Source organism: Phalacrocorax carbo, chromosome 26, assembly GCF_963921805.1.
Source record: "Phalacrocorax carbo chromosome 26, bPhaCar2.1, whole genome shotgun sequence".
In the NCBI taxonomy this organism is placed as follows: Eukaryota; Metazoa; Chordata; class Aves; order Suliformes; family Phalacrocoracidae; genus Phalacrocorax; species Phalacrocorax carbo.
The window spans coordinates 4,091,721-4,216,797 of record NC_087538.1 but is presented as its reverse complement, the minus strand read 5'-3'; the positions used below and the strand labels follow the sequence as shown (position 1 = coordinate 4,216,797).

General features: G+C 62.3%; 17 protein-coding genes across 37 annotated transcripts in view; 8 read left to right on the top strand and 9 right to left on the bottom strand.

Moving 5' to 3' along the window:
- COL11A2 (collagen type XI alpha 2 chain) overlaps window positions 1-3,270 on the top strand; it is a 23,684-nt gene extending 20,414 nt beyond the window's left edge. For all 5 annotated transcript variants that reach the window (XM_064473856.1, XM_064473854.1, XM_064473852.1 and 2 more), the window contains 5 exons: window positions 7-292; window positions 381-493; window positions 631-699; window positions 1,154-1,387; window positions 1,632-3,270. In XM_064473856.1, coding sequence (XP_064329926.1) covers window positions 7-292; window positions 381-493; window positions 631-699; window positions 1,154-1,387; window positions 1,632-1,778 — 849 coding nt within the window. In that variant the 3' untranslated portion in view covers window positions 1,779-3,270. The remainder of the gene's footprint in view (window positions 1-6; window positions 293-380; window positions 494-630; window positions 700-1,153; window positions 1,388-1,631) is intronic.
- Window positions 3,271-13,012: 9,742 nt separating this feature from the next.
- On the bottom strand, window positions 13,013-15,664 carry LOC135317579 (HLA class II histocompatibility antigen, DR alpha chain-like). The gene is made up of 4 exons (XM_064473893.1): window positions 15,396-15,664; window positions 14,379-14,636; window positions 13,844-14,125; window positions 13,013-13,736 (listed from the first exon to the last, which is right to left on the bottom strand). Exons 1-4 carry the CDS (start codon window positions 15,466-15,468, stop codon window positions 13,582-13,584), a joined length of 768 nt encoding a protein of 255 aa, XP_064329963.1. The 5' UTR covers window positions 15,469-15,664; the 3' UTR covers window positions 13,013-13,581.
- Window positions 15,665-15,889: 225 nt separating this feature from the next.
- Window positions 15,890-18,273, top strand: LOC135317577 (class II histocompatibility antigen, B-L beta chain-like). Of its 2 annotated transcripts, XM_064473890.1 has the most exons (6): window positions 15,890-16,124; window positions 16,683-16,952; window positions 17,209-17,490; window positions 17,601-17,707; window positions 17,832-17,855; window positions 18,029-18,273. In XM_064473890.1, the coding sequence occupies exons 1-6, from the start codon at window positions 16,034-16,036 to the stop codon at window positions 18,035-18,037; spliced, it is 783 nt and encodes a 260-aa protein (XP_064329960.1). In that variant the 5' UTR covers window positions 15,890-16,033; the 3' UTR covers window positions 18,038-18,273. The 2 variants fall into 2 exon arrangements, with proteins under 2 accessions (XP_064329960.1, XP_064329961.1); XM_064473891.1 differs by lacking the exon at window positions 17,832-17,855.
- Window positions 18,274-18,899: 626 nt separating this feature from the next.
- LOC135317580 (RLA class II histocompatibility antigen, DP alpha-1 chain-like) lies at window positions 18,900-21,284 on the bottom strand. The gene is made up of 4 exons (XM_064473894.1): window positions 21,016-21,284; window positions 20,024-20,281; window positions 19,458-19,739; window positions 18,900-19,350 (listed from the first exon to the last, which is right to left on the bottom strand). Exons 1-4 carry the CDS (start codon window positions 21,086-21,088, stop codon window positions 19,196-19,198), a joined length of 768 nt encoding a protein of 255 aa, XP_064329964.1. The 5' UTR covers window positions 21,089-21,284; the 3' UTR covers window positions 18,900-19,195.
- A 225-nt stretch (window positions 21,285-21,509) lies between these two features.
- On the top strand, window positions 21,510-23,736 carry LOC135317578 (class II histocompatibility antigen, B-L beta chain-like). Its single transcript, XM_064473892.1, has 6 exons — window positions 21,510-21,744; window positions 22,285-22,554; window positions 22,811-23,092; window positions 23,203-23,309; window positions 23,434-23,457; window positions 23,546-23,736. Exons 1-6 carry the CDS (start codon window positions 21,654-21,656, stop codon window positions 23,552-23,554), a joined length of 783 nt encoding a protein of 260 aa, XP_064329962.1. The 5' UTR covers window positions 21,510-21,653; the 3' UTR covers window positions 23,555-23,736.
- Window positions 23,737-24,065: 329 nt separating this feature from the next.
- Window positions 24,066-31,884, bottom strand: BRD2 (bromodomain containing 2). 7 transcript variants are annotated; one of them, XM_064473871.1, is made up of 12 exons: window positions 31,022-31,884; window positions 29,197-29,545; window positions 28,041-28,178; window positions 27,803-27,944; window positions 27,447-27,655; window positions 26,950-27,321; window positions 26,709-26,837; window positions 26,366-26,620; window positions 26,076-26,287; window positions 25,562-25,854; window positions 25,340-25,462; window positions 24,066-25,203 (listed from the first exon to the last, which is right to left on the bottom strand). In XM_064473871.1, exons 1-12 carry the CDS (start codon window positions 31,048-31,050, stop codon window positions 25,073-25,075), a joined length of 2,382 nt encoding a protein of 793 aa, XP_064329941.1. In that variant the 5' UTR covers window positions 31,051-31,884; the 3' UTR covers window positions 24,066-25,072. The 7 variants fall into 7 exon arrangements, with proteins under 7 accessions (XP_064329941.1, XP_064329942.1, XP_064329940.1 ...); XM_064473872.1 differs by having other exon boundaries at window positions 25,544-25,854; window positions 26,076-26,248; window positions 31,022-31,882; XM_064473870.1 differs by having other exon boundaries at window positions 25,544-25,854; window positions 31,022-31,879.
- Window positions 31,885-33,401: 1,517 nt separating this feature from the next.
- Window positions 33,402-40,660, top strand: LOC135317568 (class II histocompatibility antigen, M alpha chain). Of its 2 annotated transcripts, none has more exons than XM_064473851.1 (5): window positions 33,402-33,557; window positions 38,481-38,741; window positions 39,944-40,225; window positions 40,305-40,430; window positions 40,537-40,660. In XM_064473851.1, exons 2-5 carry the CDS (start codon window positions 38,528-38,530, stop codon window positions 40,539-40,541), a joined length of 627 nt encoding a protein of 208 aa, XP_064329921.1. In that variant the 5' UTR covers window positions 33,402-33,557; window positions 38,481-38,527; the 3' UTR covers window positions 40,542-40,660. The 2 variants fall into 2 exon arrangements, with proteins under 2 accessions (XP_064329921.1, XP_064329920.1); XM_064473850.1 differs by lacking the exon at window positions 33,402-33,557 and adding an exon at window positions 36,343-36,481.
- A 788-nt stretch (window positions 40,661-41,448) lies between these two features.
- On the top strand, window positions 41,449-44,782 carry LOC135317564 (HLA class II histocompatibility antigen, DM beta chain-like). Of its 2 annotated transcripts, none has more exons than XM_064473846.1 (5): window positions 41,449-41,542; window positions 41,679-41,960; window positions 43,421-43,699; window positions 43,778-43,891; window positions 43,989-44,782. In XM_064473846.1, exons 1-5 carry the CDS (start codon window positions 41,506-41,508, stop codon window positions 44,588-44,590), a joined length of 1,314 nt encoding a protein of 437 aa, XP_064329916.1. In that variant the 5' UTR covers window positions 41,449-41,505; the 3' UTR covers window positions 44,591-44,782. The 2 variants fall into 2 exon arrangements, with proteins under 2 accessions (XP_064329916.1, XP_064329915.1); XM_064473845.1 differs by having other exon boundaries at window positions 41,452-41,589; window positions 43,989-44,781.
- A 36-nt stretch (window positions 44,783-44,818) lies between these two features.
- Window positions 44,819-48,053, top strand: LOC135317567 (HLA class II histocompatibility antigen, DM beta chain). Of its 2 annotated transcripts, none has more exons than XM_064473849.1 (6): window positions 44,819-44,852; window positions 46,675-46,956; window positions 47,228-47,512; window positions 47,595-47,714; window positions 47,822-47,857; window positions 47,940-48,053. In XM_064473849.1, exons 1-6 carry the CDS (start codon window positions 44,846-44,848, stop codon window positions 47,948-47,950), a joined length of 741 nt encoding a protein of 246 aa, XP_064329919.1. In that variant the 5' UTR covers window positions 44,819-44,845; the 3' UTR covers window positions 47,951-48,053. The 2 variants fall into 2 exon arrangements, with proteins under 2 accessions (XP_064329919.1, XP_064329918.1); XM_064473848.1 differs by lacking the exon at window positions 44,819-44,852 and adding an exon at window positions 45,056-45,199.
- An 810-nt stretch (window positions 48,054-48,863) lies between these two features.
- Window positions 48,864-56,238, top strand: LOC135317565 (class I histocompatibility antigen, F10 alpha chain-like). Its single transcript, XM_064473847.1, has 8 exons — window positions 48,864-48,985; window positions 49,607-49,870; window positions 52,041-52,316; window positions 52,393-52,665; window positions 52,748-52,849; window positions 53,003-53,035; window positions 53,334-53,366; window positions 53,545-56,238. The coding sequence occupies exons 1-8, from the start codon at window positions 48,922-48,924 to the stop codon at window positions 53,556-53,558; spliced, it is 1,059 nt and encodes a 352-aa protein (XP_064329917.1). The 5' UTR covers window positions 48,864-48,921; the 3' UTR covers window positions 53,559-56,238.
- Window positions 56,239-61,651: 5,413 nt separating this feature from the next.
- TAP1 (transporter 1, ATP binding cassette subfamily B member) lies at window positions 61,652-69,218 on the bottom strand. Its single transcript, XM_064473803.1, has 10 exons — window positions 69,008-69,218; window positions 67,720-67,822; window positions 67,299-67,635; window positions 65,731-65,928; window positions 64,922-65,050; window positions 64,098-64,283; window positions 63,476-63,649; window positions 62,861-63,020; window positions 62,654-62,790; window positions 61,652-62,146 (listed from the first exon to the last, which is right to left on the bottom strand). Exons 1-10 carry the CDS (start codon window positions 69,102-69,104, stop codon window positions 61,652-61,654), a joined length of 2,016 nt encoding a protein of 671 aa, XP_064329873.1. The 5' UTR covers window positions 69,105-69,218.
- Window positions 67,519-74,454, top strand: TAP2 (transporter 2, ATP binding cassette subfamily B member). Of its 5 annotated transcripts, none has more exons than XM_064474123.1 (12): window positions 67,519-67,601; window positions 70,493-71,026; window positions 71,109-71,217; window positions 71,308-71,438; window positions 71,515-71,720; window positions 72,344-72,541; window positions 72,628-72,756; window positions 72,859-73,047; window positions 73,147-73,320; window positions 73,401-73,560; window positions 73,642-73,778; window positions 73,865-74,454. In XM_064474123.1, the coding sequence occupies exons 2-12, from the start codon at window positions 70,552-70,554 to the stop codon at window positions 74,090-74,092; spliced, it is 2,136 nt and encodes a 711-aa protein (XP_064330193.1). In that variant the 5' UTR covers window positions 67,519-67,601; window positions 70,493-70,551; the 3' UTR covers window positions 74,093-74,454. The 5 variants fall into 5 exon arrangements, with proteins under 5 accessions (XP_064330193.1, XP_064330194.1, XP_064330191.1 ...); XM_064474124.1 differs by lacking the exon at window positions 67,519-67,601 and adding an exon at window positions 69,716-69,783; XM_064474121.1 differs by lacking the exon at window positions 67,519-67,601 and adding an exon at window positions 69,916-69,969.
- Window positions 74,347-77,753, bottom strand: LOC135317694 (class I histocompatibility antigen, F10 alpha chain-like). The gene is made up of 8 exons (XM_064474126.1): window positions 77,611-77,753; window positions 76,905-77,168; window positions 75,877-76,152; window positions 75,528-75,800; window positions 75,344-75,445; window positions 75,158-75,190; window positions 74,827-74,859; window positions 74,347-74,648 (listed from the first exon to the last, which is right to left on the bottom strand). Exons 1-8 carry the CDS (start codon window positions 77,672-77,674, stop codon window positions 74,635-74,637), a joined length of 1,059 nt encoding a protein of 352 aa, XP_064330196.1. The 5' UTR covers window positions 77,675-77,753; the 3' UTR covers window positions 74,347-74,634.
- An 8,529-nt stretch (window positions 77,754-86,282) lies between these two features.
- Window positions 86,283-90,443, bottom strand: LOC135317674 (class I histocompatibility antigen, F10 alpha chain-like). Its single transcript, XM_064474097.1, has 8 exons — window positions 90,319-90,443; window positions 89,602-89,865; window positions 88,587-88,862; window positions 88,238-88,510; window positions 88,054-88,155; window positions 87,868-87,900; window positions 87,537-87,569; window positions 86,283-87,358 (listed from the first exon to the last, which is right to left on the bottom strand). Exons 1-8 carry the CDS (start codon window positions 90,380-90,382, stop codon window positions 87,345-87,347), a joined length of 1,059 nt encoding a protein of 352 aa, XP_064330167.1. The 5' UTR covers window positions 90,383-90,443; the 3' UTR covers window positions 86,283-87,344.
- Window positions 90,444-97,798: 7,355 nt separating this feature from the next.
- Window positions 97,799-101,138, bottom strand: LOC135317675 (class I histocompatibility antigen, F10 alpha chain-like). The gene is made up of 8 exons (XM_064474098.1): window positions 101,005-101,138; window positions 100,298-100,561; window positions 99,270-99,545; window positions 98,921-99,193; window positions 98,737-98,838; window positions 98,551-98,583; window positions 98,220-98,252; window positions 97,799-98,041 (listed from the first exon to the last, which is right to left on the bottom strand). The coding sequence occupies exons 1-8, from the start codon at window positions 101,066-101,068 to the stop codon at window positions 98,028-98,030; spliced, it is 1,059 nt and encodes a 352-aa protein (XP_064330168.1). The 5' UTR covers window positions 101,069-101,138; the 3' UTR covers window positions 97,799-98,027.
- Window positions 101,139-109,677: 8,539 nt separating this feature from the next.
- Window positions 109,678-113,836, bottom strand: LOC135317673 (class I histocompatibility antigen, F10 alpha chain-like). The gene is made up of 8 exons (XM_064474096.1): window positions 113,713-113,836; window positions 112,996-113,259; window positions 111,981-112,256; window positions 111,632-111,904; window positions 111,448-111,549; window positions 111,262-111,294; window positions 110,931-110,963; window positions 109,678-110,752 (listed from the first exon to the last, which is right to left on the bottom strand). Exons 1-8 carry the CDS (start codon window positions 113,774-113,776, stop codon window positions 110,739-110,741), a joined length of 1,059 nt encoding a protein of 352 aa, XP_064330166.1. The 5' UTR covers window positions 113,777-113,836; the 3' UTR covers window positions 109,678-110,738.
- Window positions 113,837-121,195: 7,359 nt separating this feature from the next.
- Window positions 121,196-124,506, bottom strand: LOC135317672 (class I histocompatibility antigen, F10 alpha chain-like). Of its 3 annotated transcripts, XM_064474095.1 has the most exons (8): window positions 124,415-124,506; window positions 123,701-123,964; window positions 122,671-122,946; window positions 122,322-122,594; window positions 122,138-122,239; window positions 121,952-121,984; window positions 121,621-121,653; window positions 121,196-121,442 (listed from the first exon to the last, which is right to left on the bottom strand). In XM_064474095.1, exons 1-8 carry the CDS (start codon window positions 124,476-124,478, stop codon window positions 121,429-121,431), a joined length of 1,059 nt encoding a protein of 352 aa, XP_064330165.1. In that variant the 5' UTR covers window positions 124,479-124,506; the 3' UTR covers window positions 121,196-121,428. The 3 variants fall into 3 exon arrangements, with proteins under 3 accessions (XP_064330165.1, XP_064330164.1, XP_064330162.1); XM_064474094.1 differs by lacking the exon at window positions 121,196-121,442 and having other exon boundaries at window positions 121,503-121,653; XM_064474092.1 differs by lacking the exons at window positions 121,196-121,442; window positions 121,621-121,653 and having other exon boundaries at window positions 121,660-121,984.
- Between the last annotated feature and the right edge of the window lie 571 nt (window positions 124,507-125,077).

Below are 125,077 nucleotides of genomic sequence, written 5' to 3'. Positions count from 1 at the left end.
CCACAGGGTCCCCCCGGGGAGGTGATCCAGCCCCTGCCAATCCAGCTGCCCAAGAAGAGCAAGCGCTCTATTGACGCCAGCAAGCTGGTGGATGAAGAGGAGGGTGAGGATGGAGAGAGAGCGGCCGCTGACCAGGCGCCTCGTGACTACGCCGACGGCATGGAGGAGATCTTCGGCTCCCTCAACTCCCTCAAGCAGGAGATTGAGGGGCTGCGGCGCCCGATGGGCACCCGGGACAACCCTGCCCGCACCTGCCAGGACCTGCAGCTCAGCCACCCGGGCCTGCCTGACGGTGAGCCGCACGAGCGCCGGGTGGGGAAGAGATGGCGGTTGGCACAGCAGCCCCACCCCGTGTGCTGACCCCTCTGCTCCCTGTGCAGGCGAGTACTGGATTGACCCCAACCAGGGCTGCGCTCGAGACTCTTTCAAGGTTTACTGCAACTTCACGGCAGGCGGGGAGACCTGCGTCTTTCCCAGCAAGGACGTCCAGCGGGTGAGCGAAGCGTGGGGGCAGCTCGGTGTGCGGGGTCCCAGCGCAGCCGCAGGAGGCAGGGTGGTGGGGATCAGCCACGAGAAGAGGGCAGTGTGGGGCGCTCCCCGCCTCGCTCATGGCTGCCTCTCCTCTTCCAGGTGAAGACGTCAGCGTGGGAGAAGGAGGCGCCCCAGCGGTGGTTCAGCCAGTTCCAGGAGGGCAGCAGGGTAAGGATGCTGCCGGCTCACGGGGTTGGGCTGAGCCCCCTGTGGCGCTGACGGGCGAGGCCCTGGGGACGCGTTCCCTGCAGGTGGTCTTCCTCCTCTTCCAGGAAGGAGAAAACAACCTTCCTGCGTGTCGCTACCACGCGCCAGCCCACATGAGCCCCTGGCGCGCCCCCCTGCCTGCTCTCTGACTTACACCCCTGTTGGCCACTGCTATAACGCCCTCAGTGTGTCCCCAGCCTTGGTGCTGTCTCGGCACCAGCTGGATGCATCTCCTCCTCTAAGGAGAAAAAGAAACGTCCCCCACCTGCCCTTGAACCTGTCAGCCCTTCCGACCATCTCCCCTTCCCCAGCCGCCTCCTCCGGAGGGGTCTAGATCCCAGCAGAACCCCTCCAGCCCCGCTGCTCGCACGCCTCTTGCTGTCGGCCCTCATTAAGTCCTCTCCTGCTCCCGCAGTTCTCCTACACGGACTCGGAAAGCCAGCCCCTCGGCGTGGTGCAGCTGACCTTCCTACGGCTCCTCAGCGTCTCTGCCCGCCAAAACTTCACCTACCACTGCCACCGCTCGGTGGCCTGGCACAGCGCCGCCTCTGGGGACTACCAGCGTGCCCTCCGCTTCCTGGCTGCCAACGAGGAGGAGCTCAGCTACGACACGAGCCCCTACATCAAGGCTGTGATGGACGGCTGCGCGGTGAGCACGGCAGGGGAGCAGGCACGGGCGGGCAGTGGGGAGAGGGATGTGAGTGGAAGCAAGATACATGGGGCTGAAGGAGTCACAGGGAGAGGAAGCTGAAGACAAAGGGATGGGTGGAGGCACAAATGGGTAATGAGGGGAGAGGAGGCACCAAGATGGAGGGATGGAAGAACGGAGAGAAGGCAGGATCTCTCATTTGGGGGTGCCACGAGTGTAAGTAGGGGTGCTCCCTCCTCTGCAGACACGACAGGGCTCCAGCCGGACAGTGCTAGAGGTGAGCACGCCCCGCCTGGAGCAGCTCCCGCTGCTGGACATGCGCGTCATGGACTTTGGCGAGCCCGGCCAGAGGTTCGGGTTCGAGGTGGGCCCAGTCTGTTTCCTCGGCTAGGACCAAACCGTCACCCTCCCTGCCACACCCTGGCCTCCAGTGGGGCAAACCTTGCCTCCTCCCGTCCCCCCACCGCCTTCCAGCGGTGAAGCAGCAGGACCCGCCTCCCCCTTGCACCACATCACCCACCCGCTGCTGCAAGGAGCCGAGGTGCCAGCCCTGCTCACGCGCACCGAGACCGCCGTGCCGCCGCTGCCGTCCCCACGGGGGCCAGGGTCTGGAGAGATGCCAAAGAGACTTTAATGCTTAGAATAAATCTATATTTTAATATGTAGAGAGACAGAGAGGAAAATTTTTAACGGATCCACTGGCTACCTCCCTTGGCGCCCAGCAGTGCTCCCTTCCTCCCAGATCTCCCTCCGAATCACAGTGCTCTTTCCCAGCATTCCCAGGGCTTATTTTCCATGTGCCCCCTCCCTGGCCCCACCACCCCAGGGGGGAGCCCCTCGAGGAGTGCATCCACCAAGCAGAAGGAGCGGTACTCGGGTTTGCTCTCTGCCTGGAGAGCCAAAGGGTTTCAAAGCCCAACGCGGCGAGCAAGCCCGGGACAACGCTGGTGTCAAGCACCGCTAGCATGTGTTTGGGATCAGCAGCAGGAGAGCTCTCGTACCTCTCTCCCTACGTGGATTCACACCACGGCAACCCTCGTGCTTCAAAGCTGGTCTCTCGGGGTCGGGAGGGAACGGACCCATGGACACATCTGTCCCCTGGGGAGCGTTACCTCCTTTGTGCGCAACCCCACAGCAACGGTCGCTGTCTGCCTCCGACAACGCACTGACCCACCTGGGCTCTGTAGTCTGGTCCAGCCTGACTCGTAGAGGTGGAGCGGCCGCTTGACTTCGCTGCTTTGCTCATCAAGGCTAATTAATTTGAAAAAAGCTTCCCTGTCCTGTCCGGGTGCTCCTTCTCCTCCCTGCCGCACCTGTTAGGGCAAAGGGGTTCCAGTCCCTGTCCTCAGTCCCACCGCGTCATTGCAAATCACCCCTCTTAAAATGGGTGTATTTAAAAAGCTTCCAACAAAGCCTGTCCCTAACCCATGGAAGGAAGCGAGGAAGAAGGACGTTGTGTTTATGCTGTGTTTTTTATTTTTTAAATTAATTATATTATTTAAAGGAGTGGATACAACCATCAATACTGGTCCTTGCAGTGTAATTTTGGATTCCCTGCCCCACCCCCCCCAAAAAAAAACCAAAACAAAAATAAAAACAAGAAGTGAATTTCTGCATGGAGATGAACCCAGCTCAGTGCTTGGGGGAGGAAAAAATAAATTAAAAAAAAAAACAAACCCACAACAGTAAAAAGCTATTTTCATGGTGCTGTCTGATAAAAAGAAATTTAAAGGGGCACCAGTCTTTGCTTTTTAGTTTTCTTAAAAAGCAGAGGTGTGCCCCCTGGTGCTGAGCCGGCAGCCTGTATAATGTTTTGTAAGTAATTTCTAAAGTTGTATTGTAATATATCATCTATAATTTTGCTGCTTTTTGGGGGTTTGTTATTTCTTTGTTTGTTTGTTTGTTTGTTTCCTTTCTCTCACTTTCCCCTAGCTTACCTACATGATTTAATCCAGCCCAAAATTCCTCTGTACAGAGTTGAGTTCCCATACTGGGGAGAAAGTGGGGAATACACACACACGCACATAAATCCACCGTTAGTAAATGCACCTGCAAATGGGCTGCTCGGTCCAGAAGGGGCTGCAGAACATCCGGGCCACAGAAATGCTTCACAACAGCTCCTAACAGAAGTCTTGCAAACTAAAAAGAAAAGCCATGTAAAAAAAAAACCAAAACAAAACACAACACACCCAACCAAAAACCAAAGCAACCAAAAAAAACTTGGGGAAAAACACAGGAGACTCTCAGAGCCCTGAAATTGCAACTCTGAAGGGATTTCAGCTCAAGTAGGAGCTGTCTCGGAGAGAGGCTGCTGGACTTCTCCATGCACGGGTATGGGGTCCAGGGGATCTCTCCGTGGTGGACCAGGTAACGCAAGGGGTAAGGGGGTACAAGGTGAGGCAAACCCTCTGGAGGGTGAACAACCTTCCGCTCTGGGTTTGCTAGAGTGATTGGGGTGTTTTCTCCAGGTCACAAACACTGCTGCACCTGAATGCTGCTTTAATACCGAGCACGTTTCCAGCAGCCCCATGGGACAGCTGGGAACCTGGCTCTTCCCAGAGAAAGGCACCCACAACAACTTGTGCTCCCCTTTTCCCCCTCCTCATGCCAACCCCTCTTGTTCCTCTCAGCTCTTGCCCGCGGAGGGTTGTGGCTGGCTGCCTCAGCGCCTTTCACACCTGCTGCAGCCACATCCCTCCCAGACCCCCACATCCCTCTCCCAGGACCAGTTTACCCTCAGAGACCCTACTCCTACCATGCCCAAACCCACTGGTCACTGGTCACTGACCTCCCACCAACCCACACAACCTCTGCTGCCCGTGCCCCAACACTGCCGCAGAGTTACCACCATCCCTGGTGGTTTCCACCATACCGCCGCCCAATGCACACCCCTCTCCTTCCCCCACAGACCCCTGGCGCTTCCCACTTCCCCTCAGAGACCTGCTACAGCCCTCACATGGCTTCACACCACCCCTCTGCCCCCAACACCGCCTCCAGCGTTGTGGCCAAAGCGGTGGCGGGGAGGCTGTGCCAGCAGAGATTTCTGGGCTGAATGTGGGGTGGGAGCGACCGAAGGGCTGAAATTGGCATGAACGTGAGGGGCAGAAAAGGGCCGGAATCGGCAGCCACGTGAGGGGCAGAAAAGGGCCGGAATCGGCAGCAACATGAGGGGCAGAAAAGGGCGGGAATTGGCAGCCACGTGAGGGGCAGAAAAGGGCCGGAATCGGCGGCTGCGTGAGGGGCAGAAAAGGGCCGGAATCGGCAGCTGCGTGAGGGGCAGAAAAGGGCCGGAATCGGCGGCCGCGTGAGGGGCAGAAAAGGGCGGGAATCGGCAGCCGCGTGAGGGGCAGAAAAGGGCCGGAATCGGCGGCCGCGTGAGGGGCAGAAAAGGGCGGGAATCGGCGGCTGCGTGAGGGGCAGAAAAGGGCCGGAATCGGCGGCTGCGTGAGGGGCAGAAAAGGGCCGGAATCGGCAGCCGCGTGAGGGGCAGAAAAGGGCGGGAATCGGCAGCTGCGTGAGGGGCAGAAAAGGGCGGGAATCGGCAGCCGCGTGAGGGGCAGAAAAGGGCGGGAATCGGCGGCTGCGTGAGGGGCAGAAAAGGGCCGGAATCGGCGGCTGCGTGAGGGGCAGAAAAGGGCCGGAATCGGCAGCTGCGTGAGGGGCAGAAAAGGGCCGGAATCGGCGGCTGCGTGAGGGGCAGAAAAGGGCCGGAATCGGCAGCCGCGTGAGGGGCAGAAAAGGGCGGGAATCGGCAGCTGCGTGAGGGGCAGAAAAGGGCCGGAATCGGCAGCCACGTGAGGGGCAGAAAAGGGCGGGAATCGGCAGCCGCGTGAGGGGCAGAAAAGGGCGGGAATCGGCGGCTGCGTGAGGGGCAGAAAAGGGCCGGAATCGGCGGCTGCGTGAGGGGCAGAAAAGGGCCGGAATCGGCGGCTGCGTGAGGGGCAGAAAAGGGCCAGAATCGGCGGCTGCGTGAGGGGCAGAAATGGGCCGGAATCGGCAGCAACATGAGGGGCAGAAAAGGGCCGGAATCGGCGGCTGCGTGAGGGACAGAAAAGGGCCGGAATCGGCAGCAACATGAGGGGCAGAAAAGGGCCGGAATCGGCGGCTGCGTGAGGGGCAGAAAAGGGCCGGAATCGGCGGCTGCGTGAGGGGCAGAAAAGGGCCGGAATCGGCGGCTGCGTGAGGGGCAGAAAAGGGCCGGAATCGGCGGCTGCGTGAGGGGCAGAAAAGGGCCGGAATCGGCGGCTGCGTGAGGGGCAGAAAAGGGCGGGAATCGGCAGCTGCGTGAGGGGCAGAAAAGGGCCGGAATCAGCAGCCGCGTGAGGGGCAGAAAAGGGCCGGAATCGGCAGCTGCGTGAGGGGCAGAAAAGGGCCGGAATCGGCAGCCATGTGAGGGGCAGAAAAGGGCCGGAATCGGCAGCTGCGTGAGGGGCAGAAAAGGGCCGGAATCGGCAGCTGCGTGAGGGGCAGAAAAGGGCCGGAATCGGCAGCCGCGTGAGGGGCAGAAAAGGGCGGGAATCGGCGGCTGCGTGAGGGGCAGAAAAGGGCCAGAATCGGCAGCTGCGTGAGGGGCAGAAAAGGGCCGGAATCGGCAGCTGCGTGAGGGGCAGAAAAGGGCCGGAATCGGCAGCTGCGTGAGGGGCAGAAAAGGGCCGGAATCGGCAGCTGCGTGAGGGGCAGAAAAGGGCCGGAATCGGCAGCTGCGTGAGGGGCAGAAAAGGGCGGGAATCGGCAGCCGCGTGAGGGGCAGAAAAGGGCGGGAATCGGCAGCTGCGTGAGGGGCAGAAAAGGGCGGGAATCGGCAGCTGCGTGAGGGGCAGAAAAGGGCCGGAATCGGCGGCTGCGTGAGGGGCAGAAAAGGGCCGGAATCGGCAGCAACATGAGGGGCAGAAAAGGGCCGGAATCGGCAGCAGCGTGAGGGGCAGAAAAGGGCCGGAATCGGCAGCTGCGTGAGGGGCAGAAAAGGGCCGGAATCGGCAGCAACATGAGGGGCAGAAAAGGGCGGGAATCGGCAGCAGCGTGAGGGGCAGAAAAGGGCGGGAATCGGCGGCTGCGTGAGGGGCAGAAAAGGGCCGGAATCGGCGGCTGCGTGAGGGGCAGAAAAGGGCGGGAATCGGCGGCTGCGTGAGGGGCAGAAAAGGGCCGGAATCGGCAGCTGCGTGAGGGGCAGAAAAGGGCGGGAATCGGCAGCCGCGTGAGGGGCAGAAAAGGGCCGGAATCGGCAGCAACATGAGGGGCAGAAAAGGGCCGGAATCGGCAGCTGCGTGAGGGGCAGAAAAGGGCCGGAATCGGCAGCTGCGTGAGGGGCAGAAAAGGGCCGGAATCGGCGGCTGCGTGAGGGGCAGAAAAGGGCCGGAATCGGCAGCTGCGTGAGGGGCAGAAAAGGGCGGAATCGGCGGCTGCGTGAGGGGCAGAAAAGGGCCGGAATCGGCAGTCGTGTGAGGGGCAGAAAAGGGCGGAATCGGCGGCTGCGTGAGGGGCAGAAAAGGGCCGGAATCGGCAGTCGTGTGAGGGGCAGAAAAGGGCCCAAATGGGATGCAGTGTGAGGGGATGGAAAGTGCAGGAATGGCTGCAGCTTGAGGTGGAGAAAAAGGTGGGAAAAGGCTGTCGTGTGATGGGGAAAAAAGGGCGGCAGGTGGCTGCGGCAGGTGGGAGGCAAAGAGTGGGTAGCGGTGCAAGCATGAGGTGGAGAAAATAGGGGGAAGCGGCTCCAGCAGAACAGGATTAAAATGGTGGGAAGGGTCTGTAGCGTGAGGGGGAAGCGGCTGTGGCATGAGGGGTACAAAAGGGAGAGAATCAGTGCAAGCGTGAGGTTGGAGAAAACAGCTGGAAGCTGCGCAGTCCTGAGGGGGAGAAGACTGTGGGAAGCGGTGTGAGCATGAGGGGGAGAAGTCCGTGAAGCCACATTCTGAAGAAAGTGGAATTTTTGGAATTTTCTTCTTACCCATAATAACGAACCATGTGAGCCTGGCAAAACAGAATCTGACGGCCAGAGAAGGCAACTGAGAGGTAGGGAAGCACTTGTTTTCTGCCAATATCCTTGAAAAGAGATAAGAAACTGATCAAGGGAAACATCCTGCCTCAGAAGAGGCTGAGAACGGGGTTATAAAGCGTATAGTCAAGGAGAACAATTAACTGGGATGTTGATAAGAACTAAAACAGAGTGCCCTTTAGGTGAACTATGACTATTACAATACTAAAAATCACACCAATAGGCCAGATCCCACCCCCCCACCCCCCCAACAAGCCCCTTACTCTCTGAGCATGTTTGGTCAATTAAAAGAGAGCTGTACCTTTAAGCGAAAAAGAAATTAACCAGTTATTAGCTGAGGCGTGTGAATATTAGCTCTGACTGACACATTTAAAGGGCTTGTAGTTTCTCGGCGCGGTGTGCTAGCTTTGCGGGGTTACGACCCAGCACCCATCTTTGCGCAGAAATGACATTAATAAAATACCTCCGCTCTGCGCGTAGTTCGGCGTTTCGCGCAGCGGGCGAAAGGACCCGCTTTTCGCGATGACGGAAGGGCAGCGGCGTGAGGGGGAGAAAAGGGCGGGAAGCGGCGCGAGCGTGAGGGGGCAACGGCCGTAACGGTCGCCTGGGGGCGCCGGTCTGGGCGCAGCGCTTGTGCCGCTCCCTCTCCTCGGCGGGCAGCGGCGCTCGGGGCTGCCGGTGGAGGGAGCGCGGTGCCGGCCGAGGTCGTGCGCCCAGCCCCGGCGGTCCCTTCCCCCTGAGGGCGAAGCGGGGGAGCGGCCGGTGCTCCGTCTGTGCGCAGCGGCCGGGCTCCTGTGGTAAAAACACCCCCCCTCCCCCCAACACCCCCCCCCCGCCCCACACACACACTTTTAGGGTGAAACGACCGCTTGCGCAGCTGTGAAACCCGCCAGGGCAGGGGTTGGCCACAGTCAAAGCACTCTTTGTGCAGGGGAGCGTCGGGCAGGCAGGGCTTGAGGGCTGGCGGCTGGTTTGGCAGAGCGTGGTGGTCGCAGTCGCTGCTGGAGGCATCGCCGTGGCCGCGCGAGAGGACGCTGGGACAAAGGCAGGGCTGTTTGGGGCAAGGCAGCAACGCTTCACCTCGCGGGTGGGTGGAGGAGGCGCATCTTGAAGTGATACGAAGGGGTAATGGTTTTAAACTGAAAGAGGGTAGATTCAGACTAGATCTAAGGAAGAAATGATTTACGCTGAGGGTGGGGAAACACGGGCCCAGGTTGCCCAGAGAGGTGGGTGGTGCCCCATTGCTAGAAACATTCAAGGTGAGGTAGGATGGGGCTCTGAGCAACCTGATCTGGTTGAAGATGCCCCTGGCCATGGCAGGGGGGGTGTTTTCAATTACACAACCGTCAAAAGTGCCTTCCAAATCTAAACTGCTCTGTGATCTCTCCTGAGCTACCACATCCCTAACACAGTTTCAAGTGCTTAAAAACTGAGCAGGGAAGATGAGGCTTTGCCAGGCTGGTGTTTGAGCATCATGAAAAACACTGACCCAGGGAGACAGTGCTGTCCCTCAGGTGCCACCTGACTGTTCTCCCTGTCTTGGAGCCACCATCGTTTGCAGCTGTCTGCTTTTCGGCAGGCGAGAAGCGAGTTGCTGGCTGGCGTTGTGTAGGCAGGGAGATGCTGAATGTGGCTGTTGTTGGAGGGATCTCTCGGCATCTCTGATTAACGAAAAGCTCTTCCGCTGTGGCAGGTGTGGTGGTCTCAAGGCATTTGCCTTTCTGCATTGCTCCATGGGCAGCTCGGTGAGGCAAGTGGGGATCTCTGTGTTGAAGCTTAGGAAGTCCTGACCCAGGAGGGACCTGACACATGGAAACTGTTAAGTGAGAAGCAAAACCTTGTGTGTAAAGGACAGGCTGGGCTGGAGGGTGGCAGCATGATGGGGAGGCGGCCTTGGTTCCTATGGGTCTGGGTAGAAATGAGTTTTGAGGGAGCTTTCAAGAGCCACAGGTACCATGGGGGTCCCTCAAAACGAAGGGAGCTCTGCTAGGCAGTGTGACAGAGAATAGATGCAAATCGAAGCCACCAGGACCCCGTGTCTCCTGCTGTGCTGCCTTGCCTGCGCTCACCACGCACCGATTTGCCAGAGACTGCTCTGGCGCTATGCTTTGGAGCGGACTCAGACCTGTCCTTGGGCGGGGGTGGTACCGCCCTGGGCAGGGCCGGGGGAGGGAGAAGGTGCCTGGCACTGCTCCGTGCGCCCCTTGCAGTCAGGGCAAAGTCCTGCTGAGTCCAAAGGGCCCGGACTGGTCCTAGTGTGTGCCAGGGCTGCCGCGCTGCCCACCAGCCCCACTTCCCAGCATTGTGTTCCTGCCCCCAGCGCTGTGGTGTCGGTGGCACGCGGTGGGCTTTGGGGGGGCCCCAGGACTCCTGAAAGGTGTTTCCCCTGTGTGTGTGGGTAAATCTGTTGCTTGCAGCTCTCCCGCGCAGCCATCTGTGGGGTTGGGGAGAGCTCCCACCTCAGCGTGGTGCTCGTCCTCACATAAGGGGCGTGTCCCCAGCCCTGGGGCACAGGGTGGATCAAGGGTGGGGAGAGACATGTCTCTTCTCATGCCCACCCTACCCTTGTGTGCCAGTCACCCTCCTGCTTCCTGCAGCTGTTCTGACAGCAGTAACAAGGGGTGTTTTGAGTCATTTGGGGGAGTTTCAGTCTCTCCCACTCCAGAGCATCCCTGGGTGGGGGCATCACTACAGTGCAGTGCTGCCTGCTGGGAAGCCGCTCTCTGGAGGAATAAGCGGGGAGGGCGAGGGCACTACCTGGCTCACTCAGTTCTGCCACTCTCTGGGCTCGCGTCTTCCCTCACAGTTTTTCCCCTGGTAACTGGTGACATTGCAGCCCTGGGGGAGGAGAGAACCTCCTCCTGGAAATCCCCTTCGCACCCATTTTCCCCCTTTCCCATGACAGCCCTGGGGTCTCAAGGAGGCAGAGGGGATCCCTGCTGTGGGGCTGGGGGTGGGAGGGGTGACCAAAGCGCGGACCACCTTAGCTGTGGGGGATGCGTGTCTGCAGCACGAAGGACAGGAGCACCAGTAACGGTGTTGTGAGGCTCCTGCTCGAACTGCTCCAGCACAGAGGGGCTGGAGCTGGTGCGAGGGAGTTGGCTCCCTGCGGGGGGGCCGCTGCCCGATGAAAGGGGACACCCCTGTGCGCAAGCCGGTGCTGCAGCCGCTCGCCTTGATGCACCAGCGATCCCTTCCTGGCCTCAGGCCCCTGACGCTGCTGGGCTTGGCGTCGTCAGGTTGAGGTGAGAGCTGCCCAGCAGCCCAGCAGAGGCTCCGTCTGTCCATCCTGCCGGCTTGCCCCCGCCGCCCCTCCCCCGCACCCCGCTTCGTGCACCCACAGAGACAGGGGATTTCCAAAGCCAGTGTCCCCCGCACGGGACACGCCAGCATTTCGGGGAAAGGGCCCTGCCTGCTCTCCTTGCCCTCCAGTAACCCCAGCCCAGCCAGTCAGTGGGCAGCACTGGGCTGCGTCACCAGTCTCCGGCAGACTCCAGGCAGCTGAGGTCCTAGTCCCAGAGTGTGGGGCTGGCAGTGGCTGCTGCGGGGACCTGCCTGCTCTGGGCAGGTGAGGCCTTGGCCTGGCATTACCGAATCAGGGTGCCTCGGTTCCTCTGGTTGCTGGGGGTGGGAGCCGGGGCTCAGCCAGGAGCAACCCCCCCACCACAGCCCTGGGCAGCTCCATGCTGGCTACAGCCCCTGCACACATCCAAGCCTGGAGGCAGCTGTTTTTTGGGACCTGTCTTTTAGGATGTGTCCCTGTTGGCCTCTGGGTCTGCATGGCTGAGGCGGGAGCCCCTGAGTACCTCCAGCCAGCACTACGTCCCCGGCACTGCCTGCGACCCATACAGGACTGCATCCGTGTTCCAAACTAATTCCCTTTCTCCCTCCCCGGTAGCATCTCATGTCAGAACCATGAGTGTCCTCCTGAGGTTGAAGGTGCTTGTTGTACCTTTGACAGAGGGGAGGACAAACCTTGTGTCCCCAGCGGCAGCCGACCCTCCTATGCTCCGGCCGTGTCCCCAAGGCGTGCCAGCGCTCCCCAGGGCTGAGCCCCCTCAGTGCGTGGGCCACAGGGAGACACATCCACAGTGGGGGCCAGCCCCAGATCTACCCGGGAGAGACAGAGGCTCCTGTCTGATCACCACCATGTAATGCTGGGGGTAGGTGCTCGGCTGTTGCTGCTATTTACTTTTTTTGTCCTAGAATCAGTTATCTCCAGGTAGTTTTTATTCAGGATCCGCCGCGAGAGCTCTGCTTCGTACTGGACCTCATGCTGGACCGACCCGTGGCCGTGTCCCCTTCCCACCGCTTTCTACCAGGGACTCAGAGTGTCGCCTCTGCTAGCCCCACGCGACCCCAGCGTGCCACCCATGTGCAAGGTAGCCAGGTTTCACATCCTCCCCGCCGCACGTCATCCGCTTTCTGTTCCAGCCGCATCTTCCCCTTCCGCTCCCAGTGAGGAGGGAAGCGGATCCCGAGCCGCCGCACTGCCATGCCTACATTGTGCTCCTGGGAGGGATTTGCTCCTTGTCTGGGGGGTTTCCTCAGTGCCGCCTCCTCCTCTACAGCCCCGTGGCAATGGTGGTTTTGCCGGTTCGTGTCCCCAGCTCAATCCCTGAGCGTGAGAAGCTCACGCGTGTGGGGCTGAGCACGTCCCTGGCCTGTGGGCTCGGACCCTGTCGCTGGCATGACCTGGCGCTCCAGTGCCAAAGGCCTCAAGCCCAGCCTCCGCATGGAGGCTGTGCCAGGCCCCGCAGAGCACCCCACCATCCCTGCCCCATGTGCGCAAGCCTCGTGTGCAGACCCCCACACACCGGGGCGGTGACGGGGAAGGAAAGGGGAACCAGTGTCCGGAGACTTCCCAAGCAGGGCTGCGGTGTCACCAGGCAAAGCTGCTGGCTGGGAGAACTGGTCTGGCTGAGGGCAGGATCCAGCTTTCCTCCGCACCCTGCCCCAGCTAACGGCTCCTGGGGGCAGCTGCAGGCTTCCCCTCCACTGCCCAGGGTGCAGGCGCACACACACACGTGTGTGTGTGTGTGTCTGTGTGTCCACGACAGGGTCCAAAGCCTGCAGGAACGGGGTTGTCCGGTGAACCTGTATTTTGCCTGTTCCGCCTCTGTGTCATCCCTTGGGCCCTGCAAGGAGGGGCCAGCCACGTGCCCCTCACACCCACGGGGCGAACGCTGGTGTCGCGGTGCCCAGCCACCCCCGGGGGCCTACCTGGGCACTGGCGGACCCGGCAAGGACTCCCCTGCCCTGGCTGGTGTTGGCTCTGCTCACACCTGGTTAGCCAGGGAGCCACGTGCCCCAGGGCCGCTGCTGGTGGCTGTGGCCTTGCCGTGAGTGTGGCTATGTGCCGGTGGGCTCTGTGATTCCTCCCAGGAGCCGTAAACAGGCACCTCCCCCATGGGACTGTTTTGTAGAGGTGCTGAGATCCCACCTACACCAACCGGGAGAACCCAGGAGTCCTGGGGTCACCCTACCCCTTCCCTCTGCCCAAAAGCTGCAACTAGACCCTTGGAGCTCTGCCCCCCCACCCATGACCCACTGCCCCATAGATCACCCCAGACACTGAGGGGGCTTGTAGAGCTGCAGTCACCCCCGGAGCATGGTACAGAGAACAGACTCAGTGAGGGTTGCACGGCAGGGATCAATCCCAACCCAATTTATTGTGGTGCCAAAGCAGCAGAGCAGGAGCGGAGGGTAGAGGACTGTGCACCGAGGGGGAGCTACAGAGCAGGGCACACCTCCCCTCCCTTCAGGGGTCTGTCAGACCCCCCATCTGGGCTGGGAGGAGGTGCCACGTCCCCAGCTGGAGATGGCCCTGGGGCCAGCGGCTGTGGGAAGGGCGGCCCCAGCACTGCGGCAGCGCGGGCTTGATACTGGGACCAGTGCAGGCACTCGGGTTCTGCAACAGCTTCCCATGGCAGAGGGTGTGTCGGAGCAGTTCTAGGTGCCATGGCGGCTCACCCCAGCCACGGGAAGCAGCCCAGCCTCCTGTGGGGATGGGCCCCTGCCGAGTCTGGCTCTGGAGCCGTCTCCAGCATGTCTGCATGTGGTGTGGAGAAAGGGGTGCTGAAGAGGTGGGGCGGGGATAGGGGGCACTGGGATGAGATGCTCCAGCCAGGCTGAGGCAAGGATGGCTGCGGGTGCGGAGGGTCCGGCTGGGGGGAGGCAGGGAGCACTGAGCTCTGCCCCCTCACAAGAGGCCCCGCTGGTTGCGGGCGCTGTTCATCTTCATGGCCTTGATGATGAGGATGGTGCCCACGATGATGCCGACGATGCCCACGGCCAGGCCCAGGGCGCACACCAGGGTCTCGGTGCTCTCGGAAGCGGGGAGGGACACCTGAGGCTCTGCAGAGGGGTGAGGGTGGGTGAGGACGGGGTGCTGAGCCCACCCCCACCGCCTGCAAGGGGAAGGGACCCAGGTGTCCGGGCCCCGGCCCAGCCCCCCTCCTCACCCCAGTGCTTCAGGAGGGCGGCGGGCAGCCCCTCATGCTGCACGCGGCAGTCGTAGAAATCCCCCCGGATGGGGACGAAGGGCAGGTAGGAGAACTTGCGGAAGGTCTGGTCCTGCCCTCGGTAGAACACGGACTCAACGACGCCGTCCTTCACCTCCTGCCCGTTCTTCAGCCACGTGATGGAGATCACGGGTGGCCAGAACTTGTCCACGTAGCAGATCAGGAGGTTGGGGTCCTCCAGCTCCACAGGGTCCTCGGAGAACACCGTCACCTGGGGTGGATCTAGGGGGAGATGAGGAATGGGTTAGGGCTGTCTTGGGCTGAGCTGAGGCTTCCTGCCCCATAGACCTGGCCTCCTTGTGCCCCACAGAGAGAACCTGCAGCCCAGCTTGGAGCTGCGCCCGGGCCCCCACATGCTCGAGGGGAGCAGGGCGCTGCACACCCGCTGCCGGCTGGGCCGCAGGGTGTGGGAGCGACGGCCTCAGCAGGGTCCCCAGGGGGGAAGGCAGCGGCCGTGCCGTGGCCGGGTTGTTACCGATGGCTGCCTGTGAGCGGTTGAAATTTTGTATGGCGAACTCCAAGTTGTGTTTGACGGCAGCCAAGGTCTGCAGCGCTCCCTGCGCCTCGAAGCGGGCGAAGTTCCCGAACTCGGGCAGGCGCCAGATGGTCTCTTTCTTCTGCAGGTCCACGTGGAACATCTCGTTCCCATCAAAGTCAAATACAAACTGGTCGCTCTCCTGCTTCACCCTCTCATCCCGCTGGTGGAATTCAGCCTGGACCATCACGTTCCCCACTGGGAAGGGAGAGCCCTTAGGGTCAGTGCCCTTCCCACCAGCACAGGGCTCCCCACATCTCCCCAGGGGTCCCCCTGGGGACGCTGCGTGGGTGCAGGGCGGCCCTGACTGGGAGAAGAGCCCACCCTGAGCCTCTCCCTTCTCCAAGGGTCCCGCAGGGCTGGGCAGACGCTGACACCCCAGGAAGGGGAGCGGTCAGGCGCCCGCTGTGCCCCCAGCCCCCAACTCCAGCACCTCCATGCCATCAGGAGGTTTCCCTTGCTCACCACCTGTGGCCGGGGCCAGCGACAGGCTGCGGGGACCACAGGGGCCTGTCCCCAGAGGTGTTGCGGGGTGGGGGGGCACTCTCAGGGCCAAAGGACTCGGGCACTGGCGGCCGTGCCCCATACAATGACCCCGCCTGGGCCAGGGCGTTGGGCACAGCCACTGCCAAGGGCCGCCCGGGAGCAGTGGGTGCTGCAGGGACCCGACCCGTGGAGCTGGGGCACTCGGGGGTAGGAGGGCAGGGAGACCTGGGTCGGGGGAGGGCAGGGAAGGCGCGTCGCGGACCCCCTCCTCCGCAGCCTGCCCTGGCCTCCTGGGGTGCCCGTGGGGCCCATCCCCACCCCGGGGTTACCTGTGTTGGAGGCACGGAGCTCCCCGTGCCCAGGGCGCTGCGCCGGCCCTTACACCATCCCGCACCCCGACGGGTCCAGAGCCCCCCATGCCCCACCTCTGCCCCCAGACCCACCACCCCACGCCCCGGAGCCCTCACGCACCTTTCACAGCCCCCGCGCCCTGCAGGGTCAGCACAGCCAGCAGCGCCAGCGGGATGCCCCGTCCTCCGGCCATGGCCTCTGCTGGCACCGGGCAGCGAGAGCGGGACCAGGCGAGGGGCAGGCGCGGCTCTCGGGCTGGGGAGCTGTGTGCTGGCGGCCCTGTGCCCGGGGGACAGGGCTCCCCCAGGGTGCCCAGCCAATAGGAGGGAGCCCTGACGCTGACCCGGCTGTTCCCAGGCAGGGCAGCGGCACAGAGCACCCTGCAGGGCAGACAGACAGGCGGACGCCCAGGCAGGGTCCCGCAGGGGTCTCTGTTGAACTGGGGCCGCTCACACCCCTGGAGAGGGCTCTGGGGAGGGCGGGGGTGGGGGCTGCCGAGGCCGGGGAGCCCCGGCGCTGGCTGGGGCCGGCAGCCCCCTCCCTGGGCTCAGCGCTCCAGCGCGGGACAAGTGTCAGAGGGAGCCCTGCGGGGCCCGGCTCTGCCTGGTGACAGGTGATGCTGCCCTGGCTCGCCGCTCACTGGTCCTTGCTGGGACTCCCCGTCCCGGCACTGGGCAGGACCGGGTGATACCCTGAACTGGCAGAGCCCGGCTCGCTCGGGGGTCCCCGCACGTTTGCCGCCTGTGCTGTGAGCAGCGATGGAGGGTGGTCGTGTCCTGGGAGCTGGGGCCGTGCTGGTGGCACTGGTGGTGCTGGGAGCCCACCCGGCTGGTGGAAAGGAGACCTCTGGTGAGCTCAGGCTGTCAGCGTGGGGAGGGCGTCGGCGGGGATGGGTCCCACACGTGCCCTGGGAGGTGCTGGTTGTCGATGGTGGCATGGGTGGGGGGGAGTATCCCAGGGGGGCCACTGGGACCACCCTTGTCCTGTCTGCTGTCCTCTGCAGGCCTGGGAGCAGTGTGCTCCGGGTGGGACCCAGGTCCCAAAGAGACTGGGGGAGGTGCTCCCCGCTGTTGCTGGACCCCAGGAATGGCGTCTTGGCTCAGTTCTGCCCTGGCTCCCTCCTGCCCCCTCCCTTCCCTGGGGCTCCATCCCTGCATCCACCCCTGCTCACGTCCCCTCCTGCCCCGTGCCGTCCTCCTGACTCCCCTCGGCTCTTCCGAGTCCCCCGGCTGAGAAACGAGTCCTCACAGGGCCTGGATCACTCTGCCTATCGCAGCTGTGGGGGAGGCTGGGAGGGGAGTGGTGATGGGGAGGGGGCTTCACGGTGCCGGCCCTGCCCCCATGGGGTGCTGAGAGCGCCTGGGGAGGGGGAGCCGGCCACTCTGACCTGCCTCCCTGCACCAACAGGGTTCTTCCAGTATGTGTTTGAGGGTGAGTGTCAGTACCTCAACGGCACCGAGCAGGTGAGGCTTCTGACCAAGTACATCTACAACCGGCAGCAGTACGCGCACTTCGACAGCGTTGTGGGGCAATATGTGGCCGACAGCCCCGCGGGCGAGTCTTCTGTCAGATACTGGAACAGCCAGCCGGACATACTGGAGGGGACCCGGGCTGAGGTGGACACAGTCTGCCGCCACAACTACGGGGTGTGTGCCCCTTTCACCGTGGAGAGGCGTGGTGAGTGCGCGTCCGAACACTGCTCCGGGGGATGGGCACAAGCCAAGCCCCCGGCTCGCAGGAGGGGAGAGCGCGTCCGTGCCGTGCTTGGGCAGGGCCCCGGCGGCCCCGAGCAAAGCCCCTGCGCCCCTCCATGAGGACGCGAGTCCCTTGCACCCTCCTGGGCGCGTCCTGCATGGGGACCGCAGGGGCAGGGCCGGGCAGCCCCTGTGCTCCCCAAGCCCCTTCCCAGCTCTGTCTCTCCCCTCCCCCGCAGTTCAGCCCAAGGTGAGGGTCACCCCCATGCAGTCGAGCTCCCTGCCCGAGACCAACAGGCTGGTTTGCTACGTGACGGGGTTTTACCCCGCGGAGATTGAGGTGAAGTGGTTCAAGAACGGGCAGGAGGAGGTGGAGCGCGTGGTGTCCACGGAGGTGATCCAGAACGGAGACTGGACCTACCAGGTGCTGGTGATGCTGGAAACCACCCCGCAGCGCGGGGACAGCTACAGGTGCCAGGTGGAGCACGTCAGCCTGCAGCACCCCATCACCCAGCAGTGGGGTAAGGCCCTGCCCCGCCCGGCCCCCTGGGGTGGGGTCCCAAGGCCCCTGATCTAGGTGGGGAGGGGGACGCGTGGCCCCCCAGCCCTGACCCCGCTCTCGTCCCCGCAGAGATGCAGTCGGACGCCGCCAGGAGCAAGATGCTCACGGGCGTGGGGGGCTTCGTGCTGGGGCTCATCTTCCTGGCACTGGGGCTCTTCCTCTATATGCGCAAGAAGGTGAGTGGTGGGGCACTGGGAGGGGGCTGCCGGGGTTTGGGGCGTGTCCTGTGGGTGGGGCTGCGGTTCTGCCCCACGGGAGCTGCCCCTGCTCCGCCGCTGACCTCGTGTCTCTGTGTTTCAGGGCACCTCACTCCCCAGCCTGCAGGTAACGGCCCTCTCCCCCCAGACCCTGCTCCACCCTCCCTGTGTGGGCTGATCCCCACCTGCTCCCCGGAGCAGCGTGTCCGTATGGAGTGTGTCCCCTGATAGCGCCGGGGCAGAGCCCTGGGGACAAACTGTCCCCCACCCCCATGGCCACCCCCTTTTCTCTCCCCACAGGGCTCCTGAGCAAACTCCTGCCCCTGCGGCTCTGCTCTGCTGCTGCCTGTCCAGTGCCCCCCAGCGTCACCCCTGCCTCGCACTGACCCGTCCCGGAGCCCCGTGCCTCCGCACTGATCCCCGGGGTCACCCCCTCTCTCCCATCCCGATTCAGCTTTGCTGTCGCTGCTCTGTAGCCCGGGGGTCTGCGTGACAGTGGCCCTCGGCTGCTCTGGCTCTGCCTAATAAAGCGTCCTGGTATCCTCCGGTCCTGGTTGTTTGGGGACAGTGCAGGGGGGTCACTCCCTTCCCTGTGCCCACGAGTCCGTGACAGGGCTGAGTCCTCAGTGGGCACCAGATGTGCTTGGTGGCCTGGGGCTGTCCACCATGGGGGGACACCGTTGGGGGGGGGGGGGACAACACCTCGTGCCATGGGAGCAGGGGTGGCAGAGCCGGCATCCAGCTGCCTCCAGAATGGAGACGAGGGGTCATGGGTCCCCTCAACTGCTCCAGTCAGTGGCTTCGTGTCCCCCTCCTGGTGCCTGAGCCCGTTGTGGTGGGCAGGGGCAGGGAGCAGGGTGTGGGGTGGGGTGGGGCACCCCGTCTAGCCCCAGCAGCGACCACCACTTCTGTCCCTCTGGCTGTGCCCCCCTCATGGGGACGCTGCCCTGCACCCCAACATGGCACCCACTGCACCCCACAGGGACCCAGGCGTCCTGCCCCGGCCTCTCCTGCTGCTGTTCCCTCCCCCAAACCCCTCCCACAGTCCTGCCAGCCCCACAGCGCCCCCCCGAGTCGCCCCGTTCCCCACCTCACTGCACCACCGGGGTGAGCAGGGTGCAGATGAACCGGTGACAAACAGCTTCAGTGGTGCCAAGCCGTCCCCACCCACCTTTACTGCTGCTCGGAAGCACCCCAGAGCCCCGGACAGTGGGGTGCCCATGGGGCCAGGCAAGATGGCACCTGTGGGATGGAGTGGGGCTGGGAGTGGGGCTCGGGGCAGGGATGTGCGGTGCAGGGCTGGGAGGTGGGGCATGGGGGGGTAGGGGTTGCAGCTTGTGATTGAGCCACCAGTCATGGAGCAGGTTGTCATGGCGGGACACGGGGCTTGGCCATGGGGACGGAGCTGGGATGTGACGGTGAGGGCTGGGGGGGGAGGTCTGTGAGGGCAGCCTGAGCTCTGCCCCCTCACAAGAGGCCCCGCTGGTTGCGGGCGCTGTTCATCTTCATGGCCTTGATGATGAGGATGGTGCCCACGATGATGCCGACGATGCCCACGGCCAGGCCCAGGGCGCACACCAGGGTCTCGGTGCTCTCGGAAGCGGGGAGGGACACCCGAGGCTCTGCAGAGGGGTGAGGGTGGGTGAGGACGGGGTGCTGAGCCCACCCCCACCGCCTGCAAGGGGAAGGGACCCAGGTGTCCGGGCCCCGGCCCAGCCCCCCTCCTCACCCCAGTGCTTCAGGAGGGCGGCGGGCAGCCCCTCATGCTGCACGCGGCAGTCGTAGAAATCCCCCCGGATGGGGACGAAGGGCAGGTAGGAGAACTTGCGGAAGGTCTGGTCCTGCCCTCGGTAGAACACGGACTCAACGACGCCGTCCTTCACCTCCTGCCCGTTCTTCAGCCACGTGATGGAGATCACGGGTGGCCAGAACTTGTCCACGTAGCAGATCAGGAGGTTGGGGTCCTCCAGCTCCACTCGACGTTTGGGGAATACCATCACCTCAGGTGGCGCTGGGGACAATGTGAAGGAGGGGGGAGTTAGTTCTGCCCTAGAGCCCGGGGTCAGCCAGGCCACACAAAGCACAGGGCTGGTTAGAAAAGGCCCCATTGTGCCTCACTGCCCAACCCACGAGACCCCCGCAGCCCAGGTTGGAGCTGCGCCCGGGCCCCCACATGCTCGAGGGGAGCAGGGCGCTGCACACCCGCTGCCGGCTGGGCCGCAGGGTGTGGGAGCGACGGCCTCAGCAGGGTCCCCAGGGGGGAAGGCAGCGGCCGTGCCGTGGCCGGGTTGTTACCGATGGTTGCCTGTGAGTGGTTGAAATTTTGTATGGCGAACTCCAAGTTGTGTTTGCCCGTAGCCAAGTTCTGCAGCGCTCCCTGCACCTCGAAGCCAGTGAAGGTCCCCAGCTCGGGCAGGTGCCAGATGGTCTCTTTCTTCTGCAGGTCCACGTGGAACATCTCGTCCCCATCAAAGTCAAATACGAACTGGTCGCTCTCCTGCTTCACCCTCTCATCCCGCTGGTTGAATTCAGCCTGGATCATCACGTTCCCCACTGGGAAGGGAGAGCCCTTAGGGTCAGTGCCCTTCCCACCAGCACAGGGCTCCCCACATCTCCCCAGGGGTCCCCCTGGGGACGCTGCGTGGGTGCAGGGCGGCCCTGACTGGGAGAAGAGCCCACCCTGAGCCTCTCCCTTCTCCAAGGGTCCCGCAGGGCTGGGCAGACGCTGACACCCCAGGAAGGGGAGCGGTCAGGCGCCCGCTGTGCCCCCAGCCCCCAACTCCAGCACCTCCATGCCATCAGGAGGTTTCCCTTGCTCACCACCTGTGGCCGGGGCCAGCGACAGGCTGCGGGGACCACAGGGGCCTGTCCCCAGAGGTGTTGCGGGGTGGGGGGGCACTCTCAGGGCCAAAGGACTCGGGCACTGGCGGCCGTGCCCCATACAATGACCCCGCCTGGGCCAGGGCGTTGGGTACAGCCACTGCCAAGGGCCGCCCGGGAGCAGTGGGTGCTGCAGGGACCCGACCCGTGGAGCTGGGGCACTCGGGGGTAGGAGGGCAGGGAAGGCGCGTCGCGGACCCCCTCCTCCGCAGCCTGCCCTGGCCTCCTGGGGTGCCCGTGGGGCCCATCCCCACCCCGGGGTTACCTGTGTTGGAGGCACGGAGCTCCCCGTGCCCAGGGCGCTGCGCCGGCCCTTACACCATCCCGCACCCCGACGGGTCCAGAGCCCCCCATGCCCCACCTCTGCCCCCAGACCCACCACCCCACGCCCCGGAGCCCTCACGCACCTTTCACAGCCCCCGCGCCCTGCAGGGTCAGCACAGCCAGCAGCGCCAGCGGGATGCCCCGTCCTCCGGCCATGGCCTCTGCTGGCACCGGGCAGCGAGAGCGGGACCAGGCGAGGGGCAGGCGCGGCTCTCGGGCTGGGGAGCTGTGTGCTGGCGGCCCTGTGCCCGGGGGACAGGGCTCCCCCAGGGTGCCCAGCCAATAGGAGGGAGCCCTGACGCTGACCCGGCTGTTCCCAGGCAGGGCAGCGGCACAGAGCACCCTGCAGGGCAGACAGACAGGCGGACGCCCAGGCAGGGTCCCGCAGGGGTCTCTGTTGAACTGGGGCCGCTCACACCCCTGGAGAGGGCTCTGGGGAGGGCGGGGGTGGGGGCTGCCGAGGCCGGGGAGCCCCGGCGCTGGCTGGGGCCGGCAGCCCCCTCCCTGGGCTCAGCGCTCCAGCGCGGGACAAGTGTCAGAGGGAGCCCTGCGGGGCCCGGCTCTGCCTGGTGACAGGTGATGCTGCCCTGGCTCGCCGCTCACTGGTCCTTGCTGGGACTCCCCGTCCCGGCACTGGGCAGGACCGGGTGATACCCTGAACTGGCAGAGCCCGGCTCGCTCGGGGGTCCCCGCACGTTTGCCGCCTGTGCTGTGAGCAGCGATGGAGGGTGGTCGTGTCCTGGGAGCTGGGGCCGTGCTGGTGGCACTGGTGGTGCTGGGAGCCCACCCGGCTGGTGGAAAGGAGACCTCTGGTGAGCTCAGGCTGTCAGCGTGGGGAGGGCGTCGGCGGGGATGGGTCCCACACGTGCCCTGGGAGGTGCTGGTTGTCGATGGTGGCATGGGTGGGGGGGAGTATCCCAGGGGGGCCACTGGGACCACCCTTGTCCTGTCTGCTGTCCTCTGCAGGCCTGGGAGCAGTGTGCTCCGGGTGGGACCCAGGTCCCAAAGAGACTGGGGGAGGTGCTCCCCGCTGTTGCTGGACCCCAGGAATGGCGTCTTGGCTCAGTTCTGCCCTGGCTCCCTCCTGCCCCCTCCCTTCCCTGGGGCTCCGTCCCTGCATCCACCCCTGCTCACGTCCCCTCCTGCCCCGTGCCGTCCTCCTGACTCCCCTCGGCTCTTCCGAGTCCCCCGGCTGAGAAACCAGTCCTCACAGGGCCTGGATCACTCTGCCTATCGCAGCTGTGGGGGAGGCTGGGAGGGGGCTTCACGGTGCCGGCCCTGCCCCCATGGGGTGCTGAGAGCGCCTGGGGAGGGGGAGCCGGCCACTCTGACCTGCCTCCCTGCACCAACAGGGTTCTTCCAGTATGTGTTTGAATTCGAGTGTCAGTACCTCAACGGCACCGAGCAGGTGAGGCTTCTGACCAAGTACATCTACAACCGGCAGCAGATCACTCACTTCGACAGCGTTGTGGGGCAATATGTGGCTGACAGCCCCGCGGGCGAGTCTTCTGTCAGACGCTGGAACAGCCAGCCGGACATACTGGAGCGGACCCGGGCTTCGCTGGACACAGTCTGCCGCCACAACTACGGGGTGTGTGCCCCTTTCACCGTGGAGAGGCGTGGTGAGTGCGCATCCGAACACTGCTCCGGGGGACGGGCACAAGCCAAGCCCCCGGCTCGCAGGAGGGGAGAGCGCGTCCGTGCCGTGCTTGGGCAGGGCCCCGGCGGCCCCGAGCAAAGCCCCTGCGCCCCTCCATGAGGACGCGAGTCCCTTGCACCCTCCTGGGCGCGTCCTGCATGGGGACCGCAGGGGCAGGGCCGGGCAGCCCCTGTGCTCCCCAAGCCCCTTCCCAGCTCTGTCTCTCCCCTCCCCCGCAGTTCAGCCCAAGGTGAGGGTCACCCCCATGCAGTCGAGCTCCCTGCCCGAGACCAACAGGCTGGTTTGCTACGTGACGGGGTTCTACCCCGCGGAGATTGAGGTGAAGTGGTTCAAGAACGGGCAGGAGGAGGTGGAGCGCGTGGTGTCCACGGAGGTGATCCAGAACGGAGACTGGACCTACCAGGTGCTGGTGATGCTGGAAACCACCCCGCAGCGCGGGGACAGCTACAGGTGCCAGGTGGAGCACGTCAGCCTGCAGCACCCCATCACCCAGCAGTGGGGTAAGGCCCTGCCCCGCCCGGCCCCCTGGGGTGGAGTCCCAAGGCCCCTGATCTAGGTGGGGAGGGGGACGCGTGGCCCCCCAGCCCTGACCCCGCTCTCGTCCCCGCAGAGATGCAGTCGGACGCCGCCAGGAGCAAGATGCTCACGGGCGTGGGGGGCTTCGTGCTGGGGCTCATCTTCCTGGCACTGGGGCTCTTCCTCTATATGCGCAAGAAGGTGAGTGGTGGGGCACTGGGAGGGGGCTGCCGGGGTTTGGGGCGTGTCCTGTGGGTGGGGCTGCGGTTCTGCCCCACGGGAGCTGCCCCTGCTCCGCCGCCGACCTCGTGTCTCTGTGTTTCAGGGCACCTCACTCCCCAGCCTGCAGGTAACGGCCCTCTCCCCCCAGACCCTGGCCAGAGCAGCCCCCAGCCCCCCTCAACGCTCATTTCTCACCTTCCCCCCCCCACCCCCAGAGCTCCTGATGAAACTCCAGTCCCTGCAGATCCGCTCCATCACCCTCCGTCCTTCCCGATCGGCGCCTCGCCCCGCTGCCGGCTCCCCCCGTCCTACCCGCCGCTGCCAGCCCTGCCTGCGGCTGCCTCGGGGTCCTCGCCCCAGCTGGGCGGGGGCCCCCTGCCTGATAAAGAGATGCCAAGAAACAGGTTTTTGGGGTGTTTCATGCTTGGGGATCCCTCCGGGGGGGTCTCTGCTGTGGGAGGAGGAGGGGGCGGATGGAGGGTCAGGCTGGGGCCAACGTCCCCACGCCACATCCGAATTAGCCGAGTGGCGGCAGGGACCACGGCCAAGCTCGTCCCACGGCAGAAGAGGGGGGACGCGGGGACCCATCCCCACCCGGGCGGAGCAGTGGGAGGGGTCCGGGTGATGGTCCCACACCCTGCCGGGGCCACCCCAAGCTGTAGGGACAGGGACGCGCCCGCAGGACGCAGGGGGGTGACGCGGGTGCCCCGGGGTGACGCGTCAGCCCGGCTCAACTCGGAATAATATTTTCTTTATTTACATGTTAAAGAATCGAAAGGTTCGAAACATACGATAAGATGAAAACACGGCTCTGAGAGGGGGGAAAAGGTGGGGGGTGGGGAGGGGGGTGGGGGAAAAAAAACAAACCAACCCCAAAACAAAAAGAAAAAACAAGTAGAAAAAAATTATACAGTCAACGTAAAAAACAGGCGGCCCCTCCCTCCCCCCCCTCCCCGCGCGGGAACATGCTGCCCTGCCCCCACTGCCGGGGTGGGGGGTGGGGGGTGTCTGTACAAGGCGCATCCCCCTCCCCCTCCCCCCCCCCCCCCCAGCAGGACGCGGCGCAAATAAATTAAAAATCCTCCACAGACGGGGGGGGGAGGGGCGGCGGCTCCCCGGGAGGGGGTGGGGGGAAGGGCCGACCACCCCCACGCAGACTCGGGCCTCTCCACACGCCGCCCCCCCCCCGGGGCTTTTTTTTTTTTTTTTTCCTTCTTTTTAAAAGACTTTTTTTAAATCCCACCCCCACCTTTTTTTTTCTTTTGGGTTTTGTTTTGTTTTGTTTTTTTTTTCAAAATTTTTTTTTTTTTTTTCTTAAAAACCCCAAACTTTCCCCCTTTGGAAAAAAATCCAAGTCAGGAAAAAAAAAAAACCCCAAACCCCTAAAAGAACAAACAGTAAAACCTGCTGGGGGGGGGGGGAGGGGAGGGGGGAGGCCTGGCCACACCTCAGGCCTTGTAAACTCCGGGGTTCCCCCCTCCACCCCTGCGCCCCGAGAGGCCGTGGGGGCTCGGGCAGGGGGGTGGGGGGGGCTCCTGCGGGTGGAGGCCCCCCCCCCTCAGTCCGGTTCACCTGGGTCCGGTCCCGCAGAGCCTCTTCCGAACCTGCCGCCCCCCTCCCCCTTTTCCCCCACGCCATCACCTCCCCCTCCCCCCACGCACCTCCCCCACCCCCCCCCTTCCTCAACACCTAACCCTCCACCCGGCCGCGCCGCCGGCAGCCGCCGTGGGGTTCCCGTCCCTCTACCCCGAATCCGAATCGCTGGTGTCCGAGGAGGAGGAGCTGGAACTGGAACTGCTGGAATCCGAACTGGAACTGGAGGCGCTCAGCCGGGATACGGCCACTTGCTGAGCCGATTCCGGTTTTTCGCTGGCTGTTAAAAAAAAAAAATAAAAATATATATATACCAAAAAATAAATCCTACAAAACGGGGTGAGATTCAGCCGCGCCGAGGCGGCGAAGGACCGGGAACGCGCCGCGCAACCGGCGCGTCGTTCCGGCGCCCTCACCCTTCTTTGGGGGCTTCTTGGTGGAGTTGAGTTGGCCGCTGACGTCCTGCAGCCGCTTCTCCAGCTCCCGCTTCTTCTCCAGCGCCAACTCCTCTTTCGTTTTCCCCACCGGTTTCTTCATGGCTGCGGGGAGACGCTCGGTTGGGGTTCGCCTCCCCCCTCCCCTTCCCCAAACCCTCCCGGCGTCACGCCGCGGGCGCTTACTTTCGCTGTAGGGCTTACGGGGTTTCTTCCGCAGGCAGGAGAGGACGTAGCGCTCCAGCTCTCGCAGCGTCGAGGGCTTGAGGGTCTCGAAATCGATCTCGATCTCCTCGGGGTTGGAGTCGCGCAAGGAGGGCTCCCGCGACTGGATGATGTGCACCACCCGGCCCAGCTTTTCGCCCGGCAGCTTGTTGATGTCCAAGCTGAGCTGGCGTTTCTCATCGTAGGTCATGGGTTTGCTCTCCTCCTCTTCCTCCGAATCGTAAAGCGCCGCCGGCGGCGGTAACGCGGCTTTCGCCGCTTTCTTCGAGTTCCTGTTGGGAGACGCCGTTCAAGGGCCGCCGCGAAAACCCGCGCCCTCTCCTCCACCCCGAACGCCCGCCTCGCCGGGGCCGGCAGCGTTCAGACACGGTTTGGCTTGTTTCCATCGGGTTCTCGCCACGGTCGCTCTGCCGGGGAAAGCGTCATCACGGTCGCTGCCCCGCGCCCCCCCCCTCCCAGCACACCCCAGTGCCCACCAGCGCCCCCCGCTCACTTGGAGCCGCCGCCTCCGCCGGTCCCGCCGCTGCCGCCTCCTCCGGCTTTCTTGGCTTTACGGAGCTGGGCCTGGCGCGCCCGCGTCTCCTCGTCGCCTCCCCGGCCTTTGTGCTTCTCCGATTTCTTCTTTTTCTTCTTTTCCCGCTTCTTTTTGGGTTTGGAAACGGGGCCCTGTGAGAGGGCAGCCAGCTGCTCGTGCACGGCCCGCAGCTGTGGGGGGAGACAGGGGGTGAGGCGGACATGGGGAGCGGGCCCGGGAGGCGGCACGGACCCTTCTCCGGCCCTCACCTGCTCCTGCAGCTCGGCCAGGCGGTTGGCGCGTTCCTCCTCCGAGTCGGAGCTCTCCTCGCTCTCGGACGAGCTCTCGCTGCTGCTTTCGTCCTCGTCGTCGTCTTCGTCGTCCTCATCGTCCTCATCCTCGTCGCTGGAAGATTCCTCGGAGGAGGATTTGGAGAGGGCGCCGGTAAGCGGGGCCGACACCGAGGGCGGGCTGGCGTCCTGCGGCTCGTCCGGCATCTTGGCGTAGCTGAACTCGAAGACGTCCTGCGAAGGCAACGGGGTGAGGGCGGCGGGTGGGCGGGGCGCGGGTGGGCGGGGCCGGGACACACCCGCCACCCCCCCAGCCGCTCACCTGCAGCTTGCGGGCCATGGCCACCACGTCGTGGTCGGGCGGGTTGTACTTGTAACAGTTGGAGAACATTAACCGGACGTCGGCGGCGAATTCTTGCGCGTCGTGGTAATCCCGGTTCTCCATCTTCCGCTGCGGGGAGGCAAAAAAACCCCAGTGAGCGGGAACTCCCAGGTCCCCACAGCAGGGGGGGGCAAAAAAAGCCACAGAACCCCCCCCCCCCCAAAATGACTCAAGGCACCACCTTAATGGTGCTGAGGTCCATGGGGTGCTTGATGATCTCGTGGTAGTCGTGAAGCCCCAAGGCCGAGGCGTCGACAGGCTTGTAGAAGGGCCAGGCATAGGCCGCGTGCTTCTTGGAGAGCAGCTCCTTGAGGATCCCGTTGCAGTACTTGAGCTGCTCCGACAATTTGCCCTTCTTGGACGTCTGGTGCTGCTGCGAATCCGGTAAATCTTTCTTGGGGGGTTTGATGGGGCGGCCGCTCTCCCGTCGCGCGGGGATCTTGGCCGCCTTGGCCTCCAGCAGCGTGGCGGAGGGCGAGGACTCCCCGCTGGTGGCGATGATGGCCGTGGTGGTGGGGGTGGTGGTGTCCGCTTTCCGCTTCACACCCTTTTTCTGCCATAAGAAGTAAAAAAAAAAATTTAAAAAAAAAAAAGGGAAAAGAACCTTGGCGTGAGGCTGCGGGGGCAGAACCGGCCCCACGGAGCCCGCCCCACAGCCACGGCCTGCCCCCCTCCTACCTTGGCCACGGGCTGGGTGGGAGCGGGCGCAGCCAGGACGGCCGGGGCGGTGGAGTGCAGCGACTTGAGGAGCGGAGCCGAGATCACGGATGGGTGGGGAATGTTGACTATGGTGGTGGGGATGTCGGGGCTTGGGGTGTAGACCGTGGTGTGGGACACCGAAGAGACAGCCGGCACTTGCTGAGCAGCCGTGAGTCCCGCCAGGAGCGCTGGGCCGAGACAAGAAGCATCCCCCGCCGCCCCGTTAGCGCCGCTGCCGCCCCCGGGACGCGAGACGCTGGGTGCCAGGCCTCGGGGAGCCCCCACCCAACCCCGCTCCCACCCCGGGGTCCCACCCCACGTGGCGTGACCGTTACCTGCTGCCCGCGACGCTCCCTTCTTATGGCTGTTCTTGGCCACCGGCACCACGATCTCCTGCTCTTCTGGTGGCATCTGAGCCACCTTCTGCAGGAAGATCTTCTCCAGGGTTTGGGCCATCAGCACAATGTCATCCGTTGGCTGCAGAGAGAGCCGGCGGCAGCGTCAGGAGCCCGCCGGGATGGGGCCAACGGGACTCGGCGGCGGCACGGGGCGGCGGCACGGGGCGGTTCTCACCTTGTTGTAGATGTAGCAGTTGGTGAACATGGTGTTGAAGTCCTGCATGCACTCCGCAGCCCCCCAGTAATAGTTGTTCTCCAAGCGTCGCTTGATTGTCCCCATGTCCATGGGCTGCTTGATGATCTTGTGGTAATCCTGCCCGACAACGGACACGGGATCGGCGGTCAGGAGCGCGCCGGTGACCGCGCCGCGTCCCCCCCGCCGCGCCCAGCCTCCCCGCCCGCCGCGTCGCCCGGCACCAGCGCCGGCTCGTCCACGTCGGAGCCAGGACCGGCGCGAAGCTCGCGTTAACGGCCGCCACGCACGCGGGGTGGGGTGGGGGACGCACGCGACCAGCCGCCCGCTCACACACCAGCTCTCACTCGTCACCCAAGTGCAGGCAGGGGGTGCATCGGGGTTCAAAACGCCTCCGGACCTGGTCCCCACCCAAGAGTGCCACCGTCCCGACGCCCAACGGGGGCTCGGGGGTCCCTAGGTGCCTGGCGGGGAGCCTACGCTAGCGGGGATGGCTGGATCCCGGCGTCTGGAGGACGCGTCCCGCACGAGAGGTGTGGGACGGGGCTCGGGGGAAGCTAACGCTAAATTTAAGAGCAAAACCTACGTGGAAATTACCTCCGGGCTTTAACTCCTTGGGCGCCACAGGTGCACGGGGGGGCTGGCGTTTAATATTGGGGTCACAGGATGTCTTCTACAAATTCATGGATGGGAATCTGCAAAACGCATTCAGGGCACAAGAGATTAGGTGGGGAAGCGTCCGGGTTACCTCTAGAGCGGCTGCGTCACCTCATCCATACCTTTGTAGGGGACATTGGGACAAGGAGGGGGGGTGGCAGCTGCTCTGAGGACGTCCCCAGGACCAGCCCGGACGCCTACAAGGGGCTGGGGGGCCGGTACGGGTTTCGCCCCCGGGAGAGGGCGAGGACAGCACAGCCCAGGCACCTGCAGCTGCATCTCTGTGGCGGAGCCCCCGGGAGGGGGACGGCGCCGGCCCTGGCACTCTCAGGCTGGGGACGGGGGGGCGGATACGACACATGATACACCACGTCCGGGGTCAGGCAGCTCAAAATTTAGCGATACGTCTGCCTAACACCCCCTGCCTGCACGCGCCGGCGTGGGGGGGCGAGGGGAGACACGCACAGGCACACACGCGCACGTCGCGGGCGCCGTAATTTCTCCCACACCCGCCCGCGAGGCTCGTTACCGGCAGGCCCAGCTTGACAGCGTCGACGGGTTGGCGAAAGGGCCAAGCAAACTGGTGCTTCCACAGAGCCTTCATCACCACTTTGTGCAGATACTGCAGCTGGTTTGTGACCCGACCCGGCTTCTTGGGGTTGGAAACCTCCGGCGGAGGTGGGTTCACCTGGGGGGACTGCAGGGCCGGCACCGACGCCATGGTGGGGCTCTCGAAGCCCTCGTAGAGGAGCGAGGGTTTGCGGATCCGCTTGCCGGGGGTCGATTCTGTCGCCAGGCCCATGAGCCCGGCATTGCCCTCCCCCAGAATCCTGAAAAGGGGAGCAGAGACAGGGTTAGCGGGGCAGCTCCGCGCCGGGGTGCCGCGCCACCGCCTTGGCCAAAAAAACAGGAAAAACCGATCAAACAAACAAACAAAAAAAGAAAACCAGGATTGGATTTGCGGGGTTCCCAGAAGAAACCCTCAAAAAGAGCCGACTGCTCCAGAAGCCGCAATTAAGGGCAAAAAGGTTGCCGCGCTCGGTTACGGCGCGGCAGGAGGAGACGATCCGATTCCCCGGGACGCCGGCCAGCTCCCGTGGCGCGTCCCCCCCCTCGGAGCGGGGTGGGATTTAGCCGTGAACTCCAGCTGCACCCGTTAATTGCACCCAGGCTGGCGCCCGGTTCCGCCGGCGGTGCCGGGATGAGCCGTCCGCGCCGGCGCAGCCGGAGCCGAGAGGTTGGCGCGGGTCCAGGCTCGCCCTCGAACAAAGAGCCGGCGCGCGGTGCCGCGCGCGGAGGTGACGGTGGCGGTGCCGCTGCGTGTCAAGGCGACGGTGACGCTGACAGCGTCACCCCGCTCTCCGAGGCCCCGGCGGGGAGCTCTGGTGGGGTTTGGTGGCGGTGGCGGCGACGCTCCGCGGTCCGGTTGGACCCTTACGTCAACGCCGGGGCCAAGATCGCGGGCGGCTCGATGCCATCTCGGGCGCAGGGACCCGAAACCATCCGTGGGGATGGGCCAGGGCTCGGGGGACCCACAGTCCCAGGGAGGTGGCGCAGCCGTGACCGCGTCACGCTCGCAACCAACTCTCGCGCCAATTTAAGGACAAAAATCAGCGTTTTATGGCAACGACCGGCATTTTACGGCACGTCAGCTGAGAAGCAGTAGAATGGCACGGAAATAGCCACAAAAGAGGCAAATTTTGCTACAAGGCAAACCAGAAGACGCCGCAGCAGCACCGGGGACCCCCGGGACACCGACGCAAAGGCTCGGAGGTTTCCAGAGCGTGGGGGCAGCGTCTACCACCGGCCCCGGCTCCTTCGGCACGGCAGCTCCCGGCCAAGCCCCCGAACCTCTCCCACACCCAAAGCCTTGCCCTGACCTGACCCACGGGTGACTGTCACCCACGGGCCTGCGTGTGTCACCCAGCACCCACTGGCCTCGCCCGGGTGTCGGCGCTTGGCGCAGCAGGACCTTTCCCCGGGGCTGCCAAGGGCACGGCTGGAATCCCAAGGACGGCGCTAGGAAGGGGGATGGGGTGTCCCCCCGTGACACGGCGGGACGGGGCGAGGGGTGAGACCCCAGCCCCACGGGCGTGGGCGGGAAGCGGCTGCTCCCATCGTCCGTCTGTCCGTCGGTCACCGGAGAGGGAGCGACCGGGGGTAGAGCCCGACCCCGCAACACCGGCTAACACCACGCTCCCGCCGCGCCACCACGGACCGTGTCACGGGCACAACCCACGCGCGACAACAACACCCCCAACATACAACACCCCCCACCACCACCACCACTCGGCGCCGGTACCTACTTGCTCTGGGGATTCACATTCTGCAACATGCCGGCGGCTGCGTGCCCGGCCCGCGGTCCCGGCCGTCCTTCTTCACCTTCTCCTCCTCCTCCCGCCGCCGCCGTCTCCTCCGACGACCCCCCCACTTTGCCCGGCGATCGGTTCGGCGGTACCGGCCCGGCGGGGGCCCCCCCCCGTCAGCGCATCACCGAGCAACGGGGAGGGGGGACGAGCCAGGCGCCCCCTCCCCTCCCCCGGGCAGGGCGCGGCCGGGCGGGGCGGGCCTCAGGCGGCGGCGGCTCCTCCGGCCGGGCGCGGCGGCGAGCGGCGGCGGAGCGGGACCATCCACCGGCCTTCACATGAACGGGCGCGGAGAAAATGGCGGCGGGGAGTTGGAGGGCGGGGGGTACGTTGGGGGAAAAGGGGGGGGGGGGTGTCCCCCTCTTCGGAGCCCCCGCTGGGCCCCAAAATCTTGCGCGATCCGGTCAATACAGGCCTCGCCGCGTCGCTGAGAGCCGGTTACGTCCGCGGAGGCCGGGGATCAGGCGGGCCGCGGCGGTCCGGGAGGCGGATGACAGCGGATTGCACCGGGGAAATCACCGGCCGGGCTCCATCTTGGCTCCCTGAGGGGAGGAGGGCTGGAGCGGGGTGGGGGGAAGGCGGGCCCCCTCGCCGCTGGCCGCAGGCAGGGGTCGCTACGGAGGCCGGGGAGGGTCCGGCGAGCCCTCCGGGAGCGCGGAGGCGGGGGCTGGGCCGCCCGGCGGAGGATGGATCCGGTTTGGGGCCGCCCCCCGCGCTCACCGGGCCCGACCCGCTCCGTCCTTCGTCCCAGCGAAATGGCGCCTCTCGGCCTGCCCCCGGCCGCCCTTATATAGACACCAGCCGACCCCTCATTGGACGGCGGCGCCGCTGACATCACCCACCCGCCCCTCCCCGCCCCGCCGCGGCCTCATTGGGCGGAGGCACGCCCGCACCGCCTCTCGCATTGGCGGCGCGACGCGCCACTCATCTGCACTGCTCCCCTCCCCTCCCGCCCTTCCGCCCGGCGCCTCATCCCAGGGACCCGGCGGCTTCGGCCCTTATTGGCCGGCGCTGCCATTCGTTGCGAGGTGATTGGCCGGCGGGTCACGTGAGGGGGCGGGACCAGCGGGCGGAACCGGCCGTTGGCGGTTGTTGTGGCGCTCCCCGCGGCGGGGCTCAGGAAGGGGGTGAAGGGGGGAAGAAGGGGCCGGGAGGCGCCATCTTGTGCGGCGGCCGCGGCGGCGGCTGGACAATGAGCCCGGAGCTCCCGGGCGGCCGCGCCGCCTTCCCCGCCAGCCCTGGGGCCGCCGGGCAACGGTGGGATTCCCCTCGCCCGCTCTCACCCCCCTCGCGGGGGTCCCACGGGCCTCAGGGCGCGGGTGGGCAGCGGAGCCGCGCCTCGCCTTACCCCCCCCCAGCCGCGGCTACCAGCCGGTCCCCACGGACACCGGACCGGGCCAGGCCCCCCACCCACTACGCGGGGGATCCGCCAACCCCCACGAACACGCCGCCGCTGCGGCCGCCAGCCCCGGGTGGGGCCCGATCCGCGGGTGCACCCCCCCCCACCTCACCCCGTGGGGAGCCCACGGCGGCCCCGGGACCCCCACGCCGACCGTGAAAGGGTACATGTGTGTGGGGGGGTGCTCGCCCCCACGCCGCCCGCCGCGACCGTGGGCGCCCCACGGGAAGCCCTAACGACCCCCCATCGCCCCCCACCCACAGAAGGGGATCCCGGCATCACCCCCTCCACGGGCTCGCAGGACACGGGTGGGTTCCTGCTCTTCTCCCCCACCCCCCAGCCGCCACCGTGACACAGCACTTGGGGCCCTGCCCGCCGCCGCCCCCGCTCGAACACCCAAACATGGCGCTTTTCACCCCAAACCGCCGCCCCCGCCGCCGCGCACAAAGGCGCCCCGCCCCCCCGCCCCACCTGCCCGTCACCGCCGTCCTCGCCGCCCATTGGCCGCCGCCACGCCGCGGGGGCGGGACCGCCCCGACGGACAGCTCGGAGCCACCACGTGACCTCCCCCCACCCCGCTCCCTTGTGGGGGGGGAAGGGCGAGGCCGCCCCCCCCCCCGTCACTCACCTGAGCCGCCCCCACGCGGGGCCGCGACCCCCGTCCCCTCTTCCGCTTCATCCGCCCCCGCTCCGCGCCCCCCCCCGCCGCCCGACGCAAAACCCCCTGATTTAGGGGCAAAAAAGATAAAAAAAAACATCCCAGGGCAGAAAAGGGAGCCACGCGCTACGTCACCCGCGCCCCGATTGGCTCCCCGCCGTCACGTGGCGCCCCCGCGGCTCCCACATCCCCATTCATGCCCCCCTCCCCCCCCCTACGCGGCTCCGCGGGGTCCTAGTGCCGGCCCCGGGGGGGGGGTGTGTGCGCATGCGCGCTGCGGGCCCGCTGCAGCGGTGGGGCGGGGGTGCACCCACGGGGGTCCGTGGCAGTGTAGTGGGTGCGGGACGTTGCAAGGGTGCACCCACGGGGGGGCCCACGGCGTTGCAGGGGTGCGCCGGTGGCATCCGTGGGGGTGTCAGGTATGGCGGGAGGTGTTGGGGGGGGGGGGGGGAGGGGGAGCACCCACGGGTAGGCCCGGGATTGCAGCAGGGCCTTGCACCCACTCGGGGGGTGCGCAACGTCGTGGCGGGTGCAGGGCTTGCAGTGGGTGCAGGGTGCTGCAGTGGGTGCAGTGCACGCTCCCGGGGTGCACTGGGTGCATTGCACACAGAAGCGGGGTGCACCGTGTGGCACTGGGTGCAGTGCACGCAGCAGTGGGGTGCACGGTGTTGCACTGGGTGCGTTGCACACAGAAATGGGGTGCAGGGTGTTGCACTGGGTGCAGTGCATGGGAATAAGGGTGCCCTGGGTGCAGTGCACGCAGCGATGGGGTGCACGGTGGCACACAGGGTGCATTGCATGCGGGAATGGGGGTGCGCTGGGTGCATTGCAGGCAGCAGTGGGGTGCACGGTGTTGCAGCAGGTGCAGTGCACAGAAATAGAGGTGCACTGGGTGCGTTGCACACAGAAATAAGGTGCACGGTGTTGCAGTGGGTGCAGCGCATGCAGCGATGGGGTGCACAGTATCACGGTGGGTGCAGTGCACTGGAATGGGGGTGCCCTGGGTGCAGTGTACACAGGAATGGGGGTGCAGGGTGTTGCAGTGGGTGCAACCCATGGAATGGGGGTGCCCTGGGTGCACTGCACGCAGCGATGGGGTGCAGGGTGCTGCACGGGGTGCAGTGCACCGGAATGGGGGTGCCCTGGGTGCACTGCACGCAGCGATGGGGTGCAGGGTGCTGCACGGGGTGCAGTGCACCGGAATGGGGGTGCCCTGTGTGCACTGCACGCAGGGATGGGGTGCCCTGGGTGCTGCAGCGGGTGCAGTGCACCGGAATGGGGGTGCCCTGGGTGCACTGCACGCAGCGATGGGGTGCCCTGGGTGCTGCAGCGGGTGCAGTGCACCGGAATGGGGGTGCCCTGGGTGCACTGCACGCAGGGATGGGGTGCCCTGGGTGCTGCAGCGGGTGCAGTGCACTGGAATGGGGGTGCCCTGTGTGCACTGCACGCAGGGATGGGGTGCAGGGTGCTGCACTGATTGCAGTGCACTGGAATGGGGGTGCCCTGGGTGCACTGCACACAGGGATGGGGTGCAGGGTGCTGCACGGCGTGCAGTGCACTGGAATGGGGGTGCCCTGGGTGCACTGCACGCAGCGATGGGGTGCCCTGGGTGCTGCAGCGGGTGCAGTGCACTGGAATGGGGGTGCCCTGGGTGCACTGCACGCAGGGATGGGGTGCAGGGTGCTGCACGGGGTGCAGTGCACTGGAATGGGGGTGCCCTGGGTGCACTGCACGCAGGGATGGGGTGCAGGGTGCTGCACGGGGTGCAGTGCACCAGAATGGGGGTGCCCTGGGTGCACTGCACGCAGCGATGGGGTGCCCTGGGTGCTGCACGGGGTGCAGTGCACCAGAATGGGGGTGCCCTGGGTGCACTGCACGCAGCGATGGGGTGCCCTGGGTGCTGCAGCGGGTGCAGTGCACCAGAATGGGGGTGCCCTGGGTGCACTGCACGCAGCGATGGGGTGCAGGGTGCTGCAGCGGGTGCAGTGCACTGGAATGGGGGTGCCCTGGGTGCACTGCACACAGGGATGGGGTGCCCTGGGTGCTGCACGGCGTGCAGTGCACTGGAATGGGGGTGCCCTGGGTGCACTGCACGCAGCGATGGGGTGCCCTGGGTGCTGCACGGGGTGCAGTGCACCGGAATGGGGGTGCCCTGGGTGCACTGCACACAGGGATGGGGTGCAGGGTGCTGCACGGCGTGCAGTGCACTGGAATGGGGGTGCACTGCACGCAGCGATGGGGTGCCCTGGGTGCTGCAGCGGGTGCAGTGCACCGGAATGGGGGTGCCCTGGGTGCACTGCACGCAGGGATGGGGTGCAGGGTGCTGCACGGGGTGCAGTGCACCGGAATGGGGGTGCCCTGGGTGCACTGCACGCAGCGATGGGGTGCCCTGGGTGCTGCAGCGGGTGCAGTGCACCGGAATGGGGGTGCCCTGTGTGCACTGCACGCAGCGATGGGGTGCCCTGGGTGCTGCAGCGGGTGCAGTGCACCGGAATGGGGGTGCCCTGTGTGCACTGCATGCAGGGATGGGGTGCCCTGGGTGCTGCACGGGGTGCAGTGCACTGGAATGGGGGTGCCCTGGGTGCACTGCACGCAGCGATGGGGTGCCCTGGGTGCTGCAGCGGGTGCAGTGCACTGGAATGGGGGTGCCCTGGGTGCACTGCACGCAGCGATGGGGTGCAGGGTGCTGCACGGGGTGCAGTGCACCGGAATGGGGGTGCCCTGGGTGCACTGCACGCAGCGATGGGGTGCCCTGGGTGCTGCAGCGGGTGCAGTGCGCGCAGTGGATGCAGCGCACGCAGCGGAGGGCTGCGAGACGTTGCGGGGTGCGCCGTCACCGCCACGTCCCCACCTCCGCCTGTCCCCCATAACCCCCTGCAGCAGCAACACCCGCTGTGGGGGGGGAGGGGACACACACACACACACACGACCCGGCTCGGGGTGTCCCTTAATTAATAAAAACCGGTCATTAATTGCACCGCGGCGTCACCACGCAAGCGAACGCGAGCGATTGCAACCGCCGCGCCGGGAGGGCCGCGAGCCGGGGTGGGGGGTGAGGGGGGTCCCCAAGATGGGTCCCACGGCGGGGAGCACCCTGCCCCACGCCCAGAGTCCTGGGTCCGCTCTGTCACCAGCACCCAGCCGCCGCGCGAGGTCCTGCTCCCCAGCAACGGGTGACGGGAGGCAGCGGGGCCCGGCCATTGGCTCCACGGCCAGGCCGCGGTGCCGGCAACCGGCAGCACCCACCGGGTGCCGGCTGCCGGAGCGATGGGCGCTGCGGGCGGGAGCGGGGCGCTGGCGGCCGGGCTGCTCTGGGTGGCCCTGGCCGCCGCTGTCACCAGCGGTAGGGGGTCGCGGCGTGGTGGCACTGCTGGGCGTGGGGTGGGGGCGAGGGTGGGGGGCGCGCAGGTGGGCGCACGAGCGCGAGGGAGCGTGCGTGGGGCGGTGGGTGCGAGGGCGGGGGGCGTGCGCCGGTGCAAGGGGTCGTGCACGGGGTGGGGGGTGCACTGGTGAGCAGGGGAAGGGGTGCCGGGGTGGGGGGGGGTGGGGGTGGGGGGCTGTGCGCTAGCGGAGGGGACGTGGGTGCGTGCGTGCATGCAGCGTGTGCGCGTGTGCGCGGCGACGTGCGCGGGGGCTGCGTGCACGTGCAATGCACGTGCACCGGTGTGCGTGTCCTCGCCGGTGTGCAGAGCGTGCCCTTGCACAGTTTGTGTGCACGCGCAGTGAGTGATCGTGCAGAGCCTGTCCTTGCACAGTTTGTGTGCACATGCCGTGTGTGCAAGCACCGTGTGTGTGCAAATACAGCGAGCGTGTGTGCAGAGCATGCCCTTGCACAGTTTGCGTGCACGTGCAGTGCGTGCAAGCACCGTGTGTGTGCAAATACAGCGAGCGTGTGTGCAGAGCATGCCCTTGCACAGTTTGCGTGCACGTGCAGTGCGTGCAAGCACCGTGTGTGTGCAAATGCAGTGAGTGTGTGCAGAGCATGCCCTTGCACAGTTTGTGTGCACGTGCAGTGCGTGCAAGCACCGTGTGTGTGCAAATACAGCGAGCGTGTGTGCAGAGCATGCCCTTGCAGTTTGTGTGCACGTGCAGTGCGTGCAAGCACCGTGTGTGTGCAAATACAGTGAACGTGTGTGCAGAGCATGCCCTTGCACAGTTTGCGTGCACGTGCAGTGCGTGCAAGCACCGTGTGTGTGTGCAAATGCAGTGAGCGTGTGTGCAGAGCATGCCCTTGCACAGTTTGTGTGCACGTGCAGTGCGTGCAAGCACCGTGTGTGTGCAAATACAGTGAGCGTGTGTGCAGAGCATGCCCTTGCACAGTTTGTGTGCACGTGCAGTGCGTGCAAGCACCGTGTGTGTGTGCAAATGCAGTGCGTGTGTGTGCAGAGCATGCCCTTGCACAGTTTGCGTGCACGTGCAGTGCGTGCAAGCACCGTGTGTGTGCAAATACAGTGAACGTGTGTGCAGAGCATGCCCTTGCACAGTTTGTGTGCACGTGCAGTGCGTGCAAGCACCGTGTGTGTGCAAATACAGTGAGCGTGTGTGCAGAGCATGCCCTTGCACAGTTTGTGTGCACGTGCAGTGCGTGCAAGCACCATGTGTGTGTGCAAATGCAGTGCGTGTGTGTGCAGAGCCTGTCCTTGCACAGTTTGCGTGCACGTGCAGTGCGTGCAAGCACCGTGTGTGTGCAAATACAGCGAGCGTGTGTGCAGAGCATGCCCTTGCACAGTTTGTGTGCATGCGCAGTGCGTGCAAGCACCGTGTGTGTGCAAATACAGTGAGCGTGTGTGCAGAGCATGCCCTTGCACAGTTTGTGTGCACGTGCAGTGCGTGCAAGCACCGTGTGTGTGCAAATACAGCGAGCGTGTGTGCAGAGCGTGCCCTTGCACAGTTTGTGTGCACGTGCAGTGCGTGCAAGCACCGTGTGTGTGCAAATACAGCGAGCGTGTGTGCAGAGCATGTCCTTGCACAGTTTGTGTGCACGTGCAGTGCGTGCAAGCACCGTGTGTGTGCAAATACAGCGAGCGTGTGTGCAGAGCGTGCCCTTGCACCATTTGTGTGCACGTGCAGCCTGTGCAAGCGCCGCGTGCGCGCACGTGCAGTGCGTGCGCGCGCGCGCAGGGTGTGTGTGCCCTTGCAGTCTGCGCGCGTGCCCGCAGTGTGTGCCAGCGCCGTGCGCGTGCAATGCGTGTGCGCACGCGACGTCTGTGCGCGCAGGGCGGGTGCCTTTGCAGCGTGAGTGTGCGCGTCCCTGCACCGAGCGTGTTCACGTGCGGAGCTGCCGTGGCGGTGCCGGGCGCCCTCCTGCCCGCGCCCCTGCCCACGCCCTGCCCTGCCTGCAGAGCCGCCGGCGCACGTCCTGGCCGAGGTGCTCTTCTGCCAGCCGGACATGCCCTCGCTGGGGCTGGCGCTGGTCTTCGACGCCGACCAGCTCTTCTGGTTCAATTTCCCCGGCTCCTGCTGGACCCCGCGTCTGCCCGACCTCCCGCCGTGGCCCCCCGCCGTGGAGACCCCCGCCCAGCTCCTCCAGGACGCCACGTTGTGCCAGGACCTGCGCCGCAGCCTCACCAGTCTGGCAACCGGCAAGCTGGCGGAGTTGAAGGGTAGGTGACATGTTGGACGTCGCGGCCCCCGTCCCTGGCTGCCGGGTGCCACCGTCCGCCGGGTGCCACCGTCCGCCGGGTGCCACCGTCCGCCGGGTGCCACCATCCGCCGGGTGCCACCGTCGTCCCTTGGACGTGGTCCTTCCCCAACGTCCTCCTCTCTCGGATGGATGGAGGTGATGGATGGGTCAGGAATCGGGTGGGTGGTGACACCCAGAGGGTTGTGGTCACGGCGCCGTGTCCGGATGGGGCCCAGTGGCGAGCGGTGTCCCTCAGGGGGTCCGTACTGGGACCAGCGCTGGTCCAGACCTTCATCAACCACACAGACGGTGGGATGGAGGGCACCCTCAGCAAGCTGGGAGATGAGCCCAAGCTGGGTGGGGGTGGTTGATACCCTCCGGAGGGACGGGAACACCCGGCGGGACCCGGACAGGCCGGAGGGGGGGTGGGTCCAGGTGAACCAGGTTGAGCCAGGCCGAGCGCGAGGTCCCGCGCGTGGGTCGGGGCAACCCCAAACGCGGCCGGGGGCCGGGGCGTGGGGAAGGGCGCGGTGGGCGAGGAGCCGGACGCGAGCCGGCAACGTGCGGTCGCGGCCCGGGAAGCCGGCGGCGTCCTGGGCTGCGTCAGGAGACGCGTGGCCAGCGGGGCGAGGGGGGCGACGCTCCTCCGCGGCTCTGGCGAGGCCCACCCGGAGCCCTGCGGCCGGGGGTCCTCAGGACCAGACGGACACGGACGTCTCGGAGTGGGTCCAGAGGAGGTCCTGAGGGTGATCGGGGGGGATGGAACGCCCGCCGTGTGAGGAGAGGCTGAGAGAGCCGGGGCTGGTCAGCCTGGAGAGGAGAAGGCTCCCGGCCTCGTGGTGGCCCTTCAGTCCTTACAAGGACAGAGGTTTTGGTAGGGCCCGTCGCGATAGGACGAGGGGGACCGGTTTTAAGCTAAAAAAAGGTAAATTTAAGTTAGATCTAAGGGAGAAATGCTGTAGGCTGAGGGTGGGGAGACACTGGAAGAGGTTGCCCGGAGAGGTTGGAGATACCCCATCCCTGGAAGAGTCCAAGGCCGGGTTGGACGGGGCTCTGAGCGCCCCGATCAGGTCGAAGATGTCCCCACACGCAGAGTGGGTGGCCTTTAAGGACCCCCCACCCCCAACCCAAATCCTTCCCTGATCGATTCTATCCCACCCGGTCCCTTCTCGACCGCCGCAGGTATCCCAATGCCCAACGTCTTCCCGGCGCAACCGCTGGTGTTGGGTGAACCCAACACGCTGGTGTGTATGGTGGGGAACATCTTCCCGCCGGCGGTGGAGATCAGTTGGCAGCTGAACGATGTCCCCGTCACCCAAGGGGTCACCCACACCCACTACACCCCCACGGACGACGTGGCCTTCGTCCGCTTCTCCTACCTCCTGGTGACGCCCGCCGCCGGCGACATCTACACCTGCATCGTCACCCGCGAAAGGGACAACGTCTCCGTCATCGCCTACTGGGGTGAGCGCGGGGACGGGGTTGGGGACGCTGGGGACAGCGGGGCTGGTGGTGACCCCCCGCCTTGGTGTCCTCCCCCCAGTACCCCAAAACCCCGTCCCCTCCGAGGCGCTGGAGACGGCGCTGTGCGGCGCCGCCATGGCTCTGGGCATCCTCCTGGCGCTGCTCGGCATCGCCATGATCCTGGTGGCACGGCGGAGCGCCCACGGTACGGCCCGGACGCCGGGGTCCCCCCCGGTGGTGGTGGGGGGCGTGGGGGGGGTGAGGAGGGGACTGTCACCAAACCCACTCTTGTCCTGTCCCCTCCCCCCCAGGTTGAGCATGGGATGGTGCAGAGGCCGGTGCTGCTCGGTGCAGGAGTGGAGATGGCCGGGGGGCGGGGGGGAAGCCCCCCACCCCCCCCCAGTGCTACGATTAAACCCCTCGTTTGTGTTTGCACCCCATGTCCTTGTCTGTCCCCCAACCCCATGCTGTGGTGGCTTCACCGCTGTCTCATACCAGGGTTCAGCTGGATCGCACCCCTCTCTGCCAAGAGTCACCCCAGAGAGCCGTGCCTCAGTTTCCCCACTGCCAAAGGGCGGAAGGGCTGTGGGGAGGACATGGTGGTGGCTTCTCCACTGTCTGATATTGGGGTTGGGCTGGATCGCACCCCCCCCGCAAAGAGCCATCCCCCACTGGCGTGCCTCAGTTTCCCCAGTGCCAAAGGGTGGGATGGGGCCGTGCTGGTGGCTTCTCCGCTTGTCTGTTATTGGGGTTCAGCAGGATCGCACCCCCAAAGAGCTGTACCCAACAGGGGTGCCTCAGTTTCCCCACTGGCAAAGGGTGGCTACAGCGGTAGCTTCTCTGCTGTCTGATATTGGGGTTCAGCAGGGTTCTACCCCACCCCCAAAGAGCCATCCCCGGGGTGTGCCTCAGTTTCCCCACTTCCAAAGGGTGGAAAGGGGGCGCGGGGGGACTTGGCCATAAGGATGAGTGGTGGCGGCTTCTCTGATGTCTGATATTGAGGTTCAGCTGCATCCCCCCCCCAACGAGCCATACCCAACACGCGTGCCTCGGTTTCCCCACTGCGAAGGGGCACTCGGGATTCCTGCAGTGCCAAGCCCAGCCCTGGGCAGAGTCCAGCCCTGCGCCACCCATCGCCCGTGACGAAGGGTGCCGGGGCCAAATCCCTGGGGACAAGCCCGGAGGAGGAGGAGGAGGAGGAGGAGGAGGAGGAGGAGGAGGAGGAGGAGGAGGAGGAGGAGGAAGGAGCTGGCTGGCAGCAGGGTGGAAGGCAGGGTGCCATGAGGACCGGACACACCGGCACCCACCGCCAGCCATGTGGGTGCTGGGGGCGCTGGGGCTGGCGCTGAGCTGCCAGGGGGCAGGTGGGATATGGGGGGACACAGGGGTGCAGCGGGTGGGTGGGGGGGTCCAAACCCTGGGGACCACGGCCACCCCCGTGTCCCCCTCGTAGGCGCCTTCCTGGTGCACGTGGCCAGCTCCTGCCCGCTGGCGGCCAACGGCTCCCTGCTGGATTTTGAGTTCACCCTCATCTTCAACAAGAACCCGCTGGTCTGCTACGACCCCGACGCCCGGCGCTTCAACGCCTGCGACTGGGGGCTGCTCCGCGACGTCGCCGGCCTGGTGGCCTCCGCCCTCAACAACGGCACCGCCTGGGTGGAGCGCGCCGAGGCCCGGCGCCAGGCTTGCCGCGACCTGGCCCCCCACTTCTGGGCCTCCGCGGCGATGCGGCAGAGTGAGCCCTGCGGCGCGTTGCACGGGGCGTTGCACGAGGTGTTGCACGGGGCACTGCGCGCGGCGCGTTGTGCGGCGCGTTACGCAAGGTGTTGGGTGGGGAATGCATGGGGAGGCTGCACGGGGACGTTGCACGGGGATGTTGCACAGGGATGTTGCACGGGGCGTTGCACAGGGACGTTGCACGGGGATGTTGCACAGGGCGTTGCACGGGGCGTTGCACAGGGGCGTTGCATGGGGCGTTGCACAGGGACGTTGCACGGGGATGTTGCACAGGGCGTTGCACGGGGCGTTGCACAGGGATGTCGCACAGAGACGTCGCACAGGGACGCCACATGGGGACATTGCTCAGGGCATTGAACGGGATGTTGTGTGGGCCAGTGCACGGGGACGTTGCAGAGGGTCTTGTAGGGCCATTGTGTGGGCATGCACATGGGGACGTTGCACGGGGCATTGGACGGGACGTTGCACAGGGATGTTGCACGGGGCATTGCATGGGGCGTTGCACGGGGACGTTGCACGGGGACATTGCACGGGGCATTGGATGGGACGTTGCACGGGGACGTTGGACAGGGACATTGCACGGGGCATTGGACGGGACGTTGCACGGGGACGTTGCACGGGGACGTTGCACGGGGCATTGGACGGGATGTTGCACGGGGACGTTGCACGGGACATTGGACGGGATGTTGCACGGGGACGTTGCACGGGGACGTTGCACAGGGACGTTGCACGGGGGACGTTGCACGGGGCATTGGACGGGATGTTGCACGGGGACGTTGCACAGGGGCATTGCACGGGACATTGGACGGGACGTTGCACGGGGCATTGCACGGGGACGTTGCACGGGGCATTGGACGGGGCGTTGCACGGGGACGTTGCACGGGGACGTTGCACGGGGCATTGGACGGGGCGTTGCACGGGGACGTTGCACGGGGACGTTGCACGGGGCATTGGACGGGATGTTGCACGGGGACGTTGCACGGGGACGTTGCACGGGGCATTGGACGGGACGTTGCACGGGGACGTTGCACAGGGACGTTGCACAGGGACGTTGCACGGGGCATTGGACGGGACGTTGCACGGGGACGTTGCACGGGGACGTTGCACGGGGCATTGGACGGGATGTTGCACGGGGACGTTGCACAGGGACGTTGCACGGGGACGTTGCACGGGGCGTTGGACGGGAACGTTGCACGGGGACGTTGCACGGGGACGTTGCACGGGGCATTGGACGGGATGTTGCACGGGGACGTTGCACGGGGACGTTGCACAGGGACGTTGCGTGGGACATCGAATGGGACCTTGCACGGGGACGTCGCATGGGGAACACACAACTACGTTGCACGGGGACACGCATGGGACGTCGCACGGGGCGTCACACCAGCCACCGCACAGGACACGACATGGGGCGGGGGCAGGGGTCCATCCCCAGCACTGACTGTCCCTTCCCTGCCCCAGCGCCGCCCCAAGTCCGCATCACGACCGTCCCCCTCCCCAACACCCCCGACGCCGTCCTCCTCACCTGCCACATCTGGGGCTTCTACCCCCCCGAGGTGACGGTCCTTTGGCTGCACAACGGGGACGCGGTGGCCGCTGGGGACACGGCCAAGGTGCTGCCCAACGGCGACTGGACCTACCGGACGCAGGTGACCCTGACGGTCACCCCCAAGGCTGGGGACACCTTCACGTGCTCGGTGCAGCACGCCGGCCTGGACCGACCCCTCCGGGAGCACTGGGGTGAGCGCGGGTGACGGGGACGTGGCACCCGGACGCCTGGGTCCCCGGTGGCTCGGCACAGCTCCTCTGTCCCCGCAGGTCCCGGCTTGTCCCCAGGGTTGAGGGTGAAGGTGGCGGTGGCGGCAGTGGTAATGACCCTGGGGCTCGCGGTCTTCGCTGCCGGCACCTTCAGCTACTGCCGCCAGGCTCCGGGTGAGGGGCACGCGTGGGGACACGTGTGAGGCACGTGGGGGACACGGCACCCACTGGAATTAGGGGTGTCCCTAATTTGTCGTCTTATGTCTGCCAGGTCCTGCTCCTGGTCCTGGATGTGATCCCAGTCCTGGTCCTGGTTCATGTCCTGGTCCTGGTCCTGGATCTGGTCCCAATTCTGGTTCTGGTTCTAGTCCTGGTCCTGGTCCCAGTCCTGGTCCTGGATCTGGTCCTAGTCCTGGTCCTGGTCCTGGTCCTGGTCCTGGATCTGGTCCCAGTTCTGGTTCTGGTTCATGTCCTGGTCCTGGATCTGGTCCCAATTCTGGTTCTGGTCCTGGGCCTAGTCCCAGTCCTGGGCCTGGTCCTGGATCTGGTCCCAGTCCTGGTCCTGGTCCTGGTCCTGGTCCTGGATCTGGTCCCAGTTCTGGTTCTGGTTCATGTCCTGGTCCTGGATCTGGTCCCAATTCTGGTTCTGGTCCTGGGCCTAGTCCCAGTCCTGGTCCTGGTCCTGGTCCTGGATATGGTCCCAGTCCTGGTCCTGGTTCTGGTCCTGGTCCTGGATCTGGTCCCAGTCCCGGTCCTGGTCCTGGTCCTGGATATGGTCCCAGTCCTGGTCCTGGATCTGGTCCCAGTCCCGGTCCTGGTCCCCATCCTGGTCCCTCCATGGCCATGTGTCACCACACAGAGACCAAACTCTGAGCTCCCAGCCCCGGGGCAGAGCCCCCCCCATTTTGGGGGGGGACCCCCCAACTCCCTCCCAAGTAAAACCATTTGGATCCCCTTCCCTGAGTGCCTTTGTCCACGGTGACCACTCTCGGATGGGTGGGGGGAGGTTCCCAGTGCTCCCAGTTTGGAGGCAGAAGGGTTACTGGGAGCGGGGGGAGGGGTTAGCGCTACACACGGAAGAGGTTTTGGAGGAGGGGGACACGGACCCCTGGGGTGGAGCCAGCCCGGATGCCTGGTTTGGGGGTGGGGGGGTGGGTGTCACAGCAGGGGGATGTGCCCCCCCGGCATGGGGGTGGCAGCGTGGGGACAAAGCGGGGTGACACCCGGCCGCCACGCTATGTCCCGGCGGTGGCGGCCGCCCGGGCGTCCTGCTCTGGCAACTGGTGACGCCTGTCCCGCGCTGGCCCGCATTGGGTGCCTGATGTGTCCCCCCCTCCCCCTCCCCGGGGTGGGGTATGGGGTGCCGGCGCCGGGCTGTGGGGTGCAGGCGGGTGGCCGGGGGGCAAAGCATGGCTGGACACCCCCGGGCCCACCCCACCGTGCTGGTGCTGCTGGGCCTGGCCCTGGGTGCCCGGGGGGCAGGTGGGGCCGTGGATCGGGGCGGGGGGGGGGGGATGGGGACCCTGGGGGTGATCGCCGGGGGGGCTTCAACCTGTGGGACCTTGGGAGGGGGTTGGGGGGGCTTAGCCCCATGGGACAGTGGGGACAGTTTGGGGGGGCTCTGCCCCTGTGGGACCCTGGGAGGGGGTTGGGGGGGCTTAGCCCCATGGGACCCCAGGGACAGTTTGGGGAGGGTTCTGCCCCATGGGACTGTGGGGACAGATTGGAGGGACTCTGCCCCTGTGGGGCCCTGGGAGGGGGTTGGGGGGGCTCAGCCCCATGGGACTCGGGGTGGTTTGGGGGGTTTCTGCCCCAGGGGACTGTGGGGACAGTTTGGGGGGTTTCTGACCTATGGGGCCGCGGGGACAGTTTAGGGGGGGCTCTGCTCCATGGGACCCTGGGACGGTCTGGGGAGGCTCAGCCCTGCGGGACCCCAGGGCTGCTTGGGGGGGGCTCATCCCCACTAGGACCCCAGGGATGGTTTGGGGGGCCTCAGCCCCATGGGACTCTGGGGACAGTCTAGGGGGGCTCAGCCCTGTGGGACCCTGGGGATAGTTTGGGGGTGCTCAGCCCTGCAGAACCCTGGGGGCTTGGGGAACTTAGTCCCATGGGACCCCAGGGGTGAATTGGGGGGGGTCAGCTCTATGGGACCTGAGGGATGAGTTGGGGGGAGCTCAGCCCTGTGGGATCCTGCGGATGGTTTGGGGGGGGCTCAGCCATGCAGGACCCCAGGAGTAGTTTGGGGTGCTCTGCAGGACCCCAGGGACAGTCTTGGCGCTCTCAGTCCCATAGGCGCCCCAGCGACAGTCGTGGGGGGGGGGTGTCTGCCCCTGGTTTGGTGGGGGGTGTCTGTCTCTGTCCCAAGGCTGCTGGGTGACCCCGTGGGGAAGGCTTGGGGGTGGGGTGGGGCTAACAATGACGTTGGGTTGATGGGTGACCCCCATGGGGGCCCCAGGACACTTTGGAGGGGGTTCGGGATTGACCCAAATGGGGGCCAGGATGGGGGGGAACACGGTGGGGAGGGATACGGGGGACAGCTGGGGACAAGGGTCCCCATAGGTGGGAGCAGAGAGATGGATGGAGATGGGCAGAGGGATGGGGATGGGTGGAGGGATGGAAGGATGGGGACAGGTGAGCAGTAGGTGAAGAGATGGAGATGGATGGAGGGATGAAGGAAGGCTGGGGTTGGATGGAAGGAGAAGGACAGATGGAGGGATGGAGTCAGCTGGGGAACAGACAGGGATGGGGATGGATGGGAAGGTGGAAATGAGATGGATGGAGGGATGGGGAGGGGTGGAGATGGACAGAGACAGATGGGGATGGATAGAGATGGATGGGGAAGCATAGAGAGAGATGGGGATGGATAGAGGGATGGGGACAGGCAGACATGGGTAGAGACATGGGGATGGACAAAGGCACGCCAGGAGATGCCACTTACCCCCGTGTCCCCCTCGTAGGCGCCTTCCTGGTGCACGTGGCCAGCTCCTGCCCGCTGGCGGCCAACGGCTCCCTGCTGGATTTTGAGTTCACCCTCATCTTCAACAAGAACCCGCTGGTCTGCTACGACCCCGACGCCCGGCGCTTCGTCCCCTGCGACTGGGGGCTGCTCCGCGACGTCGCCGGCCTGGTGGCCTCCACCCTCAACAACGGCACCGCCTGGGTGGAGCGCGCCGAGGCCCGGCGCCAGGCTTGCCGCGACCTGGCCCCCCACTTCTGGGCCTCCGCGGCGATGCGGCAGAGTGAGCCCTGCGGCGCGCAGGGGCTTGGCACGGGGGGATGGGGCGGCAGCGCTGCACAGGGGCACTGTGCGCGGGGGCTTTGCACGGGGACGTGGGGTAGGGTGTTGTGTGGGGTGTCGCACAGGGGTGACGCGTGAGGAGGTTGCGTGGGGTGATGCGCAGGGGCAATGCATTGCATGGGGATGTTGCATGGGGGACATCGCCTGGGGGCATCACCCAGGGTGGGGAGGGGGCTCACCCCAGTGCTGACCGTCCCCTCTCCCTGCTCCAGCGCCACCTCAAGCCCGCATCATCTCCACTGAGACGAGAAACGCCCGGGCACCCATCCTCCTCACCTGCCACGTCTGGGGCTTCTATCCCCCCGAGGTGACTGTCATCTGGCTGCACAACGGGGACATCGTGGACCCTGATGACCACTCCCCCATCTCTGCCATCCCCAATGGTGACTGGACCTACCAGACGCAAGTGACCTTGATGGTGGCCCCGGTGGCTGGGGACACCTTCACGTGCTCGGTGCAACACGTCAGCCTGGTGCATCCCCTCCTGGAGGACTGGGGTGAGTTGGGGTGGGGGAGGACACCCACCCAGACGCCTGGGTCCCTGCCACGTTGCTGCTCACCCCCACTTTGCCCCTGCAGGCCCCAGCTTGTCCCCAGGGTTGACGTTGAAGGTGGCTGCAGCCACCGTGGTGATGGCGTTGGGCCTCAGCTTCTTCATCGCCGGCGTCTATCACTACTGGAAGAGGCCACCGGCACCGGGTGAGCGGTCGAGGAGGGACAGGGCTGGGGACAGTAGACTGGGGGGGACAGGGACAGTGGTCTGGGGTGACATGGACCCTCCTCACCCCCTCTACTCCCTCTCGCAGGTTACACTCCCCTCCCCGGAGACAACTACCCCGCAGGTAATGGCACATCCAGCCCGTCCCCATCTCCTGCTCCCAAGGGGCACGTCACCCCTTCTGCCACACCATGTCCCCCACCCAGGCAGCATCTGAGGACCCCCAGGACAGTGACCTCCCGGCGCCGACGGTCCCCCCCCACGGCCCTGTCACCCCGGGGTGCCGCTGCAGCGCCGACAATAAAGATGCTCCGTGGCGATGGGGTGGTTTCATACGGGGGCTCCCGCGTCGTTCCACCGAGGGGACGAGCTGCGGGGACACACACGCACACGGCGTGGCACAAGCGATGACGTGTGCGCCGGGCACGAGAGATGCCGGACACAGCGATGCCGGGCACCAGGAATGCCGGGGATGAGCAATGTCGTGCACCGGGCACAAGTGATGGCAGGTGTGAGCAACGCCGGGCACGAGGCACATGGTGCACAGGGCACGAGGGATCTGTGGGCACGGGGGACAATGTGAGGCGTGAGGTGCCGGGCAGGAGCAATGCCAGGCACGAGCGACGCTGGGCTGAGGGACACCGGGCACGACAGACACCTCCCGCAAGGTCCGGGCATGCCTGCACTCCCCAGGATTATTTTACCGTTTTCCCAGCTTTTTCACCCATAAAAGCCCAGGGTGGCAAAGCCGGGGTGGGGGGTGCGGAGATCCGTGGGGCGCCGGACGCCGGGGTCCCCCCCCAACCCGGGAAAGGGGACAACACCAGGGCCGGGGTGGGGGTGGGGCTGCAGCTTGGGGCGTCCCAGGGGTGACCCCGGGCTGGGGGGTGCGGGGGGGGGTGTCTTTGAGCCTGGGGGGGGCGGGGGGGGTTGAGAGCTGGACGGTCCCGGGGGTGCGGGGTGGCAAGGAGGGGGTCCCGGGGTCCCGAGGGTCCCGGCACCGCCCCCCCGCCCGCGCTGCCTCCGCCTTTCGCTTTCGCTTTCGCGCCTCCCAACCTGCCGAGCCGGGATCTGCCCGGCGACCGGTGACGTCCGACGCGCCTCGGGCCGCCATTGGCGGGCGGGCGGCGGAGGCGCCAATCGCGACGAGGGGCGGGGCTTGCGGCGGGGCCGGAGCGGCGCGGCGCGATGGAGCGGGGCCGGGCGCTGGGCCTGGGGCTGCTGCTGGGGGTCCTCGTTGGGGCGGCGAGCGGTGAGCGCGGGCGGGGACCCGGGAGCGCCCCCGGGCACCGGGACACCCCTGTACCCCCTTTTCCGGGCACCGGGACCCCCCCCCCCCGCCCCCCCTCCATTCCTCCGCCCCCACCGAACTCCCTTGCCTGGGCATAGGGAACCTCCCCCGGGCACACGGACCCCCCCATCCCCCTCCCCATATACCGGGTACCCCCTCGGAACACCCACCTCACCATCACCGGCGAGTCCCCCTTCCTGGAGTCCCCCCTGCCTCCCACTTTTCCCGGTCCCTTTCCTGGTCCCCCGGACCATCCCCCGGGTCTGCTTTCCTTGACTCCGGGACCCCCCCCCCGACCCCCTTTCCCGTGCATCCCGCGTCCCCCACCCCGCCAGACCCGGGAGCACCTGGGCTTCCCTTCCCGCCCCCTGGACCCCTCACCCATCCACACCTTGCTCCCCGACAACCCCCACCAGTCCCATCCCCCTCGAGCTTTCCCCCGCTCCCCCCATCTGTTCCCCTGGGCCCCTCACCCAGCCTCACTCTCCATCCCTGCACATGGACACCCTCACCCCCTCAACCCTGTCCCTCCACAAGCCCCGCTGCCCCCCACCTCTCACCGCCCCCACCGTGTCCCCACAGGGCTCCATTCCCTGCGCTACTTCTATGTTGGGGTGTCGGAGCCCAGCCCGGGGTTACCCCATTTCACGATCGTGGAATACATGGACCAGAACCCCTTTGCACGCTACGACAGCGAGATGGGGCACGTGGAGCCCAAGGCGCACTGGATAGCGGCCAACATGGATCAGCAGTTCTGGGAGAGCCGGACCAAGACCGCCCAGCGCTATGAGCAGAAGCACCGGGTGTACCTGGACATCCTGTGGCGCCGCTACAACCAGAGCGGGGGTGAGCGCGGGCTGGGCTGGGGCAGGACTCCGTGGGATGGGAGACTTCCCAACCCACCCCCAGTAGAATCGCAGAATTGTTAAGGTTGGAAAAGATGTCTAGGATCATCAAGTCCAACTGTCAACCCAACAGTACCATGTCTCCTAAACCATGTCCCCAAGGGCCATGTGTAAATATTTTTTGAACCCCCCCAGGGACGGTGACTCCCCCACCTCTCTGGGCAGCCTGTGCCAGGGCCTGACCGCTCTGGCAGGGAAGACATTTCCCTCATCTCCAACCTAAACCTCCCCTGACCCAGAGCGGGGCTGTTTCCCTCGTCCTGTCACTGGTGACTTGGGAGCAGAGACCAGCCCCCCCCTCACTCCAGCCCCTCTCAGGGGGCTGCAGAGAGCGAGAAGGGCTCCCCTCAGCCCCCTCTTCTCCAGGCTAAACCCCCCCAGCCCCCCCAGCCGCCCCCCAGCACACTTGTGCTCCAGACCCTGCCCCAGCCCCGCTGCCCTTCTCTGGACACGCTCCAGCCCCTCCAGGCCCTTCTTGTCCCGAGGGGCCCAAACCTGAGCCCAGCATTCGAGGTGGGGCCTCCCCAGGGCCGAGCACAGGGGCCCCATCCCTGCCCGGCCCCTGCTGGCCACACCAGTGCTGACACAAGCCCGGGGGCTGGTGGCCTCCTTGGCCACCCGGGCACTGCTGGCTCATGCCCAGCCGGCTGTCAGCCAGCACCCCCAGGGCCTTCTCCGCCGGGCACTTCCCAGCCCCTCTGCCCCAGGCCTGGGGCGCTGCCTGGGGTTGGTGTGACCCAAGGGCAGGGCCCGGCACTGGGCCTTGTTAAACCTCACCCAGCTGAGCTCGGCCCATGGATCCAGCCTGTCCAGGTCCCTCTGTAGGGCCTTCCTGCCCTCCAGCAGATCGACGCTCCCATCCAACCTGGTGTCATCTACAAACTGGTGCACTGAATCTCCTCATCCAGATCACTGATAAAGATATTAAACAGCACTGAGCCCTGGGAACCCCACTCATGACCGGCCACCACCTGGATTTAGCTCCAGTCACCACAACTCTGGGCTCAGCCATCCAGCCTGTTTGTTCCCCAGCAAAGAGTCCACCCGTCCAAGCCACGAGCCGCCAGCTTCTCCAGGAGGATGCTGTGGGAGACAGTGTCAAAGGCTTTGCTAAAGTCCTGTTAGACACATCCGCAGCCTTTCCCTCACCCACCAGGTGGGTCACCCTGTCACAGAAGGAGATCGTGCTGGTCAGGCGGGACCTGCCTTTCCTGAAGCAGTCCTGGCTGGGCCGGATCCCCTCGTTGTCCTGCCCTTGCCTGGTGAGCTCACTCAAGATGAACCACTCCATGACCTTCCCTGGTACCGAGGTCAGGCTGACGGGCCTGTAGTTCCCCAGATCCTCCTTCCGACAATTCTTGCAGATGGGTGTCACATCGGCAAGCCTCTAACTGTCTGGGATGTCCCCTGTTAACCAGGCCTGATGGTAAATGATGGAGAGTGGCTTGGTGAGCTCCTCCAAAGGCCCTGCCCTCCCCTCGCTACTGTCCAGGCTTGTGCCGGCCCTTCCCTGCCTGGTGTCGTTGTCAGAGGGCTCCCAGCCACCCTGTCCCCCAGTGTGAGGGGTCCCGCCTGCCCTGTCGCAGCCCCACAGTGCTTGGGGTCTCCACTGCCAGAGCCAGGGGGCCTGGGGGGTTTCTGGCCAACCCAGCCCAGCACATCCCCCTGCACCAGGGCCTGTCACCTCATCCCCAGACTGGGAGGCTCCTGGCTGCCCCGTGCCAGCCACTTGCCATCGCCACAGCTGTTGAGACCCCCAGAAGCAGAGGCTCTCCCAGCCCCTTGCCCCTCCCCATGGTGCTCAGGCCCCCAAGGCAGAGCCAGAGCAGCTTCCCCCACCCCATCCTGTCTCCTTGTCCCACCCCCAGCATTGGGGACCCATCCCAGCCCCTTGCTGTCACAGGCTGCCGTGGGGCCGGGTGCCAGCCCAGGTGTGCCCTGGGTGCAGGGGGTCTGCATCACGGCTTTAGGTGACACCCCGAGCTCTGGTGCCGTGACCAATCCCCCCCAGAGCTTGCTCAGGGCTGGAGTGGGGGTGCTGCTGGGGGTCTGTTCCCCACTGAAGGCCCAGGGCTGCAGCAGCCCCTCAGCCCCATCTGGTTGTGTTTCAGGGACTCACACGTGGCAGCGCATGGCCGGCTGTGACCTCCTGGAGGACGGTAGCACCAGGGGGTTTTATCAGGAAGCCTACGACGGGAGGGACTTCATTGCCTTCGACATGAACACGATGACGTTCACCGCAGCGGACGTGGGGGCCCAGATTATCAAGAGGAAGTGGGAGGAGGACGGGACTGTTGCTGAGCGGCACAAGCACTACCTAGAGAACGACTGCATCGAGGCGCTGAGGAAGTACGTGAGCTACGGACGGGCCGTGCTGGAGAGGAAAGGTGAGGGCGAGACAGGGACCCTGGGACTGGGTGCTGCGGGTGCGGGTGCTGACCCTCACTGCCACCCCCTCCCCAGAGCCCCCCACGGTCCGAGTGTCGGGGAAGGAGGCCCAGGGGATCCTGACCCTGCACTGCCGCGCTTACGGCTTCTACCCGCGGCCCATCGCCATCAGCTGGCTGAAGGACGGCGAGGTCAGGGACGCGGAGACCGAGTGGGGCAGCGTCGCGCCCAACAGCGACGGCACCTACTACACCTGGGCCTCTATTGAGGCGCGCCCGGAGGACAAGGACAAGTACCGGTGCCGCGTGGAACACGCCAGCCTGCTGGAGCCCGGCCTCTTTGCGTGGGGTGAGCCCGGTGGCCTTGGGCACGTGGAGCGGTGGGCTGGGGTGGGTCCCCTTCCCCTCCTCACGACCCTCCTCTCCCCCAGAGCCGGAGTCCAAACTGCTCACCATCGTGCTGGCGGTGGCTCTTGCCATCGGGGCTGTCGCCGCCGTCATCGCTGGATTCATCATCTGGAAGTGGAAATCAGGTACAGCACCGGGGCCGGTGAGGCAGAGGGTGTGGGAGGAAGGCAGGGCCTCGGGGGCTGGGAGGCCCTGCGGGCACAAGCCGCAGTGCTCTGGGGAACCCCCGAGCTTGGTGGCAAAGCGCGGTGGGTGCTGACAGTTCTTTCTCTCTGCAGAGAAGAATAAGAAGGGCTACGACAAGGCGCCAAGTGAGTACCGGGGTCAGGTCCAGCTCCAGCCGCTGCCCAGCGCCGGGGCGGTCTCGTGGCTCTGGTTTCTGGCCGCTGCCGGCATTTCCCCATCCCCCACCCTCCCTGTGCTGCCCCTCTCTAAAGCCCCGTGGTGGGGATGTAGGGAAGAGGTTGTGTCTCCCCTCCGCTGCTCGCGGCACCATCCTCCTCTCCCAGTGGCGGCAGCGCGGCCATGGCTGCCGGGCTGCTCCTGGCACGTGCACCGTGCCCGTGGCGAGCCCGGGGCTGGCGCCTGACGGCCTTTTCTCTCTTGCAGGCACGGACGGGGGCTCTGGCAGCGCGGCCTCAGGTGCGGTGTGGGACCAGGGGGGATGGACGGGGTGACCCCAGCTCTCCCTGCTCCCCTGGGGGACCCGCAGCCGGAGCAAGAGCGGTCTGCAGGAGGGGGTCAGCAGGACCCCAGAGCAGAGAGCTGGGGAGAGGGAGGTGTCCCTGGGTGACACTGTCTCTTCCTCCCGTCCCTGCAGGGATGCCCATCTGACCGCTTGACGAGGGGCTGGCACATGGCTGGATGCGGCCCCCTGCCCGCTCCCGGCCTGGGCGCAGAGGGCTGCTGGAGGAGGCTGGGAGCTGCCTGCAGAGAGAGTTTGTCCTGCTGAGCCTGTCCACTGCTGGCCACTCTTGTGGCTCTTCTATGTGTGCGCTTATTTATTTGTATTGAAATATGTGCATGATGTGTTTATAATAGTGGTGTATAATATTTTGTATTATGTGTTTTGGGTTTGTGGTTTTTTTTAATACCGAGTTTGTAATTGATTTCTTCTGTTTCTCACTCACCCCCACCATTGAACAGACGGGGGTTGATCCAAGAGGTTGAGTGGGACACAACCAGGCAGATGACCCAAACTAAGGAGACAGATTCCAGGCTGTATGATGTGGTGCTTTAGGATAAAAACGGAAAAGAGGCAGTTGAGGGAGACCGGCCAGCATTTCTTCAGGACCTCTCTGGGTGTTGATGTCCCTGTGGTGGAGGTGGTGAGCTCTGAGGCCACGCAGACGGGCGCGGAGATGAGCATCTTCTGGTTTGAGGTCAGGCAACTGTCACTGTGACTAAATGAGGCACTTAAGTCTCAAGTAAAGTGGTTGCTCTTGTAGTGAAGGAGCCACAGTGGAAGCGGAGGCTGTCTTGGCCAATAAAAGAAGCAGCAGCTCCTCCTGAGATGGGGCAGAGGCAGGAACGACCCAGTCCCTATCCCTGACCTGGCTGTGATAGAGGGAATGGTTTTGTCCATCAGCCAGGCGAAGACGTTTGCTCCGTGGTTGCCCCGATGCCAGGATAGTGGGGCTGCCAGGCTGGAACTAGGAGGCAGGGCAGGCCAGCAGCTGGGATCCATTGCTAGGGACTGTGGGATTGACGGATCGGAAGAGGGGCAGCCACCAGCCGCCTCTGGACGTGGCTCTTCTTGAGCGTGAAGGCAAAGTATCCTGTCAAGGAAGATCTTGTAACCGAGCGAGGCAAGTGATCGGCCAGAGAGGAATGTGTCCAGTACCTGAGGGCATTGGTGGTGGTGTCGGTGGTCTACAGTGACCTGGACAATAATGGGCCTGCAAAGATGGGGCTGGCACCCAGCGCCCATGGTCGGTATGGCGGATGTTTGTACGGAGCACACCGATGAGCGCCAGCAGTCCGGTGGTGGCAGATTGGGCAGACATTGAGGCACCGAGTGTCCTTTGACTGGTCTGCCAATGCCAGCATTTCAAGGAGAACCTGCGTGGTTCTCTCTGTGTGACCGTGAGGAGGACACGAGGATCTGGGACAGTGCACCTCCCTCGGTACTGGAAGCCCCAGAATTGCAGAGAGAAGAGTGGCTGGAAAGGGACCATCCAGGAAGACGGCTGCTGCGGTTTTCTTCGAGCAGTTCCCCAGGCGCAGTAGATGGGCTGAGGATGCATCTGCTCCTTCTGATCCTGATCCAGTGGTTGTATGTCCACGTGGGGTCGAACCCCACACCCAGCACCATGGCAAGGCTGTGCCCGACCACAGCAGGACCGTAACGGTGACTAGTCCTTGCAACATAGTCTGGGCAAGAGAGACACGGGCTCCTCTGAGGGTGAAAAGGCTTCTGGTTTGCAGTTACAGGAGTCGGGTAAGGAATGCTCTGGTCAGGACGAGGGGCCCTGCCCCCGCCGGACAGGGAAAAGGGACAAGCGGATTTCATGGCCTGGCACGTGAGACCCATGGAAGTATAAGGCTGTGGTGGACACCAGTGTACAGTGACCCCTAATGGCATTGGGGTACCAGGGGAGAGGACACACAGCTGGATTTGCAGCGTGACATGGGATCCCCCAGTTGCTGAGGTGGGAGCCGAGGGGAGCCCAGCGGGAAACGGGTGGGAGAAGCGGCCGGTGTGAGGCTCCGTGTATCCTTGGCATTGACTTGGAAGTAAGATACTTCAGGGAAGTAAAGATACTGCAAGGATCTGAAGAGGCACTGGTGGGCTGCTGTAGATCATAGAGTCATAGGATATCTGAGTTGGAAGGGATCCGCAAGGATCTCTGAGTCCAGCTCCTGTCCCAGCACAGGAAAACCCTAAAATTCACACCGTGTCTCTGAGGGTGTTGTCCAAGTGCTTCTTGTATGTTGTCAGGCTTGGTGCCGTGACTGCCTTCCTGGGCCGCCTGTTCCTGGGGACCGCAATGAGTTCTCCCCTCGGCCTCCTCTTCTCCAGGCTGAACAAACCAAGCGACTGTCATGGTTTTAGCTGGGACAGAGGTAATTTTCTTCACTGCAACTGTGTGAAGTGCTTTGCTTTGGAGTTAGTATGAAAAGAACGTTGATAACACCGATGTTTTGGCAGTTGCTGGGTAGTGCTTGTACTAGTCAAGGACTTTTCCAGCTCCCCATGCTGTGCCGGGGGCACAAGGAGCCGGGAGGGGAGGGGGCACAGCCAAGAGAGCGGATTCACACTGCCCAAAGGGATATTCCATATCATGTAACGTCATGCCCAGTATGTTAACTGGGAGGAACTGGCCGGGGGAGGGAGGCAGCGATCGCGGCTCGGGGACGGGCAGCGTTGGTCGGTGGGTGGTGACCAGTTGTGTCGTTTGTGTTTCTGGTTTTTTCCCTTTTCCTTTTTATTTTATTATAATTACTTTTATTATTATCCTAATCATTATTATAATTATTATTTTTATTGTAATTATTAAATTGTTCTTATCTCAACCCACAAGTTTTGGGGTTTTTTTGTTTGTGCTCTTCCGATGCTCTCCCCCATCCCACAGGGGTGTAGGGAGTGAGCGAGCGGCTGCGTGGTATTTAGTTGCTGACTGGGGCTGAGCTGCTCCTCACAGCTTCTAAACCCTTCACCAACTTCGTGGCCCTCCTCTGGACACTTTCCAGTAGCTTTATACCCTTAATGAACTGTTGTGCCCAAAACTGCCCAGGGAACTTGAGGCGAGGCCGCCCCAGTGCGGAGCAGAGCGGGACAATCCCCTCCCTCGCCCGGCTGCGATGCAGGGCTCGGTGCCCCCCGGGGCATGGCTGGCCCTCTTGGCTGCCAGGGCATGCTGTTGGCTTCATTAGCGTTCCTTCCAGCCCTGCATCCAAGTCATTTATGAAGAGATTAAAAAATACTGGTCCTAAGATGGATCCCTGTACAACCCCGCTAGTGACTGGCCGCCAGCCCCATGTAACCCCATTTACTGTAACCCTTTGAGCCCAACCCATCAGCCCATCGGTCACCCACTGTATTACGTGTTTACTCAGCTGTGTGCTGGACATTTTGTCCAGGAGGAGACTGTGAGAGACTATCGAAAGCTCTACTGAAATCCCAAAAGCTTCCATCAACTGGCTTCCCTTGGTCAACTAGCGGGGTGACCTTGTCATAGAAGGAAATCAAATTTGTTAGTCAGGACTTTCCTCTCATGAACCCATGCTTGCTGGGACCAATGACTGTGTTGTCCCTCATGTGCTTTTCAATAACTCCCAGAATAATCTTCTCCCTAATTTTCCCAGACACAGAAATGAGACTGATGGGCCTGTAGTAACCGGGGTCATCCCTGCTGCCCTTCTTGAAGACTGGGACAACATTTGACAGCTTCCAGCCAACAGGGACCTCTCCAGATTCCAAAATGCATTGAAAAATCATTGAGAGAAGTCTCGCTATGACATCAGCCAGCTCTTTAAGTATCCTTGGATGAATCTCATCAGGCCCTGTTGACCTATGCGGATCCAGCTGGAGCAGCAAGTCCTGCACAAGCTCGAGGTTGGTTGAAGGTTTATCATTCCCGCAGCCATGGTTCACTAGCCCAGAGCTCTGGGGTCCTGAGCCCACCGTCGGTGTTGAAGACTGAGGCGAAGAAAGCATTAAATGTCCCTGCTTGTCTCTGTCCCTGTTTGGGAGGTGACCATTCTCATCAAGGAATGAGCCAATGCTGTTACTGGCTTGCCTTATGCCATTAACCTACTTAAAAAAGCCCTTTTTATTGTCCCTCACAGTACTGGCCAGCTTCAAGTCTAACTGAGCTTTGGCCATACTTATTTCCTCCCTGCAGTGGTGAACAGCATCCCCGTAGACCTCCCATGTCACCTGACATCGCTTCCACTGGCCATATACTTTCTTTTTTTCTCCTTATTTCTAGAAGAATATCCCTGCTCAGCCAAGGCGGCCTTTTGCCTGCTTGACTCCCTACACTTTGGGATTGCCTCCTCCTGCGCTCTTAGGAGGTTGTACTTAAAGAGTGACCGGCACCAATGGACCCTGGCACCTTCAAAAGCTTTTCCCAGAGGACCTTGCTAAGCAGTTCCCTGACGTCTGCCCTACTCATGTCCAGATTTGAGGTCTTGCCGGCAGCTTCCCTCCTGTCACCATAGATTTGATTGTGTGGGGGTGTTGATCTGCTGGAGGGCAGGAAGGCTCTGCAGAGGGACCTGGACAGGCTGGATCCATGGGCCGAGGCCAGTTGTGTGAGGTTTAACAAGGCCGAGTGCCGGGCCCTGCCCTTGGGTCACCCCAACCCCAGGCAGCGCCCCAGGCCTGGGGCAGAGGGGCTGGGAAGTGCCCGGCGGAGAAGGCCCTGGGGGTGCTGGCTGACAGCCGGCTGGGCATGAGCCAGCAGTGCCCGGGTGGCCAAGGAGGCCACCAGCCCCCGGGCTTGTGTCAGCACTGGTGTGGCCAGCAGGGGCCGGGCAGGGATGGGGCCCCTGTGCTCGGCCCTGGGGAGGCCCCACCTCGAATGCTGGGCTCAGGTTTGGGCCCCTCGGGACAAGAAGGGCCTTGAGGGGCTGGATGGTGACCCAGCCCCTTCCCTGGGCAGCCTGTTCCAGTGCTTGACGACTCACTCAGTCCAGAATTTTTTCTTAATGGCCAGTGTAAACCTCCCCAGCACAACTTGAGGCTGTTTCCTCTCATCCTACCTCGCTAAGGAGTGACCACATTGCAGTTACACCTTGCTCAAGGGGGTCAGCAGAGTGGAGGTGCTGCTCTCCTCTCTCTGGTGACAAGCTGTCATGGTTTTAGCTGGGAGAGAGGTAACTTTCATCACCGCAGTGGGTGCAGTGCTGTGCTTTGGAGTTAGTATGAAAACAATGCTGATAACACCGATGTTTTGGCAGTTGCTGGGTAGCGCTTGTGCTAGTCAAGGACTTTTCCAGCTCCCCATGCTGTGCCGGGGGCACAAGGAGCCGGGAGGGGAGGGGGCACAGCCAAGAGAGCGGATTCAAACTGACCAAAGGGATATTCCATATCATGTAACGTCATGCCCAGTATGTTAACTGGGAGGAACTGGCCGGGGGAGGGAGGTAGCGATCATGGCTCGGGGATGGGCAGCTTTGGTCGGTGGTTGGCGAGTACTTCTATCCTTTATGTTTTTGGGTTTTTTTCCCCTTTTTCCCTTTTTCTTTTTATTATATTATCATTATTGTTATAATAATAATAATGATCATCATTATTATTTTTATTGTAATTATTAAACTGTTCTTATCTCAACCCACATGTTGTGGTTTTTTTTCTTTTGTTCTTCCAATTCTTTCCCCCGTCCCACAGGGGTGGGGGGACTGAGCAAGAGGCTGCGTGGTGTTTAGTTGCTGACTGGGGCTGAACCACAGCAGTCCTTTTTGGCCCCCAACGTGGGGCACGTAGGGTTTCAGATAATAACAGGTGCTGGTCCCAGCATTGATTCAGCTGTTCTCGACATTACTTTTTCCAGTCTACACCATGCTGATTGTAAAGTACATGCTCAAGATTGCTCGTTTTGTGTAGTCTGCTGTGCTCTGCGGTGATTAGAGGTGTTTTGCTTGGGAGAGTTGTTATTAAAACACTGGCCTTGAGCGTTAGCGGTTACTTGGGTCTTGCATGGAAGCCAGGCTGCCACCTCATGGAGACAATCGGCAATTATACCTCCTCCTCTGAGAGGTTTTTGATGCAGGAAATACAGACTGGCACCTTAGCTACCGTCTTCTGTAAGGCCTCCTCCTTCATTACAACAACTTTTCAGTACCTTGAACAGCCTTGGGTAGTTCAGATACATCTCGTGGTATTGCTTTGGCAGGCGGTTTCGGTTCTAAGGTTAATAAACAACTTAAGAATATCATCCAGCGATCTGCCCCGGGGCTGGATAGCTATGGGAGGCAGGGCGTGTGGGATAGCATGGGGAAATGCCTGGGATGGCGGGCACCTCCACTGCTTTGGAAATTCACCCCTGAACACGTGCAGAATCCTGAAAGATTAGCAGAACAGTTGGAGGAAGCATGTTGCCACCCCGGCAATGCCAGAGAGATGCAAACCACTGCAATGTGCTGGGGCCCGGCTCAGGCCTACCCAGCCCTGTTTAACACTGCTCGGTGCACCCTAATGCCATAAAACTATACAGGGGCAGAACCCAGCTGCATTTCTGGAGTGACGGGGGGATCCCAAGAGCTAGCTGTGTTGGAGGCCGAAGTGAGCCTAACTGGGAATGAGTGGCAGAAGCACCCCATTGTGACTGGCCCAGAGGCTCCGTGCATCCTTGGCATAGACTACCTCAGGAGAGGGTATTTCAAGGACCCAAAAGGGTACAGGTGGGCTTTTGGTGTAGCTGCCTTGGAGATGGAGAGAATTAAACAGCTGTCTGCCTTGCCCGGTCTCTCGAAGGACCCTTCTGTGGTGGGGTTGTGAGGGTCACAGAACAACGGCTGCTGATCGCCACCACAACAGTGCACCGGCGGCAATATCGCACCAACCCAGACTCTCTCATCCCCATCCACGGGCTCATTCATCGACTGGAGAGCCAGGGAGCACTTGGGTCACCCCAACCCCAGGCAGCGCCCCAGGCCTGGGGCAGAGGGGCTGGGAAGTGCCCGGCGGAGAAGGCCCTGGGGGTGGGGGCTGACAGCCGGCTGGGCATGAGCCAGCAGGGCCCGGGTGGCCAAGGAGGCCACCAGCCCCCGGGCTTGTGTCAGCACTGGTGTGGCCAGCAGGAGCCGGGCAGGGATGGGGCCCCTGTGCTCGGCCCTGGGGAGGCCCCACCTCGAGTGCTGGGCTCAGGTTTGGGCCCCTCGGGACAAGAAGGGCCTGGAGGGGCTGGATGGTGACCCAGCCCCTTCCCTGGGCAGCCTGTTCCAGTGCTTGACAACTCACTCAGTCCAGAATTTTTTCTTAATGGCCAGTGTAAACCTCCCCAGCACAACTTGAGGCCATTTCCTCTCATCCTACCTCACCTTGAACACTTCCAATGATGGAGCATCCACAACTTCTCTGGGCAACTTGTTGCAGCCCCTCACCACCCTCACCCTAAAACATTCCTTATGGCCAGTCTTGATCTCCCCTCTTTCAGTATCAAACCACAGCCCTTGTCCTGTCACTAGAGGCCTTGGTAAAAAGTCTCTCTCCAGCTTCCTTCCTTCGAGGCAAGCTGCAGAAGTCAAAGCCACCCAGCTGGCCCTAGAGGTTGCTGCCTGAGAAACGTGGCCTGGACTCTTCTCCGTACTGACCCGTTGAGGGTGGCCACTGCTCTGTGGGGTGGCTACAGCGATGGTCATAGAGGCAAAGCCCTGGGTGACGCTGCATTTTGGCAGCTGGACCTTGCTGCCTGGGTAGAGCCCCTGGGTGTAAAGGTCCATCACATCCATGAGCCGTGAGCCGTGCTCCTGGAGAACATCAATGCAAGGAGCAAGTAGACCAGGCGGCAAAAGTCGGAGTGGTTCAGGTAGGCCTGGACTGGGAATGTCCTCATGAGCTGTTCACAGCTCGGTGAGCCCGTGGGACATTGAGGGAGAGATACAACATAGGGGTGGGCAGTGACAACCGGTGGGTGATTCCTTGAGACCCCACAACCAGGCCAGGCTGCTCCCCCCAGCCCCCACAATCCAGCCAGCTCCTCTCGGAAGCAATTCTGCTTATTATGTGCAGCTTTCCCTCTCAACAGAAGCGGTGCAGGCCCCTGTCCATCCCATTGCTGCCCCCATCCCCACATCCACCCACCCCTGGCGTGCTTTCCCCTCCACCAGCTCTGGGGTCCCCCAAAATATCCTGGGTACAAACAGAAGGATTTATTTAAAACACTGCCCCGTGATCAGCCCTGTTGGTTACCAGCCCCGCTGGCACCTGGTAGCCGCCCTGGTCACCATCACAGAGCAGGGACATGGCAGTACTCCCGTCACAGCTCTCCCGGTCCCTTGTCACAGCTTTCAGTGTCCCCATCGCAGCTCTTGTTGTCCCCATCCCAGCTCTTGGCCTCCCCATCCTGGTTTGTAGTGTCCCCATCCTGGTTGCTAGTGTCCCCATCACAGCTCTCGTTGTCCCCATCCCAGCTCTCATTGTCCCCATCCCAGCTCCTGGTCTCCGCACACCTGTCCCTGGTACCCCCACCCTGGCTCCTGGTATCCCCATCCCTTGCTGTCCCCGTCCCCAGCTCTTCCCCACCCTCCTCCCCCATGTCCCCATCCCCCGCTGTCCCCCCCTGTCCCCCGCCCTGCAGCAGGTGCCAGTAACGGCTGCCGGGGCACAGGAGCTCCTTGGGGGACTCCAGCTCGTGCAGTCGTCCCCCCTCCAGCACGGCCACCCGCTGCGCCCGCATGGCCAGGGCCACCTGCCCCGTCACCAGCAGCACCGCGCGCCCGGCCCCGCTGGCTCCGAAGATCTCCTGCTCCACCTGCGGCGGGTGGTGTCATCAGTGGGGACCCCCCCGAGTGTGGGGACCCAGGGGACGTGGGGACCGGGGACCCAGGGGACATGGGGCCCAAGGACCAAGGGGTCGGGGGAGTCGGGTGCAGGGGATCCAGGAGACTAAAGGGAGCAGGGACGCAGGGGACATGGGGACCAGGGACCCACAGGACATGGGGACCAGGGACCCACAGGACACTGGGACTGGGGACCAAGGGGACCCGTGGGGTGCTGGGACTGGGGACTGAGGGGACACAGGGAGCAGGGACCCTGGGACCAGGGACAGTCAAAGAGGGGACCAAGGGGACGCCTCCCTGGGACCAGGGGTCAACTGGGAGAGGGGCCAGGGGACATGGGGATGGGGGACAAAAGGGACCCAGGGGACATAGAGACCAGGGGCCCAGGAGATGACAGAAAGAAGAGACCCAGGGGGACCCCCAAGGACCAGGGTGCTGCTGGAGAGGGGGACCGAGGGGACACGGGTGTCACCTCCCACCTGCAGCTGGCTCTCGGTGTCCAGGGCACTGGTGGGTTCATCGAGGATGAGGACACGGGGGTTCCTCACCAGGGCCCGAGCGATGGCCACCCCTTGCCGCTGTCCCCCGGAGAGCTGCCCCCCCAGCTCGCCCACCTCTGCGTGAGACGGGGGTCAGGGTGGGGGACATGGAGACTTGGGGACAGCGACGTAGGGGACACCTCCTACCTGTGTCATAGCCCCGGGGCAGGCGGGTGATGAAGGCGTGGGCACCCGCCCGGCGGGCTGCCACCGTCACCTGCGCCCGGCTCCAGCTCCCCGGCCCGTAGGCGATGTTGGCGTGGAGCGAGCGGGAGAAGAGCACCGGCTCCTGCGGGACGGCGGCCACCTGCGACGGAGGGGACGGCTGGGGACGCGGTGTGGACGCGGTGGAGATGGGGCAGGGACGGCTGGGGTGTCAGCAGGGACATCGCAGGGTTGGGTGGGGACACCGCGGGGACATGGTAGAGGACACAGAGGGGAGAGCTGAGGATGCGGCAGGGATGCTGTGGTGATGTGGCAGGGACATGGTGGGGATGGCCAGGGGCATGGCTGGGGACATGGCAGGGATGAAGGGGGGACATGGCAGGGATGTCTGGGGACACAGGGCGGATATCTGGTGACTCGAGGTGGTGGCAGGGCCATGGTGGGGGTGGCTGGTGACATGGGGTTGGCAGTGGCGACCCGTTGGGGACAGCTGGTGACACAGAGGGTGGTGGTGGGTCCCGTTGGAGACAGCTGGTGGCATGGGGGTGGCACTGGGGACCCGCTGGGGACAGCTGGTGACAGAAGTGATGGGGGCACCTGGCAGCGCAGGTAGGGGTGCTGGTAGGCAGGGAGGGGGTGACCGTCCAGCAGCACCCGCCCGGCCTCCGGCGGGTGCAGGTTCAGGACCAGGGATACCAGGGTGCTCTTCCCTGCCCCTGGAGGGGCCACCACCGCCAGCACCTCCCCGGGGTGCAGCTCAAGGGACACGCCCTGGGGGGACAAACATGACATCCCTGCACCCCCTCCGCGTGTCCCCATCCCTCTCCAGCACGTCCCCAAGCCCTCCCACTTTGTCCCCACACCCTCCCCACCATGTCCACGTCCCTGTGCCTTCCCCACTGTGGTCAACTGACACGTCCCCACCGCGGCCCCCCCGCCATGTCCGTGCCACGTCCATGCCCCCATGTCCTCCCACCACGTCCCCGCACCCTCCCCACCGTGTCCCCATGTCCCCAACATGTCCCCAAAACCTCCCCACCCCATCTGCGTCCCCATGCCCTCCCCACCATGCCCCACATCCACCTGCCAAGTCCTCACCACATTCTTCTGTCCCCCTCCCATGTCCCCACAACCTCCCCACCACGTCCGTGTCCCCATGCCCTCCCCACCTTGTCCCCCCATCACGTCCCCGCACCACCCGCCCTATCCTTGTGCCCACCTTGAGCACGGGCTCTTGGTGACCGGGATAGGAGAACCAGACGTCCTCAAGCTTGAGGTGGCCCCGTAGGACATCGGGTGCCAGCGTCCCCGTAGGTGCCACCTGCTTCTCTTGGTCCAGGAATTCAAAGATCTTCTCTGAGGAGCCCACGGCTTTGGTCATGTTGGGGTAGTAGAGGAGCAGGACCTGGGGACCCAGAGGGGACATGGCCAGGAGGGTGTGGGGACATGGGGAAATGGCTGGGAGGGTGTTGGGACACAGGGGACTGGGACAGGGATGCATCCAGGAGGGCATGGGGACCGGGCATGGGGACACGGTGGACACGGAGGACACAAGGACATGGTGGGGGGACGTGGGAGGGCACAGGGACACCATGGGACCAGCATGGGGACGTGGCAGGAAGGATACAGGGACACAGCAGGGGACACAGGGACACGGCCGGGGGGCCATGAGGAGATGGCAGGGCATGGGGACACAGAGGGGAGGACATGGGGACACAGAGGACAGGGATGTGTCCAGGAGGACATGGGGAACCGGCATGGGGACATGGCCAGGAGGGCGTGAGGACACGGATGACACAGGGGTGTGGTGGGGAGGGCATGGGGACATGGCAGGGGGACACAGCAGAGAGAACACAGGCACATGGAGAGATGGACTTGGGGACACAGATGGCATGGCAGGGAGGGCACGGGACATGGGTGGCAATGGGGACACACTGGGACTGTCACGGGGATGCAGTGGGAGGAGGGTACAGGGACACAGGGACCAGGCTTGGGGACAACGGCAGGGAGGTCACTGGGGACATGGTGTCCCCTCGGCCTCACCCTCACGGCCTCGGTGAACTGCATCTGGTAGATGAGGAAGGTGACAAGGTCCCCGGTGGTGATGGTCCCCGCGGCCACCAGCTGTCCCCCATAGCAGAGGAGTCCCAACTTCAGGGCCAGCGCTGAGAACTGGGGACACCACAGGGAGGTCACCGCTGGGGGGGTGTCCCCATCACCCTCCTCACCGCGGCCACCTCTCTGCAGGGACACTGAGGTCCCAGCCTTGCTCCGTCACCTCCCCTGTGCCATCACGTTCCCCCGTGTCCCAGAGTCGTCACATCCCCCATGTCACCGAGCCCCTGTGTCCCAGAGGCCCTGTGCTATTGTACCCTGTGTCCCCATCATGTCCCCAACCCCTGCGTCATCACCTCCCCCAGCCACATGCCACCTCGTCCCTGTGTCCCCCAGCCCCATGCCACCACGTCCCCACGTCCCCAACCCACGTCATCACATTACCCAGCAGCGCGTCACCTCGCCCCTGTGTCCCTCAGCCCTGTGCCACCACGTCCCTGTGTCCTTTAGCCACATACCTCTGCATCCATGTCCCCACCCTCGTGCCACCCCATCCTCATGTCCCCTGTCCCCACGCACCTCTCCCCACATCCCCCATCCCTGTGCCACCGTGTTCCCGTGTCCCATCACCCCCATGCCAACACACCTCCTAGCTCCGTGCCACCACATCCCCACGTCCCCTGTCCCCATGCCACCTTATCCCCACGTCCCGCCGCCCCCATGCCATCGCGTCGCCCAGCCATGGTGCCACCCCATCCCCCCCATTCCCCCTGCCACCGTGTCCCCTGTCCCCGTACCCCGCTGGCCCAGAGCGTGGTGGCGTAGGTGGCCGCCTCCTTCCACTCCAGCCCGTAGACGTGGCGCAGGTGCTGGTGGTACCGCTCGGCCGCCCTGGCCTCGTGGGCGAAGCTGCGGACGGTCGCCATGGCCTGGAAGGTCTCCACCGCCACCTTGGTGGCACCCGCCAGCGCCTCCTGCACCCGCTGTGACAGCCCCTGGGGACAGCGGTGTCACCTCAGGGCCGGTGGGTACAAGGGAGGAGGGAGAGGGGGAGCAGGGAGGGGACGGTGGGCTCGGGGAGGGGATGGCAGGCATGGGGAGGGGACAGTGGGCGCAGGGAGGGGACAGTGGGTGCAGGGAGGGGATGGCAGGCATGGGGAGGGGACAGTGGGCGCAGGGAGGGGATGGCAGGCATGGGGAGGGGACAGTGGGAGCAGGGAGGGGACGGTGGGCGCAGGGAGGGGATGGTAGGCATGGGGAGGGGACAGTGGGCGCAGGGAGGGGACAGTGGGCACAGGGAGGGGATGGCAGGCATGGGGAGGGGACAGTGGGCGCAGGGAGGGGACAGTGGGCGCAGGGAGAGGATGGCAGGCATGGGGAGGGGACAGTGGGCGCAGGGAGGGGACAGTGGGCGCAGGGAGGGGATGGCAGGCATGGGGAGGGGACAGTGGGCGCAGGGAGGGGACAGTGGGCGCAGGGAGGGGATGGCAGGCATGGGGAGGGGACAGTGGGCGCAGGGAGGGGACAGTGGGCACAGGGAGGGGATGGCAGGCATGGGGAGGGGACAGTGGGCGCAGGGAGGGGACAGTGGGCGCAGGGAGGGGACAGTGGGCGCAGGGAGGGGACAGTGGGCACAGGGAGGGGATGGCAGGCATGGGGAGGGGACAGTGGGCGCAGGGAGGGGACAGTGGGCACAGGGAGGGGATGGCAGGCATGGGGAGGGGACAGTGGGCGCAGGGAGGGGACAGTGGGTGCAGGGAGGGGACAGTGGGCGCAGGGAGAGGATGGCAGGCATGGGGAGGGGACAGTGGGCACTGGGAGGAGACAGTGGGCGCTGGGAGGGGACAGTGGGCGCAGGGAGAGGATGGCAGGCATGGGGAGGGGACAGTGGGCGCAGGGAGGGGACAGTGGGCGCAGGGAGGGTATGGCAGGCATGGGGAGGGGACAGTGGGCACTGGGAGGAGACAGTGGGCGCTGGGAGGGGACAGTGGGTGCAGGGAGGGGACAGTGGGCGCAGGGAGGGGATGGCAGGCATGGGGAGGGGACAGTGGGCGCAGGGAGGGGACAGTGGGCACAGGGAGGGGATGGCAGGCATGGGGAAGGGGACAGTGGGCGCAGGGAGGGGACGGCAGGCATGGGGAGGTGACAGTGGGGATGTGGAGGGCACAGGGGGCACATAGAGGGGATGGCAGGCAAATGGAGGGAACGGTGGGTATGCGGAGGGGACAAGGGGTACAGGGAGAGGACAGCAGTCATGGGGAGGGGACAGTGGCACTGGGAGAGGATGGTGGGCACAGAGAGGGGACAGCAAGCACAGGGAGGTGTCAAAGGACCTGTCCTGTGTCATCCCCCACCATGCCGGTACCTGCTGGATCTTGCCAATGCATCGGGGCAGCAGCAGGAGGATGGGCAGTGACAGGAGTGTGACAAAGGCCAGGTGGGGTGACAACCACGCCATGGTGACCAGGAGACAAACGCCCCGCGCCAGATACCACAGCAGGATGCTGAGCGCCTCAGACACCGCCGCGTGAGTGGCTTCCACATCCCCTGTCACCCGCGCTGTCACCGCTCCGGTCCCTGTCACTCGCAGGGAGGCGACATCCCGTCGCAGGACAGCGGCAAAGACACGACGTTGGAGTTGTCCCAGCACCCGGCTCAGCATCCCCGCGTAGGTGACATCGCAGGTGAATTCGGTGATGGCGCTGTGGTGGTGGCACCGGGCTGGCTTAGCATGGGGACACGTGTGTCACCCCCCCCCATGTGACTTCCCTGTGTCACTGTCCTACCTGCTGAGCCCCAGCAGTGCCATAGGCCAGGCGGCCGCCACCTCGTCCTCGCTGGCCACCCAGTCGGTGACGCGCCCCGTGAAGTAAGGGACGGCCATCTCTCCTGCCGGGGGGGAGATGACATGGCATCAGGGTGGCAGAGGCCCCCCTGGGTCTGTGTCACCCCCCTCCAGGGTGGGGGGGACCCCACCATGTGACCTCGAGGTGATGGTGTTGCTCCCGCCCAAATCCGAGCACCCAAAGCTGGGTGCTGCCACCTCCCCCATAGCTCAGAGCATCCCCCCACTGGGTGCTGCCCCCCCAAAGCTGGGTGCTGCCCCCCCAACTCAGAGCACCCCTTCACTGGGTGCTGCCCCCCCAAAGCTGGGTACTCCCCCTCCCCTCCGTAGCTCAGAGCATCCCTCCTGGGTGCTGCCCCCCCAAAGCTGGGTGCTGACCCCCACCCCGTAGCTCAGAGCATCCCTCCTGGGTGCTGCCCCCGCCCCGTAGCTCAGAGCATCCCTCCTGGGTGCTGCCCCCCCAAAGCTGGGTGCTGCCCCCCCCCCCCGTAGCTCAGAGCATCCCCTCACTGGGTGCTGCCCCCCCAAAGCTGGGTGCTGCCCCCCCCCCAATAGCTCAGAGCATCCCCCCACTGGGTGCTGCCCCCCCAAAGCTGGGTGCTGCCCCCCCCCCCGTAGCTGAGAGCACCCCTTCACTGGGTGCTGCCCCCCCAAAGCTGGGTGCTGCCCCCCCCGTAGCTGAGAGCACCCCTTCACTGGGTGCTGCCCCCCCAAAGCTGGGTGCTGCCCCCCCCCCGTAGCTCAGAGCATCCCCCCACTGCGTGCTGCCCCCCCAAAGCTGGGTGCTGCCCCCCCCCGTAGCTCAGAGCACCCCTTCACTGGGTGCTGCCCCCCCAAAGCTGGGTGCTGCCCCCCCCCCGTAGCTCAGAGCATCCCCTCACTGGGTGCTGCCCCCCCAAAGCTGGGTGCTGCCCCCCCCCGTAGCTCAGAGCACCCCTTCACTGGGTGCTGCCCCCCCAAAGCTGGGTGCTGCCCCCCCCCCGTAGCTCAGAGCATCCCCCCACTGCGTGCTGCCCCCCCAAAGCTGGGTGCTGCCCCCCCCGTAGCTCAGAGCACCCCTTCACTGGGTGCTGCCCCCCCAAAGCTGGGTGCTGCCCCCCCCGTAGCTCAGAGCATCCCCTCACTGGGTGCTGCCCCCCCAAAGCTGGGTGCTGCCCCCCCCCCCCGTAGCTCAGAGCACCCCTTCACTGGGTGCTGCCCCCCCATGCCCAGCGACGCCCCCCCGGTACCGAGGACCGAGGCCGCCATCAGCGCCGCCACCACCGCGCAGCGCCGGCGCTCGGGGCCCAGCAGGGCCAGGAGGCGGCGGGCGTGGGGGGCCCCCATCGTCCCCTCCGGTGTGCCCCGGTGCTCCCGGCGTGCCCCGGCCCGCTCCCGGCCCTGCTCTCGGTCCGGTCCCGGTGCCCCTCGTCCCGGTGTGGCCGGTCCCGGTGTCCCCGGTCCGGTCTAATCCCGTTCCTGCTCCTGGGACCCTCCTCCGCGGCCCCGGTCGCGGCCCCGGTCCCGGTCGCGGCCCCGGCCCCTCCCGGCAGCCGCCGCCGTTTCTCGGAAACCGAAACCGAGCCCGGGGGCGGGACCGGCGGCCGCGCATGGCCCAGCCCCGGGCACCAGCGGGGGGGGAGGGGGCACCGGGCATCACGGGGGGGGGGGGGGGGGGGCACCGGGAACCGGCGGGGGTGGGGTGAGGTGTGCACCGGGCATCGCAGGGGTTGCACCGGACACCGAGCACCGGCAGGGGGGGCCACCGGGAACCGGTTGGGGGAAGCACCGGGCATCGGCGGGGGGGGGCACCGGGCGCCGTCGGGGGGCTCCCCCCGGGTCCCGGGAATCTCGGGGTGGGGGGGCACCGAGCACTGGGTACTGGGGGTGGGGGGTGGGGGGTGGGGGTGGGGGGGGTGTCCCTGGGGGGTGGGGGGGGGGGCAGGAAGGGGCGAAAGCCGGTCGGGCGGCGGTGATTGGCCGAGGCACGGCGTCATCAGTTGCCGGGCGGACCGAGCCGCAGCAGGTTGGCGGAGCGCGTGTAGCCGGGGGGCGGGGGGGGACGAGGTGGGGGGCGGGGTTGGGGGCGGGGACAGAGGGAGGGGCGGGGAGACGGGCGTGGCGAGGGGCGTGGGGGGGCGTGGTGACGGGCGGAGGGGGCGGGGTCGCGAAAGTGAAACCGAAAGGCGGCGCGGCGGGATTGAGCCGGGAGGTACCGGTTGATTCTGGGGCTACTGGGAGGGGGGGCTGTACTGGGGGCACTGGTGTGCTCTAGGATCCAGGGTGGGGTCCAGGGGAGCTGAGGGAGCTGAACTGGGAGGACTGGTGGTGAGTGGTGAGTGGCCCAGAGTGCTGGGCGGGGTCTTGGGGGTCCAGGCTGGGACTGGGGGGCTGGACTGCGAACACTGGTGTTGACTGGGTGAGCATCCCAGGGTGCTGGGTGGAGTCCAGGGGAGCTGAGAGGGCTGAACTGGGAGCACTGGTGTTGGCTGGTGAATGACCCAGGGTGCTGGGCAGGGTCTTGGGGATCCAGGCTGGGACTGGGAGGGTAAACTGGGAGCATTGGTGTGTGCTCTAGGGTGCTGGGTGGGGTCTAGGGGAGCAGAGGGGGCTGAACTGGGAGCGCTGGTGTTGAGTGGTGAGTGTCCCAGAGTGCTGGGCAGGGTCTTGGGGATCCAGTCTGGGACTGGGGGCACTGGACTGGGAGCATTAGTATTGACTGGTAAATTCCCTAGGGTGCCAAGCGTGGAGCTGCACTGGGAGCACTGGTGTTTCCTGGTGAGCACCCCCAGCCATGGCGCTGCTCCCTGCCGTCCGCCTGGCCTGCCTCCTGCTCCTGGTTGACCTGGTGGTGCTGGCGGCGCTGGCCCAGCTGGCCCCGGCGCTGGCATGGTTGGGCCTGGCAGCTGCCTGGCTGGAAGCCGGACTCCGGCTGCTGGCGTTTATCGTGGCCGGGTGGCTCCTGGCGCCGGGGGGTCCCCAGGGCGCCGCCGTCGTGCTCAGCCTCAGTCCAGCCATCTTCCTCACCCTCCGGAGCCTCCTGGTGCCTTATGGTGCCGCACCGGCGCTGCTGGCCACGGCCACACCATCATGGTTGGCCTTGACCCACGTCACAACTGCCGCGGCGCTGCTGACTTGGGCCACGCCGGCGCCCGGCGAGGCCGTGGGCACCAAGTCGCCGGTGGCCGTGGGGCGGCTGCTGGCGCTGGCACGGACCGAGTGGCCTGTCCTCGGTGGTGCCTTCCTCTTCCTGGTGTTGGCCGTGCTGGGTGAGTGATGGCAGATGCGGGGGTGGCGTCTTGGCATTGCTGCCGCCCCCCACGCTGACCCCCCGCCTCGGTGCCCATCCAGGTGAGTCCGCGGGGCCGTATTGCACCGGCAAAGCCCTGGATGCCGTCAAGCACGGGGATGGACCCACCGCCTTCACCATCGGCCTGGTCATCGCCGCTGATTTGGGCAGGTGGGGATCCTTGTGTCTCCCTTGCTTGTCTGTCTGTCCCCCAGGGGCTGGCTGACAGGGTGGGTCCCTGTGTCTGTCCCCCACCCCCAGCTCGCTGTTCGCTGGCTGCCGTGGGGGTCTCTTCACCTTGGCGCTAGCCCGGCTCAAACGGAACACCCGCTACCGGCTCTTCTCCTGCCTGGTGCGCCAGGATCTGGCCTTCTTCCAGAAGACACCGGCAGGTAGGGGGGTTCCCCCCACCCTCCCCCCCACCCCAGGACCCCCAATCCCACCCCTGACCCCTCACTGTCCCCGCAGCCAAACTGTCCGCCCGGTTGGCCAACGACGTGCCCCTGTTGTGCAACGCGGTGCCGAGCAGCGTCAACGTGGCGTTGCGGAGCTTGGTGACGGTGGTGGGGTTGGGTGGCTTCATGGTGGGGCTCTCGCCCCGCCTGGCGCTGCTGGCGCTGCTGGAGGTGCCCCTCGCCATCACCGCGCGCAAGGTCTACAATGCCCGGTACCAGGTGACAGCGGGGACGGGATGGGGATGGGGAGCAGGGGAATGGGAGTGGGACGGTGGGAAGGGGGTCAGGGAGATGGGATGGTGGGAATGGAGATGGGATGGGACAGGACAGTGGGGATGGGATGGTGGGAAGGGGATCAGGGAGATGGGATGGTGGGGACAGGATGGGATGGGATGGTGGGAATGGGATGGCTGGAGGGGGACTGGGTGGTGGGAACGGGAATGGTGGGAACGGGATGGGATGGTGGGAATGGGGTGGGAGGATGGTAGTGGTGGGTATGAGATGGTGGGATAAGGACAGGGAGATAGGATGGGATGGGGACAGGAAGACAAGACGGGACAGTGGGGTTGGGATAGGGACAGGGAGAGGGGATGGGACAAGAGGTGCAAGATGGGGGCAGTGGGGACTGGAGGGGATGTGCTGGTCGGGTGGGGACTGTGGAGGGGTAAGTGGGGATGGGGTGGGGCCAGTGGGCATAGTGACAGTGGTGTGGGGACCCTGGGGGCAGAGGACAGAGGTTTGGGGCTGGTGGGACGGGATGGCGGGGGTGGGCTGGCAGGGCGAGGCCAGTGGGGATGTCCCGGTGCCGCCCTGTGGCACTGAATCCAGCCACCCCTGCCCAGGTGCTGCAGCGAGCCATGCTGGATGCCACGGCCAACACGGCGGCGGTGGTGCAAGAGGCAGTCTCCTCCATCGAGACGGTGCGGACCTTTGCCGGGGAGGAGGAGGAGGAGCGCCGTCACAGCCAGGCACTGGCCGAGATGCTGGGGCTGAAGGACCGGATGGACGTGGAGAAGGCGCTCTTCACCCTCGTCCGGCGGGTGAGGCGGGTGCAGGAGGGACCCCGGTGTCTGAGCACCCCTGTTTCACCCCTGCCCTGCTCACTGACCCTCCCCAATCCCTGCAGGCGCTGCAGCTGGCTGTGCAGGTGCTGGTGCTCTGCTATGGGCACCGGCAGCACTCTGAGGGGACCATCACCACCGGCAGCCTCGTCACTTTCCTCCTCTACCAGGATAAAGTCAGCCGCCACGTGATGGTAAGACCACGCGACACATGACCCATGCCTTGCTCCCCTCCCCCCCAGCCCTGTTGTGTCTGTCTGTCCTCATCCATGGTGCCAGCAGCTCTGCCTGCACAGGCACTGGTCTTTGGCCACGGCGACTTGCTGAGCAAAGCAGCAGCCGGCCGCAAGGTCTTGGAGTACCTGGACCGGGAACCCACCGGGGACAGCGGGGGTACGTGGGCGCCCACCACGCTGCGGGGCCACGTCTCCTTCCAGCGCGTCTCCTTTGCCTACCCCATGCACCCCAAGCACCTCGTCCTGCAGGTAGAGCCGGGAGGAGGGGGTGGCATGGGGGTCCCCAAGGAGAGGATGAGGGGGTCCCTGAGCACCCCCCCTGCATCCTGCCCCACCTCCCCACCCCAGGACGTCTCCTTTGAGCTGCGCCCTGGTGAGGTGACGGCGCTGGCAGGGCTCAATGGCAGCGGGAAAAGCACCTGCGCGGGGCTGCTGGAGCGCTTCTACGAGCCCGGGGCCGGGGAGGTGCTGCTGGACGGGGTGCCGCTGCGGGACTACGAGTACCACTACCTGCACCGCCAGGTGAGGGCAGCAGCAGGCAGGCAGGCAGGCAGCACAGCTGTGCTGAGCGGTGCCCGGTCTCAGCCTGCGCCTGGGGGCAGGTGGTGTTGGTGGGGCAGGAGCCCGTGCTTTTCTCCGGCACCATCCGAGACAACATCACCTTCGGGCTGGAGGGCTGCACGGAGGACGAGGTGAGAGCGGCCGCCGCTGCTGCTGGTGCCCTGGACTTCATCTCGGCGCTGGACCAGGGCTTCAACACCAGTGAGTGCCCGGGGGGGCGGGGAGGGGAGCATCCCCAGGGACCCACAACTCACTCACCCCCCCCGGACCTTCGTCCTGCAGGTGTGGGGGAGAAAGGGGGGCAGCTCTCAGCAGGGGAGAAGCAGCGGATCGCCATCGCCCGGGCCCTGGTGCGGCAACCCACCGTCCTCATCCTCGACGAAGCTACCAGTGCCCTGGAGAGGGAGGGCGAGGAGGCGGTGAGCAGCGGGAGGTGTTGGGGTGGGTGGGTGGGGGGAGTTCTGGACCCACAGCACGTGCTGAGGGGTGCTGGCATCTCCCACAGCTGCAGCAGTGGGTGCGGAGCTGGGGGACCCGGACGGTGCTGCTCATCACCCACTGCCCGCGGATGCTGGAGGCGGCCGACCGCGTCGTGGTGCTGGAACGCGGCACCGTGGCCGAGACGGGGACGCCTGCTGAGCTGCGGCACCGCTGTGGGCCCTACAGCCGCCTGCTGCAGCGCGCTCCTGGCACGGGGTGGCCAGAGACGACGGGGACGGGCTGCGGGGAATAGCGGCTGGCTCCTGCCCCAGGGGCTGGGCAGAAGGGGCCTGCTCCCATCGGGATGGAGATTTGTACAAAATAAAACAGAACTGCTGCGGAGGGGAGCTGGCTGGCTTGCAGGGGTGGGGGAAAAGAGCCTTGGTCACAGACCCTACACACCGCACCGTGCCGGAGAAAACCAACTCTACCCCAGCCAAACCCAGCCCAGCCCTTGACCCGAGGCTGCGAGAACAGCCCCGCCACTGTTAGAGGAGAAACAGCCTGTTGGAAGGTGGAATCAGCATTTATTGTGTGAACCAGGAAATGTACGCATGCAGAAGAAATCAATTGCAACCTTGAAATTTGTCATCATTGCAGTGCTCAACTTAAAAATTAACAGAGTACAGGAAGTTAATTGAGCCAGAAAATCCACCATTGTAGGCAGGCGTGGGCAGGAGCAACACAACAAGGTCTCTGCAGGCAGCTCCCAGCCTCCTCCAGCACCCCTCTGCGCCCAGCCCGGGAGCGGGCAGGGGGCCGCATCCAGCCATGTGCCAGCCCCTCGTCAAGCGGTCAGATGGGCATCCCTGCAGGGACGGGAGGAAGAGACAGTGTCACCCAGGGACACCTCCCTCTCCCCAGCTCTCTGCTCTGGGGTCCTGCTGACCCCCTCCTGCAGACCGCTCTTGCTCCGGCTGCGGGTCCCCCAGGGGAGCAGGGAGAGCTGGGGTCACCCCGTCCATCCCCCCTGGTCCCACACCGCACCTGAGGCCGCGCTGCCAGAGCCCCCGTCCGTGCCTGCAAGAGAGAAAAGGCCGTCAGGCGCCAGCCCCGGGCTCGCCACGGGCACGGTGCACGTGCCAGGAGCAGCCCGGCAGCCATGGCCGCGCTGCCGCCACTGGGAGAGGAGGATGGTGCCGCGAGCAGCGGAGGGGAGACACAACCTCTTCCCTACATCCCCACCACGGGGCTTTAGAGAGGGGCAGCACAGGGAGGGTGGGGGATGGGGAAATGCCGGCAGCGGCCAGAAACCAGAGCCACGAGACCGCCCCGGCGCTGGGCAGCGGCTGGAGCTGGACCCGACCCCGGTACTCACTTGGCGCCTTGTCGTAGCCCTTCTTATTCTTCTCTGCAGAGAGAAAGAACTGTCAGCACCCACCGCGCTTTGCCACCAAGCTCGGGGGTTCCCCAGAGCACTGCGGCTTGTGCCCGCAGGGCCTCCCAGCCCCCGAGGCCCTGCCTTCCTCCCACACCCTCTGCCTCACCGGCCCCGGTGCTGTACCTGATTTCCACTTCCAGAAGGTGAATCCAGCGATGACGGCGGCGACAGCCCCGATGGCAAGAGCCACCGCCAGCACGATGGTGAGCAGGTTGGACTCCGGCTCTGGGGGAGAGGAGGGTCGTGAGGAGGGGAAGGGGAACCACCCCAGCCCACCGCTCCACGTGCCCAAGGCCACCGGGCTCACCCCACGCAAAGAGGCCGGGCTCCAGCAGGCTGGCGTGTTCCACGCGGCACCGGTACTTGTCCTTGTCCTCCGGGCGGGCCTCAATAGAGGCCCAGGTGTAGTAGGTGCCGTCGCTGTTGGGCGCGACGCTGCCCCTCTCGGTCTCCGCGTCCCTGACCTCGCCGTCCTTCAGCCAGCTGATGGCGATGGGCCGCGGGTAGAAGCCGTAAGCGCGGCAGTGCAGGGTCAGGATCCCCTGGGCCTCCTTCCCCGACACTCGGACCGTGGGGGGCTCTGGGGAGGGGGTGGCAGTGAGGGTCAGCACACGCACCCGCAGCACCCAGTCCCAGGGTCCCTGTCTCACCCTCACCTTTCCTCTCCAGCACGGCCCGTCCGTAGCTCACGTACTTCCTCAGCCACTCGATGCAGGTGTTCTCCAGGTAGAGCTTCAACTGCTCATTGTAATTGTCGTCCTCCTCCCACTTCCTCTTGGTGACTTGCGCTGCCACGTCCGCTGCGGTGAACGTCATCGTGTTCATGTCGAAGGCAATGAAGTCCCTCCCGTCGTAGGCTTCCTGATAAAACCCCCTGGTGCTACCGTCCTCCAGGAGGTCACAGCCGGCCATGCGCTGCAACGTGTGAGTCCCTGAAACACAACCAAGGGCTGGGACTGAGGGGCTGCTGCAGCCCTGGGCCTTCAGTGGGGAACAGACCCCCGGCAGCACCCCCACTCCAGCCCTGAGCAAGCTCTGGGGGGGATTGGTCACGGCACCAGAGCTGCCCCCCATCCAGCACTCGGGGTGTCACCTAAAGCTGTGATGCAGACCCCCTGCACCCAGGGCACACCTGGGCTGGCACCCGGCCCCACGGCAGCCTGTGACAGCGAGGGGCTGGGATGGGTCCCCAGTGCTGGGGGTGGGACAAGGAGACAGGATGGGGTGGGGGAAGCTGCTCTGGCTCTGCCTTGGGGGCCTGAGCACCATGGGGAGGGGCAAGGGGCTGGGAGAGCCTCTGCTTCTGGGGGTCTCAACAGCTGTGGCGATGGTGAGGGGCTGCCATGGGGCAGCCAGGAGCCTCCCAGTCTGGGGATGGGGTGTTGGGCGCTGGTGTGTGTATGGGGATGCGCTGGGCTGGGTTGGCCAGAAACCCCCCAGGCCCCCTGGCTCTGGCAGTGGAGACCCCAAGCACTGTGGGGCTGGGACAGGGCAGGCGGGACCCCTCACGCTGGGGGACAGGGTGGCCGGGAGCCCTCTGACAACGACACCAGGCAGGGAAGGGCCAGCACAAGCTGGGACAACAGCGTGGGGGAGGGCAGGGCCTTGGGGGTGGGTTGGGAAGTCTCCCATCCCACGGAGTCCTGCCCCAGCCCCATGGAGCCCCAGCCCAGCCCGCGCTCACCCCCGCTCTGGTTGTAGCGGCGCCGCAGGGTGTCGAAGTTCACGCGGTACACCTCCTGATTGCTCTGTCCGATCTGGGTCTGTCTGTCCCAGTACTGCTGATCCAAATTTGCTTCCATCCACTGCACCTGGGGCTCCACGTGCCCCATCTCGCTGTCGTAGCGTGTAATGGGGTTCTGGTCCACGTACCCCACAGACGTGAACTGGGGTACCCCCGGGCTGGGCTCCGACACCCCAACATGGAAGTAGCGCAGGGAATGGAGCCCTGTGGGGACACGGTGGGGGCGGTGAGAGGTGGGGGGCAGCGGGGCTTGTGGGGGGACAGGGGGGAGGGTGCCCGGGTGCAGAGATGGAGACCGAGGCTGAGCGAGGGGCCCAGGAGAACAGATCGGGGGGAGCGCCTCGAGGGGGATGGGACTGGTGGGGGGTTTTGCGGAACAAGGGGTGTCCGGGAGAGGGGTCCAGGGGGCGGGAAGGGAAGCCCAGGTGCTTCCGGATGGGGTGGGGGGGGACGGGGGTTGGCCGGGAAGGTGGGTCCAGGGGGGTCCGTGTGCCCGGGGGAGGTTCCCTATGCCCAGGCAAGGGAGTTCGGTGGGGACGGAGGAATGGAGGGGGGGCCGGGGGGGGGGGGGTCCCGGTGCCCGGAAAAGGGGGTACAGGGGTGTCCCGGTGCCCGGGGGCGCTCCCGGGTCCCCGCCCGCGCTCACCGCTCGCCGCCCCAACGAGGACCCCCAGCAGCAGCCCCAGGCCCAGCGCCCGCACCCGCTCCATCGCGCCGCGCCGCTCCGCACTGCTTCGGGACACGCACGGCCCCGCCACGGAACCCCCGCCGCAAGCCCCGCCCCTCCCCGCGATTGGCGCCTCCGCCGCCCGCCCGCCAATGGCGGCCCGAGGCTCGTCGGACGTCACCGGTCGCCGGGCAGGTCCCGGCTCGGCAGGTTGGGAGAAGCGAAAGCGAAAGCGAAAGGCGGAGGCAGCTCGGGCGGGGGCGGTTTATTGCGGGGACAGTGGACTCCCCCCCCCCGCCACCCCGCATCTCCCGGTACCCTCGGGCCCGGACCCCCCTCCCCGCGGCATCCCAGCCCTCAGCCCCCCGCACCCCTCCTCAGGCTCAAAGACCCCCCTGCACCACTCCAGACCGGGTTCACGCCTGGGACTCCCCAAACCACAGCTCCCCGCCCCCCCCCGTGTTGTCCCCTTCCCCCGGGACACCCGGGACCCCGGCGTCCTGCCCACCCGAGGGGGGTACACGGGCGTCCGGCGCCCCTCGGCTCTCCCCACCCCATTTTCCTGAAAAGCAGGTCCGGTCGCCCGCTGTGCAAATCGCCAAAGGACACACAGAGCCGCATTTTCATTGAATTAATTTTTGCGCAATTTAGGGCGTGATTTTTCGTACGATGGTGAGGGTAGTTCACCTAAAGGACACTTACCTTTAGCTCTTATCAACACCCCAATCCGTTGCCCTCCCTGACTATACACTTTATCACCCAGCTTTCCGCACCTTCTGAGGGGGGGATCTTCCCTCTAGCAGTCTCTCATCTCTCCTAAAGATAGAGGCATAAAACAAGGGCTTCCCTCTCTCTCAGCTGCCTTCTCTGGCCGCCACATTCCGTTTTGCCAGGCTCACATGGCTCATTGTTATTACTTTAGAAGAAAGCTCCATTTTCTTTGGGATATCAGTTCCCCCCCTTTGAGACTATGAGACCTTTTCCATGAGTCTCATAAGCCTCACTCCTTTTCATAAGCAGTGTATAATTTCTTACTGTCATACTCGTAAGGCATCCGACTCATATACAATCATAATTGTAACAAGCTTTGCAACCATCCAGTGAGGGAGAATTTATGTATCATGTTGTTTAACTGTCTGATTTTTATTGAAGCCCTCAGGTCCTGGCTTGACTTTGCCCCTTGCTCCCTTCACTTTAATTAATCATCTAGATTTCCAGTAATGGTTGGGACGTGAACACAGGGAGCCTTATCGCTTAAAGGTGTATATGCACAAACTCCATCACCATGTAGGAACATCCGAACGCCGTTACTTTACCCGCTGTTATGGAATTATTAGCTATTACGTTTTCAAAGGTTTGATTTAAATCTAGAACTCAGATTCCCCAGCCTGGGGCTCGCAACGAGTTTTGGCAGTGGAAGACATGCGGTCATGCAGTTCAGCTGCTGCCATTGTGGATTGTCCCGAATGACCGGATGAGTTGTAAGATGAAATTTCCTTTGCAGGCAAATACTGAATATGCAACTGTCATCCTGGCATCGGTAGATTAGCAACATTTTTCCGAGGGGGGTCTATAACTATCCTTGTGGGGAAAATAGGCACTTAATCTCAACGTAGACAAGTCCTGCTTCCTAAGCACAGTTCATCGGGGGGTCTCTGGTCAATCGAAGTCTGACTTCTCCAGCTGGGGTGGAGGTCCATTTATCCTGACGGGGCCTTGGCGCCCTTTCTGCCCCTGTATGATGAATCCAGGAATCAAGTCCTTCTACCTTAACGGCAGTAAAGTCCTCAACAGTACAGTAGAGGGCCCTGTCCACTCTTCCTTCGGTGGTTTGCCTTTCCAGGTTCCTATGCAGACAGCGCCTCCTGGCTGGAATGGGCGGACTGGTGTGTCCAAGGGAAGAGAAGCCCTTTGATTTAGGTACCTGCGTAGCGAAGGCAAAGTCTGTGAGAGAGAAATCAAAAATTCCTTGATGGCAGCCTGTCCTCATACGTGCATTTGGTCTCCCTTGACGTTGAAGAGGTGCGTAGGACATGCCTTCCCCTATACGATCTCAAAGGGGTTACTCCCTCCTTATCCCTCAGGGTTACTTGGGATCACAAAAGAGCTGAAGGTAGGGCTTCTGTCCAGTTAAGCTGTGCTTCCCGGCAAAGCTTAGAAACTTGCCGCTTGAGGGTCTGATTCAGCCTTTCCGCGTTCCCACTCGAGTGAGGCCTCCAGGGGGTGTGTAGTTCCCACTTAATCTGTTAAACCTTGGAAATTCCCTCTACTACTTCTGCAGTGAAATGATAGAATCGGAGAATCACTAAGGTTGGAAAAGACCTCTAGGATCATCAAGCCCAACCGTCAACCCAACGCTACCATGTCTCCTAAATCATGCCCTGAAGTGCTGAAGCCCACTGTCAGAGGAGGTACCTTCTGGAATAGCAAATCTAGGTATAATTGCTTTCAGTAAAATCCTAATCACTTCTCTAGCGTTGCCGGTACGTCAAGGGAAAGCCTCCGGCCAGCCAGAGAAAGTATCTACTAATACCAATAGATATTTGTACTGATTACAGGTAGGTAAGTCTGAAAAGTCGATCTGCCAGTATTCCCCGGGAGTTATTCTTTCTCTTACAAGTCCTCCCATAATGTTCTTCCCGATTTTGGGGTTATTAACACAACAGGCAGTACATTTTTTCACTACGATATCCGCTAGAGTTTTCATCCTGGGCCCAAAAACGCTTCCCTTAGCAGTTAATACCAGCACATCTGCTCCCGCGTGTGTTTCTTGGTGTAGTCTTGGACATGACATTTCCATCATCGTCTCCGGAACCAACGATTGTTTCAGTGGCGTCACCCACCAACCTTGATAATTTTCTGGGCAATCTAATTGATCCGCTAACTGATTTTTCTTTCTCAACATGTTTTGGCGGTGATAGTTCTAAACGAGATCGCGGAATTAAGGCTCTTTCCAATCTTGGTTCCTTCAGGGCTACCTCTTTTCGCTTACCTTTTGTAATTTCGCTATTTCCCTTTTGGTGAGCTTTACGATGGATTATTGCAGCCTCCTTTGGCTGGAGAACTGCTTGCAGAAGTTTCATAATTTCTGTTCCGTATTCTATCGGAGCCCCTTGTGGGTTTAATAACCCTCTTTCTTTCCAAATTGCCCCGTGTACCACTCCAAATCCATATTTGGAATCAGTGTATATATATTAACTCTTTTCCATGACTCAGTTCTAAGGCTTGAGTCAGCGCTCTCAGCGCCACCTTTTGAGCAGATGTATTACCAGGCAGTGCTCCGGTTTCTAATGTTTGGGTATTTCTTACCACCGCGTATCCAGCTCCGCGTTTTCCTTCCAACAGGTAGCTGCTACCATCGGTGAAAAGCTCCACTTCCGCGTCAGGCAGAGGCTCGTCCCGTAAATCTGGTCTGCTGGAATATACTTGTTCAAGGGAGGTCAGACAATCCTGCTGTAATTCATCAGACTCAGAAACTGGGAGTAATGGGGCAGGATTTAATTTCTTTCTCAATGACCGCAAAGAGGAGATCCAGTGCACCCTCAGTAAGTTTGCAGACAACACCAGGTTGGGTGGGAGTGCTGGATCTGCTGGAGGGCAGGAAGGCCCTACAGAGGGACCTGGACAGGCTGGATCCATGGGGCGAGGCCAGCTGTATGAGGTTTAACAAGGCCCAGTGCCGGGCCCTGCCCTTGGGTCACACCAACCCCAGGCAGCGCCCCAGGCCTGGGGCAGAGGGGCTGGGAAGTGCCCGGCGGAGAAGGCCCTGGGGGTGCTGGCTGACAGCCGGCTGGGCATGAGCCAGCAGTGCCCGGGTGGCCAAGGAGGCCACCAGCCCCCGGGCTTGTGTCAGCACTGGTGTGGCCAGCAGGAGCCGGGCAGGGATGGGGCCCCTGTGCTCGGCCCTGGGGAGGCCCCACCTCGAATGCTGGGCTCAGGTTTGGGCCCCTCGGGACAAGAAGGGCCTGGAGGGGCTGGAGCGTGTCCAGAGAAGGGCAGCGGGGCTGGGGCAGGGTCTGGAGCACAAGTGTGCTGGGGGGCGGCTGAGGGGGCTGGGGGGGTTTAGCCTGGAGAAGAGGGGGCTGAGGGGAGCCCTTCTCGCTCTCTGCAGCTGCCTGAGAGGGGCTGCAGTGAGGGGGGGGTTGGTCCCGTTTCCCAGGTCACCAGTGACGGGACGAGAGGGAACGGCCCCAAGCTGTGTCAGGGGAGGTTTAGGTTGGATGTGAGGAACAATTTCTTTACTGCCAGAAGGCATTGGAAGAGGCTGCCGAGAGAGGTGGTGAGTCACCATCCCTGGAGGTATTGAAAAGACGTGTAGACGTGGCCCTTGGGGACATGGTTTAGGAGACATGGTACTGTTGGGTTGACAGTTGGACTTGATGATCTTCAAGGTCTTTTTCAACTTTAATGATTCTCTGATTCTCTGATTTAAGGTGGAGGTTAGGAAAAGTGTGACATCATCTTGTTCTAGTAATATGGCTTGGTACCTTGCTAACCTCCTCGGGGAAATCCAGTGGTGCCCCTTGTTTTCAAAGAGACGGTATTAGCATGAGGGACTCACAGAGTAATTGGCTGACCTGGTGTCAGTTTTTGAGAGGCCTCAATTAAGGCTACAGTGGCCGCTACTGCTCTCAGGTGGGCAGGCCAGGCCTTACTAACCTCATCCAATTGTTTAGAAAAGTATCTCCCTGGGCTTTTCTAGCTCCCCAGTTTTTGTGTCAGCACTCCCAACGCCGCTTGTCTTTCATGTACGTATAATTGAAAGGCTTTTCTCAGATTCGGGAGCCCCAAGGCAGGGGCTTCCATTAGTTTCCTCTTGATGTCATCAAAACTCTTACGACATGCCGCTGTCCGTTCTAGAATCCCTTCGGTTCCTTTTGTGGCAGCATATAATGGCTTGGCAATCAGTCCGAAATTAGGGATCCACAGCTGACACCACCCAGCCGTACCTAAAAATCCCCTTAATGGTTTCTTGGAGGTTGGTACAGCAGTTCTGCAAATGGCCTTTCCTTCAGCACTTAATTCTCTCTGTCCTTTTGTAACTTAAATCCCATCTATTGGACCCTTTCCTTCCCTGTCTGGGCCTTCCTTTTAGAAACGCGATAACCTGCTGAGCCCAGAACATTCAGTAAGCTAATTGTGGCTTCCAAACACCCTTCGTATGTGTCTGAACCGATCAGTAACTCACCTACACACTGTACCAGTGTTACGGCGTTATGCTCACCGCGCCATCGCTCCAATTCCTTTGCCAATGCATTACCAGCCAACGTGGGGCTATTTCTGAATCCCTGGGGCAGGACAGTCCGACAGAGCTGCATCTTCCCTCCTGTAGTTGGGTTTTCCCATTCAAAGGCAAAAATGGTCTGACTGTTCACCCACAGCTACGCAAAAGAAAGCATCTTTCAAGTCCAGCACTGTAAAAGAAGCGTTCCTGCCAGGAATCGAGGCGAGGGGGGTATATGGATTTGGGACCACAGCGTGTACGTCTATAGTTTTCACGTTCATTTCTCATCAGTCTTGTACTAGCCTGTATTCCTGAGAGTGGGGCTTCCTCACAGGCAAAATAGGAGCATTATATTCCGACTGACCTTCCCGTAATTGTCCATGTCCTAAAAAGGAATCGATCACTGATTCTAATCCCTTCTTCTGGGCTTCCAATTTGATAAGGTATTGCTTTTTTCTTACCAGTTGGGCTCCCGGTTTTAGTTCGCTCTTTATTGGAGTCGCATTCCTGGCTTGTCCCGGCGGTCCCATGACCACCCCATGGGTACTACCGCACCTAATACCTCGCCTGGAATATTTCCTTCTCATGCAGGGTCCTTTTCGGTTAGCAGGCACATCTGGGCTCTGCACGCATTCTCTGGGGACCATGTAACCAGGCAGAAGCTTCGGAGGAGGTTAATTGCGCATTTATTTACAGAGTAACTCCAATCCAAGTAATGGTAAAGGAAATTGCGGCACATAGAGGAATTCATGCGTTAATTTAGTATTCCCAACTGTGAGCAGTAAAAACGGCCTCCAAGTTCTTTTCCCTGTAGCACCAACAACGCTTACCTTAGTCTTGCTTAAAGGCCCCTTACAACTAGTTATCATCCCATATATTTCTGATTGCGGGACACCGGCTTGGACAAGATCATGCCGCATTTGACTCCTCGTGCTGTAACTCCTTTTGGTTTTGCCGGCTTTCCTTTATTCACCACCCGAAGAGGTGGTCCCAGAATTGCAGCCCCAGTTTCCCTCAAGGTATTTGCTAGGGCGCCTGCATTACCCGTCGTCTCTGGTGAAGCCGAGGGTTGTAGTGGGGCATGCTCGCCTCTCAGAAACCCCATTTTGAGACTTTTGGTACTGCTGCCCTGTCCGGGTTGGATCCCGTACCCACCCACGAGCCATTGCTGCTACCAGTGTTGCCCAGCAGCGCAGAGTCGATGATCGGCAGCGGGGCCTTACCCACAGCCACAGTCCCTTCCAAAGTAAACCTGCTCCAACATGGCCTTGCCCATGGCTGCAGTCCCTTCTGGTGCGTACCTGCTCTGCCGAGGGCTACCCCATGGCCACGGGCTTTGAGGTGCTCCAGCATGACCTCACGCACAGCCACTGACGACTGTGTAACACAGGATGCAGAGAAGGTGGAGTTACCGAATGCCTTCTTTGCCTCGGTCTTTACTGCTCAGGCTGGCCCTCAGGTGTCTCAGCACCCACAGAAGAGCGGACAAATCGGACAAAGGAAGACTTATCATTGGCTGGGAAAGACTGGGTCAGAGATCACCTGGGCAAACTGGACCCTCGCAAATCCATGGGCCCCGATGGGGTGGACCCGCGAGTGCTGAGGGAGCTGGCGGATGTTCTTGCTGAGCCACTCGCCATCATCTCTGAAAGGTTGTGGGGGACAGGAGAGGTGCCCGAGGGCTGGAGAACAGCAAATGTCACTCCAGTCTTCAAAAAGGGCAAGAAGGAGGACCTGGGGAACTATAGGCTAATCAGCCTCACCTCCATCCCCGGAAAGGTGATGGAGCAGTTCGTCCTGGAGGTCATCTCCAGGCATGGAGAGGACAAGAACATTATCAGAAGTAGTCAACATGGATTCACCAAGGGAAGATCATGCTTCACCAACCTGACAGCTTTCTACGACGGCGTGACTGGCTGGGTCGACGAAGGCAGAGCAGTGGGTGTTGTCTGTCTCGACTTCCGTAAGGCATTCGACACTGTCTCCCACAGCATCCTCACGGGCAAGCTAAGGCAGTGGGGGTTGGAGGAGGGGACAGTGAGGCGGACAGAGACCTGGCTCAACAACAGAGCTCAGAGGGTCGTGATCAACGGAGCAGAGTCTGGCTGGAGGCCTGTCACTAGTGGTGTTCTGCAGGGGTCTGTGCTGGGTCCAGTCCTGGTCAACATATTCAGCAATGACCTGGATGATGGGATCGAGCGTAACCTCAGCAAGTTCGCTGATGATACCAAGCTGGGAGGAGCGGCTGATGCACCACAGGGCTGTGCTGCCACCCAGCGAGACCTGGCCAGGCTGGAGAGCTGGGCCCAGGGGAACTGATGAAATCCAACAAGAGCCAGTGCAAGGTCCTGCCCCTGGGGAGGAACAACCCCAGGCACCAGCACAGGCTGGGGGCTGAACTACTGGAAAGTGGCTCTGTTGAGAAGACCCTGGGAGTGCTGGAGGACAGCAAGCTGACCGTGAGCCTGCACTGTGCCCTTGTGGCCAAGAAGGCCAGTGGTATCCTGGGCTGCATTAAAAGGAGTGTGGCCAGCAGGTCGAGAGAGGTTATCCTCCCCCTCTGCTCTGCCCTGGTGAGACCACATTTGGAGTCCTGTGTCCAGTTTTGGGCCCCCCACTTTAAGAAGGATGTGGAACTCCTCGAGCAAGTCCAGTGGAGAGATACCAAGATGATCAGGGGACTGGAGCATCTCCCTTGTGAGGAAAGGCTGAGAGACTTGGGTTTGTTCAGCCTGGAGAAGACTGAGGGGGGATCTCATCAATACCTATAAATATCTGAAGGGCGGGTGTCAGGATGATGGGACTAGGCTCTTTTCAAGAGTGCCCAACGACAGGCCAAGGGGCAACGGGCACAAGCTGGAACACGGGAAGATCCACGTCAATATGAGAAAAAACTTCTTCCCTGTGCGGGTGCCAGAGCAGTGGAACAGGCTGCCCAGAGAGGTTGTGGAGTCTCCTTCCCTGGAGACATTCAAAAACCCCACCTGGATGCGTTCTTGTGTCCCCAGCTCTAGGAGTGCCTGCTCAAGTAGGGGGGTTGGACAAGATGATCTTCAGAGGTCCCTTCCAACCCCTACGATTCTGTGATTTTGTGATTCTGTGAGTCGACGTCTGCTTCCACTGTGACTCCTTGACTACAAGAGCAACCATTTCAGTTCAGAGTCAAGTCCCTGGTTTAGTTGCAGTGACCGTTTGCCTGTCCTCGAACCAGAAAACGTTCCTCTCAGAGCCTGTTTGTGCGGCCTCAGAGCAGACCTTCTTCTCAGCACCTGTCTGTCTGCTTGGCCTCAGAGCTCACCTCCTCCACCACAGGACACCGTGTCGTGGTTTAGCTCAAGTGGGCAACGAAGCCCCACCCAGCCGCTCGCTCATTCCCACCCACTGGTATGGCGGAGGGAATCAGAACAAAAGTGGGGAAACTCATGGGTTGAAGTAAAAGAAGTTTAATACGTAAAGCAAAAGCTGCGCACACGACCAAAGCAAAACAAGGAATTCATTCCCTGCTTCCCATGAGCAGGCAGGTGATCAGCCACCTCCAGGAAAGCAGGGCTCCACCACGCGTAACGGTTATTGGGGAGACAACCGCCATGGCTCCTTACGTTGCCCCCCTTCCTCCTCCTTGCCGCAGCTTTATATACTGAGCATGACGTCGCATGGTATGGAATATCCCTTGGGGCAGCTGGGGTCAGCTGTCCCAGCCGTGTCCCCTCCCTGCTTCTCGTGCACCGGGCAGAGCACGGGGAGCTGAAAAAGGTCCTTCGCTACTGTAAGCACTACTTACCAACAACTAAAACATCTCCACATTATCAACACTTGCTTTAGCACAAATCCAAAACGTAGCCCCATACTAGGTACAACAAAGAACATGAACTCAATCCCGGCTGAAACCAAGACCACCGATACCCATCTAGTTCCTGACAAAAGCTGGCCAGTCCCCCTCAACCCTCTCTCTTCCATTTGTATCCTCAAGTACAACATGATACGACCTGGAATCTCTCGCATTAGTTTGGGTCATCTGCATGATGGTGTCCACTCTCAACCTCTTGCTCAACCCCCCATCTGTTCACCAGGGAGACAGAGTGAAAACAGAGGTGGCCTTGACGCTGTGCCGACGCTGTTCAGCTCCGTGGCTGCGTTACCAATGCTGGTCGGTCACAGACCCTACGCACCGCACCGTGCTGGGCTGCTATGGAGAAAACCAACCCTACCCCAGCCAAAACCAGCGCAGCCCTCGACCCGAGGCTGCGAGAACAGACCTGCCACTGGGAGAGGAGAAACAGCTTGCAAGAGAATAGAGAACAGCCAAAAATAAAGAGAAAATCTGGAAGTTCAACCAGCCAAAAGAGCCACCACTGTACTAGGGGTGGGCAGGAGCAACACAACAAGGTCTCTGCAGGCAGCTCCCAGCCTCCTCCAGCACCCCTCTGCGCCCAGCCCGGGAGCGGGCAGGGGGCCGCATCCAGCCATGTGCCAGCCCCTCGTCAAGCAGTTAGATGGGCATCCCTGCAGGGACGGGAGGAAGAGACAGTGTCACCCAGGGACACCTCCCTCTCCCCAGCTCTCTGCTCTGGGGTCCTGCTGACCCCCTCCTGCAGACCGCTCTTGCTCCGGCTGCGGGTCCCCCAGGGGAGCAGGGAGAGCTGGGGTCACCCCGTCCATCCCCCCTGGTCCCACACCGCACCTGAGGCCGCGCTGCCAGAGCCCCCGTCCGTGCCTGCAAGAGAGAAAAGGCCGTCAGGCGCCAGCCCCGGGCTCGCCACGGGCACGGTGCACGTGCCAGGAGCAGCCCGGCAGCCATGGCCGCGCTGCCGCCACCGGGAGAGGAGGATGGTGCCGCGAGCAGCGGAGGGGAGACACAACCTCTTCCCTACATCCCCACCACGGGGCTTTAGAGAGGGGCAGCACAGGGAGGGTGGGGGATGGGGAAATGCCGGCAGCGGCCAGAAACCAGAGCCACGAGACCGCCCCGGCGCTGGGCAGCGGCTGGAGCTGGACCCGACCCCGGTACTCACTTGGCGCCTTGTCGTAGCCCTTCTTATTCTTCTCTGCAGAGAGAAAGAACTATCAGCACCCACCGCGCTTTGCCACCAAGCTCGGGGGTTCCCCAGAGCACTGCGGCTTGTGCCCGCAGGGCCTCCCAGCCCCCGAGGCCCTGCCTTCCTCCCACACCCTCTGCCTCACCGGCCCCGGTGCTGTACCTGATTTCCACTTCCAGATGATGAATCCAGCGATGACGGCGGCGACAGCCCCGATGGCAAGAGCCACCGCCAGCACGATGGTGAGCAGGTTGGACTCCGGCTCTGGGGGAGAGGAGGGTCGTGAGGAGGGGAAGGGGACCCACCCCAGCCCACCGCTCCACGTGCCCAAGGCCACCGGGCTCACCCCACGCAAAGAGGCCGGGCTCCAGCAGGCTGGCGTGTTCCACGCGGCACCGGTACTTGTCCTTGTCCTCCGGGCGGGCCTCAATAGAGGCCCAGGTGTAGTAGGTGCCGTCGCTGTTGGGCGCGACGCTGCCCCACTCGGTCTCCGCGTCCCTGACCTCGCCGTCCTTCAGCCAGCTGACGGTGATGGGCCGCGGGTAGAAGCCGTAAGCGCGGCAGTGCAGGGTCAGGATCCCCTGGGCCTCCTTCCCCGACACTCGGACCGTGGGGGGCTCTGGGGAGGGGGTGGCAGTGAGGGTCAGCACACGCACCCGCAGCACCCAGTCCCCGGGTCCCTGTCTCGCCCTCACCTTTCCTCTCCAGCACGGCCCGGCCGTAGCTCACGTACTTCCTCAGCGCCTTGATGCAGTCGTTCTCTAGGTAGTGCTTGTGCTCTTCAGCGAAAGTCCCGTCCTCCTCCCACCTCCTCTTGGTGATTTGTGCCACGACATCAGCCGCAGTGAACGTCATTGTGTTCATGTCGAAGGCAATGAAGTCCCTCCCGTCGTACGCCATCTGATAAAACCCCCTGGTGCTACCGTCCTCCAGGAGGTCACAGCCGGCCATGCGCTGCAACGTGTGAGTCCCTGAAACACAACCAAGGGATGGGACTGAGGGGCTGCTGCTGTGCCCTCGTCCTTATGTGGGGAACGGACACCCCTGGCAATGCCCCCACTCCAGCCCTGTATGTGGCCTGGGGAGACTGGGTACTGGCACCAGAGCTGCCCCCCGTCCAGCACTCGGGGTGTCACCTAGAGCCGTGATGCAGACCCCCTGCACCCAGGAGGTGCACCCAGCCCCATGGCAGCCTGCGACAGCGAGGGCCTGGGATGGGTCCCCAATGCTGGGGGTGGGACAAGGAGACAGGATGGGGTGGGGGAAGCTGCTCTGGCTCTGCCTTGGGGGCCTGAGCACCATGGGGAGGGGGACAAGGGGCTGGGAGACCCTCTGCTTCTGGGCATCTCAACTGCCATCAGGATGGCAAAAGACAGGCACGGAGCGGCCAGGAGGCTCCCGGCTAGAGCATGGGATCCTGGGTTGCTGTGGTGGTGGGGATGCGCTGGGCTGGGTTGGCCAGAAGCCCCCCGGCTCTCTCAGAGGGGACCCCAAGCACTGTGGAGCTGGGACAGGGCAGGCGGGACCCCCTCACACTGGGGGACAGGGTGGCTGGGAGCCCTCTGACAACGACACGAGGCAGGGAAGGGCCGGCACAAGCCGGGACAGTAGCGTGGGGGAGGGCAGGGCCTTGAGGGGTGGGTTGGGAAGTCTCCCATCCCACGGAGTCCTGCCCCAGCCCCATGGAGCCCCAGCCCAGCCCGCGCTCACCCCCGCTCTGGTTGTAGCGGCGCAGCATTCTGCCCAGGTTCATATAGTCCATCTGCTCATAGCGCTGGGCGGTCTTGGTCCGGCTCTCCCAGAACGGCTCATCCATGTTGGCCGCCATCCAGTGCGCCTTGGGCTCCACGTGCCCCATCTCGCTGTCGTAGCGTGCAAAGGGGTTCTGGTCCATGTATTCCACGATCGTGAACTGGGGTACCCCCGGGCTGGGCTCCGACACCGCAAGAAAGAAGTAGCGCAGGGAATGGAGCCCTGTGGGGACACGGTGGGGGCGGTGAGAGGTGGGGGGCAGCGGGGCTTGTGGGGGGACAGGGTTGAGGGGGTGAGGGTGTCCATGTGCAGGGATGGAGAGTGAGGCTGGGTGAGGGGCCCAGGGGAACAGATCGGGGGGAGCGGGGGAAAGCACCTCGAGGGGAATGGGACGGTTGGGGAGTGTTGGGGAACAAGGTGGGGATGGGTGAGGGGTCCTGGGTGCCGGGAAGGGAAGCCCAGGTGCTTCCGGATGTGGGGGGGAGGGGGGTTGGCCGGGAAGGTGGGTCCAGGGAGGTCCGTGCGCCCGGGGGAGGTTCCCTATGCCCAGGCAAGGGAGTTCGGTGGGGACGGAGGAATGGAGGGGGGCCAGCGGGGGGGTCCCGGTGCCCGGAAAAGGGGGTACAGGGGGGTCCCGGTGCCCGGGGGCGCTCCCGGGTCCCCGCCCGCGCTCACCGCTCGCCGCCCCAACGAGGACCCCCAGCAGCAGCCCCAGGCCCAGCGCCCGGACCCGCTCCATCGCGCCGCGCCGCTCCGGCCCCGCCGCAAGCCCCGCCCCTCGTCGCGATTGGCGCCTCCGCCGCCCGCCCGCCAATGGCGGCCCGAGGCGCGTCGGACGTCACCGGTCGCCGGGCAGATCCCGGCTCGGCAGGTTGGGAGAAGCGAAAGCGAAAGCGAAAGGCGGAGGCAGCGCGGGCGGGGGCGGTTTATTGCGGGGACAGTGGACTTCCCCCCCCCGCCACCCCGCATCTCCCGGGACCTGGACCCCTTCCCCCGTGTCATCCCAGCCCTCAGCCCCCCGCACCCCTCCTCAGGCTCAAAGACCCCCCTGCACCACTCCAGACCGGGTTCACGCCAGGGACTCCCCAAACAGCAGCCCCCCGCCCCCCCCGCGGTGTTGTCCCCTTCCCCCGGGGCACGCCGGGACACAGCCACTGATGATATAACGCGTACCTGCTGCACCATGGCTTTATCTACAGCCACAGATGCTGTGAGGTGTACCTTCTCCAGCGTGGAGTTACCCCTGGGCCACAACCCCTTCAGGGGTATTCCTGCTGCAGCACAGACATAACCACAGCCGCAGGCACTTTGGGATACACCACTCTGGCGTGGGCTTATCCAGGGCCAGAGACGCTTCAGGGTGTGCTGCTACCACGGGGGCTCATGCCCACGTCGCAGTCCCTTCGACCCGAGTTCATACTGGCGTTCCAGCCTGCCCAGTACAGCAGCACAGAAACAGCAGCCACGCGCTGGCCACCTGCCAGCCTGGCCACGGCTGGTATCAGAATGATCCCAGGCGCAGCAGGGTGAGGTGATAAGCAACACAGCAGGCAGCCAACGCAAAAAGCAGCCACTGACGAGCACGGGGCTCTAATACGCAGTGAGGCAAGCAAGCCCCATGGCAAGCCCAGGTGCCAGCCGATTAATAACCAAAGAGCAATACAGCTATAAATTCTGTCTAGCGCATTCCAGTCAAATCTGTCATTATGTCAAACCCTCTGAGCCTCACGTTGGGCGCCGAAAAGGACCGTCGTGGTTTAGCCCCAGCCGGCAACTAAGCACCACGCAGCCGCTCGCTCGCTGCCCCTGGTGGGATGGGGGAGAGAATCAGAGGGGTACAAGTGGGGAAACTCATGGGTTGAGATACAGTTTAATAGGAGAAGCAAAACAGTAATAGTAATAACAATAATTAGATAATGAAAAGGAAAAGCAAAAGGTGAGCGCGCAAGCAAAGCAAAACAAGGAATTCCTTGGCTCCTTCCCATGGGCAGGCAGGCGCTCGGCCGTCTCCAGGAAAGCAGGGCTCCATCACGCGTAACGGTTACTCGGGAAGACAAACGCCACGGCTCCGCACGTCCTCACGCCTTTCTTGTTCCCGCAGCTGTGAGTGCTGAGCATGACATCACATGGTATGGAATATCTCTTTGGTCAGTTGGATCAGCTGCCTTGGCTGTGCTGATCCCGGCTTCTTGTGCCCCTGGCAGAGCCTGGGAAGCTGGAAAAGTCCTGGACTAGTACAAGCACTACTTAGCGACACTTAGCACCTACTTAAGAACAACTATAACATCAGTGTGCCATCAGCACTATTCTCATACCAAATCCACGCACGCTATACCAGCTACGGCGAAGCAAATTAACTCTGTCCTAGCCTAAACCAGGACAGGCTCCAGCTCCTCCTGTTTGTTGCCCCTGCTGCGTCCATTGGCGCAGATACACTTGAGCCGGGCTATCAATTTCACCCCCAGCACTGGCACGCCGCCCCTAGGCTCCTCTCTGGTGGGCCTACATCCCCCTCCCCATTCGAACCTAGTTTAAAGCCTTCTCGATGAGCCCCGCCCAACTTAAGTGCAAGAATCCTTTTCCCCCTTTGAGAGAGCTGAACTCCACCTGGTGCCAGCAGGCCCGGTGCCGTGTAAACCTCCCCATGATCAAAACAACCAAAATTGCACCCATGGCACCAGCCTCTGAGCCACGTGTTTATCAGGTGAGTTTTCCTGTTCCTTTCAATATTCTTGCGCCACATGGGTCGTGCGCACTGGGCTTCATCTGGATCTTGGGGTGACTGTTGATTTCCCAGCTCACCATCAATCACCTCAAGCACGGCTAATTCCTTCAGGTACTGGATACCTTCCTCCACGGTGCTCCATTTTCCTGGCGATATATAACCCCTTCCACGAAGGGACACTGTCTCTCACTCCAAACAGGAGTCGCCTCCAGAGGCTGAGGGCTTGTGTCCCTTTTCCAATCGCTTTGTCAATGCCCCCTTCCCCAGAAAGGGACCCCAGTTGCTTGGCTTCCTTCCCCTCTAATTCCAGGCTCCTGTCCCCGTTATCCCAGCATCGGAGCAGCCAGGTGACAACGTGCTCGCCCGAACGACGGCCAAAATCTTTTCGCATCTCTCGTGGCTCACTCGAGGACAGGGATCGGGTGGTTTCTGTGTTGTTTATGAGTTCTTCCTCTTCCTCCTCCTCTCCTCGTGATGGCCCTGCTCTTCCATCATGTCTTGCTAAACGAGTCGACTCTCACTTCCGAGACTTCTTCTTTGTAGAGGGGCGACTGATACTGGCACGGGTTGATTCTCTGATTCGGCTCCAGGGCCGGTTGTGGGGGTTTGAGTGGCCACAGTGTTTGTTGCTTTCCTATTCTTTGTCCTTTTAGATCCAGAGGCCGTCTCTTCCCCTTGGGGGCACCGAGCAGTGTTAAACAGGGCTGGGTAGGCCTGGGCCGGGCCCCAGCACATTGCAGTGGTTTGCATCTCTCTGGCATTGCCGGGGTGGCAACATGCTTCCTCCAACTGTTCTGCTAATCTTTCAGGATTCTGCACGTGTTCAGGGGTGAATTTCCAAAGCAGTGGAGGTGCCCGCCATCCCAGGCATTTCCCCATGCTATCCCACACGCCCTGCCTCCCATAGCTATCCAGCCCCGGGGCAGATCGCTGGATGATATTCTTAAGTTGTTTATTAACCTTAGAACCAAAACCGCCTGCCAAAGCAATACCACGAGATGCATCTGAACTACCCAAGGCTGTTCAAGGTACTGAAAAGCTGTTGTAATGAAGGAGGAGGCCTTACAGAAGACGGTAGCTAAGGTGCCAGTCTGTATTTCCTGCACCAAAAACCTCTCAGAGGAGGAGGTATAATTGCCGATTGTCTCCATGAGGTGGCAGCCTGGCTTCCATGCAAGACCCAAGTAACCGCTAACGCTCAAGGCCAGTGTTTTAATAACAACTCTCCCAAGCAAAACACCTCTAATCACTGCAGAGCACAGCAGACTACACAAAACGAGCAATCTTGAGCATGTACTTTACAATCAGCATGGTGTAGACTGGAAAAAGTAATGTCGAGAACAGCTGAATCAATGCTGGGACCAGCAACTGTTATTATCTGAAACCCTACGTGCCCCACGTTGGGGGCCAGAAAGGACTGCTGTGGTTCAGCCCCAGTCAGCAACTAAACACCACGCAGCCGCTCGCCCACTCACTTCACCCACCCGTGTGATGGGGGAGAGAATCGGAAGAGCAAAAGCAAGAAACCTTGTGGCTTGAGATAAGACCAACTTGATGATTAAAATGAAATAGTAATAGTACCAATGGTAATGATAATAATAATTATGATAACAGTAATAATAATAAAAATAATGATAATATAATGAAAAGGAAAATATCAAGAGAGAGAAATGAAACCCAGAGCGGAAAAAACCCCCAAGTGATGCAACTGCTCACCACCCACTGGCCGATGGCACCAGTCCCCGAGCTGTGATCACCCCCAGCCAGTCCCCCCCAGTTAACATACTAGGCATGATGTCATATGATATGGAATAGCCCTTTGCCAGTTTGGATCAGCTGTCTTGGCTGTGCCCCCTCCCCTCCTGGTTTCTCGTGCAAGCGGCAGAGCATGAGAGGCTGGAAAAGCCCTGGACTAGTGTAACCACTACCTATCAACAACTAAAACACCCCTACATTGTGTCTCTCCACCAGCGACCCACGGGCTCACCGAGCTGTGAACAGCTCATGAGGACATTCCCAGTCCAGGCCTACCTGAACCACTCCGACTTTTGCCGCCTGGTCTACTTGCTCCTTGCATTGATGTTCTCCAGCAGCACGGCTCACGGCTCATGGATGTGATGGACCTTTACACCCAGGGGCTCTACCCAGGCAGCAAGGTCCAGCTGCCAAAATGCAGCGTCACCCAGGGCTTTGCCTCTATGACCATCGCTGTAGCCACCCCACAGAGCAGTGGCCACCCTCAACGGGTCAGTACGGAGAAGAGTCCAGGCCACGTTTCTCAGGCAGCAACCTCTAGGGCCAGCTGGGTGGCTTTGACTTCTGCAGCTTGCCTCGAAGGAAGGAAGCTGGAGAGAGACTTTTTACCAAGGCCTCTAGTGACAGGACAAGGGCCGTGGTTTGATACTGAAAGAGGGGAGATCAAGACTGGCCATAAGGAATGTTTTAGGGTGAGGGTGGTGAGGGGCTGCAACAAGTTGCCCAGAGAAGTTGTGGATGCTCCATCATTGGAAGTGTTCAAGGTGAGGTAGGATGAGAGGAAATGGCCTCAAGCTGCACTGGGGAGGTTTGGATTGGCTGTTACAATCATAGAATGGTTTAGGTTGGAAGGGATCTTCAGAGGTCATCTAGTGCAACCCCCCCTGCAGTGAGCAGGGACATCTTCAGCTAGATTAGGTTGCTCAGAGCCCCATCCAACCTGTCCTTGAATGTTTCTAGGGATGGGGCATCTACCACGTCTCCAGGCACCCTGTGCCAGTGTTTTACCACCCTCATAGTAAAAAACTTTGTACCTACCTTCTGACTAAATCTACCCTCCTTCAGTTTAAAACCATCACCCCTTGTCTGTCACAACAGGCCTTGCTAAAGAGATTGTCCCCATCTTTCTTATAGTCCCCCTTTACATACTGGAAGGCCACAATTAGGCCTCCCCACAGCCTTCTCTCTCCAGGAGGAACAACCCCAACTCTCTCAACTGGGCCTCGTAGGGGAGCGGCTCCAGCCCTTGCATCATTTTTGTGGCCCCCTCTGGACCCGCTCCAACAGGTCCATGTCCTTCCTGTGGTGAGGGCTCCAGAGCTGGACACAGTACTCCAGGTGAGGTCTCACCAGAGCGGGGTAGAGGGGCTGAATGCCCTCCCTCGACCTGCTTCTTTCCAAGCAGCCCAAGATACAGTTGGCCTTCTGGGCTGCAAGCACACGTTGTCAGCTCATGTCCAGCTTTTCGTTCACTGGTACCCCCAGGTCCTTCCCCGCAGGGCTGCCCTCAATCCCTTCATCCCCCAGCCAGTATTGAGACCGGGGGCTGCCCTGACCCAGGTGCGGGACCTTGCACTTGGCCTTGTTGAACCTCATGAGTGAGGTTCTCACAGGCTCACCTCTCCAGCCTGTCTAGGACTTTCTGGATGACATCCCATCCTTCTGGCGTGTCAGCTGCACCGCTCAGCTCGGTGTCATATAGGAAAAATTTCTGCACTGAAAGGGTTGTCAAGCACTGGAACAGGCTGCCCAGGGAAGCCATCCAGCACCTCAGTGTCTTTCTTGTAGTGAGGGGCCCAAAACTGAACACAGGATTCATGGTGCAGCCTCACCAGTGCCCAGTACAGGGGGAGGGTCTCTACCCTGCTCCTGCTGGCCACACTATTGCTGATACAAACCAGGATGCTTTTGGCCTTCTGGGCCACTTGGGAACACTCCTGTGGGATACACCTCCAGCTACAGCAACCCACCGCTGTCCCATTTGATCCCTGAAGTATCTTACTTCCAAGTCAATGCCAAGGATACACGGAGCCTCACACCGGCCGCTTCTCCCACCCGTTTCCCGCTGGGCTCCCCTCGGCTCCCACCTCAGCAACTGGGGGATCCCATGTCACGCTGCAAATCCAGCTGTGTGTCCTCTCCCCTGGTACCCCAATGCCATTAGGGGTCACTGTACACTGGTGTCCACCACAGCCTTATACTTCCATGGGTCTCATGTGCCAGGCCATGAAATCCGCTTGTCCCTTTTCCCTGTCCGGCGGGGGCAGGGCCCCTCGTCCTGACCAGAGCATTCCTTACCCGACTCCTGTAACTGCAAACCAGAAGCCTTTTCACCCTCAGAGGAGCCCGTGTCTCTCTTGCCCAGACTATGTTGCAAGGACTAGTCACCGTTACGGTCCTGCTGTGGTCGGGCACAGCCTTGCCATGGTGCTGGGTGTGGGGTTCGACCCCACGTGGACATACATCCACTGGATCAGGATCAGAAGGAGCAGATGTATCCTCAGCCCATCTACTGCGCCTGGGGAACTGCTCGAAGAAAACCGCAGCAGCCGTCTTCCTGGATGGTCCCTTTCCAGCCACTCTTCTCTCTGCAATTCTGGGGCTTCCAGTACCGAGGTAGGTGCACTGTCCCAGATCCTCGTGTCCTCCTCACGGTCACACAGAGAGAACCACGCAGGTTCTCCTTGAAATGCTGGCATTGGCAGACCAGTCAAAGGACACTCGGTGCCTCAATGTCTGCCCAATCTGCCACCACCGGACTGCTGGCGCTCATCGGTGTGCTCTGTACAAACATCCGCCATACCGACCATGGGCGCTGGGTGCCAGCCCCACCTTTGCAGGCCCATTATTGTCCAGGTCACTGCAGACCACCGACACCACCACCAATGCCCTCAGGTACTGGACACATTCCTCTCTGGCCGATCACTTGCCTCGCTCGGTTACAAGATCTTCCTTGACAGGATACTTTGCCTTCACGCTCAAGAAGAGCCACGTCCAGAGGCGGCTGGTGGCTGCCCCTCTTCCGATCCGTCAATCCCACAGTCCCTAGCAATGGATCCCAGCTGCTGGCCTGCCCTGCCTCCTAGTTCCAGCCTGGCAGCCCCACTATCCTGGCATTGGGGCAACCACGGAGCAAACATCTTCGCCTGGCTGATGGACAAAACCATTCCCTCTATCACAGCCAGGTCAGGGATAGGGACTAGGTCGTTCCTGCCTCTGCCCCATCTCAGGAGGAGCTGCTGCTTCTTTTATTGGCCAAGACAGCCTCCGCTTCCACTGTGGCTCCTTCACTACAAGAGCAACCACTTTACTTGAGACTTAAGTGCCTCATTTAGTCACAGTGACAGTTGCCTGACCTCAAACCAGAAGATGCTCATCTCCGCGCCCGTCTGCGTGGCCTCAGAGCTCACCACCTCCACCACAGGGACATCAACACCCAGAGAGGTCCTGAAGAAATGCTGGCCGGTCTCCCTCAACTGCCTCTTTTCCGTTTTTATCCTGAAGTACCACATCATACAGCCTGGAATCTGTCTCCTTAGTTTGGGTCATCTGCCTGGTTGTGTCCCACTCAACCTCTTGGATCAACCCCCATCTGTTCAATGGTGGGGGTGAGTGAGAAACAGAAGAAATCAATTACAAACTCGGTATTAAAAAAAACCACAAACCCAAAACACATAATACAAAATATTATACACCACTATTATAAACACATCATGCACATCTTTCAATACAAATAAATAAGCGCACACACAGAAGAGCCACAAGAGTGGCCAGCAGTGGACAGGCTCAGTAGGACAAACTCTCTCTGCAGGCAGCTCCCAGCCTCCTCCAGCAGCCCTCTGCGCCCAGCCCGGGAGCGGGCAGGGGGCCACATCCAGCCATGTGCCAGCCCCTCGTCAAGCGGTCAGATGGGCATCCCTGCAGGGACGGGAGGAAGAGACAGTGTCACCCAGGGACACCTCCCTCTCCCCAGCTCTCTGCTCTGGGGTCCTGCTGACCCCCTCCTGCAGACCGCTCTTGCTCCGGCTGCGGGTCCCCCAGGGGAGCAGGGAGAGCTGGGGTCACCCCGTCCATCCCCCCTGGTCCCACACCGCACCTGAGGCCGCGCTGCCAGAGCCCCCGTCCGTGCCTGCAAGAGAGAAAAGGCCGTCAGGCGCCAGCCCCGGGCTCGCCACGGGCACGGTGCACGTGCCAGGAGCAGCCCGGCAGCCATGGCCGTGCTGCCGCCACTGGGAGAGGAGGATGGTGCCGCGAGCAGCGGAGGGGAGACACAACCTCTTCCCTACATCCCCACCACGGGGCTTTAGAGAGGGGCAGCACAGGGAGGGTGGGGGATGGGGAAATGCCGGCAGCGGCCAGAAACCAGAGCCACGAGACCGCCCCGGCGCTGGGCAGCGGCTGGAGCTGGACCCGACCCCGGTACTCACGTGACGCCTTGTCGTAGCCCTTCTTATTCTTCTCTGCAGAGAGAAAGAACTGTCAGCACCCACCGCGCTTTGCCACCAAGCTCGGGGGTTCTCCAGAGCACTGCGGCTTGTGCCCGCAGGGCCTCCCAGCCCCCGAGGCCCTGCCTTCCTCCCACACCCTCTGCCTCACCGGCCCCGGTGCTGTACCTGATTTCCGCTTCCAGATGATGAATCCAGCGATGACGGCGGCAACAGCCCCGATGGCAAGAGCCACCGCCAGCACGATGGTGAGCAGGTTGGACTCCGGCTCTGGGGGAGAGGAGGGTCGTGAGGAGGGGAAGGGGAACCACCCCAGCCCACCGCTCCACGTGCCCAAGGCCACCGGGCTCACCCCACGCAAAGAGGCCGGGCTCCAGCAGGCTGGCGTGTTCCACGCGGCACCGGTACTTGTCCTTGTCCTCCGGGCGGGCCTCAATAGAGGCCCAGGTGTAGTAGGTGCCGTCGCTGTTGGGCGCGACGCTGCCCCTCTCGGTCTCCGCGTCCCTGACCTCGCCGTCCTTCAGCCAGCTGACGGTGATGGGCCGCGGGTAGAAGCCGTAAGCGCGGCAGTGCAGGGTCAGGATCCCCTGGGCCTCGTTCCCCGACACTCGGACTGTGGGGGGCTCTGGGGAGGGGGTGGCAGTGAGGGTCAGCACACGCACCCGCAGCACCCAGTCCCAGGGTCCCTGTCTCGCCCTCACCTTTCCTCTCCAGCACGGCCCGTCCGTAGCTCACGTACTTCCTCAGCCACTCGATGCAGGTGTTCTCCAGGTAGAGCTTCAACTGCTCATTGTAATTCCCGTCCTCCTCCCACCTCCTCTTGGTGACTTGCGCTGCCACGTCAGCCGCAGTGAACGTCATTGTGTTCATGTCGAAGGCAAAGAAGTCCCTCCCGTCGTAGGCATCCTGAAAAAACCCCCTGGTGCTACCGTCCTCCAGGAGGTCACAGCCGTACATGCGCTGCAACGTGTGAGTCCCTGAAACACAACCAAGGGCTGGGACTGAGGGGCTGCTGCAGCCCTGGGCCTTCAGTGGGGAACAGACCCCCGGCAGCACCCCCACTCCAGCCCTGAGCAAGCTCTGGGGGGGATTGGTCACGGCACCAGAGCTGCCCCCCATCCAGCACTCGGGGTGTCACCTAAAGCCGTGATGCAGACCCCCTGCACCCAGGGCACACCTGGGCTGGCACCCGGCCCCATGGCAGCCTGTGACAGCGAGGGGCTGGGATGGGTCCCCAGTGCTGGGGGTGGGACAAGGAGACGGGATGGGGTGGGGGAAGCTGCTCTGGCTCTGCCTTGGGGGCCTGAGCACCATGGGGAGGGGCAAGGGGCTGGGAGAGCCTCTGCTTCTGGGGGTCTCAACAGCTGTGGCGATGGTGAGGGGCTGGTATGGGGCAGCCAGGAGCCTCCCAGTCTGGGGATGGGGTGTTGGGCGCTGGTGTGTGTATGGGGATGCGCTGGGCTGGGTTGGCCAGAAACCCCCCAGGCCCCCTGGCTCTGGCAGTGGAGACCCCAAGCACTGTGGGGCTGGGACAGGGCAGGCGGGACCCCTCACACTGGGGGACAGGGTGGCTGGGAGCCCTCTGACAACGACACCAGGCAGGGAAGGGCCGGCACAAGCTGGGACAACAGCGTGGGGGAGGGCAGGGCCTTGGGGGTGGGTTGGGAAGTCTCCCATCCCACGGAGTCCTGCCCCAGCCCCATGGAGCCCCAGCCCAGCCCGCGCTCACCCCCGCTCTGGTTGTAGCGGCGCAGCAGGGTGTCGAAGTCCACGCGGTACACCCCCTGATTGCTCTGTACGATCTGGGTCTGTCTGTCCCAGTACTGCTGATCCACATTTGCTTCCATCCACTGCACCTGGGGCTCCATCTTCCTCCTCTCGCTGTCGTAGCGCACAAAGGGGTTCTGGTCCACGTACCCCACGGTCGTGAACCGGGGTACCCCCGGGCTGGGCTCCGACACCCCAACCTCGAAGTAGTGCAGGGAATGGAGCCCTGTGGGGACACGGTGGGGGCGGTGAGAGGTGGGGGGCAGCGGGGCTTGTGGGTGGAAAGGGGGGAGGGTGCCCGGGTGCAGAGATGGAGACCGAGGCTGAGCGAGGGGCCCAGGAGAACAGATCGGGGGGAGCGCCTCGAGGGGGATGGGACTGGTGGGGGGTTTTGCGGAACAAGGGGTGTCCGGGAGAGGGGTCCAGGGGGCGGGAAGGGAAGCCCAGGTGCTTCCGGATGGGGGGGACGGGGACGGGGGTTGGCCGGGAAGGTGGGTCCAGAGGGGTCCGTGTGCCCGGGGGAGGTTCCCTATGCCCAGGCAAGGGAGTTCGGTGGGGACGGAGGAATGGAGGGGGGGCCGGGGGGGGGGGGGGTCCCGGTGCCCGGAAAAGGGGGTACAGGGGGGTCCCGGTGCCCGGGGGCGCTCCCGGGTCCCCGCCCACGCTCACCGCTCGCCGCCCCAACGAGGACCCCCAGCAGCAGCCCCAGGCCCAGCGCCCGCACCCGCTCCATCGCGCCGCGCCGCTCCGCACTGCTTCGGGACACGCACGGCCCCGCCACGGAACCCCCGCCGCTAGCCCCGCCCCTCCCCGCGATTGGCGCCTCCGCCGCCCGCCCGCCAATGGCGGCCCGAGGCTCGTCGGACGTCACTCGTCGCCGGGCAGATCCCGGCTCGGCAGGTTGGGAGCAGCGAAAGCGAAAGCGAAAGGCGGAGGCAGCGCGGGCGGGGGGGGTTTATTGCGGGGACAGTGGACTTCCCCTCCCCCGCCACCCCGCATCTCCCGGTACCCTCGGGCCCGGACCCCCCTCCCCGCGGCATCCCAGCCCTCAGCCCCCCGCACCCCTCCTCAGGCTCAAAGACCCCCCTGCACCACTCCAGACCGGGTTCACGCCTGGGACTCCCCAAACCACAGCTCCCCGCCCCCCCCCGTGTTGTCCCCTTCCCCCGGGACACCCGGGACCCCGGCGTCCTGCCCACCCGAGGGGGGTACACGGGCGTCCGGCGCCCCTCGGCTCTCCCCACCCCATTTTCCTGAAAAGCAGGTCCGGTCGCCCGCTGTGCAAATCGCCAAAGGACACACAGAGCCGCATTTTCATTGAATTAATTTTTGCGCAATTTAGGGCGTGATTTTTCGTACGATGGTGAGGGTAGTTCACCTAAAGGACACTTACCTTTAGCTCTTATCAACACCCCAATCCGTTGCCCTCCCTGACTATACACTTTATCACCCAGCTTTCCGCACCTTCTGAGGGGGGGATCTTCCCTCTAGCAGTCTCTCATCTCTCCTAAAGATAGAGGCATAAAACAAGGGCTTCCCTCTCTCTCAGCTGCCTTCTCTGGCCGCCACATTCTGTTTTGCCAGGCTCACATGGCTCATTGTTATTACTTTAGAAGAAAGCTCCATTTTCTTTGGGATATCAGTTCCCCCCCTTTGAGACTATGAGACCTTTTCCATGAGTCTCATAAGCCTCACTCCTTTTCATAAGCAGTGTATAATTTCTTACTGTCATACTCGTAAGGCATCCGACTCACATACAATCATAATTGTAACAAGCTTTGCAACCATCCAGTGAGGGAGAATTTATGTATCATGTTGTTCAACTGTCTGATTTTTATTGAAGCCCTCAGGTCCTGGCTTGACTTTGCCCCTTGCTCCCTTCACTTTAATTAATCATCTAGATTTCCAGTAATGGTTGGGACGTGAACACAGGGAGCCTTATCGCTTAAAGGTGTATATGCACAAACTCCATCACCATGTAGGAACATCCGAACGCCGTTACTTTACCCGCTGTTATGGAATTATTAGCTATTACGTTTTCAAAGGTTTGATTTAAATCTAGAACTCAGATTCCCCAGCCTGGGGCTCGCAACGAGTTTTGGCAGTGGAAGACATGCGGTCATGCAGTTCAGCTGCTGCCATTGTGGATTGTCCCGAATGACCGGATGAGTTGTAAGATGAAATTTCCTTTGCAGGCAAATACTGAATATGCAACTGTCATCCTGGCATCGGTAGATTAGCAACATTTTTCCGAGGGGGGTCTATAACTATCCTTGTGGGGAAAATAGGCACTTAATCTCAACGTAGACAAGTCCTGCTTCCTAAGCACAGTTCATTGGGGGGTCTCTGGTCAATCGAAGTCTGACTTCTCCAGCTGGGGTGGAGGTCCATTTATCCTGACGGGGCCTTGGCGCCCTTTCTGCCCCTGTATGATGAATCCAGGAATCAAGTCCTTCTACCTTAACGGCAGTAAAGTCCTCAATAGTACAGTAGAGGGCCCTGTCCACTCTTCCTTCGGTGGTTTGCCTTTCCAGGTTCCTATGCAGACAGGGCCTCCTGGCTGGAATGGGCGGACTGGTGTGTCCAAGGGAAGAGAAGCCCTTTGATTTAGGTACCTGCGTAGCGAAGGCAAAGTCTGTGAGAGAGAAATCAAAAATTCCTTGATGGCAGCCTGTCCTCATACGTGCATTTGGTCTCCCTTGACGTTGAAGAGGTGCGTAGGACATGCCTTCCCCTATACGATCTCAAAGGGGTTACTCCCTCCTTATCCCTCAGGGTTACTTGGGATCACAAAAGAGCTGAAGGTAGGGCTTCTGTCCAGTTAAGCTGTGCTTCCTGGCAAAGCTTAGAAACTTGCCGCTTGAGGGTCTGATTCAGCCTTTCCGCGTTCCCACTCGAGTGAGGCCTCCAGGGGGTGTGTAGTTCCCACTTAATCTGTTAAACCTTGGAAATTCCCTCTACTACTTCTGCAGTGAAATGATAGAATCGGAGAATCACTAAGGTTGGAAAAGACCTCTAGGATCATCAAGCCCAACCATCAACCCAACGCTACCATGTCTCCTAAATCATGCCCTGAAGTGCTGAAGCCCACTGTCAGAGGAGGTACCTTCTGGAATAGCAAATCTAGGTATAATTGCTTTCAGTAAAATCCTAATCACGTCTCTAGCGTTGCCGGTACGTCAAGGGAAAGCCTCCGGCCAGCCAGAGAAAGTATCTACTAATACCAATAGATATTTGTACAGATTACAGGTAGGTAAGTCTGAAAAGTCGATCTGCCAGTATTCCCCGGGAGTTATTCTTTCTCTTACAAGTCCTCCCATAATGTTCTTCCCGATTTTGGGGTTATTAACACAACAGGCAGTACATTTTTTCACTACGATATCCGCTAGAGTTTGCATCCTGGGCCCAAAAACGCTTCCCTTAGCAGTTAATACCAGCACATCTGCTCCCGCGTGTGTTTCTTGGTGTAGTCTTGGACATGACATTTCCATCATCGTCTCCGGAACCAACGATTGTTTCAGTGGCGTCACCCACCAACCTTGATAATTTTCTGGGCAATCTAATTGATCCGCTAACTGATTTTTCTTTCTCAACATGTTTTGGCGGTGATAGTTCTAAACGAGATCGCGGAATTAAGGCTCTTTCCAATCTTGGTTCCTTCAGGGCTACCTCTTTTCGCTTACCTTTTGTAATTTCGCTATTTCCCTTTTGGTGAGCTTTACGATGGATTATTGCAGCCTCCTTTGGCTGGAGAACTGCTTGCAGAAGTTTCATAATTTCTGTTCCGTATTCTATCGGAGCCCCTTGTGAGTTTAATAACCCTCTTTCTTTCCAAATTGCCCCGTGTACCACTCCAAATCCATATTTGGAATCAGTGTATATATATTAACTCTTTTCCATGACTCAGTTCTAAGGCTTGAGTCAGCGCTCTCAGCGCCACCTTTTGAGCAGATGTATTACCAGGCAGTGCTCCGGTTTCTAATGTTTGGGTATTTCTTACCACCGCGTATCCAGCTCCGCGTTTTCCTTCCAACAGGTAGCTGCTACCGTCGGTGAAAAGCTCCACTTCCGCGTCAGGCAGAGGCTCGTCCCGTAAATCTGGTCTGCTGGAATATACTTGTTCAAGGGAGGTCAGACAATCCTGCTGTAATTCATCAGACTCAGAAACTGGGAGTAATGGGGCAGGATTTAATTTCTTTCTCAATGACCGCAAAGAGGAGATCCAGTGCACCCTCAGTAAGTTTGCAGACAACACCAGGTTGGGTGGGAGTGCTGGATCTGCTGGAGGGCAGGAAGGCCCTACAGAGGGACCTGGACAGGCTGGATCGATGGGCCGAGCTCAGCTGGGTGAGGATTAACAAGGCCAAGGGCCGGGTCCTGCCCTTGGGTCACACCAACCCCAGGCAGCGCCCCAGGCCTGGGGCAGAGGGGCTGGGAAGTGCCCGGCGGAGAAGGCCCTGGGGGTGCTGGCTGACAGCCGGCTGGGCATGAGCCAGCAGTGCTCGGGTGGCCAAGGAGGCCACCAGCCCCCGGGCTTGTGTCAGCACTGCTGTGGCCAGCAGGGGCCGGGCAGGGATGGGGCCCCTGTGCTCGGCCCTGGGGAGGCCCCACCTCGAATGCTGGGCTCAGGTTTGGGCCCCTCGGGACAAGAAGGGCCTGGAGGGGCTGGAGCGTGTCCAGAGAAGGGCAGCGGGGCTGGGGCAGGGTCTGGAGCACAAGTGTGCTGGGGGGCGGCTGAGGGGGCTGGGGGGGTTTAGCCTGGAGAAGGGGGGGCTGAGGGGAGCCCTTCTCGCTCTCTGCAGCTGCCTGAGAGGGGCTGCAGTGAGAGGGGGGTCGGTCCCGTTTCCCAGGTCACCAGTGACAGGATGAGAGGAAACGGCCCCAAGCTGTGTCAGGGGAGGTTTAGGTTGGATGTGAGGAACAATTTCTTTACTGCCAGAAGGCATTGGAAGAGGCTGCCCAGAGGGGTGGTGAGTCACCATCCCTGGAGGTATTGAAAAGATGTGTAGACGTGGCCCTTGGGGACATGGTTTAGGAGACATGGTACTGTTGGGTTGACAGTTGGACTTGATGATCTTCAAGGTCTTTTTCAACTTTAATGATTCTCTGATTCTCTGATTTAAGGTGGAGGTTAGGAAAAGTGTGACATCATCTTGTTCTAGTAATATGGCTTGGTACCTTGCTAACCTCCTCGGGGAAATCCAGTGGTGCCCCTTGTTTTCAAAGAGACGGTATTAGCATGAGGGACTCACAGAGTAATTGGCTGACCTGGTGTCAGTTTTTGAGAGTCCTCAATTAAGGCTACAGTGGCCGCTACTGCTCTCAGGTGGGCAGGCCAGGCCTTACTAACCTCATCCAATTGTTTAGAAAAGTATCTCCCTGGGCTTTTCTAGCTCCCCAGTTTTTGTGTCAGCACTCCCAACGCCGCTTGTCTTTCATGTACGTATAATTGAAAGGCTTTTCTCAGATTCGGGAGCCCCAAGGCAGGGGCTTCCATTAGTTTCCTCTTGATGTCATCAAAACTCTTACGACATGCCGCTGTCCGTTCTAGAATCCCTTCGGTTCCTTTTGTGGCAGCATATAATGGCTTGGCAATCAGTCCGAAATTAGGGATCCACAGCTGACACCACCCAGCCGTACCTAAAAATCCCCTTAATGGTTTCTTGGAGGTTGGTACAGCAGTTCTGCAAATGGCCTTTCCTTCAGCACTTAATTCTCTCTGTCCTTTTGTAACTTAAATCCCATCTATTGGACCCTTTCCTTCCCTGTCTGGGCCTTCCTTTTAGAAACGCGATAACCTGCTGAGCCCAGAACATTCAGTAAGCTAATTGTGGCTTCCAAACACCCTTCGTATGTGTCTGAACCGATCAGTAACTCACCTACACACTGTACCAGTGTTACGGCGTTATGCTCACCGCGCCATCGCTCCAGTTCCTTTGCCAATGCATTACCAGCCAACGTGGGGCTATTTCTGAATCCCTGGGGCAGGACAGTCCGACAGAGCTGCATCTTCCCTCCTGTAGTTGGGTTTTCCCATTCAAAGGCAAAAATGGTCTGACTGTTCACCCACAGCTACGCAAAAGAAAGCATCTTTCAAGTCCAGCACTGTAAAAGAAGCGTTCCTGCCAGGAATCGAGGCGAGGGGGGTATATGGATTTGGGACCACAGCGTGTACGTCTATAGTTTTCACGTTCATTTCTCATCAGTCTTGTACTAGCCTGTATTCCTGAGAGTGGGGCTTCCTCACAGGCAAAATAGGAGCATTATATTCCGACTGACCTTCCCGTAATTGTCCATGTCCTAAAAAGGAATCGATCACTGATTCTAATCCCTTCTTCTGGGCTTCCAATTTGATAAGGTATTGCTTTTTTCTTACCAGTTGGGCTCCCGGTTTTAGTTCGCTCTTTATTGGAGTCGCATTCCTGGCTTGTCCCGGCGGTCCCATGACCACCCCATGGGTACTACCGCACCTAATACCTCGCCTGGAATATTTCCTTCTCATGCAGGGTCCTTTTCGGTTAGCAGGCACATCTGGGCTCTGCACGCATTCTCTGGGGACCATGTAACCAGGCAGAAGCTTCGGAGGAGGTTAATTGCGCATTTATTTACAGAGTAACTCCAATCCAAGTAATGGTAAAGGAAATTGCGGCACATAGAGGAATTCATGCGTTAATTTAGTATTCCCAACTGTGAGCAGTAAAAACGGCCTCCAAGTTCTTTTCCCTGTAGCACCAACAACGCTTACCTTAGTCTTGCTTAAAGGCCCCTTACAACTAGTTATCATCCCATATATTTCTGATTGCGGGACACCGGCTTGGACAAGATCATGCCGCATTTGACTCCTCGTGCTGTAACTCCTTTTGGTTTTGCCGGCTTTCCTTTATTCACCACCCGAAGAGGTGGTCCCAGAATTGCAGCCCCAGTTTCCCTCAAGGTATTTGCTAGGGCGCCTGCATTACCCGTCGTCTCTGGTGAAGCCGAGGGTTGTAGTGGGGCATGCTCGCCTCTCAGAAACCCCATTTTGAGACTTTTGGTACTGCTGCCCTGTCCGGGTTGGATCCCGTACCCACCCACGAGCCATTGCTGCTACCAGTGTTGCCCAGCAGCGCAGAGTCGATGATCGGCAGCGGGGCCTTACCCACAGCCACAGTCCCTTCCAAAGTAAACCTGCTCCAACATGGCCTTGCCCATGGCTGCAGTCCCTTCTGGTGCGTACCTGCTCTGCCGAGGGCTACCCCATGGCCACGGGCTTTGAGGTGCTCCAGCATGACCTCACGCACAGCCACTGACGACTGTGTAACACAGGATGCAGAGAAGGTGGAGTTACCGAATGCCTTCTTTGCCTCGGTCTTTACTGCTCAGGCTGGCCCTCAGGTGTCTCAGCACCCACAGAAGAGCGGACAAATCGGACAAAGGAAGACTTATCATTGGCTGGGAAAGACTGGGTCAGAGATCACCTGGGCAAACTGGACCCTCGCAAATCCATGGGCCCCGATGGGGTGGACCCGCGAGTGCTGAGGGAGCTGGCGGATGTTCTTGCTGAGCCACTCGCCATCATCTCTGAAAGGTTGTGGGGGACAGGAGAGGTGCCCGAGGGCTGGAGAACAGCAAATGTCACTCCAGTCTTCAAAAAGGGCAAGAAGGAGGACCTGGGGAACTATAGGCTAATCAGCCTCACCTCCATCCCCGGAAAGGTGATGGAGCAGTTCGTCCTGGAGGTCATCTCCAGGCATGGAGAGGACAAGAACATTATCAGAAGTAGTCAACATGGATTCACCAAGGGAAGATCATGCTTCACCAACCTGACAGCTTTCTACGACGGCGTGACTGGCTGGGTCGACGAAGGCAGAGCAGTGGGTGTTGTCTGTCTCGACTTCCGTAAGGCATTCGACACTGTCTCCCACAGCATCCTCACGGGCAAGCTAAGGCAGTGGGGGTTGGAGGAGGGGACAGTGAGGCGGACAGAGACCTGGCTCAACAACAGAGCTCAGAGGGTCGTGATCAACGGAGCAGAGTCTGGCTGGAGGCCTGTCACTAGTGGTGTTCTGCAGGGGTCTGTGCTGGGTCCAGTCCTGGTCAACATATTCAGCAATGACCTGGATGATGGGATCGAGCGTAACCTCAGCAAGTTCGCTGATGATACCAAGCTGGGAGGAGCGGCTGATGCACCACAGGGCTGTGCTGCCACCCAGCGAGACCTGGCCAGGCTGGAGAGCTGGGCCCAGGGGAACTGATGAAATCCAACAAGAGCCAGTGCAAGGTCCTGCCCCTGGGGAGGAACAACCCCAGGCACCAGCACAGGCTGGGGGCTGAACTACTGGAAAGTGGCTCTGTTGAGAAGACCCTGGGAGTGCTGGAGGACAGCAAGCTGACCGTGAGCCTGCACTGTGCCCTTGTGGCCAAGAAGGCCAGTGGTATCCTGGGCTGCATTAAAAGGAGTGTGGCCAGCAGGTCGAGAGAGGTTATCCTCCCCCTCTGCTCTGCCCTGGTGAGACCACATTTGGAGTCCTGTGTCCAGTTTTGGGCCCCCCACTTTAAGAAGGATGTGGAACTCCTCGAGCAAGTCCAGTGGAGAGATACCAAGATGATCAGGGGACTGGAGCATCTCCCTTGTGAGGAAAGGCTGAGAGACTTGGGTTTGTTCAGCCTGGAGAAGACTGAGGGGGGATCTCATCAATACCTATAAATATCTGAAGGGCGGGTGTCAGGATGATGGGACTAGGCTCTTTTCAAGAGTGCCCAACGACAGGCCAAGGGGCAACGGGCACAAGCTGGAACACGGGAAGATCCACGTCAATATGAGAAAAAACTTCTTCCCTGTGCGGGTGCCAGAGCAGTGGAACAGGCTGCCCAGAGAGGTTGTGGAGTCTCCTTCCCTGGAGACATTCAAAAACCCCACCTGGATGCGTTCTTGTGTCCCCAGCTCTAGGAGTGCCTGCTCAAGTAGGGGGGTTGGACAAGATGATCTTCAGAGGTCCCTTCCAACCCCTACGATTCTGTGATTTTGTGATTCTGTGAGTCGACGTCTGCTTCCACTGTGACTCCTTGACTACAAGAGCAACCATTTCAGTTCAGAGTCAAGTCCCTGGTTTAGTTGCAGTGACCGTTTGCCTGTCCTCGAACCAGAAAACGTTCCTCTCAGAGCCTGTTTGTGCGGCCTCAGAGCAGACCTTCTTCTCAGCACCTGTCTGTCTGCTTGGCCTCAGAGCTCACCTCCTCCACCACAGGACACCGTGTCGTGGTTTAGCTCAAGTGGGCAACGAAGCCCCACCCAGCCGCTCGCTCATTCCCACCCACTGGTATGGCGGAGGGAATCAGAACAAAAGTGGGGAAACTCATGGGTTGAAGTAAAAGAAGTTTAATACGTAAAGCAAAAGCTGCGCACACGACCAAAGCAAAACAAGGAATTCATTCCCTGCTTCCCATGAGCAGGCAGGTGATCAGCCACCTCCAGGAAAGCAGGGCTCCACCACGCGTAACGGTTATTGGGGAGACAACCGCCATGGCTCCTTACGTTGCCCCCCTTCCTCCTCCTTGCCGCAGCTTTATATACTGAGCATGACGTCGCATGGTATGGAATATCCCTTGGGGCAGCTGGGGTCAGCTGTCCCAGCCGTGTCCCCTCCCTGCTTCTCGTGCACCGGGCAGAGCACGGGGAGCTGAAAAAGTCCTTCGCTACTGTAAGCACTACTTACCAACAACTAAAACATCTCCACATTGTCAACACTTGCTTTAGCACAAATCCAAAACGTAGCCCCATACTAGATACAACAAAGAACATGAACTCAATCCCGGCTGAAACCAAGACCACCGATACCCATCTAGTTCCTGACAAAAGCTGGCCAGTCCCCCTCAACCCTCTCTCTTCCATTTGTATCCTCAAGTACAACATGATACGACCTGGAATCTCTCGCATTAGTTTGGGTCATCTGCCTGATGGTGTCCACTCTCAACCTCTTGCTCAACCCCCCATCTGTTCACCAGGGAGACAGAGTGAAAACAGAGGCGGCCTTGACGCTGTGCCGACGCTGTTCAGCTCCATGGCTGCGTTACCAATGCTGGTCGGTCACAGACCCTACGCACCGCACCGTGCTGGGCTGCTATGGAGAAAACCAACCCTACCCCAGCCAAAACCAGCGCAGCCCTCGACCCGAGGCTGCGAGAACAGACCTGCCACTGGGAGAGGAGAAACAGCTTGCAAGAGAATAGAGAACAGCCAAAAATAAAGAGAAAATCTGGAAGTTCAACCAGCCAAAAGAGCCACCACTGTACTAGGGGTGGGCAGGAGCAACACAACAAGGTATCTGCAGGCAGCTCCCAGCCTCCTCCAGCACCCCTCTGCGCCCAGCCCGGGAGCGGGCAGGGGGCCGCATCCAGCCATGTGCCAGCCCCTCGTCAAGCGGTCAGATGGGCATCCCTGCAGGGACGGGAGGAAGAGACAGTGTCACCCAGGGACACCTCCCTCTCCCCAGCTCTCTGCTCTGGGGTCCTGCTGACCCCCTCCTGCAGACCGCTCTTGCTCCGGCTGCGGGTCCCCCAGGGGAGCAGGGAGAGCTGGGGTCACCCCGTCCATCCCCCCTGGTCCCACACCGCACCTGAGGCCGCGCTGCCAGAGCCCCCGTCCGTGCCTGCAAGAGAGAAAAGGCCGTCAGGCGCCAGCCCCGGGCTCGCCACGGGCACGGTGCACGTGCCAGGAGCAGCCCGGCAGCCATGGCCGCGCTGCAGCCACCGGGAGAGGAGGATGGTGCCGCGAGCACCGGAGGGGAGACACAACCTCTTCCCTACATCCCCACCACGGGGCTTTAGAGAGGGGCAGCACAGGGAGGGTGGGGGATGGGGAAATGCCGGCAGCGGCCAGAAACCAGAGCCACGAGACCGCCCCGGCGCTGGGCAGCGGCTGGAGCTGGACCCGACCCCGGTACTCACGTGACGCCTTGTCGTAGCCCTTCTTATTCTTCTCTGCAGAGAGAAAGAACTATCAGCACCCACCGCGCTTTGCCACCAAGCTCGGGGGTTCCCCAGAGCACTGCGGCTTGTGCCCGCAGGGCCTCCCAGCCCCCGAGGCCCTGCCTTCCTCCCACACCCTCTGCCTCACCGGCCCCGGTGCTGTACCTGATTTCCACTTCCAGAAGGTGAATCCAGCGATGACGGCGGCGACAGCCCCGATGGCAAGAGCCACCGCCAGCACGATGGTGAGCAGGTTGGACTCCGGCTCTGGGGGAGAGGAGGGTCGTGAGGAGGGGAAGGGGAACCACCCCAGCCCACCGCTCCACGTGCCCAAGGCCACCGGGCTCACCCCACGCAAAGAGGCCGGGCTCCAGCAGGCTGGCGTGTTCCACGCGGCACCGGTACTTGTCCTTGTCCTCCGGGCGGGCCTCAATAGAGGCCCAGGTGTAGTAGGTGCCGTCGCTGTTGGGCGCGACGCTGCCCCACTCGGTCTCCGCGTCCCTGACCTCGCCGTCCTTCAGCCAGCTGACGGTGATGGGCCGCGGGTAGAAGCCGTAAGCGCGGCAGTGCAGGGTCAGGATCCCCTGGGCCTCCTTCCCCGACACTCGGACCGTGGGGGGCTCTGGGGAGGGGGTGGCAGTGAGGGTCAGCACACGCACCCGCAGCGCCCAGTCCCAGGGTCCCTGTCTCGCCCTCACCTTTCCTCTCCAGCACGGCCCGTCCGTAGCTCACGTACTTCCTCAGCGCCTTGATGCAGTCGTTCTCCAGGTAGTGCTTGTGCTCTTCAGCGAAAGTCCCGTCCTCCTCCCACCTCCTCTTGGTGATTTGTGCCACGACATCAGCCGCAGTGAACGTCATCGTGTTCATGTCGAAGGCAATGAAGTCCCTCCCGTCGTACGCCATCTGATAAAACCCCCTGGTGCTACCGTCCTCCAGGAGGTCACAGCCGGCCATGCGCTGCAACGTGTGAGTCCCTGAAACACAACCAAGGGATGGGACTGAGGGGCTGCTGCTGTGCCCTCGTCCTTATGTGGGGAACGGACACCCCTGGCAATGCCCCCACTCCAGCCCTGTATGTGGCCTGGGGAGACTGGGTACTGGCACCAGAGCTGCCCCCTGTCCAGCACTCGGGGTGTCACCTAAAGCCGTGATGCAGACCCCCTGCACCCAGGAGGTGCACCCAGCCCCATGGCAGCCTGCGACAGCGAGGGCCTGGGATGGGTCCCCAATGCTGGGGGTGGGAGAAGGAGACGGGATGGGGTGGGGGAAGCTGCTCTGGCTCTGCCTTGGGGGCCTGAGCACCATGGGGAGGGGGACAAGGGGCTGGGAGACCCTCTGCTTCTGGGCATCTCAACTGCCATCAGGATGGCAAAAGACAGGCACGGAGCGGCCAGGAGGCTCCCGGCTAGAGCATGGGATCCTGGGTTGCTGTGGTGGTGGGGATGCGCTGGGCTGGGTTGGCCAGAAGCCCCCCGGCTCTCTCAGAGGGGACCCCAAGCACTGTGGAGCTGGGACAGGGCAGGCGGGACCCCCTCACACTGGGGGACAGGGTGGCTGGGAGCCCTCTGACAACGACACGAGGCAGGGAAGGGCCGGCACAAGCCGGGACAGTAGCGTGGGGGAGGGCAGGGCCTTGAGGGGTGGGTTGGGAAGTCTCCCATCCCACGGAGTCCTGCCCCAGCCCCATGGAGCCCCAGCCCAGCCCGCGCTCACCCCCGCTCTGGTTGTAGCGGCGCAGCATTCTGCCCAGGTTCATATAGTCCATCTGCTCATAGCGCTGGGCGGTCTTGGTCCGGCTCTCCCAGAACGGCTCATCCATGTTGGCCGCCATCCAGTGCGCCTTGGGCTCCACGTGCCCCATCTCGCTGTCGTAGCGTGCAAAGGGGTTCTGGTCCATGTATTCCACGATCGTGAACTGGGGTACCCCCGGGCTGGGCTCCGACACCGCAAGAAAGAAGTAGCGCAGGGAATGGAGCCCTGTGGGGACACGGTGGGGGCGGTGAGAGGTGGGGGGCAGCGGGGCTTGTGGGGGGACAGGGTTGAGGGGGTGAGGGTGTCCATGTGCAGGGATGGAGAGTGAGGCTGGGTGAGGGGCCCAGGGGAACAGATAGGGGGGAGCGGGGGAAAGCACCTCGAGGGGAATGGGACGGTTGGGGAGTGTTGGGGAACAAGGTGGGGATGGGTGAGGGGTCCTGGGTGCCGGGAAGGGAAGCCCAGGTGCTTCCGGATGTGGGGGGGAGGGGGGTTGGCCGGGAAGGTGGGTCCAGGGAGGTCCGTGTGCCCGGGGGAGGTTCCCTATGCCCAGGCAAGGGAGTTCGGTGGGGGCGGAGGAATGGAGGGGGGCCAGCGGGGGGGTCCCGGTGCCCGGAAAAGGGGGTACAGGGGGGTCCCGGTGCCCGGGGGCGCTCCCGGGTCCCCGCCCGCGCTCACCGCTCGCCGCCCCAACGAGGACCCCCAGCAGCAGCCCCAGGCCCAGCGCCCGGACCCGCTCCATCGCGCCGCGCCGCTCCGGCCCCGCCGCAAGCCCCGCCCCTCGTCGCGATTGGCGCCTCCGCCGCCCGCCCGCCAATGGCGGCCCGAGGCGCGTCGGACGTCACCGGTCGCCGGGCAGATCCCGGCTCGGCAGGTTGGGAGAAGCGAAAGCGAAAGCGAAAGGCGGAGGCAGCGCGGGCGGGGGGGGTTTATTGCGGGGACAGTGGACTTCCCCCCCCCGCCACCCCGCATCTCCCGGGACCTGGACCCCTTCCCCCGTGTCATCCCAGCCCTCAGCCCACCGCACCCCTCCTCAGGCTCAAAGACCCCCCTGCACCACTCCAGACCGGGTTCACGCCAGGGACTCCCCAAACAGCAGCCCCCCCGCCCCCCCCCCCCCCCGGTGTTGTCCCCTTCCCCCGGGGCACGCCGGGACACAGCCACTGATGATATAACGCGTACCTGCTGCACCATGGCTTTATCTACAGCCACAGATGCTGTGAGGTGTACCTTCTCCAGCGTGGAGTTACCCCTGGGCCACAACCCCTTCAGGGGTATTCCTGCTGCAGCACAGACATAACCACAGCCGCAGGCACTTTGGGATACACCACTCTGGCGTGGGCTTATCCAGGGCCAGAGACGCTTCAGGGTGTGCTGCTACCACGGGGGCTCATGCCCAGGTCGCAGTCCCTTCGACCCGAGTTCATACTGGCGTTCCAGCCTGCCCAGTACAGCAGCACAGAAACAGCAGCCACGCGCTGGCCACCTGCCAGCCTGGCCACGGCTGGTATCAGAATGATCCCAGGCGCAGCAGGGTGAGGTGATAAGCAACACAGCAGGCAGCCAACGCAAAAAGCAGCCACTGACGAGCACGGGGCTCTAATACGCAGTGAGGCAAGCAAGCCCCATGGCAAGCCCAGGTGCCAGCCGATTAATAACCAAAGAGCAATACAGCTATAAATTCTGTCTAGCGCATTCCAGTCAAATCTGTCATTATGTCAAACCCTCTGAGCCTCACGTTGGGCGCCGAAAAGGACCGTCGTGGTTTAGCCCCAGCCGGCAACTAAGCACCACGCAGCCGCTCGCTCGCTGCCCCTGGTGGGATGGGGGAGAGAATCAGAGGGGTACAAGTGGGGAAACTCATGGGTTGAGATACAGTTTAATAGGTGAAGCAAAACACTAATAGTAATAACAATAATTAGATAATGAAAAGGAAAAGCAAAAGGTGAGCGCGCAAGCAAAGCAAAACAAGGAATTCCTTGGCTCCTTCCCATGGGCAGGCAGGCGCTCGGCCGTCTCCAGGAAAGCAGGGCTCCATCACGCGTAACGGTTACTCGGGAAGACAAACGCCACGGCTCCGCACGTCCTCACGCCTTTCTTGTTCCCGCAGCTGTGAGTGCTGAGCATGACATCACATGGTATGGAATATCCCTTTGGTCAGTTGGATCAGCTGCCTTGGCTGTGCTGATCCCGGCTTCTTGTGCCCCTGGCAGAGCCTGGGAAGCTGGAAAAGTCCTGGACTAGTACAAGCACTACTTAGCGACACTTAGCACCTACTTAAGAACAACTATAACATCAGTGTGCCATCAGCACTATTCTCATACCAAATCCACGCACGCTATACCAGCTACGGCGAAGCAAATTAACTCTGTCCTAGCCTAAACCAGGACAGGCTCCAGCTCCTCCTGTTTGTTGCCCCTGCTGCGTCCATTGGCGCAGATACACTTGAGCCGGGCTATCAATTTCACCCCCAGCACTGGCACGCCGCCCCTAGGCTCCTCTCTGGTGGGCCTACATCCCCCTCCCCATTCGAACCTAGTTTAAAGCCTTCTCGATGAGCCCCGCCCAACTTAAGTGCAAGAATCCTTTTCCCCCTTTGAGAGAGCTGAACTCCACCTGGTGCCAGCAGGCCCGGTGCCGTGTAAACCTCCCCATGATCAAAACAACCAAAATTGCACCCATGGCACCAGCCTCTGAGCCACGTGTTTATCAGGTGAGTTTTCCTGTTCCTTTCAATATTCTTGCGCCACATGGGTCGTGCGCACTGGGCTTCATCTGGATCTTGGGGTGACTGTTGATTTCCCAGCTCACCATCAATCACCTCAAGCACGGCTAATTCCTTCAGGTACTGGATACCTTCCTCCACGGTGCTCCATTTTCCTGGCGATATATAACCCCTTCCACGAAGGGACACTGTCTCTCACTCCAAACAGGAGTCGCCTCCAGAGGCTGAGGGCTTGTGTCCCTTTTCCAATCGCTTTGTCAATGCCCCCTTCCCCAGAAAGGGACCCCAGTTGCTTGGCTTCCTTCCCCTCTAATTCCAGGCTCCTGTCCCCGTTATCCCAGCATCGGAGCAGCCAGGTGACAACGTGCTCGCCCGAACGACGGCCAAAATCTTTTCGCATCTCTCGTGGCTCACTCGAGGACAGGGATCGGGTGGTTTCTGTGTTGTTTATGAGTTCTTCCTCTTCCTCCTCCTCTCCTCGTGATGGCCCTGCTCTTCCATCATGTCTTGCTAAACGAGTCGACTCTCACTTCCGAGACTTCTTCTTTGTAGAGGGGCGACTGATACTGGCACGGGTTGATTCTCTGATTCGGCTCCAGGGCCGGTTGTGGGGGTTTGAGTGGCCACAGTGTTTGTTGCTTTCCTATTCTTTGTCCTTTTAGATCCAGAGGCCGTCTCTTCCCCTTGGGGGCACCGAGCAGTGTTAAACAGGGCTGGGTAGGCCTGGGCCGGGCCCCAGCACATTGCAGTGGTTTGCATCTCTCTGGCATTGCCGGGGTGGCAACATGCTTCCTCCAACTGTTCTGCTAATCTTTCAGGATTCTGCACGTGTTCAGGGGTGAATTTCCAAAGCAGTGGAGGTGCCCGCCATCCCAGGCATTTCCCCATGCTATCCCACACGCCCTGCCTCCCATAGCTATCCAGCCCCGGGGCAGATCGCTGGATGATATTCTTAAGTTGTTTATTAACCTTAGAACCGAAACCGCCTGCCAAAGCAATACCACGAGATGTATCTGAACTACCCAAGGCTGTTCAAGGTACTGAAAAGCTGTTGTAATGAAGGAGGAGGCCTTACAGAAGACGGTAGCTAAGGTGCCAGTCTGTATTTCCTGCATCAAAAACCTCTCAGAGGAGGAGGTATAATTGCCGATTGTCTCCATGAGGTGGCAGCCTGGCTTCCATGCAAGACCCAAGTAACCGCTAACGCTCAAGGCCAGTGTTTTAATAACAACTCTCCCAAGCAAAACACCTCTAATCACCGCAGAGCACAGCAGACTACACAAAACGAGCAATCTTGAGCATGTACTTTACAATCAGCATGGTGTAGACTGGAAAAAGTAATGTCGAGAACAGCTGAATCAATGCTGGGACCAGCAACTGTTATTATCTGAAACCCTACGTGCCCCACGTTGGGGGCCAAAAAGGACTGCTGTGGTTCAGCCCCAGTCAGCAACTAAACACCACGCAGCCGCTCGCCCACTCACTTCACCCACCCGTGTGATGGGGGAGAGAATCGGAAGAGCAAAAGCAAGAAACCTTGTGGCTTGAGATAAGACCAACTTGATGATTAAAATGAAATAGTAATAGTACCAATGGTAATGATAATAATAATTATGATAACAGTAATAATAATAAAAATAATGATAATATAATGAAAAGGAAAATATCAAGAGAGAGAAATGAAACCCAGAGCGGAAAAAAACCCCAAGTGATGCAACTGCTCACCACCCACTGGCCGATGGCACCAGTCCCCGAGCTGTGATCACCCCCAGCCAGTCCCCCCCAGTTAACCTACTAGGCATGATGTCATATGATATGGAATAGCCCTTTGCCAGTTTGGATCAGCTGTCTTGGCTGTGCCCCCTCCCCTCCTGGTTTCTCGTGCAAGCGGCAGAGCATGAGAGGCTGGAAAAGCCCTGGACTAGTGTAACCACTACCTATCAACAACTAAAACACCCCTACATTGTGTCTCTCCACCAGCGACCCACGGGCTCACCGAGCTGTGAACAGCTCATGAGGACATTCCCAGTCCAGGCCTACCTGAACCACTCCGACTTTTGCCGCCTGGTCTACTTGCTCCTTGCATTGATGTTCTCCAGCAGCACGGCTCACGGCTCATGGATGTGATGGACCTTTACACCCAGGGGCTCTACCCAGGCAGCAAGGTCCAGCTGCCAAAATGCAGCGTCACCCAGGGCTTTGCCTCTATGACCATCGCTGTAGCCACCCCACAGAGCAGTGGCCACCCTCAACGGGTCAGTACGGAGAAGAGTCCAGGCCACGTTTCTCAGGCAGCAACCTCTAGGGCCAGCTGGGTGGCTTTGACTTCTGCAGCTTGCCTCGAAGGAAGGAAGCTGGAGAGAGACTTTTTACCAAGGCCTCTAGTGACAGGACAAGGGCCGTGGTTTGATACTGAAAGAGGGGAGATCAAGACTGGCCATAAGGAATGTTTTAGGGTGAGGGTGGTGAGGGGCTGCAACAAGTTGCCCAGAGAAGTTGTGGATGCTCCATCATTGGAAGTGTTCAAGGTGAGGTAGGATGAGAGGAAATGGCCTCAAGCTGCACTGGGGAGGTTTGGATTGGCTGTTACAATCATAGAATGGTTTAGGTTGGAAGGGATCTTCAGAGGTCATCTAGTGCAACCCCCCCTGCAGTGAGCAGGGACATCTTCAGCTAGATTAGGTTGCTCAGAGCCCCATCCAACCTGTCCTTGAATGTTTCTAGGGATGGGGCATCTCCCACGTCTCCAGGCACCCTGTGCCAGTGTTTTACCACCCTCATAGTAAAAAACTTTGTACCTACCTTCTGACTAAATCTACCCTCCTTCAGTTTAAAACCATCACCCCTTGTCTGTCACAACAGGCCTTGCTAAAGAGATTGTCCCCATCTTTCTTATAGTCCCCCTTTACATACTGGAAGGCCACAATTAGGCCTCCCCACAGCCTTCTCTCTCCAGGAGGAACAACCCCAACTCTCTCAACTGGGCCTCGTAGGGGAGCGGCTCCAGCCCTTGCATCATTTTTGTGGCCCCCTCTGGACCCGCTCCAACAGGTCCATGTCCTTCCTGTGGTGAGGGCTCCAGAGCTGGACACAGTACTCCAGGTGAGGTCTCACCAGAGCGGGGTAGAGGGGCTGAATGCCCTCCCTCGACCTGCTTCTTTCCAAGCAGCCCAAGATACAGTTGGCCTTCTGGGCTGCAAGCACACGTTGTCAGCTCATGTCCAGCTTTTCGTTCACTGGTACCCCCAGGTCCTTCCCCGCAGGGCTGCCCTCAATCCCTTCATCCCCCAGCCGGTATTGAGACCGGGGGCTGCCCTGACCCAGGTGCAGGACCTTGCACTTGGCCTTGTTGAACCTCATGAGTGAGGTTCTCACAGGCTCACCTCTCCAGCCTGTCTAGGACTTTCTGGATGACATCCCATCCTTCTGGCGTGTCAGCTGCACCGCTCAGCTCGGTGTCATATAGGAAAAATTTCTGCACTGAAAGGGTTGTCAAGCACTGGAACAGGCTGCCCAGGGAAGCCATCCAGCACCTCAGCGTCTTTCTTGTAGTGAGGGGCCCAAAACTGAACACAGGATTCATGGTGCAGCCTCACCAGTGCCCAGTACAGGGGGAGGGTCTCTACCCTGCTCCTGCTGGCCACACTATTGCTGATACAAACCAGGATGCTTTTGGCCTTCTGGGCCACTTGGGAACACTCCTGTGTGATACACCTCCAGCTACAGCAACCCACCGCTGTCCCATTTGATCCCTGAAGTATCTTACTTCCAAGTCAATGCCAAGGATACACGGAGCCTCACACCGGCCGCTTCTCCCACCCGTTTCCCGCTGGGCTGCCCTCGGCTCCCACCTCAGCAACTGGGGGATCCCATGTCACGCTGCAAATCCAGCTGTGTGTCCTCTCCCCTGGTACCCCAATGCCATTAGGGGTCACTGTACACTGGTGTCCACCACAGCCTTATACTTCCATGGGTCTCATGTGCCAGGCCATGAAATCCGCTTGTCCCTTTTCCCTGTCCGGCGGGGGCAGGGCCCCTCGTCCTGACCAGAGCATTCCTTACCCGACTCCCGTAACTGCAAACCAGAAGCCTTTTCACCCTCAGAGGAGCCCGTGTCTCTCTTGCCCAGACTATGTTGCAAGGACTAGTCACCGTTACGGTCCTGCTGTGGTCGGGCACAGCCTTGCCATGGTGCTGGGTGTGGGGTTCGACCCCACGTGGACATACATCCACTGGATCAGGATCAGAAGGAGCAGATGCATCCTCAGCCCATCTACTGCGCCTGGTGAACTGCTCGAAGAAAACCGCAGCAGCCGTCTTCCTGGATGGTCCCTTTCCAGCCACTCTTCTCTCTGCAATTCTGGGGCTTCCAGTACCGAGGTAGGTGCACTGTCCCAGATCCTCGTGTCCTCCTCACGGTCACACAGAGAGAACCACGCAGGTTCTCCTTGAAATGCTGGCATTGGCAGACCAGTCAAAGGACACTCGGTGCCTCAATGTCTGCCCAATCTGCCACCACCGGACTGCTGGCGCTCATCGGTGTGCTCCGTACAAACATCCGCCATACCGACCATGGGCGCTGGGTGCCAGCCCCACCTTTGCAGGCCCATTATTGTCCAGGTCACTGCAGACCACCGACACCACCACCAATGCCCTCAGGTACTGGACACATTCCTCTCTGGCCGATCACTTGCCTCGCTCGGTTACAAGATCTTCCTTGACAGGATACTTTGCCTTCACGCTCAAGAAGAGCCACGTCCAGAGGCGGCTGGTGGCTGCCCCTCTTCCGATCCGTCAATCCCACAGTCCCTAGCAATGGATCCCAGCTGCTGGCCTGCCCTGCCTCCTAGTTCCAGCCTGGCAGCCCCACTATCCTGGCATCGGGGCAACCACGGAGCAAACATCTTCGCCTGGCTGATGGACAAAACCATTCCCTCTATCACAGCCAGGTCAGGGATAGGGACTGGGTCGTTCCTGCCTCTGCCCCATCTCAGGAGGAGCTGCTGCTTCTTTTATTGGCCAAGACAGCCTCCGCTTCCACTGTGGCTCCTTCACTACAAGAGCAACCACTTTAGTTGAGACTTAAGTGCCTCATTTAGTCGCAGTGACAGTTTGCCTGACCTCAAACCAGAAGATGCTCATCTCCGCGCCCGTCTGCGTGGCCTCAGAGCTCACCACCTCCACCACAGGGACATCAACACCCAGAGAGGTCCTGAAGAAATGCTGGCCGGTCTCCCTCAACTGCCTCTTTTCCGTTTTTATCCTGAAGTACCACATCATACAGCCTGGAATCTGTCTCCTTAGTTTGGGTCATCTGCCTGGTTGTGTCCCACTCAACCTCTTGGATCAACCCCCATCTGTTCAATGGTGGGAGTGAGTGAGAAACAGAAGAAATCAATTACAAACTCGGTATTAAAAAAAACCACAAACCCAAAACACATAATACAAAATATTATACACCACTATTATAAACACATCATGCACATCTTTCAATACAAATAAATAAGCGCACACACAGAAGAGCCACAAGAGTGGCCAGCAGTGGACAGGCTCAGTAGGACAAACTCTCTCTGCAGGCAGCTCCCAGCCTCCTCCAGCACCCCTCTGTGCCCAGCCCGGGCGCGGGCAGGGGGCCGCATCCAGCCATGTGCCAGCCCCTCGTCAAGCGCTCAGATGGGCATCCCTGCAGGGACGGGAGGAAGAGACAGTGTCACCCAGGGACACCTCCCTCTCCCCAGCTCTCTGCTCTGGGGTCCTGCTGACCCCCTCCTGCAGACCGCTCTTGCTCCGGCTGCGGGTCCCCCAGGGGAGCAGGGAGAGCTGGGGTCACCCCGTCCATCCCCCCTGGTCCCACACCGCACCTGAGGCCGCGCTGCCAGAGCCCCCGTCCGTGCCTGCAAGAGAGAAAAGGCCGTCAGGCGCCAGCCCCGGGCTCGCCACGGGCACGGTGCACGTGCCAGGAGCAGCCCGGCAGCCATGGCCGCGCTGCCGCCACTGGGAGAGGAGGATGGTGCCGCGAGCAGCGGAGGGGAGACACAACCTCTTCCCTACATCCCCACCACGGGGCTTTAGAGAGGGGCAGCACAGGGAGGGTGGGGGATGGGGAAATGCCGGCAGCGGCCAGAAACCAGAGCCACGAGACCGCCCCGGCGCTGGGCAGCGGCTGGAGCTGGACCCGACCCCGGTACTCACTTGGCGCCTTGTCGTAGCCCTTCTTATTCTTCTCTGCAGAGAGAAAGAACTGTCAGCACCCACCGCGCTTTGCCACCAAGCTCGGGGGTTCCCCAGAGCACTGCGGCTTGTGCCCGCAGGGCCTCCCAGCCCCCGAGGCCCTGCCTTCCTCCCACACCCTCTGCCTCACCGGCCCCGGTGCTGTACCTGATTTCCACTTCCAGATGATGAATCCAGCGATGACGGCAGCAACAGCCCCGATGGCAAGAGCCACCGCCAGCACGATGGTGAACAGTTTGGACTCCAGCTCTGGGGGAGAGGAGGGTCATGAGGAGGGGAAGGGGACCCACCCCAGCCCACCGCTCCACGTGCCCAAGGCCACCGGGCTCACCCCACGCAAAGAGGCCGGGCTCCAGCAGGCTGGCGTGTTCCACGCGGCACCGGTACTTGTCCTTGTCCTCCGGGCGGGCCTCAATAGAGGCCCAGGTGTAGTAGGTGCCGTCGCTGTTGGGCGCGACGCTGCCCCACTCGGTCTCCGCGTCCCTGACCTCGCCGTCCTTCAGCCAGCTGACGGTGATGGGCCGCGGGTAGAAGCCGTAAGCGCGGCAGTGCAGGGTCAGGATCCCCTGGGCCTCCTTCCCCGACACTCGGACCGTGGGGGGCTCTGGGGAGGGGGTGGCAGTGAGGGTCAGCACACGCACCCGCAGCGCCCAGTCCCAGGGTCCCTGTCTCGCCCTCACCTTTCCTCTCCAGCACGGCCCGTCCGTAGCTCACGTACTTTCTCAGCCACTCGATGCAGTCGTTCTCCAGGTAGAGCTTCAACTGCTCATTGTAATTCCCGTCCTCCTCCCACTTCCTCTTGGTGACTTGTGCCGCCGCATCCGCTGCGGTGAACGTCATCGTGTTCATGTCGAAGGCAATGAAGTCCCTCCCGTCGTAGGCCCACTGACTAAACCCCCTGGTGCTACCGTCCTCCAGGAGGTCACAGCCGGCCATGCGCTGCCACGTGTGAGTCCCTGAAACAAAACCAAGGGCTGGGACTGAGGGGCTGCTGCAGCCCTGGGCCTTCAGTGGGGAACAGACCCCCGGCAGCACCCCCACTCCAGCCCTGAGCAAGCTCTGGGGGGGATTGGTCATGGCACCAGAGCTGCCCCCCATCCAGCACTCGGGGTGTCACCTAAAGCTGTGATGCAGACCCCCTGCACCCAGGGCACACCTGGGCTGGCACCCGGCCCCACGGCAGCCTGTGACAGCGAGGGGCTGGGATGGGTCCCCAATGCTGGGGGTGGGACAAGGAGACGGGATGGGGTGGGGGAAGCTGCTCTGGCTCTGCCTTGGGGGCCTGAGCACCATGGGGAGGGGTAAGGGGCTGGGAGAGCCTCTGCTTCTGGGTGTCTCAACAGCTGTGGTGATGGTGAGGGGCTGCCATGGGGCAGCCAGGAGCCTCCCAGTCTGGGGATGGGTTGTTGGGCGCTGGTGTGTGTATGGGGATGCGCTGGGCTGGGTTGGCCAGAAACCCCCCAGGCCCCCTGGCTCTGGCAGTGGAGACCCCAAGCACTGTGGGGCTGGGACAGGGCAGGCGGGACCCCCTCACACTTGCGGACAGGGTGGCTGGGAGCCCTCTGACAACGACACCAGGCAGGGAAGGGCCGGCACAAGCTGGGACAACAGCGTGGGGGAGGGCAGGGCCTTGAGGGGTGGGTTGGGAAGTCTCCCATCCCACGGAGTCCTGCCCCAGCCCCATGGAGCCCCAGCCCAGCCCGCGCTCACCCCCGCTCTGGTTGTAGCGGCGCCGCAGGGTGTCTAAGCCCACGCGGTACACCTCCTGATGGCTCTGTGCGATCTGGGTCGCGCTGTCCCAGTACTGCTGATCCACATTTGCTTCCACCCACTGCACCTGGGGCTCCATCTTCCTCCTCTCGCTGTCGTAGCGCACAAAGGGGTCCTGGTCCACGTACCCCACAGACGTGAACCGGGGTACCCCCGGGCTGGGCTCTGACACCCCAACATGGAAATAGCGCAGGGAATGGAGCCCTGTGGGGACACGGTGGGAGCGGTGAGAGGTGGGGGGCAGCGGGGCTTGTGGGGGGACAGGGTTGAGGGGGTGAGGGTGTCCATGTGCAGGGATGGAGAGTGAGGCTGTGTGAGGGGCCCAGGGGAACAGATCGGGGGGAGCGGGGGAAAGCTCGAGGGGGATGGGACTGTTGGGGAGTGTTGGGGAACAAGGTGGGGATGGGTGAGGGGTCCTGGGTGCCGGGAAGGGAAGCCCAGGTGCTTCCGGATGTGGGGGGGAGGGGGGCTGGCCGGGAAGGTGGGTCCAGGGGGGACCGTGTGCCCGGAGGAGGTTCCCTATGCCCAGGCAAGGGAGTTCGGTGGGGACGGAGGAATGGAGGGGGGCCAGCGGGGGGGTCCCGGTGCCCGGAAAAGGGGGTGCAGGGGGGTCCCGGTGCCCGGGGGCGCTCCCGGGTCCCCGCCCGCGCTCACCGCTCGCCGCCCCAACGAGGACCCCCAGCAGCAGCCCCAGGCCCAGCGCCCGGACCCGCTCCATCCCGCCGCGCCGCTCCTCTCGGCACCCAATCCCGTCCCTCCCTGCTATTAGCACCGCCCCTCCTGCCCGCCAATGGCAGCCCGAGCCTCTTCGGACGTCACTCGTCGCCGGGTGGATGCTGGGTCCGCCAGTTGGGAGAAGAGAAAGCGAAAGCGGCGGAGGCATCATGGGGAGGGGACATCGAGGAGGGGACAGGGTTCACCCGTGACCCCCTTGCCATCCCGCACACCCCGGGAAACCCGGCCCTGGACCCCCACCCCGGGGCTACCTAGCCCTCAGCGTCCGCGCGCTCCTCCGTTCCAAGACCCCCCCAACTCGGGGTAACCCCTGTGTCCCCCCATAGCCGCAGCCCCCCAGCCTTCCGTCCCCGGTGTTGTCCCCTTCCCCCGGAGCACCCCAGGTCCCTGGCATCCTGCCCACTCCAGGGGGGGACCCGGGCGTTCAGTGCGCTACGGCTCTCCCCACCCCCTACCCTAGCTCTGCCACCCTTGGGTTTTAGGGATGGAAAAGCCAGGAAAATGGTGTAAGAATCCCGGGGAGTGTGGGCACTCCCGGGACTTTGTGGGAGGTGTCCCTCCTGCCCATTTCCCGTGTGCCCG

Coding starts and splice junctions, on each gene's coding strand:
- LOC135317579 (XM_064473893.1), bottom strand. CDS start 15,468: ATGGCCGGAGGACGGGGCATCCCGCTGGCGCTGCTGGCTGTGCTGACC. Junction 14,126..14,378: donor CCGCTCACAGGCAGCCATCG/GTAACAACCCGG, acceptor ATCTCCCCCTAG/ATCCACCCCAGGTGACGGTG. Junction 13,737..13,843: donor CGCCCTCCTGAAGCACTGGG/GTGAGGAGGGGG, acceptor ACCCCTCTGCAG/AGCCTCAGGTGTCCCTCCCC.
- LOC135317577 (XM_064473890.1), top strand. CDS start 16,034: ATGGAGGGTGGTCGTGTCCTGGGAGCTGGGGCCGTGCTGGTGGCACTG. Junction 16,125..16,682: donor TGGTGGAAAGGAGACCTCTG/GTGAGCTCAGGC, acceptor CTGCACCAACAG/GGTTCTTCCAGTATGTGTTT. Junction 17,708..17,831: donor TCCTCTATATGCGCAAGAAG/GTGAGTGGTGGG, acceptor TCTGTGTTTCAG/GGCACCTCACTCCCCAGCCT.
- LOC135317580 (XM_064473894.1), bottom strand. CDS start 21,088: ATGGCCGGAGGACGGGGCATCCCGCTGGCGCTGCTGGCTGTGCTGACC. Junction 19,740..20,023: donor CCACTCACAGGCAACCATCG/GTAACAACCCGG, acceptor CATTGTCCCCAG/CGCCACCTGAGGTGATGGTA. Junction 19,351..19,457: donor CGCCCTCCTGAAGCACTGGG/GTGAGGAGGGGG, acceptor ACCCCTCTGCAG/AGCCTCGGGTGTCCCTCCCC.
- LOC135317578 (XM_064473892.1), top strand. CDS start 21,654: ATGGAGGGTGGTCGTGTCCTGGGAGCTGGGGCCGTGCTGGTGGCACTG. Junction 22,555..22,810: donor TTTCACCGTGGAGAGGCGTG/GTGAGTGCGCAT, acceptor CCTCCCCCGCAG/TTCAGCCCAAGGTGAGGGTC. Junction 23,093..23,202: donor CCCCATCACCCAGCAGTGGG/GTAAGGCCCTGC, acceptor TCGTCCCCGCAG/AGATGCAGTCGGACGCCGCC.
- BRD2 (XM_064473870.1), bottom strand. CDS start 31,050: ATGTTGCAGAATGTGAATCCCCAGAGCAA. Junction 25,855..26,075: donor GGCGGAGGCGGCGGCTCCAA/GTGAGCGGGGGG, acceptor GTCTCCCAACAG/GAACTCGAAGAAAGCGGCGA. Junction 25,204..25,339: donor CAAGAAGCCCCCAAAGAAGG/GTGAGGGCGCCG, acceptor TTTTTTTAACAG/CCAGCGAAAAACCGGAATCG.
- LOC135317568 (XM_064473850.1), top strand. CDS start 36,406: ATGGGCGCTGCGGGCGGGAGCGGGGCGCTGGCGGCCGGGCTGCTCTGG. Junction 38,742..39,943: donor CAAGCTGGCGGAGTTGAAGG/GTAGGTGACATG, acceptor CGACCGCCGCAG/GTATCCCAATGCCCAACGTC. Junction 40,226..40,304: donor CTCCGTCATCGCCTACTGGG/GTGAGCGCGGGG, acceptor TCCTCCCCCCAG/TACCCCAAAACCCCGTCCCC.
- LOC135317564 (XM_064473845.1), top strand. CDS start 41,541: ATGTGGGTGCTGGGGGCGCTGGGGCTGGCGCTGAGCTGCCAGGGGGCA. Junction 41,590..41,678: donor GCTGAGCTGCCAGGGGGCAG/GTGGGATATGGG, acceptor TCCCCCTCGTAG/GCGCCTTCCTGGTGCACGTG. Junction 43,700..43,777: donor ACCCCTCCGGGAGCACTGGG/GTGAGCGCGGGT, acceptor CTGTCCCCGCAG/GTCCCGGCTTGTCCCCAGGG.
- LOC135317567 (XM_064473848.1), top strand. CDS start 45,073: ATGGGGTGCCGGCGCCGGGCTGTGGGGTGCAGGCGGGTGGCCGGGGGG. Junction 47,513..47,594: donor TCCCCTCCTGGAGGACTGGG/GTGAGTTGGGGT, acceptor TTGCCCCTGCAG/GCCCCAGCTTGTCCCCAGGG. Junction 47,715..47,821: donor GAAGAGGCCACCGGCACCGG/GTGAGCGGTCGA, acceptor TCCCTCTCGCAG/GTTACACTCCCCTCCCCGGA.
- LOC135317565 (XM_064473847.1), top strand. CDS start 48,922: ATGGAGCGGGGCCGGGCGCTGGGCCTGGGGCTGCTGCTGGGGGTCCTC. Junction 49,871..52,040: donor CCGCTACAACCAGAGCGGGG/GTGAGCGCGGGC, acceptor GTTGTGTTTCAG/GGACTCACACGTGGCAGCGC. Junction 53,036..53,333: donor GGGCTACGACAAGGCGCCAA/GTGAGTACCGGG, acceptor TCTCTCTTGCAG/GCACGGACGGGGGCTCTGGC.
- TAP1 (XM_064473803.1), bottom strand. CDS start 69,104: ATGGGGGCCCCCCACGCCCGCCGCCTCCTGGCCCTGCTGGGCCCCGAG. Junction 67,823..69,007: donor GATGGCGGCCTCGGTCCTCG/GTACCGGGGGGG, acceptor CCCCCCCGGCAG/GAGAGATGGCCGTCCCTTAC. Junction 62,147..62,653: donor ACACCGAGAGCCAGCTGCAG/GTGGGAGGTGAC, acceptor CACCCGCCGCAG/GTGGAGCAGGAGATCTTCGG.
- TAP2 (XM_064474123.1), top strand. CDS start 70,552: ATGGCGCTGCTCCCTGCCGTCCGCCTGGCCTGCCTCCTGCTCCTGGTT. Junction 71,721..72,343: donor TCTACAATGCCCGGTACCAG/GTGACAGCGGGG, acceptor ACCCCTGCCCAG/GTGCTGCAGCGAGCCATGCT. Junction 73,779..73,864: donor AGAGGGAGGGCGAGGAGGCG/GTGAGCAGCGGG, acceptor CATCTCCCACAG/CTGCAGCAGTGGGTGCGGAG.
- LOC135317694 (XM_064474126.1), bottom strand. CDS start 77,674: ATGGAGCGGGTGCGGGCGCTGGGCCTGGGGCTGCTGCTGGGGGTCCTC. Junction 76,153..76,904: donor CCGCTACAACCAGAGCGGGG/GTGAGCGCGGGC, acceptor GTTGTGTTTCAG/GGACTCACACGTTGCAGCGC. Junction 75,191..75,343: donor CTTCTGGAAGTGGAAATCAG/GTACAGCACCGG, acceptor TTCTCTCTGCAG/AGAAGAATAAGAAGGGCTAC.
- LOC135317674 (XM_064474097.1), bottom strand. CDS start 90,382: ATGGAGCGGGTCCGGGCGCTGGGCCTGGGGCTGCTGCTGGGGGTCCTC. Junction 88,156..88,237: donor GCCCGGCCTCTTTGCGTGGG/GTGAGCCCGGTG, acceptor CCTCTCCCCCAG/AGCCGGAGTCCAACCTGCTC. Junction 87,901..88,053: donor CATCTGGAAGTGGAAATCAG/GTACAGCACCGG, acceptor TTCTCTCTGCAG/AGAAGAATAAGAAGGGCTAC.
- LOC135317675 (XM_064474098.1), bottom strand. CDS start 101,068: ATGGAGCGGGTGCGGGCGCTGGGCCTGGGGCTGCTGCTGGGGGTCCTC. Junction 99,546..100,297: donor CCGCTACAACCAGAGCGGGG/GTGAGCGCGGGC, acceptor GTTGTGTTTCAG/GGACTCACACGTTGCAGCGC. Junction 99,194..99,269: donor GGCCGTGCTGGAGAGGAAAG/GTGAGGGCGAGA, acceptor CCCCCTCCCCAG/AGCCCCCCACAGTCCGAGTG.
- LOC135317673 (XM_064474096.1), bottom strand. CDS start 113,776: ATGGAGCGGGTCCGGGCGCTGGGCCTGGGGCTGCTGCTGGGGGTCCTC. Junction 113,260..113,712: donor CCTCGTTGGGGCGGCGAGCG/GTGAGCGCGGGC, acceptor GTGTCCCCACAG/GGCTCCATTCCCTGCGCTAC. Junction 112,257..112,995: donor CCGCTACAACCAGAGCGGGG/GTGAGCGCGGGC, acceptor GTTGTGTTTCAG/GGACTCACACGTTGCAGCGC.
- LOC135317672 (XM_064474092.1), bottom strand. CDS start 124,478: ATGGAGCGGGTCCGGGCGCTGGGCCTGGGGCTGCTGCTGGGGGTCCTC. Junction 123,965..124,414: donor CCTCGTTGGGGCGGCGAGCG/GTGAGCGCGGGC, acceptor GTGTCCCCACAG/GGCTCCATTCCCTGCGCTAT. Junction 122,595..122,670: donor GGCCGTGCTGGAGAGGAAAG/GTGAGGGCGAGA, acceptor CCCCCTCCCCAG/AGCCCCCCACGGTCCGAGTG.